A 134,603-nucleotide genomic window follows, 5' to 3' on the forward strand; every position below is an offset into this window, starting at 1 on the left:
ACAAGTTCCTATTCTTGGTGTTGATCAAAACCAGTTAGGGTTTGTTGTGGAACACAAAGAACTAAGATGTCCCTTCAACAAGTCTACATATTATATCACACCTTAAGAGTTCAGCAAAACAAGATTTCATATGTTAATGTTAAGTATTCCAACTGCATTAATGCCTGTCTTAACTTCTTAGTAACACTTAATCGATTTGAAGGCTGTCATCAGGGGAACCCTCAAGAACAGTGTAGGTTTTCATATATTTATTTCTCTATATCCCACAGAGCATTTCAACTTTAAAAGCTATAGATTTAAAAGATACTGAACAGAAAGGGCACCTGTCTTTGAATGTCCATAGGTACATAATTCAGATGACCATATATGAACATTGGAGGTTGTTACACAAAAAGAATACAGCTGCAAAAGCATAAGGTTAAAACCAACTCAATCAAGTGTCTATATTAAGTGTTTCATGAATCCTGGGTATACAAGTTTGTTACTTTCAGTAGCAAGATTCTGAGCACATTTCAGGCTGAGATTTTCAAAGGTACAGAATCTCTTGTGCTCCTGGTTGGCACATTCTGCTTTTTCAAATGTAAAATTAATAGACAATTGCAAAAGGTTGTGCAAAACTATTGTATTTACAAAAATGGCACAAGAGTGAATTCAACAGTCTATGCACATGCACACTTCATTCACATCTTCAACAAAAGTGTGTTCTACACTACAGAACTGAAAAGAATACCAGCTTCAACAGGCAGTTGTCAATAAGCACTAGGTTCACAAGAGTTACAAGAGAATGGGCAAATATTGCCCAAGTAAAAGTCTATTGTTAAAGCTGAAACAGGTTTAAGGCCATTCAAGTTCAAGAGCAGATACACAAATTCATTCAAAGCCCTGCTTTTGTTTTTATACATGCTTTATCTTCTAGCAACTTGTGGTCTAAACCTCTATTTTAGAGAGCAAAACAGAAATCAAACACAAAAAAAAAGCAACACAACAGGTGGTTATATTAAATACAAACATACTATGCTGCAATTAAGGTGAAATAAGGAAAGCAGAAACATTAAAAATTGTAAAACTTGCTCTGTCACTTGCTGAAACCAGTCCTACACTAGGAAATAGGCAATATGTACATTTTCAAGTAGATTACTTTACATTGCTGTAACCAAACCTGTCCTTTTAAAATCAGTGCATTGTTCTCAACTAGTCCAAGTACTACACATTTTACTTTCAACAGTACTCCCTTACAATAGCAGCACACGCTACCACTACCTGCAAAGCTGTCAGTCTCAATGACTTAGTGTAAGGAAAAAGAAAAAAGGGTGAGGAATAACTATTCAGGAGAAAATGGGAATGAGAAGATTCATGCAGTTCAGCTGTTCTAGTCAGCCAGCCAGCTTGCTAGCAACAAGAGACGGTTTCCGCTGCGGAAGGTCCTGTGGAGTGGGAATGTGGTCACCGGTCACTTCTGTCTTGTCAGGAGCTGCAGTAGGGAGTTGCTTGTTCTTCATCTTTGCTTTAGCCATGTTGTAATCTCCGGAATCAAAGTATTTTTGCTGAAAGACAAAAATATGCAAGACCTGAAAAGTTTATTCAATACATAAATGAAGTTACATTGGTTCAATAACTGAAGACCTTTTAAAACTTCAGAAATAGATAACTGAGGAGTGGGAAGCCTAAAGCAGTGTTCTTAGAGAGAAGAATGAAGAGATAAAACCATTTTCTACCCCATTTTGGGCACAGTAACATTACGAAGCACTCCAAAGTAAAAAAATACGTTGAGAACATTAAGATTACAGAGTTAAGCATGGCAAGCAAAGAATTGCTGATGTTAAGATTGCCCATGTAACTGTAGATCTGTCCCATTGCATACAAGTACTTTGCTACTGGCCATAGTTTTCAAAAGAGTAGGAAACTTCATTCACTCTCAAGGACTTCAGACCAGGGCCTGAAAAGCCTGGTACACTAAGTGAACTCCATAACTCAGAATTATGTACCTCAACAACCAAAGTATCTTTAGGCTATGTCTACACTGACGGCGGCAAATTCACCACCGTCAGATCGATTTATCTGGTTTGATTGAGCGGCAGTGAAGATACGATCAATCAATCAGTCGATCTATTAAAACCACCTCCAGAAAAAACGTAGCGCTGATCGATGGGTACGCATTTCCTGTCGGTGCAGCGTAGTCGGGCCGGTGCGTAGAACGGAAGTTAGGAAGTTGACATAAGTTACACAAGGTACTCTATGTAGTTTGCATAACTCCCGTTGAATGCCGTTGAATTTGCCGGTCAGTGCAGACCAGGCCTTAGAAAGTCAAAAGGACAGAACCCGGTTCAGGTATCCCAGAGCTGGGCTCCCTTAAAAAAAAAAAAAAAAAAAAAAAAAAAAAGCACCCAGCATATTTAATCAGACTTCACATTGTACAGTTAAATTAGTTATGGACACATTCACAGAAAATCCTTCCTTAGCTGCATGTATTATGGTCTTAGCAAAAACAAAACAAAAGACTACTAAGCACGCTCGCTGTGAGTTTTTAAAGAGCTAATTCTTGGTCAAACCAAAGCTACTTTCCACCAGAACAATGAAAGGACCTAAAAAGAAAAACACTTTTTCATGAGGACTATGCCAACACCAAGTTTCACCTTCCAGCCCCATGACATTTCAGCCATAGGGGCTGTTAAAAAAAATAATTCATCTTATGACCTTTTCCAAAGCTCACCCTTCCCCAAATAAAAAGCTGTTTTTCACAGCCTTCACGCACAAAGCTGGCTGATCTGCTTTGCTTTTAACTTTCCAAAGAGAATTCTTTCAGAGTTCTCTGCCCAGGAGGAAAAATTTCAAAGCGTCTGAGCAACTGAAAATGAATTAGAATGACAACTGTTATGCAGCTTAACTGTAAGAGTTCGATTCAGAAACTGACTTAGGCACTCAAGTCCCACATTTGGTCACCAGTCAGAATCACAAAACCCTCACTCAGCTGCTCTCCTACCTTGTAGGTGCCAAAATTTCAGCAGCTGAGCATGCACACAGCAGTCTGAGTCCTGATACCCAGCAGTTCAGCACATAAACCCCAGAAACTAGGCACTCTTGCTTTTGGGGGTTGATCTAGTAGGCATGCTCAGAGCATGCCTAAATCCACACAAAATGGCTTGGGGGGGGGGGGAGGGAGAGAGATAGGGGTGGCAGCAGCTCCCTTATAACTTTCAGATCAGTGGTTAAGACATGCACCTGGATGTAGAAAACCCAAGGTTCCATTCCTTCCCCTCTGCCTGATGTGGAGAAGGGATATGAACAGAGATTTCCCGCCTCTGAGACTAGTTCCCTAACTAGACTACAAAGTCATTCTCAGTCTCTCTTTGGTACAATGGATAGTTATTTATATACAGTGGAACAGCACCAATAGGAGATAGAGATACCCCCACACCACACTATCCCATAGCCCAGTGGTTAGGGCACTCACCTGAGACATGGGAAACCCACGTTCAAATCCCTTCTCCGCATCAGGGAAAATGAACCCACGTTTCCCACATGCCAAGTCGGTTCCCTAGCCAAAGATGATAAAGGGGATGCTGCCAGTTGCTGTGTTTCTTACAAAAAAACACACACCCCAGCTTGGGTGCCTAACTCCAGGAGAAAGTTCACAGCTGCAAATCCCAAGTGGAGCTAGGTGCCTCCCTCCAGCCCAGACTTCCACACCGAACTCTCTTTGAGGGGTGGAGCTTAGGCCATACCCATTTTGTACTGGCTGGCTTAAGCAGCTCCCCACTCAATGTGGTAGCTTTTGCCATTCCCATTCTTAGATACCCAAGTCTCCCCCCAGCCAATGTAGGGAGCCCGAGCATCTAACTCAGGGTTGTGAATTCCAGTAGGTGGCAGGGCTCCTAAATCTCTTTGTGACTCTAGCCCTAAGAGTCTTTGCGATTCCCCCTATAATACTAGTTTTCACTTCTACATTTCTGTAACAGAAAACGACAGTGTAGAGTTTACTAAGCTTATGGAAGGGGCAGTGCTCTTTGGTTTTTGGCCAGAGGAAAGTGGAGTCATGTGCCCTATCCTCCAAAATCTAATTAACTAAAATTTTGTTTTATTTCCAAAGACAATTCAATTTAAGTGTCTTCCCCGTTGCATATTAAAAGAATCAATGAACAAAGTGAAATGATTATACAGTGAAACTCACTACACACAGAACACTGCCCAATGCACAGAATATTAAAAAACAGTAAATACAGATCTAACAATAATTACAATTCAGAACTGTGATTTAAGTTGATAGTCTCTCTTTAAAAGCGAAACGTAGGTGGTTCAAGTCTACCTGAAATTTCAATGCATAACAAGACTGTTCTTCCCAAATATTAACTAGCTGTATAAGCTTGGGCTTTGTTTTACTTATAAAATAGATAGTTGGATTGAGAATGAAGATTCTCACTGCTCCCTTCTTCACAGCCAGGTTATATTTTGAAAACTCTCTGCAAAAAAAAAAAAAAAAAAAAAAAAAAAAAAAAAAAAACTAGCGATTTATAACTGATATTTAATCCATGACTTGAGATTGACTTTATTTTATAATGGCTGGAGCAGGCAAATCAAGCTTTACTGCTATGCACTAGGTCTCAGCTAGTGGTGTTTAGTAAACTAAACTTTTCCATTTTTTTCTGGCTTTATTTTTTGCTGCCAAGTATCAAACATAATTCAGGAACCCACTGTCTTTGCACTGCATATATTGTAAAGGAGAGTCTACTTCAGCCCCCAATTTACGCTACCAGTTTGGAGGCTTATATGACTATTTGTACGTTATACGAGGAGGCCAAAAATCAGATTTAAAATATAATTGTTGCATCTTAAAGTAATGGAGAAACTATTCCTCCATAATCCACATCACCTCCGGAATAGATTACTCTAATTTACTTTAAAGGTTTATACATTCAGTATTCAACTTCCGAATGATTTGTAGAACATGGCAACTCACTACTTAAGTGTTTCATACAGAGAGCACATTACACACGTTCAGATCAGTGTAACTACTAATTCATTTCTTGGAGAAGTTTAAGGTATTGGTTTCAACCTATGACGCCCTGAATGACTTGAGCCCTGACCGCTTCTCCATGAAGTATTATAGCAGCTGCAATCTACAGTGCCTGAGCTAACAGCGCCCAGGTTAATTGGCGAGAGGGGCAGGGGGAGAGGAGACATCTGGCAACAGGGGGCTTTGGACTTTGCATCCCAACCTTCATTTGCCACAGCATTAAAGTCACCAAAATTGTGCTTTCCCGAGTGTTTTAGGCCAGGTCTACACTTCAAAGTTTGTTCGTTTAGCTTTACTGGAAAGCCCTCCTAGTGCAGCCTTTTTGCCAGTATAACATATATCAGCTCCCTAAGTGAAATAAACTACACCAGCAAAAGCATGTAGGCCATAACCTTCTTTGTACTGAACATTATACGTAACTGTAGCGTATAGTTCCGACACATGAGCACATATCTAGATATTCTGTTTAAAGGCATGTTTTTTCTGAGCATAAGTGAATGAACATGTCAATTTTACTCTAAGGATCATACAAAAATCCGCAACAACTCAGATTCTGTGAGGATAATCTAGGAACACCACAGTGCACCTACCTTGAATCTCTGGATTACACAGATGAACTATGATAATGTGGTTAACCAGTCCCAATTCAGTCTCATTTACACTGGCTTCATCTATTGTGCAAAATCCTGACCCCACCCTGGCTAATCTATGCTGCTCCAACAGCAACAAAGCACCAAAAAGCCATCTTCACTGCTACTTGAGGATTCCCACACCAAAGGGGAATTCATAGGGAAAAGGACCCGTGTAGCAACTTCTCCAGCTCAGGGTACAGAAAAAAGGACATATCCAGGAAACTGCTACCTCCCCACCAATTCTTGGGGGCCAATACAATTTAGAGCAGCCTTAAACTGCACTGGCTGGTAGGTGGAGGATTAAAGATGGCTTGAAGTCTCCTTCATATGCCCCTCCCAGTTGAGCTGAACAATAAACAGTAAAAGCTAGGGTGTGATAGATCTGGAGGTGCATGCACTGGCATAGATAGCAGAAACTTACACAACCTAGCATACCATGACTGCTCATCAAATCACAGAGGCACAGCACATAGTATCTTTCAGGCAAACATAGTAAACAGTTTACAGATGGGTAAATGAAAGCATTAAGTAGATGAGACACTTGCCCAGTGTAAAAAAAAATCCTTGGCTGAGTTTGGAACAGATCAAAAGTGCTGATTCATTCCACACTACTCTAGCCATTAGATATGTGCTCCACAGGCTGGAGTATAAATTTATTACTGCAATACCACTCTCAATCTACTGATGTCCACAGTAAGTAGGCACAAATTTCAATGAAACATTATGGCCTTCATGTAGTTACTCAGAATTTGGGTGAATATTTAAGAGTGGCCACTAATTTTGGCAATCCTGAAAAAGATGATGCAAGAGCAGTGCAAAGCAGCTGTAGTCGGGACTAGGTTCTGGCCCTACGTGTTTACCACAATGGAAAGGAGGCTGATTTTATGGAAGTACTGTTAGGCAAAGAGACCACTTTTTGAATTTAGTGTTCTGAAAAGGATTGGGTGAATCATTGAAGCTGTATTCAGTTACAGTGCCAGATTATTAGTGTTCATTTTGCCGGCATAATGTTTGAACAAATATCATTTCCGATGGCTTTTACTGCTATAATGTAAAAAAGTTACTGACTTCAAAAAATAACATTAAAGAATTCTGAACACAGCATGGCTTTACTGAAGGATAAGAATACAAAGCATTATCCTCTGGCTCAACAAACAACCATTGCAGCAATGTATGCAGAAACTGCATCAGTGTAGTGGGAAAAAAGTCACAGCAGCAAGCATTCCAGATTCACTTTTCCATACCACATGACTTGTATCATTTAGTCAGTTTACAAAACAGAACTCACTCCTTTCTGAAGCCTCTTCCTCAAGAAATCTGAACCCCCAGGCTTTTGGCCTAGATGAGGATATCTTGCTTTCAACTTTGCTTCTTCAACTTTTTCTGGACTGATCACCTTATCTTCCATTTCCTGAAACATATGCAATTAAAAAAATTATTTCTATAAACACCTATGCCAGAACTTCCACACTGAGCAATTCAATAGCATGCTGATCCATGTTAGCCATCTGATGTCACAAACTATTAGTGAGGACCTGACTAGAGTACATACTGTTCGGCATTTTTCCAAGGGCTTTGAGTGCAGCAACTGTAGATAGTTCCCCCCACACCTTAAAATTAAATGAATATACAAAGCAAAAAAACAATTCCTGCTGTATCTCACAGGACTTCAATTTACAAATAGTCTCTTTTATACCACTCTATCAACCAATATATCCAATTTCATAGAGCAAGCTTAATTTCTCAATCTAAAATTGGTGGTACAAAAACTTTTAAAGTCTATACAAGTGCCACTGGAACCTTTTCCAAGTATCTCTGCTGCATCATACATAAAGATGCACAAAAAAAGATCTGTGTAGATGTTAGTTTGTGGGAAGGAGACTCCTCTTTCATGACTGTACTATAGCTATGGAGTATTAGTACCACCCCTCACTGCATAAAAATATCAGAATGGCACAGCTCTGAAACCTTGCCTGTCATCATATTCAGGAAATTATAGCTCATTTAGAGATACTGGCTTTTTATGGAACACTAACATTTACCTAAAGTAGTTTGTTATACATTCTAATAGATTTCCACAGGCTCATACAGTACAAATTTAGGATTGAGTAATGGCCATTGCACCAATGGAACAGACTGATGCTTACAACATATTAAGTGATTCAACATTTTAAAGATGTTTACTCTACAGAAGCAAGAATTTGTGGCCACTGTTTTTCAACATCACCCTCTACTTTTGTTATTTGCTCGTATTATATGTATACATGAAAGAGCACGTGCATATCTCCCATACACACTAAATTATTATCAGACCAATTATTTTCAAAAATAAGAATTTTCTTCCATTCAGCACTGTTGTTTTGATATTACTTTCCAATGCAGTGGCTAAGCTTAGACTGCTTCTGGTACTCAAGTGTGGCAAATTTTTGGGGAGGCTCTTTTCATTTATGATCGTTGCTGCAGCTTTTAATCTGCAATTACTGTGTAATGCTGGTTAAGTGCTCCTCTTGTGAAAATGAAGACACGGCAAGACTTTTGGGCAGGAAGTAAAGGGAAGAGAACTCCCATTGAGATGGGTCACCCAACTGCATCCAGCTCATCTCTGAATGTTACCATAACTAACACCTCTTACTAGTATCATCCTTCCCCTTATCTCCTCTTTGCAAAGCCTGAGGATTTACCATATGCAATATTTTTCTGTCCAGAGACAACCTGACAGTGAAGAACTGAGAGATACTGGCAACTTACATATAGTGGAGAACTAGATTGCACAATTATGTGAAATTCAGTTTGTGTAAGATTGTGCAAAAAGACAACTTCCTCACATACTGATGGGCTCTGAATTTGCAGGATTTTGTGAGGAAGGACTTTGGCATCCTCACAGAAAACTCAATGTCAGCATCAGCACACCATGTAGGATCACTTGAACCAGTATATTTCAATACATTAATGGACAAGAAAGCAGCTAATTGGTAAATAGATATGGAAGACCTATCAAGTCACCTAACCTACCTCTCTGCTAAGGCAATGTTGAACCCTCCAGTACATTTTATTTTGTTCTGTCTAGTTTTAAAAGTCCCATGCAGTTACACTGAACAGTAAATGGTCTCTCATTTAGAGACTGTACTGATCAAGATCTCTTTTCACATATAAAGATCACTTCCAACAATAGTGCTGTGATGCTGATTGATCAGCTCAGGCCAGAGTCATAGGCCAATTCACTTGTGTGTGAATATCAAAGAAGTTAAACGTATTAGTACATATTCAAGCCAATTCACTTTTGTGTTAATAGAGATCAAAGGAGATGTTAATTATATTGTATTCACCTACCTATATCCTGTTATTTACTATTACATTACATTTACATTGATCTAAGGCTATTTAATTACCTGGAATGCACAAAGTATGTGTTAGGCCTTGTCTAAATTTAAAAAAGTAAGTCGACCTAATATAGCAGTGTCTAATATAGGACAACATATAGCCATAATTACAGCGGTGGCTGATGTCCACACTGCCCTCCTTGGATCGGTTTAGTGTGTCCTCACCAGAAGCACTTCCACAGATCTACGGGGCAGTGTGGGGAGCTGAGAGCACACAGGCTCCCTGCGGGCTAACCACCTCACCCCACTTCCCAGTCCCAGATGGGAGCTGGGGAAAGCTACCAGGAACTTCTCTGTTCTCTGCTCTCCTCCAGAACCAGCAGCCATGTCAATTTCATGGCTCAGCGGATGGGGGGAGCACCTGGAGAAGCACCAGGGCTGATGGTCTTCACTCTTGGCTGGGAGCCAGGGCTAGAAGTCCTGATGCTTCTCCACCTGCTCCCCACCAGGGCAGCCTGGTCAATTACAGTGAAATTGACATGGCTGCCCACTCCCAGATGGGAGCAGGAACCAGCAGCCCAGGCTTCTCACCCCATTCCCAGCCAGAAGTGGGAACCAGCAGCCTGGGCTTGGGCTTTCTTGTCAATTTCATTGCTCCGCTGGACAAGAATGACAGCCCCACAGCTGATGCAAGGGAGCGCAATGTCTACATTGACATTGCGTAGCCCTTACTATGCCGACAAAGGCCCTACACTTCTTGTCAAGGTGATTTTATTTTGTTGAAAAAAACAGAGCAGTTTTGTTGGCGGGGAGCTGAGTACAGTGTGTACACAACCTGTGTTTTGTTGACCAAGTGTAAGAGTGTATTCAAGTGTTAGAACTTCATGAAAACGAATGGAACATTACTTGTATTGTTTTCATTTATCTATTCCTATTATAATGTAATAGCAGGTATTTACATTATGTATATCCCTGTAACTGGAAATGCTAATTCAAAGCAATTGGCCATTGTGAGAGTAAAAACACTTATCAGATTGTTGACCAGAGAATAAGTTATAAGTATTGATTCAAAGGAAGATCCTTTATCTCCGGACTGTTTGGATTCTAACAGGTAGAATAACTGAACACAAGGCGGATATCCCCAGAATAATACTGGGTAGTCTTCAAAGGACTTTTGGGAAACTGGCAGATTACCACCTCTGTGGTATCATTTTGGATTTACAAACTTTAACTGACATGTTAATGAATTTTACCTGCTTTAATCTCTCAATAACTCATTTCTTATCTAAAAAGCCTACAGTTAGTTTACTAGAGAATTCGCTGCCAGAATTGTCTTTGGTGTGAGATCCAGAGTACCAACTGATCTAGGGGTAAGTGACTGGTCCTTTGGGACTTGGAGAAACCTGATGTGGTGTGATTTTTGATTTGTGAGACCATTATCATCAAGATCAGTTTGTCTGGTTGGCAAGATGGGCTGGAGAGGCTAAGCGGACTGTCTGTGACTCCATGGTAATACTGTAGTGATCCAGGAGTTCACATTTGTTAGTGGCTTGGTGAAATCTAATTACAGAAGATACCTCCATTTGGGGTGCCTGCCCTGTTTTCAGACAGTCTGACCTAAAATTAGCACTCACAGTTGTGAGCCACTCCAGGCAGCATGACAAGTGCCTTGTATTACACTGGGTCACTGTATGTGTATAGACTGAGACAGAAGTGTGACACCCAAATTAACACAAAACCATCACTTTGTACAGAACAATGAGTTTTCCCAGGAAGTCTTCCATGCAAGTTCTGATGAGCTTTGTTGGCTAATAGCATGTGAGATTATAACCCTAGTTATCATAGCTATAGATTGTTAATGTTTGATAAATGTGACCCTCAGATTGCACCTTTACTCAACTTAGAGACAGAAAAGCAGAAAGTTTAAGACAAATAAGACTCCAATCCAATATGCACACAAATATCTCCATATAGAGGATGTTGCTAAATGAAAGGAAGCATCCAACAACTTACATAAATACACTTTCTTGCTGTGTCAAAGAAACTCAGCTTGCACATGTTGATAAATTAGCATATTACCATGAAGTCAAAAAACTTCTAGAATTTGCATTTATGCCAGTGGTTCTCAACCTGTGGCCTGGGGTCAAAAGTTGCCCGTGGCGTCTTTCAAAGCAGCCTGCCACTCCCCTCCTCCCGGCTGCAGAAGGGAGCTGCTGCCTAAGGACCCAGGCGGAGCATGTTGCCATGGGGCTACAAGACCAGTGCAAACTCCTTGCTGCAGCCAAGGGAATGGGAAATCAGCATTCCCCTCCCCTTGGCTGTAGCAGGGAGCACGGCAAAGCATTCCACCTGGGTCCATAGGCGCTGGAGTCCCTGCTGGTGACAGAGGGAGGGGAAAACTGATCTCCTGTCCCCCTGCCTGCAGAAGGGAATCACTGCTTAGGGACCCAGGTGGAGCGCATGGGGCTAAAGGACACATACGGTTTCCCTGCTGCAGCCAGAGGGATGAGACTGGGAGATCACCAAGGAGGCAGCCTCCTCACTGAATTCCTTCCATCTGGCTGCAGTGAGGGCACGGAGCTGCCGGCAGAGCAGCCAGGACCCACCATGTTTGAGGAGGGACAGGACTCTAAAAATCCGTGCCTTCCGGTTTGTCACCCACCATGACTTAGCTGCCAGGCCATGTGCTTCAGTGTGTAGCGAAGTCACTCATCTACACCAGTGCTTTGTCTTTGACATACTGTTAGTAATTTGTAGGTGTAAAATAATAAATGTAAAAATGAGCACAGTAGCATCAAAATGTTTATTTTAAATACGTAGTGATTTGTAAGTCCTTAACAGTGTATACGCAAATACATTGTTTATGAGTTGATAGACTGGTGGCCCTTCAGGGTTGTAAAAATGATATCTGTGGCCCTCAAGCCAAAAAAGTTGGGAACCACTGATTTATGCTGCTATGGCAAAACTAATTAAGTGCATTAATATCTGAACAGGATGCAGAATGTGGCTGTCTGCTACTGATTAGAAGAGTGGAGACTCATACATCAATTGCATTAGTGAATTCTGGAAAGGGATATATATTCCCTAGACATGTTAAAAAAGTGACACCCACACAGATCTTTGACAACTGACTTATTCAGGGGGCCCTACAACTGACAGGTTTCTATGTTAGGCTCCCCTCTTGGCATAAGGAAATTTGCAAGCTCTCTAAAGGAATTAATTCTGCAACTCTTCATTAAGAGAATAAACCAACATACAATGTACTTTGTCAGACAATAAAACTTTGGAGCAGAGGTGAGAATGAACAGCTTCCTTTTCCCTATCAGGACTAAAAAATACCTAAATATGTAGATGTACAGTGTTGGCTAATAAATTATAAGACTCAAAGAAGTGACAGTTCTTCTTAAACTATAATCTGTTCTTTGCTCAACAAGAATACAGAACAAAACATCAAGGAGAGTGCTCCAAATGGAGATTTTACAAAAATAAGAATCTGAAGACCAACAAATTAAATCCAAGACCAACTGCTGTGGTAAAAGCAGATATTCAGCACAGGAATAAAATGCAGCTTCTCAGGAGAGACTTCCTGACACAGAAAAGATGAATTGATAAAGCACACTATCATTCTGTGGTAAATGACAGATATTTTGTAAAAAGCACACTCCTCTCTCACCCTCCTCCTTGCAAATTTTAGCCAAAAACAAGACACTCTGGTCTGGCTGTAACTGACGTTTCAATTTATTTTTAGCCCTTATTTAACAAGCATACAGTAAAGGTTTCTAAAACTTAAGTTTTTCTAGTTGAAAGAGATCTGACAATTTAACACTTGCCCAGTTCAAATTCATTTTTGGGCTGTATCCAAATACAAGAGTTATTTGAAAGTCAGGTATCACAGAAGATAGTGTTGCAAAATAAAAAGTTTATAATCTAAAAAGAGTTGTCCAAGTTTCAGTTCTAAGTGTTTACCGAACCAGGGTTTAGTTCTTTGCTTCCAGAGCTTCACAGGAATTTTTTCTCTAGGTGCATAACTTTAGTAAGTGATATTGAGATACTACAGTTCTAATACAATAACATTTTGATAACCTAGTCTAGAACAGTGACACTTTCTTGGGCAAAATGTTGCTAAATCTTTCATGCAATATTTCTCATTTCCTGCTACAAAAAACTGCATTTCATTTGCCCTGTGACAATGCTGATGGTGACTGTGCAAAGTGCTTTCCTGTCTTGTCACAGGGTTCCTGTGTTTGTTCTTAGCATATAAAATCAATTAGAGACTGAACATCAAAGATGTGACAGTACGCACAGATTTTAAAGCAAGTAACCCTGGAAAGTTGTTATTCATTTACCTATTAGTTGACAACTGGGAAGTGGGCAGGGCAAGACGTTCCCAAGCTCCCAAATGAAACAACTTCACAAAAGGGTTCACAAATAAAACTACCAGTCAATAAAATTTGGCATGCAGTTTATTAAATGTTTTCCATTCCATTAATACAACTTTGTAACAATTATACATACAGCATCCTAACGTGATGCAAATCAAATTCAAGTTTAGATTTTATGATGCAAAGTTTGTTTGTTTTTTTGATTTGGACTATTAAACTAGATTGGGTCTATTTCTAATCAATTTCACATTGGAACTATTGCACCAGAACAGTGATACAGTGTTTGCTTCCAAAAAATCTCCATTAAGTGTTTAAACTTTGAAGACTTTATATTGAAATTTGGTTATTATCATAAGTAAAGTTTCAGTCTAAGTCAATTGCTTGAATTAGAACATTGCAAATGAAATCATACAAAATGAACTGTTGCATAATTTAGTATTCAGATTGCTCACATATACAGAGCTAATCTGATGATACACAATCCAAAGTATATGTTTTAGTACATTCTGCATAGAAAAACTATCCCTTCAATAGTTATTTTCCACAAATGTTTTCCAAATCTAAAAATAACATTAAGCTGTTGATCACAGAAAATAAAACGATGAACTATGCATTTGTTGTAGGAAGTTTAAACTGGTACGGTCTTCATTAAGACATTTCAATCAGTCTACATTAGCTCAAAACCCTTTCTAACTGTACAGCTAATTCAGGTAAGCAACAAGAAAATGGGTGGATGACTGCATATCTTTAGAGTCGCAACCGAATATATCACCTAAATTGTTGGGGAGGTGGGGGGGGGGGGAGGAGAGGATTCACAGCACTTCAGTGCAACAGAAGTGATTACATAACTTAAATCCAATTAGGAAAACTCTTAAAGTAACTATTTCCCTGTAATGTTTGTAACACAGGCCATATAGCAATAAAGCCTAAAAATAGAAGAGACTTCTTGTAGTCCATCCAAACCAAGAAAAAAAGCAGACTGCATAAAACTAGTGAAGTGAAAGCTAGATTCCAGTTTTCAAATGCCAACATACTATAAGTAACAGAACTAATGTTTTAAAGTTGGCCATTTTCAGTGATGACATGCCATAAGTATGGTACAACAATTTTGTCCTGGATGCTCTCCATTCTTTATGGCCTATAAGAAAAGCTGAGAGATTATCCAGCAGCCTGCTGCTCCTTGAGCCATTCAGAAATTAGGAGGCTGGTAAAATGGTGGTTAGTTTCACGCCACCAACGCTCCAGATGAAGAACCCAAAACCCTCCACACTCCTAGCACCCAGACCACCCAGGGATTAACTAGGAGTCAAAGCCCTGGGAGTGGTGTAATGAGGAAATGAAAAGTGACCATTCCTCGCAGCTATTTCAACTGTTTATTGGTTGGGAAAATAAAATTCCCCCTTGAGAAACAATGTGCAACAGTCAATACCTCAGTAGCCATGCTAAACTATGGAGCCCCGGGCCTGCAACCCCCCGCCCTGCACACAGTCACACATCGAGCCTGCGACACCCCTGCCCCCCGGGACACAGAGCTCAGCACGGCTACAAGAAGTTTCCTGATCTTGCAGACAGCGGGGCCGGGGCCGCGGCCGCAGCGCTTCACTGACTGCGGGAGCCGGGGCAGGCGGACGCGCTCCACTCCACCCTTTCCGCGGAGAAGCACCTCCGAGCTCGCACACCCGCTCCCGTCCCGAGGCGCCTCCTCAGCCCGGCTGCCCCCCGCCAGGCGCGGCGGCGGAGGCAACGGGAACGCGCCTATACTGACACAATCCTCCCTTTCCCCCCCTCCGGGAACCCGGCCTGCTGCGTGGCAGCGACCACCGCGCGGAGGGAATCCCCTCAGCCCCGGCCAGGGCCAAAGCGGGGCCTCCCCGCAGGCAGAGCCGAAGGGCAACTCAGGCGCGGAGCACCGAGCCTCGCCAGAACCGGCAGCCCCCGCAGGCCAGGCGCTGGAGGAGGGGAGCGTCAGCCGCCAGAGACTAAGCGTGCTGCCGGGCCACCCGGGACGCAGCTGACCCTGCCCCGGGGCCGGCCCGAACCGACACGGCTCCCGAGCGGCCGCCCTCCCCCACATGCCCCGAGCGGGCACGACCCAGCCGCCTACCTTCTGCTCCTCGGCCGAGGCGGGCTCCGGGCTCTCGGCGGACATGGCAGCCCCAGCAGCAGCTGCTAGAGAAGGAGAGTGGAGGGACTGGGGAAGCGCAGCCGCCTCCGTCCTTCGCTACCACCCCCACCGCCGCGCACCCACCGATCGCCTCCCTCGCCGCCCGCACAAGATGGCCGCCACGCTTACGACGGCGAGCCGGCGGGATCAGACTTCCTCCGCTCACGCGCCCCAGCCACTCAGCCAGGCCCAGCCCACTGCTAAACCCGGCGGGAAGAGACGAGAGCGAGCGAAGCGAATAAGCAAAAAAGAACCGAACTTTCCCATCCAACTTCCACATCCCCCTTCCGCGAGTTCCGCTTCCTCAACGTCATATCCGCCCCCGCCGGGCTGCTGGGCGTAGTGGAGTGGTTTGTTGTCGTCTCGTCTTTTCCCTTGGCCTAGTCTAGCCTTCAGGATGGCCGCGCCACCTCAACTCCTGGGCCAGTGGGCGACTCATTCCTATTATCCACTTCACTAGGAGGGAGCAAGGGAGACCTGCATTAGAACTGGGGGTGCCCACATAGGGTGGCCATCTTTCCCTAGGCAGAATACAGAACACCTGGTAACAGCACCCATGGGGGGGGGGGGGCAATGCGTGCAAGCAGAACTGGCTGGGGGTGATACACACGAGAGGTGACCAATGGACCAGCCCTCCCTGCCCGGTGTTCTTCATTTCCACCCTCTATGCCCTGCTGGGCCCTGGGGATGCCTGCACTCACCAACCACCGCAATGCACAGCTAGTACAGGCCAGAGACTGGGCGAGGCCCTGCTGGCGAGTCGGGATCAGCCCCCGAGCTGGCACGCGGCGGGTGGGTGGGTAGGAGCTGCACTGACTGATCGGCAAGGGGAAGCGGCCAATCCTGCGGCCTCACCCTGCCACCACCCTTGCACGCCTACCCCCATCGGGCACTAGTCACCCCCTCCCCCCAACTCATTACTGGTGGCTGGCTGGCGGGCAAGCAGGGATCCAGCTAGTGGGAGCTGCCACAGCTCTGTAGCCATTCCCTCATGGGCCTTTCTGAATGTGGGCCTGCACTTTGGCACTATTGTAAAACTGGTACTGATCAGGAGGCAGAAAATACAGCACAATTTTCCAATTTTTAAGAAAAAGTCAGGAAACCTGTGAGAGAGCTTAAATACAGGACTGTCCCTGTGCCCATATTAATGCCAGTTGAGAGACCCCTCCTATTAATGAACTGCATCCTAGCAGTTTGCCTGCAGTGACAACAGGTCCCTCCCAGTATGGGAAGAAGCCTTTACTGAGCTGTATTGTGCTGGACATTGTGCAACTAACAAGAGTAAGAACAGTCCCTGGTCTGAAATGCTTAGTCTAATGCAAGTGCAGTGATGAGTTTGTGATGGAGCTGGAACTAACTCACCAAACTCATCTCATAAAAGAGGTATCAAACATATTAGATAGGATCAGTTTTTAATCCTCCTGAGCTGGGTAGGATTCAAACTGCAACCTTACAAGTGAAAGGCTCTGTGACTCATTAGCAATAGCCTGAGGTAGCCAGTCAGTCCCCTGTAAGCATTAATATAATACCTTTGAGAGAGAAGCTGGCTTTCTGGAAAACTAATATTTTCAGAAATAAAAGTAAGTTTTGACCTTTTTGGAGCTTATGAGTCTTCCACCCTCTGGCCACCCAGGCAAGATGGAAGAATGGTCTAGACAGCGGTTCCAACTCCGTTGGAATTATCAGTGTGTAATTGGGTGACCAAATGGCAAGTGTGAAAAATCAGAAGGGGTGGGGAGGTATAGGCGCCTATATAAGACAAAGCCCCTAATATCAGGACTGTCCCTATAAAATTGGGACGTCTGGTCACACTAGTGTGTAAGGTATGCCATTTAAAGAAAGCCTCGAAGGTTTGTGATGTTTGGTTGCTAGCTTTTGTTCTGCTTGTTTTTTTTACCTTCATAAAACCAGAAACCAGCTTTGGTCATTCCTGTTTTTGCTAGGAGGCTTCTCGCTGAGTCTTGCACTTCAGCTGACTGGGCAGAAGAGAGTCTTCTTTTCTCCAGAACGTTATAACAATCTAAGTAAAATGCTTGTTCCCTCTCTATTTTCATTGTCTTGATTCTTGAATAATTTCCTACTTCCGTCAATCATCAGAATGTTCTAAGCTGGACAGTATCAGAATGTGATATAAAAAAATGTAAAATGATATCCAAGCATTCATCATAAGAGCACAAGCCTCTTTTGTTTCTCTTTACAGCTTACCTTTAAAATCCTCATGCAGTTTCAAATAAAAAGGGTCTCTCTCCCCTCCACCCTTGCTTATTGTTCTAAACTTTACTGTAGTGGATATGTAATCACTGCTGTGTTTTTACCAAGTAATGGTACCACTCATTTGCTGAGTAAAATTATTCTTTTTTAAAGAGCACTACAGTACCCTCTGGCTGAGATGCTACACAAGTATGCCCTGTTTATTGTAAATAATGTAAAACAGCTTGAAGCAGCAGCTCCATTTTTGAAGCAGGCCTACTACTTGTCAGCTTTTACTTCCAGAGGGAAAAAGACGTTTAATGACTGATGCCTTGATTACACTAGCAAACTTTATAGATATAAATTCATGATTTCTGAAAATGTAATGGTGGAAACTAATGTGAATTGGACTCTGGCATTTTTACTATTCTACTGCTACATAGTGGAGCAAGCATAGTTGGTGATTTTTAGTTACACACTCTGAAGTGTAACCAAAACATTACACAGAAGTATAAAAAATAAAATGTTTATATGCACAAGCAGAATTGTTGGACTCTAAACTTTTCAGGGCAGTGGCCGTCTTACTCTGTACATTGCCCAGCACCCTAGAGTCTGGATCTAATTAAGTCCTGTTTGCATAACTGTAATACAAATAAATAATAGTAAACAAGCATGCCAATCATTTCAGTATTAAATTATTAAGATAGTGATTTCAGTGTTAAATGAAAAATTGCTACATCTACATTTAGAATACTATGTGAAAGTTCACAATTTAACCAGCATGGAACAAAAGATACACATCTCTTTCTGTTCATCTCAAATAATATAGGTCTAATAAATTGGTTCTCTTTTCCAAAATATCAGGAAAATGTAAAAGATGGATTGAATGGAACCATTTAAACAAGTAACATACCAACACACTGAGGTGTGAATAATGTGTGATAATTGCTGCTGGACAATTAGATTTATTTACCATAACTAGCTTCTTTGGCCTCTAATAAAAAGATAGTTCCATCCACAGCGGCCCTTGGTTTTGTGTGGAAATTAGATACGAATTTCTCCATCATCTCATTAGGTATGCACAGAATTACTGTGGTAGAATTTATGCTTCATGACATGTACATTAACTCCTCTGAAACGTACTCTGCGTGAACAGCAAATACAGAGGAAATAGGACACATTCTCATTCTATCCTAAAAAGTAGTTATGTACGCAGTACAGCTCCAGCACCTAATGTTTTTGCTATTAACAGGGAACCTGTCCTCAACCTCTTTTAAGGTTTGCATGTCAGCAAGCTGTAGCTAAAATGTGATTTCGTACAGCTTTCTTCACATCTCTAGAAAGAAGTTGAGTTTTATTCTTCATGATACTATTGTAATAGAAAAAAATCCTGCCTAGGTTATATATTGGATTCTGCAAGCTGTACTTATCCCTACACATAGAACTACAATAGCTTTAAGATAGTTGGAAATGTTTGAAATATCAGTCAATTATAATCTCTCTTGGTTTCACTGGAGGACTTCTAGAGATTCTCAGGCAAGGTGTATTGAATTCTCACCCTAATTGAAGGGGCTGGAAGTTTAACAAAGACTTCCTTTTCCCCAAGTATTCATTGTATGCACTGAACAAACATCAAAATGTCCTTTTTATACTACTAAGAGATACAGTGATGTCAAAGAAGCTGTGTGATACAGTGGTGATCAGATTAATTGAGCAATGAACATCTGAAAGCTTTTGCCAAATAAAGAATTAATATTCAACATCAATAAAAACTAGAGCATTTAATTATACAATTTCAAGTTTATGGCAAGCAAGGGAAAATTATAAGCCCAACTACATATCAGTCTAACACTTAGTGTACTTCTGTTATGTAAATATTATTTTGAGATACAGTTTTCATGAAAATAAGCTTTCAAATAAAATTACTATTGTAACCTAGGGAAAGTGTTTTCTTTCAGGAATACGCATGTACTGGAGAGTATTTCTTATGATTGGTTGACTGTTTACCAATATTTGCTAATGTAGTACTGTATAATACACAACTTTATATAGCCACCTAGTGGCCTAAATGGAAAAATAAAATCTATCAAATATACTTTTAGGCTCACATGAAAATTCTCATCTAAAAATAAAACCAAACTACAAGTTTAATAGCTTCTGCATATATTTAAGATATAAGTACTAATTTGTGTTCACAGTACATTTTTTTAAACAATCTAAGAAAATCAGGTATAGGATAATAATCTTATGTGAAATGTAACTAGAACAGAACCAGAAACCTTCTTAGGATAGCATTCAATGGGGGGGGAGGGTGGGGGAAGAGAAGGAATTAAGGAAACAAAATATGAATTTGGTCAATGATTTGAACTAGTGAGTGGCTAAAGAAACACATTCTGCATTATGGTTGCTGTTATAGGACTTGTGTGAGGCAAGCAATGAGAATGGGGTGTCATCAAAATGAGAGAAAGAAAACAAGGAAAACCATATGCTTGCATAGTATGATAATGTTATGGAAGTTCAAAATTTCATCTTCATTTTCAATAATTTAAATGAATATCACTTAAAAACACATCACACAGAATTAAAGATTTCTGTATATATTTCAGATTTCAATATTATTAATGTCAAAAATACATAATATGATTTTACATAGGATTTGTGCTACATTAGAACACTAAAGACAAACATCACTTGAGTATTAAATGAAACATTAAATATTAAATAACTGAAAAATAAAATAAAAGGTGTAAACACTAAACTAACTTGGGAATTTGCTATTGCAACACATCCAATGAAGTGGTTTTCAACAGTACAAAAAGATTAGATTTAAGTATTTGTTTCCAGTCTACTCGGAATACACAAAGCTCATTCCAGAAACCTTTTACAAAAACTGGTCCAGGATCATAGAAGAGCATTGACTCTCACTTGAGCAATATTTTAATTTCTTTACATATTTAATTTTACACTGTATTTCATGCCAAATTTTTGCTTGTAAACAGTAATCTGGTAATTCAATGAACACTCTGATTTTCACTGCTTGCTAACATCTTGGTGAAAACTGAGGGTTTGTTGGAGATTCAGTGTAAGATTTGAGTTCATACGCAGCACCACTATCAACTTCCATTGATTTCCGAGAGAACAGGAGCCTTACATCTCTGTGGAGGTAGATCTTTCCAGATTTAGAACTTTGAAACCTAGGACGACAATATATATATTGTAAATATTTTTTTTTTAAATTTACTATCTGTAACTTCTAAACATCAAAACAGATTCACCTTTACATGCTACTTCTAAAGTGTGTATGGTTAAGGAATCCAGGCTATACTGTTTGAATACAAAAGCATGCAGCAGCTGAGTAATGTGGCAAAATAAGAGTCCAGGAAATGAAAGTTTAAGGCCACTCAATCTGAATTCATGCTCTTTTTACTTTTTGAGCAAAAAGCATAGGGAGCAGAGGGGATAATGGCCAGTAACACAGCATACCCAATATTGCTCAGCTATGCAGGGGAGAGGAATGAATGTGGGATACTGAAGCTCCACACAAAGAGCTCTCTGCAGCCCCATGTGCCAAGGAGCCAAGCCCTGTAGCAGCCCACTCCAGAGAAACATAAAGGAAGATAATGTGGAGCACATCAAGGAGCAACTAATCAGTCCAGGAAGAGCTCAGAACCAGCGGCCTATACACATTCATGGGATCACAGCAGCTCATTGCCAATACTTTGCCTATACCCAGCAATGGTGGATGCAAATTTCATCCCCAATATGTAGCCATGTTTTACTCCTCAGCTTTATGCACATATGAATGCCTACATAGCTGACTTACTCAGGCTGTGCACTCTGAGCCAAATCCAAGACCAAGTGCCCAGTTTGAGAAGTGAGGCCTGGGTATCTCTCCAGGGGAATGGGGAAAAATTTTACCGCAAATCCCACTGAGCTGCTCTGCAGAAATTAATTCACTAGCCCTATTGCTAAAGTGGCACAGCAGTAGATCCTCTGTCCCCATTCCACCCAGCAGCCAAAAGGCTAAAATCCAGACCTTAGACACAGCAGAAATGGCTAATTTCATTTTATGAGGAACTTCGACAGCTAGAGGAGGAAGAGGATGGATTTTCCTCTTAGAAAATTTCACTCTATTGTCTTCATTTGGCAAAACTCACTGATTTGCCTTCCTTTTCCAGAAATGCAGGAAATGCAGAGTGACAATTCTTACAGCAGCTGTATTTAACCATATTGCCCACACCATACAAAGAAAAAAGGTATTACCCAACACACAATTGCAGCTACTGTGGGCATCATAACTGAACTGCTCGTGTATGTAAAACCATTAACTATGTCACCACATTGAAATAAAAGTACTGTGCCCATTTAAATGAAGAATAAAGACAAAACTAGAGACATGCCTTGAAAATCCTAGAGGTAATCAAAAAGGTTGAAGGTTCTTAATGTAGCAGAACCATCAAAATTAGCTGCATGGGGGCAGTCAGGATGTAGAAACAGACTCTGTCTCACATTTGCACAAAGGGTAGCGGACATAGTATATATATACACACACATATATATGTGCATTCATTCATCCACGCAATTGCATTTAAGAGAATAAATCTGTAGAGCCCTACAAATCTGCGGATATTTGTTTTATATCCATGGATCATGTTTGCGGATTGGAAGTGGATGCAAATATTGTACCTGCACAGAGCTCTATAAATCTGCTCCCCATCTGAGGCTGCAGAGGGCCTTAACCAGTGGGACTGCAGAACGCATCTCCTGGCTGCTGCAGAGTTATGATCCATTATCAGAGGTGTTTGTTTAAAACACACAAACATATTGCCATGAATGCAAATGGCCCTTTTCATGGTGGGTAAAGAGGCTGTTTCCGACTGAAAGAATTACTAATCTAAATGAATCAGAAGACAAGATGTTGAGGGAGATAACAAACAAGAAGAGTGAAGGGAAGGAGGAACAAACTGAGTAAGTAATGAGATGATCTCAGTGGTTCACTGTGCAGTAATGTTAATGCCTAATTTGAATTACAATTTATTTTAAATAGAGAAATAAAGAATCTTTGCTTGAGACATTGTGACAATGGTGGGCTGACTACACAGATGTATCAGCTACAAATTATTTACATCTCGAAATGTCCCTGTGAAGTAAATATTCTTATTTTACAGATGGGGAAATGGAAGCACAGTGATTAAGTTCTACTTTTTCACTCAGACTCATAGAAGGGGCCATTATGACACTCCTCAAGCTTCTTAAGTCTCCAGTAGTAAGAATCTTTTTCTCTGGAGAATATGTATCATTAAAAATAATTTTGAATAGCCTCATCATGGGAACTTTGCTTCCCACACAAACAAAGAAACTGACTGGAACATTTGGATGGCAGCATTTATACCCCTGGCATGGGCAGTGTGTAATGTCAAGGATGGGGCCTAGCTCACACTATGTCCTTAGGTAAATTTCTTGAAGAGCTATGGAAGTTCTATTATAAAGAATGTGCCATGATAAGGAACCAAGTTAAAGCCAACAAAAATTCTGGCAGATGGTATCTTTACAGAGATATCAATATACCAATATAGAAAGCTTAATAGCAAAAATAGGTGAACTAGAATGTCTGGCTGCAAAAGAGAATTTTAAATGAAAATCATGACTGGACCATGGAGGAATGGCACACAGGACACTATGTTACTTGCAAAACTCAAAATACAGAAAGATTAGGTTGCAGAGGGAGGTGTAGCACTATATCGGCAAGATTAGAAAGAAATTTTACTACACTAGATTCTAAGTGGAAAGAATCTTGCAGAAGAATAAAAATTTCAAATGAGAAAAATACAAATAATCCTAGTAGGACTATACTACCAGCTGCCAAATCAGGAAAAATACTGAGAGTGCAATGCTGAAGAAGATTAAAGAGACAATTAAGTCTAATAAAGCAATAATAATGGGTGACTTCCACACCTGTTTATAAATGTGTCATATGTCACATCAGGACAACATTTAGAGAAGAAATTTCTCAACACCTTCAACAAATGCTTCTTTGAGCAACTAGTTCTTGGGCACACAAAATGAGAGGCTATTCAACTTAGTTTTAGTTAACATACAATTCCAAAAAATAACTATAGTTTAGTCACAAAGTAATATAGTGCTCATAACCTAATTAAGTTCCATTTGTAAGGGGGAGGGATGTACCAATAGACAGCACTGTGGCACACTTTAGAAAGGGCGAATTAAAAAATAATAAATGAAAAAATAAATCAATAAAAGATATGCTGTGGACAGGTTACTGTTTAATTGACTATTACTGAAGCCTCTGAAGCTTCTGATACTGGCCACTGCCAGAGATCTGATACTGGATTAGATGGACTTTGGGTCTGATCTGGACTGGCAATTCTTACATCCCTGTAAGTCTGAATATAAAGTACAAAATTATTTCTGGCTTGAGACTTGACTTGGCAGGCACTTATTTTCGAAGGTCCTCTAAAATTGCAGATACAACTGATTTTGCATAGGAAAAAAGCCTTACTTTCTCTGCAAACTGCATTTTGGGCCTAGATATTATATCTGAAAGTACAGATGCAATCTATAAGTGTACCCAAAAGTTTCTGAGCAAAAAATCATGGGTGTGAAAAATTGTACAAGCAAAACTAAATCTAAAGTTTTAAAGGATGCTTTTGAAAATTTGACCGCGTGTCAAGTTTCAGCCTTGCACAAATGTTTTTGCTGAGTTACAATCTCTTGAAAAGAACCTTTTATAATAGAAGTGCTGACACAACCTTCATTAGTGCCTCACAAACAGATGCTGCCACAATGCAGTTCACAGTTCTGTGACTTCATCTGTTTTTGAGCAAAACACATATATAGTTTCAGCAAGTACAATTAAATTACTTGTTTTCAACCTATTACTATAAAGAATGAGATGCCAAACATTTCCAAGCCAACTTCAACTATGAAAACAAAATTCATGTGCTTTATTTTTTATCCAGATGTTTTTGGTAGAAACAGTTTAAAGGCAGGCACATTGTTTTAAACAAATACTTTTAAAACAACTTATTGCTTTTATATAAATAATACATTAGTAAGAATATTTACTCTAGTATCTCTAACAAATCTTTAAATGTAAGAAATGGACCAGTCAGCATGAAATATGATCTATTGTAAAATGTATGGTATCCTGTTTTATGACCTTCTAATAGTTCAACATGGTTGGAAATTAAAGTTAATATTTTGAGAAACTGTAGATTTCTCTTATTAGAATTACCTATTGCTTGGGTCTGAATCTCAAGCAGAAAAGACTGTCGATATAGCCAGCAGATGGTCCAAGATGAACATCTAAGCATTACAGATGAGAATGGACTACACACCTTGAATATATCTTGATTTCCCAACTGGCTACTCATTTTAGTGTTTCTTTCCAGTACATCAACTGCAAATCTTCCCTACCATAGATCCAAATGCTGACCCCAATTACATGTGTATTCTAGGGCCAAATGCAGTATAAATGCTGCCATTCTGACAGGCTAAGTAGTGGGGAAGCCCATGAAGGAAGACTCTTTAAATCTCCATGTATGACACAGGTATGATCTACACAGCAGTTACCTGCACAGGATCATGGAGAAGGAAAAGGAGACATTTTACTTACAGAACAAGCACAGCACAAATCTATGAGCTAAACTGGAATAGGAACCAAGAAATGGCCTGTACCTCTAATTTCTCTACATCCATACCCCAAAATCAGTTGGCCACCACCAATTATAGTGCAGCTTAGAATGTTATGTCCCAGTTCCTTTACATTAGTTCAGCAATTCATGTAAATGGAGCCCTTTTATCTGGGCTCAGCTCATTTTTTCTGGACTGGTCCCACAGGAAAGTTTATTTTTGGAGAAAGGCTAAGTGACGTGCTGTGAGTTTGTGTGCTCTGGCAGACTAAATTCCAATCCAGACTAAAATTCACACCTGTACGAATTTGGTAATCTCATTATGGTCTCTATTTGTGCATTTAAGGAAACCAACATACAATTTGTCATGACTGTCAACTTCTATTTATGGGAATCCCAGGGGTAGACTAGCTTTCATAGACTTACGATGCACAAACAAAGCTGTGTAAGAAAATGGACTTGGCAAAAAGCCAGTGCTACTAAGCAGGGACATTCATGAGCAATACATTAATTCATTAAAAATAATGGGAGGTTAGCTAAAACAAAAGTTTTCTATATGAATAAAGTTAACCTTTGTTAAAGATGCAAAGCAATGAAAAAATATTTCTTAATTAGGTCCTAACATTCCTTATTTTTAACTCCTTTGGTGCTTAAATCTGAAATTATAATGGACGCTATACCTCTTTTTGACATCCTTCATTTTGTTCTACTAACTAATCTTAAAGTGTCAACTACCATCAAATTTAAAGAGCTGCAATCGGATCATCATATCTGCATTTCTAGATGGTCTTTTTGCCACAGTGCTTCAGGTACAAGTCTCCAAACGGCATAAGGATAAGGTGCATCAGAGCCCGCATCCATCTCATTGACGTGATGATAGACAAGTATTCCTCACTTTGGCTTTATATAGCAGTCTTCATTAAATCCAGAGTAACAAGATAATGCTTGGTTTCAAGCAACGTTTAAAAGTATTCACACAATCGTCCCAAAGTTCTTAAAAAAATTAAGAATGTATAAGTGCGTAAACTAATGAAACCGCTATTTTGTTTTTACCAATAGCTCATAGTGCCTTTCATGTAAGAACCTGTTTTACTGAGCAGGAAACATGGGTCAGGATACTGGAGTTCTATCCCATACTCTATTCAGAAAGAGCCACATCGGATTCTTAGCTTCCACTTGGACCACCACCAACAGGATCTTACTGTTAGTCTTTGCTGGATAAATGTATTTCTGGATCAGTATGAAAAGGAATTAGTAATGTGCAAGACTGCACCAATGGCTGAAATGCCAAAAAACCACTCTTAAATTTAACCGAGTTTCTCCTCCAACAAAGTCCCAATTTTTTACTATCTTTTTCCCCACAGTCTTTACTGTAAACTACAAATTCTGGTTGAAGACAAAGTTAAAAGCATTCTATTTTTAATAAGGTTGTACTGTTTGCATAGCAATTATGAGTTTAAGACGGAAGTAAGTGAATTATTTTGTTTTACTCTGAGGATCTTACCTCAGATGTATGAGGTAGCGTAGTAGCCTTTCTTCAGTCTGCCGAATGTTTTCTTTATTGATGCTTCTCTTTACTTCTCGTCTCACAGGAACAGAAAAAGTCCTTTGCCGTAGGAATGTTTGATGATTGGCTGGCATCTCTCGTAAGTCATAGATCACAACAAACATTTTCACCACAGTCTTGTTTGGGTTAAATAAGGTCTGAAAAAGACAGAGTTATTTTAGAAAATAAAGCTGATTCACAGAATAGCTGAGGAATAAAGGGTGACAAGATATGAGAATTCAGTATGCCTACGAATAATCATGGTTACTGATTGAGTGGCCTCTATGTGCTCTGTTCTTTTGTTTTATATAGGAAGATCATTAAAAATTACGGTTTAACCTGTATTTCTACACTTTAGCTACTGGCAACTGAACTATCCATTTTTTTCCTTCACATTAAAATAATTAAAAGGAGATCATTAGTACAAACTAGTTCATGCAAGAGGAAGGCTCTTACTACTTTGGTAATCAACACAAAATTTTGTTTACTCCTTATGTAGCGTCCTGTTTAGATTATTTTCTGATCTTAATGCTGTGTTTCCAGTAATCACAATGGTCTGTCACAGATCTAAAGAATCCTGAATTCACAGGTTGTGATCATGCACTGGATTCATCAATGAGCTGCACAGTGCTGCTTTTAGATTATGCTGTTTGGTTTGCTTACCAATTTCTGGAGTATAGTTTCAATAATTTCCAGTTTTTAACATTTATAGAAAACTAGGATTTGTTCAAATATTGAGGTGTGATATTATGCTTATGCACAATGACAGATTTTATACAAATAATGAAAATCAGAAGTCAATTTGAAATATGTTACAAAATTCAGATAATGGACTACACTTTTTGTGCTTTTTTTTCTTTTAAGGCCACTAAGAAAGCTGGTTATGGGCCTCAATCTTGGATTACTTACCTCAGACTCTCTCATGGGGTATGTTTAAAATTTATGGTGATTTTGCCACGAGTTACTAGCACGCACACACTTATGCATTCAAAAAATTACAATATTATAGTACCTACACAGCTTCAAATTCAGCAACCCAAGTCCCAATCTGGTGGACATCTCTTTAACCAATAACCTATATTTTTTCCCACCAGGGAGCTCCTTGGTACCAGTGGGTTTGATGTGTCCACAGGTGACATCTGATATTGCTCCAGGAAAATTTAAGTCACAGTGAGAAATGATTAAAATATATAAAGATTAATCCGACCATCCAAGGCCCTCCACCCCACTCAAAAAAAACACCAAAAAACCAACCCAGCAAAAATCCACTGATCCCTCATGAGATCCTCCTAACATACATGAGATGTAAAAACACAAAGTTTTAGCCACGTGACTATATACAGTAGCATCATGCACTGTATTCTCCCTTCTTGTTTCTATATATGAGTACATACAAATTAGTATGCATCTTATTATACTGTATATACACCTAACATATGTAACACAGCCAATCAAGTCATACATTTCAGACTTGTGCTCCCCATCAAATGATGTCTCCAAAAATCTCCTTGTATAATCTGTATTGAGTACTAAGGAGGTTCAAAACTTTTTTTTTTTTTTTTAATTAAGAATAAGTATTGCTGTAGTAACCATGTTTATTTGTAAGAGGCAATTTTCCTCACAGTAATTAACACGTAACCACCAGTTTAATAAATTCACCTTACTTAGTTCATTAACACTTTTCCTGTCTGACAGTTTACAGTGGAAAATTAGGGAAGCTTCTACCGGAGATGCAGTCTGTTACTTACCAATGCTGCAGCAGCAGCAAATGCTTAGTTGTGTATGTTTGGGAGAGAACTGTTATGTAATTGTATAATATAAAATACATACCACTTGTATGGTTCCTGAAGGAGGTACCCGATAACCCCTTTTACCAAGAGATTCTAAAGTAATCACACCCTTGGGGAAAAAAATAGATGACAAATTTAGCATGTAAATACTTGTACAATATTAGCATATGAGAATGCTTTCTCTATGTAACCACAGAATTAAAAATTAATTGTAAATATATTTAAACTAAACTAAAGAGCAGGGAAGCCTCTCCATCCACAAGATGCTATTACAGCCAGCAGCATGGATCTTACAACTGTAAACTAGATTATAATCATTATGACAGGCCCAAATTTTCAGTTTATGCCAAACTTTGATTTTCGAAATCATAGACTTACAGACTTTAAGGCCAAAAGGGACCATCATGATCATTTAGTCTGACCTCTTGCACATCACAGGCCACAGAACCTCACCCATCCTCTGCTATCATAGACTCATAACCTCTGGCTGAGTTAGTGAAGTCTACAAATGTTGATTTAAAAAGACTTCAAATTATAGAGAATCCACCATTTACTCTAGTTCAAACAAGCAAGTGACCCGTGCCCCACACTGCAAAGGAAGGCAAAACCCCTCAGGTTGTGTGTCAATCCGACCTTGGGGGAAAATTCCTTCCCAACCCTAAATATGTCAATCAGTAAGACCTGAGCATGCAGGCAAAACCCACCAGCCAGAAAAAATTCTCTGTAATAACTCAGAGCCCTTTCCATCTAGCATCCCATCTCTGGTTGCTATGTGCTAAAAGAAGCCGTGGATGGGCCATCTTCTACTAGCAAACAAAAACTATGTTTAGTGGCAGTTAAGGTCATGGCAGGATACAAATTATTGACCCAAAACCTTGAAAGAGTGGAAATAAGTTAAGGGGAAAGAATTGGGCATTTATTTCCAGCTTCTTATTGCTTACAATCCTATCAATAACAAACTCTAACACCTTGTATGACTTTCACTTCCATCTTCAACAGATATCAAAAAGCAAAATATTCCCCAATTTCATCAAGCTTGCATTCTAATCAGATCAGCACAACTGACCATCTCACATTCCATGCTTTTGGGAAGTTGTTCCGCTGAGGTCACTTGAAGTTTTGCATTAGAGTGCAAGTTTGATAATGTTGCAGTATGCAATGGTTTGTGTGCACAAAAATGGGCGTGCAAAATAGAAGACCAGGGCAGAAAAACTGGCCATAAAAACAGAAACAATCTTTTTTATAGTGGAGGCATTAGATAAATGTTGTACTAGTTCTGTGATGCACAACTATATTATTACATGATTATTTACAGCATGTGGAGAAGGATCAGAGCAATGAAGTCCAGCTAATAATATAAGCAAGGGTGCTTTAGCCATCCATGGGACATCAGAATCCACTGCATGACCTGAAAAATACTATATGAAATAATTCTAGGGAGATGAAAGCAAAGGAGAGGTTTTTGTTTTCAATAAGGTGAGGGGAGAAGAAAAACAATAAAAAAATATAACTACTTCCCTGAACCGTAAAACAGAAAAACCACAAGATTCCTCTCTCATTTTCTAAAGCCTTTTCACATTTTTCAACATCTTGTTCTTGAAAAATACAAGTTATTTCTCTAGGAAAAATATACACCCACAAACAAACATTAAAGCTGTGCTCTTTATTATGCAAGTGTGTTAATATAGGCATGTGGTCCTCATGCTCCTAGCCAGTTGCAAGTACACCCTTTGGAGACAAAAAGCTGGTTTAAAAGAATACTGTATTATCAAAGTTGGGGAACTAAAATAATCCCTATCAGCTGTGTTTTAATTTGCAGATACAAACAACTAAGGTTTGTTGTGCCTTTGCCCTGCATTTCTACCAGGACAGCAGCATTTTTGTAGACTTCAAACCGCTATGTGATAAAAAGCAAAAGGGCCTAAAACATGCCAGTGAATATAGTAGCCTACCCACCAGGGAACCCATTAACAAACTAAGGCAAAATTGAAATTATGGGGGTAACAAACCTAATTATGAGATACAGATTTTAGTGTGCATATGGTAAATAAGTTCTGTAAGTGCCTATGTAAATTATTTAGCATTTTAGGAGCCCTTCTGAAAATCCCATTCTTACACATCTAGGATTTAGTTTATTTTTTTAGAACAAATCCTAGATAATGTGTATTTTCAAGAATAATTCCTAGATAACTTCAGGTTATGCAAGTTCACCAAGAACAAAAGCCTACAGTTGATCAGCTTTGTCCTCCTCCTAGTGTTACAGGAATAAAGTACCTACAAAGTGTTATATTTGGCCCTCAGGCCAAACTTTGAGCTGTTTTAGATAGAACAGATTCTAAGAAAGAGCTATTCAGATTTCTAGAGTGTGCAGACATTTCCATTAGATTTTTGTAGAAGTAGAAAAAACCAAAATTCATACATACCATATAGGGAGAGGGTGCATTATCATCTGAAACACTGTAGAATGACACTTCGACTGGAAGAGTCATGTGCGTGGGGCAGAAGACTCCACTTGCTCCCACCTCAGCTGTGAAGCCATCAACAATGCCTAGAGGATCTAAACGATAGTTCAGGACAGACTCCTGAAAGATCAAAATGCAAACATGCACTTGGTTAGGTATACAGCACAGAAAACAGAGCAAAAAATTATTGCCAGACTTTTCTGTAAACATTAATTTGCAATTAAATCATTGCTAGCTATCATACACAGCTCTCACAGTCATCTTCCTCATTCTTTTTTAGTCAGGGGTAGCAAGAGCGACTTTCCCCTGCATAGGTGTGTAAAGAAAAATGGACACTGCAGAGACCTCCTTTGTCCCTTGTTCTTGTGCCGTTTGCAGAGCTTGGGTGCAATAGCAGTCATTGCACTTACAGGACTTTAGGACTACACAAGACTAGTACTGCTGCCAGCACTGCCCTCTCCCACGTGAGCTCCGTCCCCTACTGTCTGCACAGGCATAGAAGAGCTAGTTTGGTGTAGCAGGGAGTCTGGCATGGGTGGAGCAGTGACTATGCTCTCTCTGCAATCCTCAGGGCACTGTGAGGCACTGTATCCACTTCAGGCACAATGACACCCAATACAGGGTTGTACTTTAAAGGCATAATATAGCCCATAATGGGCCAAATCCTGTAGTCCTTGCTCAGGCAAAATTTCCAGTAACTTCAATGGGAAATTTGTGAGGATAAGAATTTCATTATTTGTGCTACTGTGAGGGGATTTGGCAAAAATCATAAACAGACCATAAATATACCTCCAGCTTTTAAACATGGAGTAGAGTGCCATTAGTTCAAGAGTAAACAACACACAAACCCCAGTCCTGCTCCCATTGTATGTAGTATGTAGCAAAACCCCTGGAAGTTTTCAATGGGAGCAGGATTGGGTCTATGCCATAATTTTCTTTGGCATACAAAATTTCCAAGACATAATAAAATCAATTTTCTTTTTAAGTGAAATAATCACATCCCAAATTTCACAGCTAGAACTAGCATTCAATAAATAGGACATTATCTGGCTACTTGAGTTCAATTCTGAACACAAGTTTCCTGCAATGAAAGGCTAGTGCCTTAACACCTCCCATACACCATTTTCACTCATTCCATTTACATTAGCTTGTATGATACTTTAAGTGTCAAATTGCAAGAAACTAATTTTTCAAGTTACTTCCACAGCATCTTAGTATAAACAATATTAATAATTAAAGGGTCTGATCCCTTAAAACTGGTATAAAGGATAACAGGTAGCATTCCTATCACTGTCCCAATGTTCACGCTTGTGACAGAAAATGGGCTCAGGAGGAGGATTGGAGCTTTTGTAAGTAGATATCAGAACAAAAAGTTTTTCCTCAGTTTATTAATGAACATGGTACACAGTAAAACACTAGACATTTAGGAGTTATTTGCATACATATAATTAATCCTTTATAAAATTGTATACAAGAATTATAAGTATGGGACTTTTGGAGCACATATAATACCTCAAAGTTTCCTAGAAGGCAAAGACTTGGTATGGGTGGAGCACTGGAACTCAGAAATGGTTTCTCATGGCCTTCTGGGTCACACTCTGTGTTTATACATTGTTGTGGACTATTTAAAAGAAAGTCATAAATATTTAATGGCATTAATACAATTTGTTCCTTATTTTCTGTTAAGCATATAGACAGCTGTGGAGAGAATTACTGATTTTTTTTTTGATGCATCGCAAAATATGGTCCCAAACAAATAATGACTAAAGCATTATACTGACAAAATCTTAATACAGCCATTTTCTAATAAGCTGCACTGTGCAATGCTTTCATAATTTGTATGCTAACAACAGATGAAAACACAAGAATGTATGTTGTCCATTCATTCCACCAGTAGTAATTGAACAAAGTATCAGATTCTTTTCTTTTGTATGCAAGTGTTTTATTTCTACATCTTGAAATCTCCATAAACAAGCTTGCACAGTAGCAGATTTTCAAGTTATGCACACTAGTGTATTAGAAATCATAACTAGCCCCATAACTTCTACAGAGGAGTTAAAAGGGTAAAATCTTGGCCCTGCTGAAGTCAAGAGGGCAAAGATTTCACCAAAAGAACCCAAATCTGATCCTGCATATCATTGCAGAGATTTGAAAATATGTATTTGACAGAATGTACAGAAAAAACTGTTTCAGAGATACAAGGAGTCAAGCAACTAACTTGTATGTGATATTCTTGGATCACCTATCTGAACTACTATGGCCTAGATTCACCAGTTCTTTCTGGCAGCTTTGCATGTCTCCAGCTACATTCTGAGCCATGGGATAATTATTTATTGTAAAAGTAAGAATTATGGTATAAAATCTCTAACTGATTGATGTACATTTCAAATGTCCTCAAATCTAGTGTTACTGAACAGGAATTCATCCCAATTGTTACAACTATTTAGAAGAGAGTACGCCTAAAGAAGGGTTCCCATGAAACCCATATTTTGGCTCAGTTTAGTTTGCCTTGCTCATTATGTGTTATTGCTTACAATTTATATATTTAATTATGCCTCTGAATACACTCCCACACTTTCTGGTAAGTAGAAAAAGACGAATACCTTCTTGTAGATAAACATTTCAATCGCAGCAAAGATGAGTCCAGATCAAAGCACCCAGACTGTGTTTTTCTCTGAGGAACCTCAGGAAAAATAATATTTTATTACTTTGCAGATTGCAATCACAAATCCTGTGTTCTGTGACAACATAAATTACAAAAACAAGTAGAAATATGTAAGATCTAACTTTTTACATTCTATATTTCAGGGGGAAATTTTGAACTAAACACCAATAAATCCTTGGGAAATAAAAAAATAAAAACTGTAAATGAAGGGCCTATCTATGCTATAAAGTTAACCTTTTGTGACTGACATGGTCTATCAGCTCTCAGGCACCTTTCCCCCCGCACTTCCCCCCAAAAAAAAATTTCGTTCTATTTCAAATTTTACCTCAAATTTGCCACTAGCTAGAGTGCCACGCTAACTTGAATTGAAAAATATCTATGAGCTTTTATCAAACTTTCTAGAACACATGGACATACAAATATAAAATTATTTTGTCTTTCTTCTGAAAAATAGATAAAAATCCCAATAGTAACTTACAGGACTTGAAAGTAGAGGCAATCCAGTTCGAGGATGGAAAGCCTTGGTTGAAGTCCTATCAAAAGAGTGCAAATTGTGTTTCCGCCATATGCCTGAATGCTTGAGTGGTGTTCTCTGCAAGTAAAAGACATGTAACTCAAGCTATAATTAAGATATTTCAGGTGGCTTGTCAAGTTAAAACTTAGTTCTGAATTCATTTCTCGCTTGCCTTCAAAAATTGAAACATTTTTCCAGCTTTCCAACAGCATATTTTAAGATTATATGTTGGTTTAGAGAAATTGGATCTATGGTATTACTGTTGTAGGAAACATCCTCTAAAGAAGAGTTTCCTTTTGGCACCAACTTACAGCCACAATGTACTAGCTTGCTTGTTATTCATCATGTTGCATAGTTAAGATATGGTTTTATTTGTAAAACTAAGAAGTCTGACAAGTGAAGTAGGACTCTGGGAATATTCATTAGCAGTTCTGCTATGGTGTGTGGGCCTGGCAGTTTTCCTCTAAATATTAAATATAACAGGAGAGGAAAAAAAGCACAAGACCAATCTTCAGACTTGAAAGAAGAAGTTTTAGCTACACTGTTTCATATATAAATGCATGATTAAATCTATACATCTAAAGATCCTTTCTGAGTTGATCCGGAACATATATTCTAAGTTATTTAAATACCAACTCCCTTCCTGTCAGGTAGGTACTTACCAGCACATCTGCATTCTTCAGTCGTTCACATCTAGCCAAATAGTCTTCTATAGATTTCTTCTGAGAATTGCTTTGAAATTCGTAATCCATTGGGTCTTCGTTCTCATCATGTGCAGTTTTCTGTTTATCTTGCTTATTTTTGCATTTGAAACTATCATGGTCTTTATTTAAATAATTTTCAATACTAACAAGTTGGGTATTTTGCTCACATATATTTGGGTGTTTTGCGTCTTTATCTAAACACTTAAGCTCATTTTTGTGCAAAATATCAGATGCTTGCATTATAGCTGCTTTTTTTGTACCTTCAAGTATTTTGGATTTATCTAACTGTGGATTGGTTAAACAGTCTCCGTTACTATTCTCACTCATGATTGTTCTTTCTTCAAGTTTATTTTTGCAAATCTGTTCGTCAACAGTGTTGAAATTTGAACACTGTTTAGCAATGCCTTTGTTGGTCATTTGGTCTTTATGTGGACAACCAGAAAGTATCACTTCCAATTTATCTGGCAGTTCAGATTTATTTTCTTTGCTACATGATATATTTATGCTAGTAAATGAATTGGTAGTTTTATTTGGAGTCTGCTGAAATGTATTTTGGACAACTTCACTGGGTTTTGCTAGAAGCAGTTTTCTTCTTGCTTGGGGTTTCAGAGAAGCCTTCAATTCACCATCTAGTCTACAAGATGTAAGAGGAGTATCAGGTGTTCTGGTCTTTACTTTATTGCTGTCTTTTAATTCGGTAACATCAGACTTAGAGAAAGAAATCGAAGATATTTCCTTGCCTTTCTTCAACAAGTTTTTATCTTCATACGAACTTCGAAAAACTTTTGAAGTGATTGAACTGCTTTCATGCACATTGAATGGACGCCCAGTAATGTGTGAAGTAGCAGGATCACAGTGAATCAAGTGCTGAGCAATTCTTGCTATAACTTCCTGTCGCTCCTGAAGTAAAGAGCCTATTAAAGGATTAGTCTCGCCTATAGACTGATGGGAACAGTGGTTCATGGGAACATGGGAATCAACCAATGGGTTCTCTGGTATTGCTCTTGTCTTGCCTTCATTGCAGTCTTCTGATAACGTATCTGGGTTAGCAGTAGAAACAGAGGATGTTTCCTTGCCTTTTTTAAGCAAGCTTTCATCTTCATAAGTATTCCAAAAAACTTTTGAAGTAACTGAACTGCTTTCATGCACATTGAATGGACGCCCAGTAATGTGTGAAGTAGCAGGATCACAGTGAATCAAGTGCTGAGCAATTCTTGCTATAACTTCCTGTCGCTCCTGAAGTAAAGAACCTATCAAAGGATTTGTCTCTCCTATGGGCTGATGGAAACAGTGACTATTTAGAACTTGGGAATCAACCAATGAAAAGGATTTAAAAGTTCTGACTGATGTTTCATGTGGCGGTGTCTTTTCATGCCCCATAGCATTATAGCACTGAACTTTAGACTGTGATGCCCCAAAGTCAGACCCAAGACCAGTTGCTGGATAAAATTTTACATTTCTCATCGATGTAGTAAATTCAGGGGATTTTTTTGCATTAAGCAAGCTTTCAGGTATCAATGTCCATGTTTGTTTGCCACATGAATGCTGCAAACTGGACACACTGTGGTGCTCTCCCTCAGTGGAATCACAGTGCTGATGTACATTATGTTCTTGTATTTCCTTTTCATAAAAGCCCAGGCTGGTGTGAATACTACAGGTCAAAACTGGGTAGTAAGATTGTCTAGGCAAGGACTGGACACTGACTTTCAAGGCCACATTGTGAGAAACATTAGGAACAGGAAACACATGTTCAGTTGGAGTCTGGGAGAAAGTCCATTGCAGGTCTACATCTGCAGCACTTACTCTGAAATAATACAGAAAAGCCTCTATATAAATTTACACTATATGCAGATTTTTCTAGAGAAATCATTATATTTTAAAAAAACAGATAAGACCAATACAATTCATTAAGGAAACTGGCAATTGTCATACTTTACAAAATCCCCAAACCAAATGGTAGAACAAACAACAAGCAAAGCCTATCCACATATCCCTCCTGAAAGTATATAGCAAAGGGAAAGGGAAATCAATTGTTCTAAGGCTACTTTCTGTTCTGCAATTACCCACTAAGAACAAACAAATAGCTCTTTTCTGCTTCAGACCTACCTGTATAGAATATTACGAGGAACAGCACCATGTGAAACACTCAACCAAGCACTCAGCTGAGAAAAGAAAACAAAAGAGCGGACAGCCAATAAGAGGGTCTTCTCTTCAATAAAGCGATCTCCACTTCTAAAATGTATTAAAAGAAATAAGCAGGTGTTGGTAAGAGCATTACAGAAAACTGCAAATTAAACCACTGGAACAGTTTTGCTTTAATCTTGTTAAAGATCTTAGAAACCAAGAATACTTTTTCAAAACAAGATCTGTTGCTGCAAAATTTCCTCCCAACACTCCTGCACTTTTAAGTCACACATTTTCTAAACATCCTGCAGGAAATTATGCACAATTATAAAAAGATACACAAAGACACTATGCATTATCAAAACAACCTGCATTAAAAATGAAGAAAATACGTTTGCTTTCAAAGTGCCAGAAACAAAACAGTATTATTGTGGTGAATGTTGTGATGAAAGGAGACCTATACCCTTAATGAAATGCATCTAGCATGTTAAAAAAGTCACAGGGCCTAATTATTCACTATGTTGCACCTTATGTAATTCTCTACATCTGCTCAAAGGGAGTGCAAAATGCTACCATTCTAAGTTGGTAAAACTTTACACCCACATTACACAGGTGATGACACAAAGTGCAAGGCTGTAGAAAATCAAGCCCAAATTTTGTACTAGAACACAATTATTTCCTAAAAACAGCAATAATAATCTGGGATTCACATCCAAGATATTAAATCAGCCACTGCCCTGCAAGAATCCAGTCAGTTTAAATTATTAAGTAACCTCCACACCCAAACTTACTGTCGGGGAACTGGCTCCAAAATCCACCTTTCTAACAGCAATGCATCTTGTTTGATTGCAGGATCATTTAAATCACTCCCTTCTGTGGTGGGTCCTTCATCACTATAGCAACAGTCTGGAAGTAGCATCACTTCTACCATGATAGGAATATTATTCTTCCACAGTAGCATAACCTCAGACCTGGTTCGTCTGGCTTGACGACACTTAAAAAAAAAACCAAAAAAAAAAAACCCACCACAATAGTAGTCAGATTTAAAATCAGCTTTAAGAGCACATTCAAAGAATGTAAAAGCACTAAGGGCCCAATCCAGGAGAACATATCTGAGTTTTTAAAATCACAAAGAAGGCTGCAGATCCATTACCAATGCAAGTTATAATAAAGCTCTAAGGTGACAATTTAAAGAATTTGCGAGGAAAAGAGCGCTCATATTGAGGAGCCTCTCACCACCTGTATGTACTCCGCTACTTGCACTTTTCTCACTTTCTATGAAGTCCCCCCTTCTGGGGCCCAATATCCTGTTGGAATTGTTAGAATCTTAGGTCCAGAGCAATTCTCCTGCATGGCCAGGGTGCAGGTTTACAGAGTTCTCAAACAACATCTCTTACTTGTGGGCTGAAGAGCTCCAACCTTTCTGCACCAACTCTCCCTACCCATACACTAATGATCAAAACAGAAAAATACACTTCCAAGATTATCTTGAAATGCAACGGAAATTAGGCAAAAAGTCTACATTTTCTCAAAAATCCCATTAATGCAAATTATGATTCTATACACCTAGAAAATAAATAACTTTATACCATTCTACTACATAGAAGAGGAGGAGTGTGGTATATGAACACAAGAACATGTTATATTCATTAGCAAACTACCTTATATAGACTATATATTATATATTAAGGGCAGAATTACACTTTCAGGAAAAAACAATTTATATTGAGAGTGACTGTCACTAATGCTTAACTACAAAGCTACGGGGCAGCTTCTCACCTGATTTAATTTGTCATAGCTCATTTGACAGCGGAGCCATGACAATTTGCACAAGCTGAAGACTCCATGGATTCCCCATAAATACCCATGGTATTTATCGTGTATGGATATTGTCATACCTGGGCCAATTTGTCGGTGCATTCATGCTTAGATGTTAGTGGCTGACTTGACTGTGCTGGAGGGCAATGGAAACCCTCTGTTCTACCCTTTACAGAAAATTCTGGTGTTCGACCTTCAGTAATCAACAAGGCCAAGGAGACCAGGAATTCCTCAGCTTCATATTCAAAGTATTCATCTAAGGTATCTGTCATTCCACAAAGAGACAAAAAACATCCTCATTAGTACAAGTGAAAGACAGATTTGTAAAAAACAATCACAGGGAAATAATGTTATGCCTCTAACTTGTTTAAATGAAAGCACTATCCAGTTTCAGATACAATATTCACTATGAAGTTATATGGTAAATATTTTGTTGCCTCTAATCTGATGGATTCCTACATGCTGCTCATTTAATCCATTCCCCCCCTTCCAATCCATCCCTCGTATAAAGCCACGGAGAAATGTTTACAATTTGTCTAATAGTATATGGGCAGTCTTAAACCTTAAAATTCCCCTATGATCAGTGCCAAGGGATTTTATGGTACTAAAGTATCTTTGGCAAGGATGAGAGAAATCCTGAGTATCTAAACATCTTACTCTTTGGGTACATATGTACATTACAAAGATCAAAACTTTCTCTTTCTGGGAAAAATACTGGTTCTGAAAGTGTTTTTACTGTTCTACTAAACCATTTACAGTTCTAGCATTTTGTGAGATATTAGACCTTACAACTGATATTGGTTCCTTGATCCAGAAGAGGATGAAACAGCTGCAAATGTGTATGTAGAACAACATGCAAAAGTTAGTATTTTACAACACAAAGTAAAAATCGTACTGTATCAAACCAGAGCAGGCAATGCCTGGTCTGCCTACTCTAAGCAACCTTCATTGCGTCAGTCTAGCAGTAGTCCAAGACTGACCATACCAAGGCCTAGACCGAGGGTCGTTTTTGGTCTTTGATTACATAAAGTATACAAGAACATTTCTGGGTGGCGTGCCCCAAACTAACAAGGCACCTAATGTATGAAAATTTTTATTTCAGAATCAAGAGCTCTGCCAGAGTATGAATAGTACTGTTCTTGGCTTACAAAGACTCCATGGAGAACATGATTAAAAAAAACCTTATATTGGAAAGCCAAGGCTATGCCCTGTCAGGTGAGAAGAAGACTACAGAAAATATTGGGATTGTCAAACACACAAGACTGGAACAACCTTTATTGCCTCGCCTCTAAATCACGGGTGCTGACCCAACCGTGGCAGACTATAAGACCCTGCTGTGGGTGTAGAAGAACTACTCAATCCAGGTAGCAATTTTAGAGAATTATCAAGAGCTCTCAGTAACTGGCAATAAAAAGCTATGCTACTTATGATGAAAATGGAAGCACAAACACAACTACATACAAAGATTTGTGCAGGGTAAATAATGAAGCCTGTTGTCACTGATTTTCCAGAAAATAATTGTCTAAAATAACATTTTCAAATGTTTATACATTTGAGATCCCTTCCCCATAGCTTTTTATTTTGTTTCAACTTCTACTTTCATTATAGCTATATAAAAAGGTAATGTAAATTAGATTGATTACCCTCTCTATCATTACCCAAATCATTGTACCAGAATATTTTTATATATTACATTTTTCCTCTTCCACTAACTTTGTTACTACAAATGTATGAAGTATCATAGTTCAAATGCATGAAGTGTTAGGAACAATAAGTAACTGCAGTTATCGCTCAATTGGTTGGATTGCCATGGGTGCTCTGTAATTATTGTCTCCAAGAGAAGAGGAAAGATTTCTGAGAGGTGAACCACTGTTGGATCATACCATCACTAGAATAATAAATTGACTGGGTTCTGATGCAGAACGATCCAGGGCACTATGGCTTAGTGTCATTTATGGCATGGGATAAAGGCCAAAAAGAGGGTAGAATAAATAATAAAATAACCTTCAAAACACTTTGAATAGGAAAAGAGTTAAATATCACTTCTTAGAAAATGGAAAACATTCCTTTAGAAATTTTTACTGTGAATTCCTGCTGTCCAGAAGAGGAGTTAGTTAAGAGTTTAAATAGTTAACATCACAGCTTTTACACACTCATACAAAGAAAAGTTCCTGAGGAACATACAGAACATTCATTGTTACTGTACAAGGTCCAGTCTAAACTAGTACAAAGAATTAAAATTCAACAATTCTCAGTGGATAAAGCAGCAGCTGGTAGAACTCTTCATAAATCACACTAAGATACTTGATTCCACAAATGCATAATGTAACACATTCCCTTGTTTTGTGTGTCTATCACGTAACTCCTATTGTGAAACATTTTATGCATTATTTATATATAGAGCTTCAGTCTAACTGGGTCCGAATATTCCTACTGTTTAAGAAAAATTCAATACATGTTTAGGTATCAAAATGGATTAGTTACAGAAGAGGATGAAATCCTTTCCCCGCTAGAAAGTACAAGTAAGCTCACTTCAGAAGTCTACTTCAGATGCAGCAGAGAAACAGGAATCATAACAAAGTGGTTTTATTTTTTTCTTGTATGGGAAAAAACAGGCACACTACAGTGTACTTTACAATTCTAATTTAAATGTTCTACATTTTATGAAGCCCACAGAAACAGTTACTCATAAAGATTAAATGAATATTCTATTCATACTTGCTATGTTCAGAGTGCCACTATACTATTGTTTGTACTGGTCAAATTCTGTTCTGAGAAAAAGGAGTAGTCATCATGTAGTAATTACTCTCATCATTCCTTAACACTATAGCATTTGGCAAATGGAACGGGTGTGAAAGTCCAATAATCAAGGAAAAATCTTCAAACAGAGGCCTGAGAGTTCCAGACAAAAAAAATGGACATGTGACAGGGCACCCATGCTTACATATGTAGTTACTAAAACAGCACGTGCAGACTGGGTAAATACATATAACTAGCTCTTGTAAGTGCGCTTTTGTCCAGACTATATATGCCGCTACACTTTTTGGACATCATTTTTTGCCTATTAATAAGTAAATAAGAATGGCCATACTGGGTCAGACCAATGGTCCAATCTAGCCCAGTATCCTGTCTTCTGACAGTGGCCAATGGCCAGGTACTTCAGCGGGAATGAATAGAACAGGTAATCAAGTGATCCAGTGAATGAAAAGAACAGAGCATGGTATTCGTACAATATCAGCAAGTGGTCTTTTTATCTGTCAGAAGATATAAAAAAATTACTGATAAAATCTGCAGACAACGAAGATTAGTGGAATAGTAAATAGTGAGGACAGGTTACTTACATTGAGTGACCTGGATTGTTTAGTAAACTGACACATTCAACAACATGGATTTGATTCAGTCAAATACAAAGTCACACATACATAAACAAAGAATATAAGCCATATTTACAGGATGGAGGATTATGAATTTGAAAACAGACTGAAATGGTCACAGATGTCATGATGGGTAAATAAAAAGTGATTCCCCAGTACGATGTTGTGGCTAAAAAGGCTATCATAAATCTTGCATGCAGAAAGAGGGGTGAGGCAATATCACCAATGTATATAGCACTGGTGAAGACACTACTGGAATACTGCAAAAACAACGAGAGTTGTTTGCTGTATACAGACTAACACGGCTACCCCTCTGGAACTTTTCATACTGGAATACTGTTTCCAAATTTGGCATCTACACCTCCAAAAAAAAAAAAAAAAGAGAGGTCGACAACTTGGAGAGGGTTCAGAAAAACACTATAAGAATGATTCAAAGTCTAAAAAACCTACCTTAAATAGAGACCTAAGGGTCTACATAGACTCTTGAAGAGAAGGTTAAGAAGTGCCTTGATAATAGTCTACAAGTACCTACACAGGAAGAACATATCTGATACGACTGGCTCTTTATTATAGTAGAAAAAACAACAAGATCCAATGGCTGAAAGTAGAGGCTAGAAAAATTCAGACTGGAAATAAGGCACAGTTTTAACAGTGAGGGTAATTAACTACTATAACAGCTTACTGGAGGAGATGGTAGACTCCCCCACTTGAACTTTTAAGACTGTATGTCTTTCTAAATATCCATGCTTTAGTCTAGTTCAACCATAAGCTATCAGGTTTGATGTAGTAATTACTGAGTGAAGTCTAGGGCGTGTGTTATGCAGAACGTCAGACTATAAGATCATAATGGTACCCCTAATGGCATTAAAAGCTACAAAAACTTGGAGTGCTTAGAAAGTATTTTACAAACTTTCATATTAGTGTGGTTTCATGCTATACTATAAATTAATACAATGAACCACATATAGACCAAAGTGGTGAGTCAACAAAGAAACAGGCAAATAAATTGAACTTTAATACTTAGTGGCCAGGTGGAAGGGGAAAGTAACATCTCATATGCACACACAGACAGCCACGCTACCTTTCTGAAAATGTAACTGGAAGTTCCATATAATTACTATATGCAAAGTTTTATAAAGATCTGGTTTAGTAACCCTTTATTCCCAATTCCTATTTAACACTATTTGAGTTCTTATAATAAATCTAGAACTCTCAAAACTTTGTCAATACAGACTATCAAAACAAAAAGAGTTGCCAGATTTTGCCTTGTTTTCTACTCTACCAATTTAAGATTTCAACCCCCATCACAGTTAAGGAGGAGGTGGAGGAGAAGTAGGGAAAGGTAAAATGGCCAGATACATAGTATTTGCATTACTTGTAATTACAAGAACATTGTGCCACTTCAGTATTAAAACTGCATGAAGTCAAAAGACATCATATTCTTTTAATACAAGTACAAACACTGAAGTAGCTGCATTAAATACTACCCTTTCTAAGAAACAAGCATAAAAAGACAGGGCAAATATTCTTACTGTGTGCCATTAATGTAATGCAATAGACTGCAGAAACATTTGAACTTATATTTTACAGACATGCTTTTTAAAAAAAAGAACAGTTTGTGATAAATATCTTACTTTTATATTATAATGGGTTTGGTCCATTAATTTCTTTAGTTCCATTTGATTTCCTTAATACATAAGAACTTTTAATGGCTTTATTTAACAAAAAAAAAAACAAAACAAAACAAAAAAAAAAGCTAAGAATATAGACACTGAAGAATATAGTAATTGTTCCTACGCACAGACCAACCAGCTGATGCAACTGAGAATAAGTGTGGGAAGACACACTTATAAACACAACACATTAGTGTTTAGCTAGAAAAACTGACTGTTAGAAAGTCTTCTGTATAAATCAGCCCTGTTTATAGCACAAAAATATATTCTGTGGTTAACACAAATGTAAGCCTGTACTGCACACACACAGAAGCATCTTATTCAATGTTATCTCTAATAATTGAAAAAAATAAGCTGAATAAGCATCAAATATGTGGCCCAATAACGTATGGTTTTAATGCCCCCCTTGAAATAGCAATCAAGCCAATTAGCTGAGACAAGGTCATAGGATCTAAAGTAATTTGCCACTGTTGCCCTCCAATTGACATTAAAATCTATTGACTGGCTAGATACAGAAAGAGACAGAATCTGCATAAATCTCTAAGAGAAAAGGCATAACAAAATTATGCTGCTCCTGAATTCGATTGATTTGCATCTGGAGAAAAATCCTATTGCCCTCCTTCCTTCCTTCCCCACAAGTCCCCAAATGTAGATGAAACTATGAATTTTACTGCATGCACTGTGTATCGGAGAGACACACAATCAGATTCCATGTAAAACAGGCCCCAAGCCCTTTCTGCTACACAGAACACCATAGTAACTCTCTGTAGCAGAAAAGGGAGAGAGGAAAAAAGAATAGGCATGTTGGACCCTTGTAACCAAATGGCTAATGAATCTGTGCAATGTGTAGGCATTGGGCCAAATGGGTTCGGAAGCAGTGGTCAGCTGTAGTGGTTGAGGGAGTGAAGTATGGATGCCTCAACCAACACATCAAAATTGGGGCTTGGAAGTGGATGGCTGGGAAGTGGAAGTCTGTGGACCAGATGTTTTATGCCTAGGGAACTTAAGTTTTCTTCTTCTATGGCTCATAGTAGCTCTGAGTTGGGTACTAGGAGGTGCGTGGTTTGTGCTGGGACAGTGGATTAAATTTCTTCTTTTGTCCTGGCGTGTAGATGCCCAGGGAGCAGAGTGGCCCTAAAATCTTTTAAGGTTTGAAGAGAGCAGTCTGTCTTCTCTGCGAAGAACTTGGTACCTTCATGGGAAGGTTTTCAACGATCAACCGCACCTCTTTAGGGAAGCCCGAAAGGTTAGCCACGAAGTGCATCGTATAACTACTGCCGTGGAGAAGGACCACTAGCTGTCCCTCCTGGATGATGGCTTTGAATGGGTCATGGTGCAACTCAGGCAGCTGATCAACAAAGTTACTAAGTTTCAAATAGCTAACAGTCATATTTTGCCATTAGGGCTTGGTAATTGGTGATTCAAAAATTGGCCAAGGAGTAGGCTTTCCTCCCAAAGAGGTTCAAACACTTACAGTCCCCAATGTATGGAGTGGACTTCGTTTGGTGTTGACTGCCATGAGAGTTCGCAGCATCCACTCCAATGGAGTTGGGTGGAGGGTGGCAGAAGAGGAATTCCATCTCCCTAGCTGAGACGTAATTTTTTTTTCAGCCTGTTTAAAAGGGGGCACCACTAATGCTGGAGTCTGTCATGTGGTTTTTGCAGGATCCAGGAGAATCTCATTAATAGGGAGGGCTATTTTAGAGGAGGAGTATAGCATCTCAAGGATCTTGTGATGGGTGTCCTTGACTTCTAATGGTATCCGGAGAGTATCTGCAACTCTGTTTACCAGGTCCTGAAAAAGCCAGAAGTCAGCGGCCAAAGATGGTAGTGGAGACATGACAGCCTCATCCGGGGAAGAAGAGGATATGCTGATCCTCAGTCACCTCTTCCTTTATGCCACTCTCCCATTCCTCTACGATCTGTTCTGGAGGTTCAGAGTCTATGGATGCCCTGGCTGAGGGGGAGTGTCTCAGAGGTTCATGGGTGAGGCTAGGAGCCCAAGAGGCATAGGGGGCGATACGCAGCCCAAGGATCCCAGTGTGGCCATTGGGGTGGTGGTATAGACCATGGTGGAGGTACCCATGTTTGGCTGTACCAAGGTGATGGTGGTGAAGTCATCTGAAGGTACAATTGGGGGACCTCTTGGTAGCGGGCACCACAGAGAGCATAAGCAGAGTAATGTGACACAGTTTCCTCTAGTTTACTGTCTATAGTGAGGAGGTGTGGCCTCCCTCCAAGACTGATGGGGAGCAACAGGCCAGGCCTGTGGGGGCAGAGCCAGAGACTGTCTGCCAGCCTGGAAGCGAGGAGGCGGGACAGGAAGTATAAAAGAGAGGCCCAGGAGCTCAGTTGGCTGCCAGCTCCCAGAGGGGAAGGATGTCCCCCTCCAGCTCTGCCTGCGGCCTGGTACCCAGGTGAGCCAACCAAGACTGGGTACCCAGAGAAGCAGACCAGGGCCAGCATCTGGGCGCCGGCGAAGGAGCAGTGTGAGACCTGGGTCCCAGCGGTACCCCCGGATCCACCCACCCCATCGGGCCTGGTGATCCCGAGGGGCAAAGACCTCAAGGAGGTGCCCGACACAGACGTGGAGGACGTAGCCCTACCGGGGCCAGACCTGGAGGAGCTGCCCCTGGAATTGCAAGAGGACGATGGCAAGGCACGGGCCCTGACCAGGCTAGACCTGGAGGAACTGCCCCCCCCCCCCCCGGGAGACCGCCCCGAAGAGCTGCCCGACCTGCCACCCCCTGATGAGATCGAGGGGTTCTACAACCTGCCCCCTGGGCACCTACCCCGACGAGGGCGACTGGACAGCAGGCCACCAGGTACCCGAGGGACAGGGGGAAGGAAGTAGCCCGGGGGAGGGGCCACACACTCTGGAGACTGGGGAGCTGGACGGGGACTCAGCGTGTTGCAGTTGGGACCCCGCTGACTCCATGGCATACCGCATGGACCCCGTGGCCTACCCCTTGGCCACAGCTAGGGACCTGGGCTGGGACCCAGTGGAGTTGGGTGGGCCTGCGTCCCTCTCCCCCTTCCCTGACCACCCTGGTGGCCTTTGAACTGTTTGCTGCCCCGCCAGGGGCTTTGAACTGTTTATAGCTCGGGAACTGTTCCCCTCCCAGCCCCAAGCTGGGACTACCTTTGCCGAAGCAGGGTAGTGAGGAGGTGTGGCCTCCCTCCAAGACTGACGGTGAGGGAAGGCCAACCATGCTACACTGTCCAACTCCACACCAGAGAGCGGGAAGGATTTGGGGTGGTGGTGGCAGCGCAGCAGAAGAGACTCCCATGATAGAAGACTCGGTGCCAAGGTCCCAGTACCGAGGAGACTCCAATATGTTGACTATGTGGCGGTCTCTCAAGTGCTGGAATTCCAGCTGTATCAACTGACTCGGTGCCACTGATGGTACTGAGGGGGTTGGAAATCTTGCCCACACTAACCTACAGTGGAGCACCCACACACACACACACACTACTCAAAGAAGAATCAAGATAAATAAAGTCAGTTTTTTCAGTTTAAATATTCATGACCAGAGGAAAAAGCATTCACCTCCTTTCACCACAAAACCCCGATTATATATAATTTAATAATTTTAGTATTTCAAACAGATACATTATCCATCATTAGTGAAAGATTTCAAAGAAGTGAAAGTTAAGATTCCAAAAAAGTCTGTTTTGGGGTTGCTGGATTTTTTTTTATTTTAAAAGGAGATAAGGCAGGAATTTAAGGAACTACTGTAGAGGAAATGAAACACAATGTAAATATTAGACAGCTTCTCCTTTGAATTTAGAGACATGTAGATGCAGCAGTTGAATAAAAATTTCATGTTGTGCTTATGCTTCAGAAAAAAGATGTTATTTACCTTGCAACTGTTGTTCTTCAAGATGTGTTGCTCATGTCCATTCCATTCTAGGTGTATGCACGCCTTCGTGCAGGGTTACCGGAACTTTTTTTTCCCTTTAGCAGTACCCATAGGGCCGGCTTTGGCTGGAGCCCCACGCACATGCCACGGTATACGAGGCACTGCCAGCCCTACGCCCCCTCAGTTCCTTCTTGCCGCCAACTCCTGCAGTGGGGATGGGGGGGATGAGTCGTGGAATGGACATGAGCAACACATCTCAAAGAATAACAATTACAAGGTAAATAAGTCTTTTCTTCTTCTTCGAGTCCTTGCTCATGTCCATTCCATTGTAGGTGACTCACAAGCAATACCTTGGAGGTGGGCCGGAGTTACGGATGAGCTGCCTGCAGCACCGCTCTGCCGAAGCTTGCATTATCCCATGCCTGCTGGACAATGACATAGTGGGACATGAAGGTGTGAACAGACGACCAGGTGGCAGCCCTGCAGATATCTTGCACAGGCATTCTCCCTAGGAAGGCTGCAGATGAAGCTTGAACTCTTGTTGAGTGGCCTGTAATTATCCCCAGAAGTGGCACCTTCACCTGCTCATAGCAGAACTTGATGCAGGAAGTTAACCACGATGAGTTGCACTGGACGGAAACAGGTAAGCCTTTCATCCGACCAGCCACCACAACGAAGAATTGTGTAGATCTCCAGAATGCTCTCATGCACTTGATGTAGAATGCTAATGCCTGTCTAACATCTAGCACGTGCCACCTTCTCTCCTCCTCTCAACCATGCAGTTTGGGGAAAAAACATGGGGAGAAAAATGTCTTGGGTATAATGAAATTGGGAAATCACCTTAGGCAGGAAGGCCAGGTGCTGCTGCAACTGAACTTTGTCTTTATAGAATACGGTATAAGGAAGCTCTGAGGTCAGTGCCCTAATCTCGGAGACCCTCCTTGCCAAGGTAATGGCCACCAGGAAAGCCACCTTCCATGACAGCAGCAGGAAAGGGCATGTAGCCATGGGCTTGGAAAGGGGGGGGAAGGGGCATGAGCCGCAAGAGGACCAGGTTGAGATCCCAGGGAGGCACTGGGTCACGGACCTGTGGATAGAGCCTCTCCACCCCTTTCAGGAACCTACCTGATCTCTCCTCCAAAGGCTGGTCGAACGCCGACATAGCTGCTAGGTGGACCTTCAGGGAGGCCACAGCTAGCCCCCGGAGTTTTAGTTGCAACAAGTACTCCAGGATCGCCTGTATCAGCGACAACCCAGGCGAAATTCCCTGGGACTCTGCCCAACAGGTAAATTGCTTCCATTTAGCCCGATACACAACCTGCATGGAAGGTTTCCTGCTACCCAGCAGCACTTGCTTGATTTGCGCCAAACAGGCTCGCTCATGTGCGCTCAGCCACGGAGCCTCCATACCATGAGTAGTAGGAAGTCCAGGTCCAGGTGTAGAAAGCGACCGTGATCCTGGGACAGGAGATGCCATCTCGGAAGCTCCAGTGGGGAGGGTGATCGATAGGTCCAGCAGCATGCTGAACCAGTGCTGCCACTGCCAGGCCGGTGCAAATAAGATTTCGTCCATCTTGTCCCTCTTGATTTTCAGCAGAGCCTTATGAAGGAGAGGAATGGGCAGAAACATGTACATGAAGCTCCCTGAAGGAAGGAAGGCGAGCCGGCCTCCAGACGGTGGAGGGAGCAAGAATTGAGGGCATTTCTTGTTCCATGCTGATGTGAACAGGTCCACCTGGGGATAGCCCCACTGTTAGAAAATCAGAGCCCATACCATTGGTGGCAGCAGCCAGGGGAGTGCTAGTATAGGTGATGCATAGGACTTACCACATTTTGTTGTCTTATTGTATTTTCTAGAACTACAGGATTTAGACCAGTACTTGGTCTATAATAGCATTCCCTGCTGCAATCATGGTATTGTAATAGGATAATTTTAGAAAAAAGGCTATTACAGAATAGGCTAAATAAGTTTATTTTCTTCTGAAAATGCCAAGTGTAGTCAACTTTACTTGACTCTACTAAAGGTGAGAGGCCTGCAAGCCTGATAATCCTCACATTGGAGAGAATCAGAGGAGACACTCCACTGACTTCACTGGTGTTACTCTAGTATGAAAGCAGAGTCAGAACCACGGAATCTTCTTTGTGCTAGTGTTGGGTAAAAATGTGGTGGAGAAGTGTTAAAAATCAAGTTTCATGGGAACTGTATGGAAAAGCTGTGGGAGTTACTCTGGATTTACATCAAGATAAGTGAGATCAGAATCTGGCCCCTTCTTATCTGATTCAGACTACAATACTGCAGTAGCTTCCGCTGTACACATCTCACAAAATTCCAAACTAGTCTTCAATTATATTTACAGCAATTAAATAAATTTTCAATATGAATTAATTTTTTTTCCCTGAAGCCCAATTTAATACTTTTCTTTCTGCAGTGGTGACACTGATAAGGAAAAAGGAATCAAGTCCAATATGATAACTTCATAAATGTCATCTGTGCTTAACCCTATTTAAGAGCAAACAGCTTAGTGCTTTTAAATATGAAGTTGTCTTTTTAAGCATCATGTAAGGGTTGCATTTCATCAACACTCCCTCCCTGCAATTTTTAGCAATTATGGACTGGTCTACTTCTGGAGACAGATCTGTTACATTACATACAGATACTGTGGTATTGGAATTTAGGATGATCCTATTGTGTGTGTAATCCATGGCATACTGGGATCAATTTCACTCCTAAATTCTGTGGCAAGTGTAATTTATTTGGTCACAAGATCTCTCATTTCAATCCCTCTCACCTCATCATAAATATGCACACCTCTTGTTCCTAGCTGAAGAGAGAGTGGATTAGAGGATCTCAAACACGTACAGAAATGACCCTTCTATGAAAACTAGGGGAACAAGCTAAATCCTGTTCCTGAAATCAGTCAGGAAAACTAAGGCTGACAAAATGGAAAAAAATAAAATAAAATGAGAGAAAACTTGGGGCGGGTAGGAAGGAAGGGAGGAGTGTGGGCACTAATTTAGTTTGTTTACAAACTTTTCTGCAATAGTGGTGGGAACTATTGCTCTTTTGGAAAAAATGACATGCAGGGAGTAAAACTTACCTGGGTGTTGCCATGCTGCTTCCTGTATTTAGGCTGACATCCTATTTTGCCACTGTCGTCCTATTCGATGAGTTAGTACTATTTTCCACATGAAGTTTTCTACTTTTTTCCTAGCAACACCAGCTTGAGATAGATTTATTTTGTTTGGAGGATGGAGGTGTTTGGTTTTTTTTAAACTGAATGCCAGGCTGGATACTTGCTTTTTTCTTCAGGGCAGAATTTCTAAGAATTAGCAAACTGACTGAAATTCTACTAAGCATCAGATTTTTAAAAATTAAGCTTTGGGCTAAAAAAAAGCTTTTTTGATTTACCCTCACACCATTATGATCAGTGTGGGTTCCATCTGAAAATCAAAACACTAGTAAGTGCAAAATGTCTACCACTACTACCTGCATTGCAATGAACATATTATAATCCCTTTCTATTAAAATTGACACCATTGTACAGAAAAATATCTGTAGACACATTGTCAACCAGACAAAAAGGTATGATAATGAAAAGCAATGAGTCCTGAAAACATGGATAAGTTTTTCTCAAACCCTACACCAAGACAGAATTTTAGCACAGGTCACAGATTTTTTTTTTTTTTTTTAATTTCCTTATTTTCAGCCAAGCTCTAGCTACTGAGACCTGGAAAATATCATATTTTCAGCTCCTAATAACTATATTGCAATCTACAATTAACTTAAAATCATTCGACAACCTGTACTTTTTAGAACACACACACTTTTTCTATTAGAGCACCAATACGTAATAAAATTCTAATAATGGTAAATTTGTATTAAAATTCCAGTGTATCATCTCGTTACATAGCCACCACATGCTAGAGTGCCAACTCTCTTTTTAAATATACGGGTTTGGAACTTCAAAATAGCAGCAGATCTCTCCACAGGTTCAGAGCAGCAGCATACATACCCTTTTCCAAATCTCTCTGCATACTGCACTGTGGGAAGGGTTATTAGATATGGTCTTCTGCCTACAGTGAATATTTACCCCATGCACTATAAATGGGTCTGCCTTTTTTCTTTGCAAAACAACTCCTTTTGGCTTCTAACATAGAATTTAGTAATTTCCTCATGGATCATAAACTTGTATATGGTTTGCTTGCTCTGATACTTAACATAGAGATGATCCTTCCTAGATAATGATGGAAGGCCGATATGGCTGCTAACTGCGGCAAGCATTTCCCGGATCGCCTATACTGGCGAAAGGCCAGGCAGAGTGTCTTGGGAGTGCTCCCGGCAGGCCACAGCCACTTCCATTTAGCTCAGTACATGACCTGCATGGAGGGCTTCCTGCTACCCAATCGATACTCACTGGGCTTGTTATAAGCGGTTCTCTTATTGCCTCTTGGCCACTGATCTATGACCCCTTGAGGTGCTGAGGGTCCAGGTCTGGGCACCACAGGTGACCATGATCCCTAGAACTGGGATCACCTTGGCTCAGAGGCTCCCGAGGCGGCAACTGAGAAAACCAGCAGCATGCTGAACCCGTGCTGGCATGGCCAGGCCAGAACAATCAAGATGGCATCTGTTTAGTCCCCCTCCTTGCTTTCAGCAGGGATGTATGTAGGAGGGGGAAGGTGGGAAAGTGAATATGAAGGCCTCTGACCGCTGTAGATGAATGGCGTTGGCGAGCGCCCCTGCCCCTTGACCAGGGAGAGGGCAGCACTACGGACCTCGTGCTGCAGTTTGATACTGACAGATTCCCTTTGGGGAAAATCCCCCTCCAGACGGTAAATGCCCTTAGTTGGTGCAGCTACCTCTCGTGGTGAAAAAGAGCGACCCCTTGACGCAGTCCACGTTGCCATTCCTCACCCCCGGGAGGTGATCACTGCCGGGTCCTAAGGACTGATAGGTTCCCTTTATAAGGCTGACAAGTGGCTCCCGTGAGGGACTCTGTCCCACAGCACGGCTGGGGCAAGAAGGTCTGGTTCAGGAAGCAACCAGTCAGTCCGATGCATTCCGAAGGTTGCACCGGCGTTAACGTGAACTTGTGTGTTTACCAGCAGGATCCGCCGGCCGCAAGAGATGCCTGACCGGCTCACGCTGCTCTGGGCTTGGGACCGGGCCTGCGTGGGCAGATCATGCACCGGCAGCACGCAGCTACTACTGTCAGGCCTTCAGTAGACACCATTGGCCAAGAAACAGACCACAGGGTAAGCCGTAAAGCATTAGAGGGAGTCCACCCCTACGAAGTGAGGGAACCTTTGAGGATGTGCGTCCCTGACATCCAGGTCGGCATGCTTCCACTACTGGAGCTGGGGGAATCATGCAAGAGTTGAGCCCCTTGTTCAGTGTTTGTGGGACGACACAGGTTTGCCACCGTCCTCAAATCCCCCTCTTTTTATGGGGGGGATAACGAGGGAGTACCTCGAGTAGGGCCTCTTGCACCATCACCTGCGGGATCTCTCCCGCTGCTCGTGGCTGAGGCACCCTCAACCTCTTGGATGTGGAAATGCCACTGAGAGGGAGGAAGGGGGTGGCATTGAGGACCCAGGGGGAGGAAATGACCAAGGCCTCTAGCTCACTGAACTATCTCAAGGACCCAGTGGTCGGAAGGCCTTCTGGCTCACCCAAGCCTGCAGAAGGGCATAGGCTAGAGCGCTGCCCTTGCGTTCACCAGCAGAAGAGCCTTTTCCAATCGCCTTATTGCCAAGAGGACCCTTACTGAGGGCCTAAGGAGCCAGTCAGGGCGGATGGTGTCTCCCAGACCCCCTGACTCTGTCTCATTGCCCATAGGTCGGGAGACGGCCGTGGCTGGCACTCCTGCTGTTGCTGCTGTCCCTGGAGACCTGCCTGACACCTGAAGGTCTGTGGTGCATAGCAGCCCAGGGAACAGACCATGGTCTAGGAGGCCCTGAGACAATGCAGCTTCGTCTCTATCCGAGCCAAGGAGAAGGCTGACTGGTCCAAGGAAGGGCCCCGGATAGGCTGTTGGACCTTTTAGGCTAGACTGGGATTGCAGCCACTAACCTCTGGCAATGCCAGTGGTGGGAGGCATGGCTCAGCCCACCGAATCAGCAGCGCCTGAGGGTGCCTGGAGTGCTGCTCTAGCTCCCATGGTACCCTCTTCTGCAATGGCATACAGGTTCTGCACCTGCTGTCAGCCAGAGCCTCAACAAAGGGGCTCACCGAGTCCTCCAAGGGCTCCCTCTCCACCTGCTGGTAGCACTATTGAATACAATTTTCTCCAACAAATCTGGCTTGCAGTCACCCTTGTTCTCTGGAGTAGAGCCCAACCGCCCTGCCCGTCCCTGTGATCGTCGGCCACCACCACCAAGGACCTGGGGCAGGGTGGTGAACAGTATTCAAACCCCTTGGGTGGGTGTAATACTCTTCCCTCTAGGCATTGGGCTATGGAGGAGGGGGTTGCCACAAGACCGTCTCTATGCCTGGCACCCCTCTGTAGACCAGGAGGGCTACCACCTTGTGGAGCCCACCGGTATCACATTAAAGGTAGTCCGCCACCCCTTTTTCCTCCTCGGTCTCCAGCCCCAAGGTGGAGGCCGCCTCTTGAGCAGTTCCCATTGTGCTCTAGAATCAACCAGGGCTTGGGTGCGTGCTTCATCTGGTGGGGAGGAGAGAAGGGGGGGGGGCTCTGCAAGCCACAGCCCTCTTCCACCAATAGCCGGTCCCTCCAGGAACCTCTGCCTGTGGGGCCGAGCCATCGTCCGAGGATGCATGGTGGCCTTTTCTTGTACTAGAGGCACTGACTGCATCGAGGCCAGACTCGAGGCACTGACTGCAACCCGCAAGGTCATACAGCCATTGGGGTGACCATTGCCTCTGAGGCCATCCGGCTGGGACTATGGGACCTTCCACTGATGACTGCTCCCTGAGGTACTGCATCCCCGAAGGGATACTGAGGCACCGTTGACAGACCACTGCTGGGGCTGCCCAAAAGCCTCTTACTGTGTGATACCGTCGCTCCAGAGAGCAACCCCTCGGCGACGACAACCTCGACTACCAGGTTGATCGTGGGTGCCGCGGCTGGAGCAGGCATACGGACAATGCTCCAGCAGGCTGAGATGACCCGAGCATCACCCCTGCATCGAGGACTTTGTGCTCTACATGCATCTTGTTGCCGAGTCAAGCTCCAGCAAGCAACCATGCCTGGCCTCTGTATGGGGGTGAACCCTCTTGGTGCCGAGCCTGTCTCCGGCTACCAGATTCTGTACCACCCGGCGAACTCCTCAGTGCTGAGTCTATCTCCGGCATCTGGGTTCTGCACCGCCTGGTGAAGTCCTTGGTACCGAAACTGTCTGTGGTGACCGGGATCAGCTCCGCATCCTTGCAGGTGAACTCCTTGATGCTGTGACAATGGGATGGATGGACCCTGCCTGGTGCCGGGGGTGGGGGTGGGGGTCGAGACTGGTGTCGGACAGGCGACTTTGCTCTCCGCCTCGATGCAGGTCAGTCCGGCGACACGACCTGGGATGACTTCTAGAGGAGCGTTCCTGCTCTACCCTAGGAAACCGGTGTGCAGGAGATTTTCCTCCCCATACCGGGGATCTCCTGAGTCATTCAGGGGGTCCCAACGTAGACTACCCCAAAAGCCAGCCCCTTCTCTCTTGTGGAGACCTGGGTGGTGGTGGCGTATGCAAGGTCAACAAGGCTCTTGCCGCTCTTCAGCCACTGGAGTCGACGGTGCCGGTAGGTGCTCCACCCCGCCTGCTCTGACGGTGTGGGGGAGTGTCCGCGCTCCGTCTTTGCGGTGCCGAGTTGGGTCGGTGCCGATGGCACCCCCTGCACCGGCAGCATGCTGGATACCACGGCAAAGCGGAATGGTTCGGAGCCGGCTCGGGGCTCCATAAGCCAGGCTTTCAGATAGGTTTTCCATGTCTGAAAGCCTCTCTCCTGACACGAAAGGCTTCCCCCTCACGCCTCAGGCAGTGGGGGCCAGCCAGCAGGAAAGCCTTCCCGCCGAAAGCACGTGGCATGAAGCCATGACACCGGAGCATACCTGTGCCCAGTAAAGTCTGAGCTGGACTTTCTTTAAGTCTCTAACTACCACTACAGCAGCTATTATATATAACTAACTAACACAAAAAAACCTTGTCTAAAGTTTAAACACAGGGAATGAAGCGCTTGCAGTGCAAGCACAGGCAGTTCAAGTAACCGCCATGGGCGGAAAGAAGGAACTGAGGGGGCACTAGGGCGGGCAGTGCCTCATATATCGCGGCATGTGCACGGGACTCCAGGGGGCATCAGAGCCGGCCCTATGGGATCTGCTAAGGGGAAAAAAGTTCCAGTAGCCATGCACACACCTATAATGGAATGGGCGTGAGCAATCATGTGAAGAAGAACAAATATTTATATTATTAAACAGCCATCTTCAAGAAAGCTCACTCATTTAAAAATATGTACCTGATTAACATTTTTTCTTTTGGCACAAGTCAACTTTGAGGATGAGATGGGACTCTGCCTCCGTACACATAAACAGCTTACAGGCAACAAAATGTGGTTTTCTACAAGATTTCTAGGGCCACAGGGAAGTTCTGAACATCAATATTTGCAAAACAATATTCTCTAACAGTTTCACATGGAGAAGAGAAAGTGAACTTTGCCATCAACCTATCATTACTCCTGTGAAATCAAACACATGGTTATGACTCTGAGCAACCGAATGACCAGTGATCTACCTAACCCAGTGGTTCTCAACCTGTGGCCCAATCAGCATGCAGCTGTGGCCCATGTGACAGCCTCATCTGTTAAAGCAAACTGTTGTGGAAATTGCATTTTTAGTGAACTACTGCTGCAAGGTCAGCAAAAAAAAAAAAAAAAAAGATCATATGATATAGTAGGTGTGCAACAGTCATACAAAAAAGTGGAGTCAGACACTTACCAAAAATAGTGGCTTTTAAGTTTCCCAGGATGGCATTGAAAGTGAATTTCTTCAAGATACTCAGGATCCAAAAGGCTTTTCTCCATCAACATATGAGGGAGTTTTAAGGTTGGGGAAAAGTGTGTGGACTAAAAACTTTGATAGTATCCTTATAATTATGACTTCTTTTGTAAGTCTTTTTATATACTGTGAATATATTGATAAAATACTGCTTTTTCTCCAAAGAGAAAGTGTTTCTTTTCTACCCTTCAATATTCCTATAGTGAAACCTAGTTTAAGCAACTGATTTTTGCCATTGGTTAGGAAGAGGAGTTAACAAGAAGTTGAACAAAAGTGTACTGGAAACAACTAAAATTCTTGACAGGGGCTTGCCTACAGAACTTAGGCCAGAGTACATGTTCCAGTTTTTCTCTCTATAAACGCCAAGAACACAAACTGTTTTTTGTTTTGCTCTGTTGGTGTCATTTAGAAGAAAGGAAAGGTTAGATCATATGACACTTCAAAGTTATAACCTATTTGAAAAATGCACATGGAGATTCAGTTGTATGTTATAAATGGTTGATTGTATGTGTGCGTGAGCACACATATTTGCAGTTGATAGGAGTCCCATAACATGATAAAGAGAATAAAAATTACAAATGCATCCCCTTCAAATAAAGACAGGCATTCTGCTTATGGAAGCAGCTGTCAGAGGCTGACCACAACACTTATGCAATCAACCTTCAAAGTAATACTGCAAGTTTATATGCCAGGGCTCAAGAAACTCTGAAGCAAATATCATGGCCTCCAAAATGATGGGCATGACTGATGGCAGTCTACACATCATCTATATGGTCCATCTAGATAAAAAAACCCTCCTCTGACTCAAACCTGGGTTTTTGAAGGGCAACCCTTAGGTATCTTTGAAAATCTCCACCTAAATTACAACATTAAAAGATTCTGATATAATTACTCAAATTATCCACAGGATGAGGCAGACAAAGTGTAAAAGAAGACGACACTACATTGAACCACAGTGTGTATTCATGCATCAGATCAGGTGTATGTGAGAGAAAAACACCTGTGACCTCATCAAACTTTTGGAGTGAAACTTGTCTGGAGTAGAAGAGGCTATTCTATGAAATGTCTGGTGAGAACTGACTGAAGCCCTGGCCTGAATATGTATTATTATTATTGCACTCTCTGGGGACAAACAAACATTCTAAAAACCCTTTTCTATGAAGTGAAACTAAACATGCCAGCATGAAACTCCTGATGCAACAGCAAGTAAAGGGCTGCTGTGGTCAACCCAGGCAATATATTTTATTGCTTTGTAGACAGTACATGAGACACTTTCTGAGGTTCACAGTATATTATGGAATTCTTGAAACTGCTAATGAAACCAAAGAGATTCTATTTCAAATACTATCAGTGAACACACAATTGTTCAGAATAATATCACTTTGCCAAACTCAGCTGATACCTATTTTGGTGATCCTTAAATATAAACTATTAATGTGGGTGCATTTTTTTTTAAAATTACAGCTAGCACTGATTGGCTATACATACAGTTTTCCAAACTCAACTTTAAAGAAAAGAAAAATCCCTGGCAATGTTTCAATATTTGGCTGTCTAACAAACATCAGCCATACTTGATTCAAACAAAAACTAGTAACGCTAGCTTATCAGAACAGCTATCTAAGAAGTCTACCCTCCAGTTTCATCTCTATACATATTGAATAGCATTGCTAGGTTCAAGTTTTACTCCTCTTTACTCCCATACAATTTGAAAAGTCAACAAGAGTCCCAAATTGCGTATCACTGCTAATTACTTTGTTTCTTAGTCTGTTTTTATGGTTCAAAGAACAGATTTATTACATAAAAGATTTTTTAAGTGCCATGTAAAACTTTACATACAGCATTCAGATCTTGTGAGAGGGCTTTGTAATTTAACAGATCCCTTTCTAGATTGGAAGTATACTACATCCAGTGATTATTACCATTACTATAAGATGAAGTATGCTTGTTCTCTTATACATACGCAATCAGATTTCACTTCTTTAGTGGTTTATCACATAGCAACTACAGCAGAACAGGAAGTTTGTTGAACATGTATACTCGTATCTGTAGTTTTATAATTTTAATATAAAAACATACTGCAAGTTTATTTTAACCACTATGATCATAGTCATGTAGTGGAATCAAGCATCATGAAATTGAGGGGTTGTTGGCAGTCTGGAGCCAAAAATAGAGCAGACTGATCTGCAAGTGTATCCCCCCACAGCTCTGATCTTGATTCCCCAGCTATAACAACCCTTTTATCCTAAACCTGGGCCTCTCCGGAGGAAAGTTTATTGTTGGATGTGTATTTTCTTAGAATACATTTTCCAAAAGAACTAAATATACACTATATATACTATATACTATATATACTATACTATACTATATATACTAAATATACAATTTCAATCCAATTTTGTCTGTTATCCTATTATCCTTGAGAGGAAGATAGGTTAGCAGTTTGGGATGAAGGACCCAATCTCTACACACTTGCCCAAAAAACAGATGAAGTTCTAGTCAAAATACAGGCACTAACTAATGGGGAAAAAACAAACAAATAATCAATAGATGGAAAGAAACAAGCCCATAGTAAAGTTTGTATTCCTAGTGTTCAAATGTTCCCCTTTGCTTCTGTGAGCAGTAAAGAGCCAAAATATATGAAAATATCACAGTAGCCTATGACATACGCAAACATGGATGAGTAAATTAAAAAGCTTTTAATCTTTTTGCTGCCTATAAGATATGTGTCAATAGAGAAAAAAAGCCTACAAATGGTCACAAGAGTCTTAAAAATATATATAATCCACAAAACTGGACTATGCAGTGTAACTTCCACACAACAAAATACTGAAAGAGGTTAAATTTAGCCTCTCAGGGAAAGTGTCATGAGTTGTCCCCTACTCAGACACCCAGAGCTCAAATCAATGAAATAATTAATAGAACAGATTAGATATTAGAGAAGGGCCTTTGGCTCCCTTCAGGCAGTAATTATTTTTGTCAAATTCAACAGATTACAGAATATGTAGATGCTTGAGTTTACCGCATTACAAATGGTCCACAAACATACATGCTTTCAGATCTGGAAGTACCCACACCTTTCAAGTGACTTTTACAACTATGTTGTTATTTTTGTCGGTCATTCAGAGGATTTGCTTACCTAAATAAGTTCCCTCTGACAGAAATGGGTCTATTGTGATAAATCATTAGAGAGAGGCATATAGCCATTTTTATTTTATTTGTTACTACAATACGGCAGTACGTAAAAATTGGCTGGGAAAAAATAGGTCTTCTGTAAATTCAAAAAACGGTTTTATTTATATACTGCAGTGTGACTAAGCTACACTTCCTGTAGCAGTCTTTAAGAACAAAGGTCTTTCATAAATGTGAGATTTTTATTAAAATCAGAACCTCTTTTCTTTTGCTGTGTTAACCTACATAGGTTTCAACACTAAAAATGTCATAAGATGGAAGTAAGTGATTTTTCTATTCAGTTAGGGTCTGTTCCTGGGATAAACAAAGCCTGGTTGCAAGGATCAAGAAGGAAGGAAATTTTTCCCCTGTACTCAGGTAATCTGAGGCTGGTTCACTTCCCAGCATAGTTCAGCATAGCCATAAGCCTGCCCTAACTTGCACCCAGATGCTCCTTGACCCAGAGGCCTTGCAAATTCAGGAAATAGCTCAGGCACAGCACCATTTTAGCCACACATTCCTATCCTTTGGACATCCTCTGCCCAGCCCAAGAAACCCCTTGCACTGTTAGCTTTTGCAGGAAAGACCCAAAGCCATCTCAGAACTAGTAAGGGTGGCCCACTGTGCCTGGGATATTCCTGCAGGGCCTTGCAGTGACTTTGTTGCCCTTCTGAGCTGGTGTAAACAGCACAAAGGAGCTGCACATTATCAAAGAATTCCCCTGCATTTATCAGCACCTCTAAGGATCAGACTCTTAAGACCTGTCCATCTACATCATTTGCAACTGATTACTAGCATAAATGGCTTTAAATTTTGTTTGAATCTGCACACCCCACGGTTAAAATGTTGACAGTAACTAGGTCCGCTAATTTCTGCCCCTGCCAGATCTACATAGTTATCTTCCTGTTCTCAGTTCAGCACAATTTAAAAAAAAAAAAAGTGTAGACAGAACACACTATGTTTATACCTGTTTATGTAACCACTGCCAGTCCTCCTTTCTCCTAATGCTGTGTGTGGTAGGAAATTCTCAGAGACCACTTCCCCATATGCTGCAGTAATGATTCACATCCTTTAGATATTCCATCTCCTGCAGACACACTATGGAATAGCCATCCACATTTTCCTCAAACAGCACTGGTATCAGTATAGTTAAGCAACATAGTAGGTGCAGGCATACACACAGTTGTGATGGCAGAAAGCTGTTGTGTAGGCACAAAATGAACAGTATTTTTTGTAACCAGTTGATTTGACTGTCTCTAACCGGTTACAAAATCATGATTGGTTTGAATTGGATCTCAATTAGAACAGTATTCCAAGATTTCCTGGTGCAAAATGTTTTTGGTGAAGAGTGTACTTTGTTAAAGTGTGGAAACCTGGATTAATGTAAAAAGATTACTTACTTGTTATTCTATTTCTCTCGAAGTATATTCACAGCAGACCCATACTCCAGGTCCATACTCCATTAACATGACCAATGAAAGTCAAGTCTTTGGCTAACAGACAATAGGACATTATATGTCTGCTCAGGGCCCCCACATGGGGGGGAAGGGTACACTTCAGCGGGGCCTGGCCCAGGCTGCAACCCCCATTATGGGAGGGGACCCATGTTAAAAGTTTGTACTGGGCCCAAAAAAATTATGCATGGGCCCTGTGCCTGCTCTGTAAGAAGCACTAGTGACCACTGGTGTTTCCAATGGTTAATTCCACTGTCAGAGTGTGAAACAGAAGTAGAATAAAAGATTATATATATCCCCAACTTTGTGGGGAAGACAGACAAGGATGTGTTGTAACTGCACATCATCTGATAAGAATTCCAGAAATTCTTTTCCATTTCCCGCCCCATAAGGGTTGAAGTCACAGCAGAATCTTACTCTTGGAGGCTGCTGAGCTCTCTATGGACCATAATACATTTGATATATTCTGCAACTGCAGCCTGGGGACACCTTTAGTTTCAAGCTCCTCAGAAGGAGAAACCATTTCCACAATATGTGAATGATGTAATAAGATAACCAAAATGAGAGCAAAGAGTGTAAAAGAGCATAAAAACATCCCTAAAATAATATAAAATATGAAAGGAGTTCTCTTTCAATCTAGAAACATTGAAAAGACAAGCTAGAATCACAACAGGATACTGAACTCAATCACTTTTAATAAAATTTAGTCAGTCCATATAGCTACCATTCAAATCTCTTCCTGGAAGCTGATATGAACTCAGCTACAAAAGCAGACATTCCTCCAAATAATTGTTTCTCAACATAATCTTGAAGTTATAGGCCTCATAAGGAAAACCAAACAGTGCAATCAGACATCTATTTAGCATGGTTCTCTTGGATACAATAACCTACCCAAGGGGGAGGGGGAAGCAAGACAGACATGAAGGGCTTTGTTGCCTTTCAAATAACAGCTCTGGGACCTTTTCATTTTAAACTTACAGAGAACGGACTTTCTGGAGAGGCATATGGGAAGAACACTTTCAGGGTGGCTGCTGAAATTAGATGATCCTAAATTCCTTCTGAAGGTGGTTAAGTGTTCAGTGCTACCTTATCCTTACAAAAAAGCATAAGATAAATTAGTAACTAAGGGCTTGTCTACACTTACCTCCGAGATTCGGCGGCAGTCGACCGGAGCTACGCAAGCCACGCAAAAAACTTGCATAACTCCCGTCGACTTCTCTGTTTCTCTTCTGCGCGCCGTCTTCACTGCACCGCGCCGACGGGAACAGTGTTCCCATCAACACCGCGCTACGCCACTTGAGAAGGTGGTCTTTAAGGAAAGAAAATTTATAAGAGTTCTAGAAACCCATATAAAAACCCTCTTTAAGTTTCTTTAGCATTTTTCTCTTCCAGCTGTTTCCTTTGCCTTTAAACACACATATACTCAATTCAATAGACCTCACTGAAACCATGCAACCTTTCAGTTGCCATAGTGACAGGCAAAGGGGATTCTAAGTCTGCATGCAAAGAGGTGATCAGACATAAGATTCAGCCTGATGGGACTAGAAACTACCAATCCTAGCATGAGTGGGACCCACGTTTGCCTCTGCAATGAAGAGCTATTAATTTTGTAGAACCTCTCTCTCCAACTTGGTTAGAACCTTTGCTGTTAGAGGGAAAGACGAGTGTGGAAATGCATTTCTGTGAGGGGATAGTCATTCTACTAAAAAAGATGGACTATGACTCAGTGTCCAATAGCATTTTCCTTTCCTGACAAGCAAACAGAACTCACAAGTTCCAGTGCATGTAAAAATAATCTGCAGTAATCTTTTCAAAGTAGAAGAGTTGTTCCAAAGACATCATTTTGAACATTATGGCAGTTGAGCTGGCTAAGTCCAAGGTGGACCTCAGCCCTTCTTCTGTGTTTCTAGATATCAGGAAGTACCTAAAACAAAAATATCTGAATTTTATGATTATTTGATTTTTTGCAGTCTCTTCTGGATAATGCAGATATGGAGAGTACCTTCATATGGGCAATTTGGAGATACTTCTCTGAAGGGAATTTTGTAGCCTTGCTTGACAACACAAAGCCCCCAGACCTATATATGATATAATCAGGGACATAAGACTCCTTTACCATCCTCCTACAAGATCCAAGGTATCTACTGGCCTATAGGCTGTATACGCATGTGAACTTTGAGGTTTTCAAAGATTAGAACTTTGGAGCTAAAACCCTTCTGTCTCAATTGATACTCAATGCAGAGTGTCCTGAATCTTTAAGAACCAAGCCTCCTTAAGTCTGGTCCTGGAAGGGTAGTCCAGTTTTGTTTTTCCTTCTCTCTTCACCATGATAGGATGGAGCCAGGGAATATACAATGGTACAAAGATAACAGACAATGGCCCTTATTCTTTTGAGTCTTCATAAGATTATCCTTCACTTACTCCACAAAAGAAGTTTCTTCTGTCATAACAAGCTTTTACAGTAACTCATATTTAGATACTTGCAGCAATGCCTTATTTTGGAGGCAGCTACATCACATCAATGGCATACACTTGCTATGCTGTCACAAAAGGATTTTGAATTCATCACACTATAGTTTTGGGGAATAAGATAAATCCAAGCATGAACAAGCCATCCTCTAAAGATTGGTCTGGCACTTATTCACTTGAACTGGTAACTCCTTACATCAGCAGCAAGTATGGAAGGTTGATACATTTTTCATTCTAAAATATGGAATCACAGTGCAGAGATGCTCCGCTGTGAGTCTTGACTGTCCATAGCTATCTGATGCACCAGACTCTAGTGGAGAAACCTAAAACCCCTCATCTCCTGCAGCAGAGATGCAACTCAAGATAAACTAGGATTTCAAATGCAGGCGCATTTGGGGGCCTGCAAAGTAAACAAGTACTCAGTCATCACAGTGATAAAATTAAGCTTGCATCCCATAGAATGTGGAATAGGAGCAAAAGAAAATTTAGTTTATTGTTCTCCACACTTCCCAGGGAGATCTAGTGTTATAACTTCCAACTCCCAAGTGACTAGAAGTTATGTCATCATCCGTTTCCTTTCAGGTGGGAAACTGAGTGACAAGTATGCTAACTCCAACTAAACTGAGATGACGAACGTGGATGACATCATTAGTGTTCCAAGAACTGGAGTAAAGTACATTGAGGCACCAGTAACTAGGACGCTGGGATTGATGCTGTACACTTGGCACACATGGTATCTGTGACCTTAAGCAGCTCCTGCTGAGATAATGCCTTAGTTGGTAAGATGCGACATGTACGTATGCACATCTGGGATGTAACTGAGGTAATGTGATGGTCCTGAGAGGAAAGCATCAGATCACCACAATAAGAGACTAGATAGCTTGATGCTTTCCATTAGTTCCAACAAGAAAGATACAACTAAATGCTTTAAAGACATCCAAGCACAGCATCAGGATTTTTCTCGACACATATGCAGCAAGGCATCCACTACAGGAATTGTATCTTGGTACATCTGAAGACTTGCTTTTTAATGTCCTCCAAGTCAACTGTGTATTGACCCCCCACCCCACTCAACAGATAACGTCAAAGTTCCTTGACGCTCACTTTTTTAAAGTGATCTTGGCACTGATGCAGAACCAAGCCATTAGTTCTTCCACATCATTGTTATATTGGTCTGTTAGGGGCATTGTATTACTTCACCTGAGGCTTTTTCTAAAGCTGCTGAGCTGCTTTCTCTCAAAATATCTGCAAGACAAAAATAGGAGGGAAACAAGATGACAGTGCAGTGGCACTGTTTATAAAAACCTTTTCAAAACTTTAAAAAGGAAATTCTTGAAAGAAGAAAAGAGGACATTGGTGACAGACACTCTGAAGCACAAAAAAAGACAAGCTTTTTTCCAATAAACAATTCATTAGAAAGGGGTTACCATGCAAACAGACAGTATTCAGGTTAAATATGATATAAGAGACTCAAATCCCTTGAACAATACTGAGGTAGCCTTTATGGCACAGTTAGAAGCAACAGTTGCACTCAGCACTACTTCACTGACAGCTGTTAGAAAAGAACTAGCCACAAGGGGTACTGCAGTCACCAGGAAGGATGAGTATACAGAGAATTAACTAGGTCACAGGGAATTAGCTAGGAATACCATGGACCCCACTGTCTGCTGCAATACCCATTTTTAGAGAAAAGACCTACTTTCATCTTTCTGCATTCAACTTCCCTTCATCCTGGCTCCCCATCATCTCCCCTGCTCCTACCTCCTGGAAAAAACCTTCCTTAGTGTTACAACCTATTCTTAACTTGTTTCAGTCTGTAACTGATCTTGTGGCATTCTTCTAGACAGGAGTCTTCTCAGAATAGACTTCACCAAAAAAATTCTCTCACTAGCCACTAAGGGTATATGTCTACATTGCAATTAAACTCCAGCAGTTGGCCATGTCACCTAACTTTGGCTCACAGAGCTCAGGCTGTTTAACTGCAGTGTACACGTTCAAGCTTGGGCTGAAGCCTGGGCTCTGGGCACCTGCAAGGGGCAAGGATCCCAGAGCCAAGGCCCCAGCCCGAGCCCAACCCTTTACACCCCAATTAAACTGCCCCTTAGCCCAAGTCCCAGTCAGCTGACACAAGCCAGCAGCAGTAGTTTAACTGCAGTATAGACATATTAAAGCTGAGTGTAATCTGAGGATAAGTTTTATTTAAATATTTGTAGATAACTCCATCTTGGGAAAACCACAGGCCAAAGGACGTTGTAGGACACATTATTAGCCAATCAGAACTGAAGGACCTATGAAAGAAGAGATAGTGCAGTAGCATGAAGTTTCTCAGGTAATGGATTTTTCCACTTCTCAAAGTTCCTTTCAAGTAGGCATCTAGAAGGCCTGCTTTCACAGTTTTGGTGAAGTAGAATTATGAATGATTTAGGACTAAATGTGCTAAATCTTTCTACTTTTGACAAATCAGCTAGGCCATGATTTTTTACTTGCTTTGGAAGTTTTAGTTATGAGGATGAAGGTAAAAGCTAGGGAAAAAACTGTACATTTTAAAATAAACACCAGCACCTATCACAGAAGTACACAACAGAATATGTCTTTTAACGGCTATAGAATAATAGAACTGTGTGTCACATAGGGCACAATAACACTATTTTACAAGTTTCTATGACATAGTGCTTAAATTTTAATTGGCATTTGATGTCTTGTAGTACTCAGGAGGACTGACTTTATATAGGATCAGAAGTTTCTACTACTTAAACCAAATATGGGTTTTTAAGATTCTAGTTTACCATTTTTTCCTTATACTAAGTTGTTACATATGTGCAGAACAGTAGATATTAGGTTAGTAAGTGTCATTTTTAAATACGGTGCATTTATAGACTGATTGAGTGGCTTTATATAATATAAAATTAACTCTTACATGACAATATGTGATTTGTGTATTATTGGAAAAAAAATTAAATTAAATTGGCTCTGCTTACCTTAGGGGTAGCCATTGTCTCCTGCCTTCATCAAATTCATCTTTATTACATCTCAATAGCACGCTTAAACCAAGTACTAACATTATACTTGTACCTAATTCCCCGGTACTTTATCTTTCTCTCTCTTTTTCACTGTCAGCCGCCCTCTATGGATAATGAGTTTTTGACCTCAGTAAAACCTCATTTGAGTTTCTCTTTCTATGTATCCATGTCCCCCCTCCTGTAAATCCCCACACAATTTAATCTATAAATTGATTTTATTTTTATATATATATATATATATATATATATATATGATTGAATTTAAAAATGGTCAGGAGACAGAATTTTAAGGATATTAACTGCAAGCAGTTTCTTTTTATAAAGGGTTCGGTTATGCTATGCACAGATTAAATTCATGCAGTATTCACAAAATACCATAATAGTGTCTTGGTTAAATAAAAAGGATGGCTAGGTTCACTGAGGCTTCTCTAATTTTCTCTACTACTCTTTCCTAGAACAATATTCCTCAGTGAATCACAACAGATATCCTTACACAAGAGTACACCAGTGGGGCTATTCCTCCTCATTCCCCAGCAGTGGATGAACATTTAAGTTAAAAAGCTTGCTTAAAATCAGGAATTCTGGCCCTTTCTACAACATCAACAAGTCTGACATACAGAACAAGAATATATGTAATTAGGTAATCTTAATATCATTGGCATCTTTTGGAGACTATTTTACTACATACAGTGAAAGGCATCCTCTATTCAGCACTTGAGCTAGATCATTTATATTTTTATTAAACAGTAGTTTAAACACACAGCATAGCTATAGCTGAACAGCCAATGACGACAAGCTATCACTTTGCTAATACCTCTTTAATTGCCCATATGCCTGACTTATTGCATAAATTTTATTTGCCCTATGGTAAGCAAATAATGACAAAAGACTGAAATACTGTGATGCACTCTACTAGTAGCACAAATGAAAGTACTGTAACAATGTGCTGTAAAGGAACTTGACCTACATAACAAAAACAGGACACAAAAGAAACACACATTCAGCTAAGTGTTGTATTTTCACTCCAAATAAAAAAACTTTGCAGTTAAATATGGCTATAGTAACTATTCCAGGGCTACTAGTAGACATGACATCATATCAGGTGTCCACTTTAAAATGCCACAAAAAGTAATCTCCTCTCCTGCTCCTCACAATGTAGTGGTCATTTTGTAGAATGTCATTCTGATCTTCAGAGAATTTTTTTTTAAATGAACAGGTAAATTAGGCTTTTTCCCCCAGATCAAATTTCAAAGATATATAAATTAAATGTCATTAAAAAAGCCCTCTCATCTTCATTTCTCTTATTGGATATATCATTGGATTCATTTTTAAAGTGAAAATGAAAACATATCTTCAGTAAAGTACATATTTAATATATTTTTTAAAAACCAATATTTTGAAACTATTTTAAATTCCAAATTTAATTCTTGAGCTCATAACCTGGAAAGCAAAAATTTCAAAAAGCTCTTTTATCACCTTGTCAAATTTAGTACCAATGGAGGCTCTGAAAAATGTCTACAAGCATTTAGAAACAAGTTTTTGCTATAATAGGAAGAATTTGTGTCAGTCCCTCTCCTCGGCCCCACCTCGTTATATTTAAAACCTTATTGCATTAAAGGAGCACCATTGTGCTTGACAGGCCTTTCTTTCCTTTCTTGCATCCTGCCTGTCCCCATTCCCTTTTTTGTTGAGATCAACAATATATTCAAAACTGTATTTCTAGTATCATTTGAAGAAAAAAAAAAAACTACAAAAATGTTTAATGTAAATCATGTAAGTTTAATATTTTCAAGCTGACACTGTTAAATCGCAAGAGTGTAAAAATTCTAGGTCCATTTGAAAGGAGAACCCACCTTCATAAACATCTAGTCAAAACTGGAAAAAAATTAAGCATTTAAAATTACTTCCTTCAATTACACACCTTCTCTGTGCAGCCCTTTGTTTCCACTGTAAACCATACTGGAATCCTTGTGTAAAGGAAGTTGCCTCCTAGCTGCAAATGGGCTACACTGTCAGTATCTGAGGGATCCAGATGTCTGCAGTGGTTAAAACAAAATGTTCAGCTTTAGGTGCATATTCAGCCTCTCTGTGCAAGACATTTTTCCACAAAGAAGGCAGAGTAAGAGTGCACATAGCAACAGCACTCACAGCTGATTGGATGGAAGGCGTGCTCCTTTACTGCTTGCAAGATCTACTACAGTTTCCTGTCTGTTTGGCAGCAGTATCATGTTTTCTTTTCTCCTCTTGTGAACTCAGCTGTGTTTGGGCAATTTGAGAGGAAAGATCAGCAGAAAGACCAATACAAAAAGTATTAGGAGCTACTAAAAATGGTGCTAAAGTGCTATTCAAAATAAAAATATACATACTGACCTATTTTAATTACTTACACACACAAACACATACAATACTCTGTGAGCCTGTGTGTGAAGGGTGAAGTGTCAGGGAATTTGTTACACGGTATAAAGATTGCACAGTACGATAATTACATTTACACAAAAGAACACTTAGTGCAAGGAAACCATGGACAATTAAAATAACCCTACCAAATAACAACAACAATTGACAATACAGGCCACATGCAGTATCACAGTAAACTGAATATTAAACAGTCAAATTTACAAAACCCTTTGCAATGGGAGAAAATATATATATATTCTACATAGAAAACCCCTGTGGTATAGCTGAGCATGTATATGGACATTTTACCATATGCATCAATTAATTTTGTATTCAGAGGGTGTGTAGGAACAGTTATCCCATTTTCACATACCCACAGATCTCTGAGAACTTGTGCAGGACAGGAGCACTGGAAAATGGCAAATATAGTACCTATCTATAAAAATAGGAATAAGGACAATCCAAGGGATTATAGACCAGTCAGCTTACATTTCAGTAGCCAGAACAAAAGTGGAGCAAATAATCAAACACTTTGTAAACACCGAGAAGATCAGGTGATAAGCAACAGTCAACATGGATTTTTCAGGAACAAATCATGTCAAACCAACCTAATATCCTTCTTTGATAGAGTAAACAAGCCTTGTAGATGGGGGGAAGGAGATGTGATTTCTCAATTTTAGTAAGGTTTTTTATATGGTCTCCCATGATTTTCTCAAATAGACAAACAAGGAAATATAGCTTTGATGAACCTCCTATAAGGTGTGAGCATAGCTGGTTGGAAAACCACACTCAGAGAGTTATCAATGGTTCACAGTCAAGCTAGAAGGGCATATCAAGTGGTTTCCCACAAGGATCTGTCCTGAGTTCGATTCTATTCAATGATTTTGTAAATGATTTGGATAATGACACAGAGTATATTTTATAAAGTTTGCAGATGATACCAAACTGGAAGGGGTTGTAAACAATTTGGAGGACAAGATTAGAATTCAACATGAGCTTGACAAACTGGAGAAATGGTCTTAAATCAAAAGATAAAATTCAATAAGGACAAATACAATGTTCTACACTTAGGAAGGAATAATCAACTGCATAAATACAAAATGGGAATGACTGCATGGGAAGGAATACTGCAGAAAAGGATCTGGCATTTATAGTGGATCACAAACTAAATATGAGTCAACAATGGAATATTGTTGCTAAAAGAGCGAACATCATTCTGAGATATATTAGCAAGGGTGTAGCAAGCAAGACATGAGAGTAATTCCTCCACTCTACTCAGCACTGATAATGCCTCAACTAGAGTATTGTGTCCAGTTCTGGGCACCACACTTCAGGAAAGATTCGACTTGCTCTCCTTGAGGACAAATTGGAGAAACAAAAATGATTAAAGGTCTAGAAAACATGACCTATGAGGAAAGATGGGAAAAAATGGGTTTGTTTAGTCTAGAGAAGAGAAGACTAAGGGAGGGACATGATAAGTCTTCAAATAGTTAGGTAGCTGCTATAAAGAGGGTGATAAATTGTTCTCCTTATCTACTGAGGACAGGACAAAAAGCAATGGGCTTGAATTGCTGCAAGGGAGATTTAAGTCAGACATTAGGAAAAACTTCCTAAAGTACCTAGGGAAGTTGTAGACTCTCAGTCCCTGTCTACGCTACACAATTAAGTCGACCTATGTTAAGTTGACTTACAGCCATTGCAATAATTACTGCAGTTTTTTTTCATATCCACACTGCCCTCCTTCTGTTAGTGGTGTGTCCTCACCAGGAGCACTTGCATCGACTTAAGAGGAGCGGGGGATGGGAGGGGGGGGTTAAGGGTCCAAGCTCCCAGTTGGAGCCCAGTGGCCACCCAGGCTCTCAGCTCCCCACTCAGGGAGTTCACTGTGGAGCTGAGAGCCAGGTGGCAGCCGGGTTCCAGTGGGAGATCTGCGGGGAGCCCTCCGCCCAGGCTCTCAGTGCTGGGCAGCGAGGCTTCAGCTGTCAGCACTGCTGGGGCTCACAGCTGGAACAGCCCCCTACATACACACTCCATTTCAAAACAGGGACCCTACCAGAAGTGAAACTGACATTCTTGTCAATTTCATGGCTCCAGCTGTCAGACATCCTGACAGCCAACAGGCTAGGCATGTAATGTAGTGTCTATATAGTAATCCTATACAGACACTACGGCGCCCAAATTACGTTGGTAAGTGGGTTTATTAGGTAGTGGGTGAGTTACAATGGCAGGAGGAACGTCACAATTACAATGATTAGTGAGCGAGTTACAATGGCAGTAGGAACTAGGCTCTAGTGCAGTGGTTCTTAACCTTTCCAAACTACTGTACCCCTGAAGCCTGAGTCCCACCCCCACGGGGCTGAGGCATGTAATTTAGTTTCATGGCGCCCCTGTGGCTCCAGGCAATTGCCTTTCTTGCCACCCCCAATACCAGCTCTGCACTTGCGACCCCTCTAAAACCCCAGGTTAAGAAACACTGCTCTAGTGTGTACGCTTACATAGTTAGGTTGATGTAAACAGCCTTACATCAACCTAACTTTGTAGTGTAGACATGCGCTCAATCATCGGAGGCTTTTAAGACTAGGTTAGACAAACATACATCAGGGATGGTCTAGTCCTATCTCAATGCAGGGGCTAGACTAGATGACCTAACAAGGTCCCTTCTAGTCCTACATGTCTAAGATCTATATATATGATTACACATGCAAACAAGAGGGTTTACATACCTAACATATCTATGCACATGGTGCAAGTTTTTTGTTTTTTAAAAAAATCTAACTTAAAGCATGTGTGTAAAAATGTATAGTCTTATTGAAATTTAAAATAGGAAAGACTTGTAAAGTCTTCTAGGGTACATACATGATGCAAAGAAAAACCAGTGGCACCAAGTGTCAGGGCCAAGATTAACTGACTCAGGCTCACTGAGCTTGGGTTATAGGGCTAAAAATAGCAATGTAGACATTTGGGCTTGGACTGGCACCCAGGTTCTGAGACTCTCCCTGCTTGCCTGATTTCAGAGCCTGGGCTCCAGCCTGACCCCAAACATCTACACTGCTAATTTTAGCCCAGCAGCCAGGCTCAGCCAAGTTAATTAATCCAGATTCTGAGATTTGGAACCACAGGTTTTTTTCTTTGCAATGTAGACATACGCAGAGTCTACATCCCAGCCAACGCAAACTTACTTCCTAAAACATATTTTCTAGTGCTTTATCCTGTCCAGTTTTTAAATGACTCATTCCCATTATTCATTCTCATACCTCTTTGCACTACTCTAATTCTTAGACCTACTTAGTATTTACATTCTTCAAAGAATTGCTGTCTTAGTAGCTATCTGCCCATGCTACACATATTTTGATTTTAATTTTCTCTCACAAGTCATTCTATTCAGCCTTTTAATCATTTGTTGCTCTTCTATGAATCCAATTTGTCAAGATATTTTCAAATACTGCAGAGCCCAATAATGTATGTGGTATTCTAGGTACAGTCTCAATTGTAAATTCTGTGTTACTAAATTTTACCTGTTGCAACACAATTGTGAAGAAGCAAAATTAACTGACAGGATACTGGCCATGACTTAGTGGTCATTGTAGACCAGGCTTCATTGTGTGCATCACATCTGCAACTGCACATCAGGCAACATAACTTAACTGTGCCTTCTAATGCATCCAAAACATTTCATGTTACAACAACACAGCTACTGACATGTTTCAATGCCTGAACAGCATAAAAACAAAGAAAATATGTTAGTCAACAATGCTGAGTTTAGTGAATTTAACCACTGAGCACAAGCATTTTCCAAAAAAAATTAAAAAGACATTAAAAACAACATTATAGAACAATAATTGATTAATACAGTACACAACTATTATTAGACTAATATTAGATTGCACTCAGTTTCCTCTTCCCTATTCTTTCTTTCATCAAGCTCCTTGCCTTCTTACTTTAAGTACATGACTGTCTCCCTTACCCTATAACAAACCTCCTGCTCTTCACTTCCAAATTCCTTGAGCATTGTCCTCCACTCCTGTTGTTTCAACTTCATAACCAGTTAGGCCTGGTCTGCACTAGAAAATTAGATCTGTTTAACATCTGTCAGAGATGTGAAAAATCCTACACTGCTCAGGGGTGCGTTAAGCTGATCTAAATCCCAGTATAGACAACACTAGGTTGATGGAAGAATTTTTCCATCTACATAGTTACCACCTCTCAGGGAGGTGAATTACCTACACCAACAGGAGAATCCTTCCCATCAGCATAGGTAGTGAAGCACTACAGCGGGGCAGCTGTGTTACTATAGTGTTTTAAGTGTAAACATGCCCTTACTCTTTCCTTGAATTTTTGCAGTCTGTTTTTTACCTTCTGCACTTCAGCAAAGCCTCTCTACAAAGGTCATTAATGACCACTTCTTAGTCAGACATGGGCTACTTCTCTGCCCTTGAACTACTATACTGTATTTTGTTGATAGAAAATAAAATTTTATTAAATGATTTCCAGGTGAAATAAGTATGCTTCAATGCTGTACAAGAGATACATATTACATAATAGGGTCACATGAGTACAGTGTGTGTGACCTTCTAAACAATCCTCAATTCATGGCACAGCATGAGCCTTCAACAATTACACATTTCTTCCAGAACTAGAACATAACAGTAGTTTTCAGATTACATAAAAAAAATCCAGATACCCTTAAAGGAACTAGAATTAAATTTTCCTCTGAAACTAAAGTCTTCCGTATACTTCCTACATCTGTGGCCCATCTGCAGTAGTTATATCTGACCATTCCAAGTACTGCACGATAATAGTTATTACTGTAGTTATTACAGTAGCAATTGTTGTTATTCACACACACCCCTTTTTTTTTTTTTTCATACTCTTAACTTTCCTTTTGGCCTTCATTTTTCTATGTTTGGTCTCTGTCCAATGATGAAATTTGAAAAGAATCCTTTTAACCCTTTTTGAGTTATAAATATGGCAATGGAGAGGCAAGGGAAAAACATTTCTCTCTCAATGTAAAAAAAATAAATGAGCTGTGCTTTTATTGAAAAGTAACATTTGAAGTTTGAAACCTGGGATGAACAACATCCTTAATAAGGTTTGTGTACTTTACTACATTGGGAGAGAGGAAAAATGCAAATTAAAAAAGTTAAAATCATTGGGAGGAGAAGGGGTAAGAGGAAGATTCACTCTTGAGCAGGCTTAGTAGGTATCTGCTATTTTTTTAGCTAAACTATAATTAATCTGATCATCCTTTGCGATCTCACTACACATTCTCTGTTCAGGTTGATCCTAACAGTCTAGTCCCTACTCAGCTACTATTGGTGTGAGATTCCCTTAAATGATACTAAGTACAAGGAGATTAATTTTTAAAATACTAATGTAACATTAAAGCAGAACGGTTAATACAATATTTCATGGAAGAACTTAAATATTTAAAAATCAATCTAAGATCTAACACATACATGCCCTTTGCCACTCAAGTGTTTACAGGGAAGGACTTCCAGACTTCTATTACCATGCTTTCAGTTCTGTTGGTGCCTCTAATCCACCATTACATTTATCATTTGTATTAACCCCAAGAAGCCCCATGTGAGAGTGGGACCCATTGAATGAGGTCTTGTACAAACACATAGGCAGATACAGTCCTTGTTATGAAAGCTTTATAGTGGATATATCAAGCAGATAAAGGGTAAGAAGGAAAAATAGAGGCAGATGGGGTAAAGGAACTTGCTCAAGGCTACACAGCAGGTCAGTGGCAAAGTGAGGAACTGAAACCCAGGTCTCTTGATTCACAGCACCATTCCCTATCCCCTAGACCATGGTTTCCATACCTTTTTGATTTTCTAATATGAGTGACTAAATCACCTATGTCTTCTTCATCAACCAGCACATTCCAACTTTTCCTTATTCTTACTAGAAATTGGCAATATTTGACTTTGGTTTACGCAGACTATAAATCTGAATCTTTTTGCTATACTAACAGTATTAAATTGTGAGTCAAATTATATTTCTAAAATTAGAAATATATCTAAATATCTTACCTCTTCCTTCTGTCCAAGTGTAACCCTAAGGTTTTCCCACCCCTCCTCTTGGACATTCTCACTGAAACTTAAAAAAAAAAATTGCACTATTAAATAGACAGTTACCAACAAATTAGTTAACATTGCTGTGAGATCCCTAGCTTTTGTATTTCCTGATTTTAACAATGCAGCATTAACTCTGAATTAATGCAGTTTTTAGTACCTAGCATCACAAGCGTATTAGGTTTAGGATGTTCGAACTCTGGAGTAATAACAAATCAGAAAACAGAGCACTGATTAGCAGTGCAAACTTTTTCTTCTTCACCCATGAGAGATTTGTTATGTGGCACAGAAAATCCGGAAGGCTGTCATGCTATTAGCTATTAAAATATTCCACAGCATGTAACCAAAAATATTATGCACCCCAGGTACAGTTAAATAATTCAGATGAAAACAGTGTTATGGAAACAAACTCTATTATTTTGAATTTGTTCTTTTCAGAATCATTGCAGATAAAAATATACACACCAATGATTTTGGTTTATTTGCAACGAAAGACTGTGATCATGTTCAGAACACAAATGACATTTTCTTCCAGTTTTGCTACCTGAAGTGCTTTATTCCCAGAAGCCTTTATTTACTTCCCCAATTGCATATGTAATTATCTTCTCTGCACTCACCAAGTCCTTCTTAAAAACAGCCTATCTATTCACCATTATTACAGTTTCACCTTTTAGGTCTACATAATTTTAGAAGGCCCTTTGCACCAGTGTCAGTCAGTTTTTGTTCTAAAATTGTTTGAAGCTGCTGACACTAAAAGCTAGGCCAATATTCATTGCTACGATATCTACCAAAACACATTAAAATAAAAGCTATACATATAAACTACATGATGTGCCAAATTACAAGTGTCAGAACTCTGATTTGGTCAAATTAACTAGTATAATTAAGTGAAAGTGGTTGGAGAATATTTGTGACAGTCATATCATTTAATTAAATTACTGTTTGTTTACAGACAGACTTTAAAAAATCTCTTTTACAGTTTTAGTGTTTCTCTGGTACTTTTGATAAACAACTACCTCAGTACATCTGTTAGAAAAGTTCTGAAAATGGCCTTATTCTCTAATTGCATCATCAACACATGTTTATTGCACATCTAGTAGTGCAATAATTATTAGTCAATAGAATTAAGTATTTTCATTGCAATTAACTTTTTAGTAACTATTTCCTCCATCCCAATGTAGTAACTACTAGCTAAAGTCTTTCAAATTTTGAAAAACAATTACATGAAGTAGCTTTTAAGGTATGATAGGGAAAGTGTTCTTCCTTAGCTTAACATTGTTCAGATAACTCACTGCTTATATTTAAAGGGGGGGGGGAGGGAGGATTGGTCTGCCAGCAGTGAAGCGCTGAAGGGGCAAATTCTTTTAACATATGTATGCAGTAAAAAGTGACAACACAAAGTGACAATCCTGTGACACTATTCCTTTTCCAAAGAAGACTGCTCATTTTAGAAAGTGGAATTTTATTATACAGTGTATTTTAAACTGAAGTCAATGAGCAAAAATTGTAAGGCAAGTACTTTGGACCTGGCAGGCACTCAGGTCGCCTAATGGATTAAATTAGACCTCTAAGGACTGATCTACACTACAGAGTTTTGCCAACAAAACAGTGGAGGTTTACACACCAAAATGCTCCTTCCACCAATGTAACTCCCCTGCTATGCAGACATAATAAAATCACCTCAAGGAGAGGTGTAGGGCTTATGTCGGTGTCGTTAGGGTGACACAGGAATTCAGTATCTACACTGGCTCTGACATGGGCTGTTGGCTTTCCCCAGCTCCCAGTAGGGAATGGGGAGGAGAGAAGCCCTGGGGCGGCTTCCCCCAGCTCCCAGCAGGGAACTGGGAGGAGGTGGCAGCCTTCCAGGAGCCTGGGAACCTGTGGGGCAGCTGGGCTCCTGGCAGGGAGCTGCCAGCAGACCTGGGAGACCCAGCTCTCAGCTCCCTACATTGCCCCCTCTGAGTCTGGTGGAAGTTCTCCTGGTGAGGAGACACACCACCAATCCAAGGAGGGTAGTATGGACATCTGCCAACCTAACATAGGTCAACTTATCCTGGTAGTGTAGACAAGGCCTGAAATCAAGGGCAAGATATTAATGCTTAAGATTCCATACATGTTGAATCTTAAGGATCTGACCTGGTCAAAACTCCTACTTGACTTTAGTGAATGCTGCATCAAGTCATAAGGGCCAAATCCATAGATCAGTGTACAGTCCAGTCCATACAATAGGGTTTCTGTAAGATCATGTCTACACTAGAAATTTTTGTCAGAATAGCAACATCATTTAGTGGTGACATTTTTATATTGGCAAAAATCGTAGCATAGACACAATTATACCAGCAAAAAGATATATTTGCCAGTATAGTTTATTTTTTTCATGAAGTGACACAGGCAAGACTAGCAAAAGCACGCTTATACTGTATCTTTATTAGGTAGGTAGGGGAAAAAATGTTGATGTGGAGAGGTATTGCCTTTGCACCAGTCACTGCATCTCCTCCAACATGGGGGAGGGATATCCAGAACCCATGTAGTTGCTGTTCCATCAGGCCCACCACCCCATGCACTCTTCCAAGGTAGCATGAGTTCAACTCTACCCCATAACATATAAAGTGAAACCACACCAGGTTTCAGTTGTCTCTAAAGCTCTGGTGAAGAGGGAAATTCTAAATTCTTAAGATTTTCTACCTCATAGATGAAATTATCAATTGTCTTTAGCAGTCTGTCTTTCAGGATGGATGGGTGGAGATTAAAGAGAAAATGCAAAAGACCCAGAGCCCAACTCCAACTCCAACTCCTCAACAACAAGGAAAAAGATCTTGGATTCCTACACCATGTAAGCATCTGTACATACATACTACAAGGACAAATCAGTTTTCTTCATAGATTAAGGCTAAATGGCTTCATGCCTTATAAATGGAATTTCATTGTAATATTTTGACCATCCGTCAGAATGTTTTTCATCCAAACCATCTTTTTTTTTTTTTTAAGATTATAAAAGTAATCTTAAGATTAGGAAAAGCATACACACACACACTCCTCCTCCTCTCAGCAGCCATCTTATCCTCACCCTCCGTACATTTAACCAAGACACCAGAGGCACAACTAAGCATTTTCAAAACAGTTTCCCTACTAAATAGGAAGCAGAACCACCCTCAGTTCATTCTCCCCTTCCCTGCATTTACCTGTGGCACCTATAGCCAGAAGCATAATTGAAACATATTCAGAACGATAGTTTCCCTACTAAACAGGAAATAGCATCACCTCTACTTTTTATTTATGTTGTCTACATAACTTGTATTATTCATTTTAAACTGTAAAATTTTAATCAGTCAGCTTCCAAAACATAACAATATCATAAATGAGTATTTAAAATAGCATTTTATTGTGGGAGTAGATATTATTAAGTGGCCTGTCCCACAATTATGGGACACTAAAATGCAATTAATTACACATCTCTTTTTAAAAGGGTCTGTTCATTAATTGATCTATTTGCTGTACCACTGATTAAAATAATTGCCAAGAAATGTTCTGTGGCATTAAAAAAAAGCACAAATTAATTCTGAAACAGAAGTTTCCCCCATAATAATGCCCCTTTAAAAAAAACAAAAGAAAAACAAACCATGCACCAGCATCAGTTGGCCAGGGGAAGAAGCACTCATGCAAACAGGCTCCCAGCTAGAATCGATTGGGAATTTTTCAACAAAAAACTTTTCTCTTCAGAAAATGTCAATTACTCAGAACCAAAATATATCTGTTTCAACACAACTTTCATCTGGAAAGGTTTCCCAGGTCCACGATTGGCTACTTATTATTCTGTTTTGATTCTCTCCTTCTCCACCCCCCCAAAAAAATTTCAAAGGGTCTCAGTTTCATTCTAATGTAAAATGAAAGATTCCAAAACCTCAAAATTTTTCACAAAACTAAATTTTTCTATTAAACTGTTGAAGTTTTCTGGCCACACTACTCCCAACTTCCTGTGAATCCGTCTTCATCCCCTCTCCCCAACAACCCACTGGAAAAATCTTCCATGTACACTCCCAATGTGAGAAGGATGACCAAATAGGCTGGCCAAATTTCTATTAAAGCTGAAGAAGTGGCTTTCACGTCACTGATCACTGGAAAGAGGTATAAGGGGGTCTCCCAACCCAATAGCTAGGAAGAGACCACTAAGCACCTCCAGTCTTGATTTCTCTGGAAGGGAGGAAGAAAAGAACAGCGTAGTCTTCAGCCTAATGGCCTCCTCTTTTTGCTTGGATGACAGGACAGAAGTGAGTCATCCAGGAAATCTTCCCCTTTCCCTAAAGTAGGATGATGTGGAAGGGAATTAACACGTAAAATGCAGATAAGGCTTTACAGAATAAAAAAAAGTCATGACATGGTCCCTACCTAGAGAACTTTACAGTCTAATTTTAGATGGGTCACAAGAGAGTAATAAACAGTAGAGAAGAATGGAGTAATGAAAGAGAAGGGTTAATACATTAATAAGATCAAACAGCTACTTGGTTGAGAGTATATGCACATTTTGTTGGTTCTATTAAATTATATATAAATTAACTAGTTTATGGAATGCATTAGGCAAGGTATCTATTGAGAGCGAGAGAGGCCAAGGACCATCAGTGCAAAGGGAATAGTATATCTGTGCAAGCAAACTTCTATACATGTGGGCAGGACATTACACAGACATGGTCTTATCAACACAAGAATTTGTTTTCCCTTAAAACTGCACACTGTAACTTCTTCAACTGGTAATGAAATCTGAGATTCTTACTTAATTACATGACTCCAGGAAAAACACCAAATATTGCAAGACGTGATAGAATTATGAGACTTGGCAACAATGTAGTGCAGACAGGGTACAGAAAAGTGGCCATCACATGTTTTAACTACCATGTCAGCTAGACCAGTGGTTCTCAAACTTTCCAGACTATCGTACCCCATTCAGGAGTCTGATTTCTCGTGCATATGCCAAGTTTCACCTCACTTAAAAACTACTGGCTTACAAAATCATGCACAAAAATACAAAAGTGCCACAGTATTACTGAAAAATACCTTACTTTCTCATTTTTACCATATAAAATAAATCTATTGAAATACAAATATTGTACTTACATTTCAGTGTATAGTATATAAAGCAGTATAAACAAGTCACTGTCTGCATGAAATATTAGATTGCACTGCCTTCACTAGTGCTTTTTATGTAGCCTGTTGTAAAACTAGGCAAATATCTAGATGAGTTTATGTACCCCCGGAAGACCTCTGTTTACCCCCAAGGGTACATGTACCCCAATTACGACCCACTGAGAACCTGCTGTGAGCAGGGTTAGGTGACAGCAGTCATGGTACCAGCTACCTATCTACATTAATGCTCCCACTGGGGGAGCTCCACTGAAGTTTAAGTGGAAAAGGCTACTGAAGACACAGCCAATGAGGGCTCACATTGTAACTGTGATGCGGTTACATCCTTCCTTGCACTTCCAGAGCTACAACCTGATTCCCTAGCTCCAAAGATTACTCCATGAGCTTGCATTTTGTAGCCTTATATTCATGTTTTCCTACCCACTTCCCTTGAAATATTTCTTGTCTTTATCCTTTGCAATTTTCAAACCTCTCATTATAAGGCATACTGTTTATTTTAGACCCATATAAACCTCTATCCCAAGTGTCTCTATCCCACATAAACCTTCCTCCACAGTGCCACTGTCCTATGAAAACCCCATTGTTAGTAAGAGTATGACAGAATTTGCTCCCCTCTTCTTTCCTTCCCTGTCTGCCATCCCTCTCTAACTGGTGATTCTGGCCTTGTCTACATTACAAATGCTTTGCCAGTATAGCTACACCACTTCTGCTATACTGGCGGAGCCCCTGCATAGACACAACATAAACCAACAGGAGTTTTTCAGCCAGTATACTATCACCACCTCCCTAAATTTCATTAACTATGCTGATGCAAGCAATATTCAGTCGGCATAGTTGCATCTACTCTGGGGCTTTTGACAGTATAGCTATGTTGGCGATGGGGTGTGATTTTTTTCACACCCCTGACCGACATAGCTATGCTGACAAAACTTTGTAGTATAGACCTTTTCTCTGTAAAAAGCTCATAATTAGGTACTGTGATAAAAGTATGACAGACAATCATCCTCCTTCTTTCCCCTTCAAACATTCACTACTTTCAATCCTTTTGGATAAAATCTTATAAGCATTACCTTAATTAAAAATCAAATCTTTTCTCCACTTGGTTTTTGATGGCATATACATCTACAGAAAAAAAAAATTCTAGTTCAAATGACCCCCTCATTTGTCCAATTCAGAAATGCAGAAGTGCAGTATTTTGCTGTATATTGATACAAAGGCTCAAACATACAGACTACTAACCACCTTGAAAATACAGATTTCAAAATTTCTCAACAGTTAAACTGTAGTTATCAAAAACTACACTAAAGAAGTTTATTCCATATCTTATCAATTTTCTTCTTTACGATTTGCTATTGTGTGGTCATTATGGGTCTTTGTCCAACATGTTGACGGTCTGTACCATAATTGAGGCCTTGACAAACTGACAGCAAAGCTTGTTTTGTGTCCTTCGCTATTAATTTGCAACAAATGGAAGCAGGTGACTGCACACTGGACTGCTTGCTATTCTGTGGTTCAGCTGCTATGCAGAAAGCAGAACACGCAAACATTTGCATGATTGTGCCTCCGTAAAAGCATCTGTGGGCTCCATGTGTCATTTAGGCAGCACTTTCATAACCCCCTTTGTATATGGTATTACTCAAGTACATTAACAAACAGCACACAGTTAAGCTAGAGACATTTGTTTACCAAATGGCTGTTCACATTCTCTAATTGTTGTGAAAACGGCTATAATTGTTTTAAAAACCCAACCTTACCTTCATTTGCTGATCTCAAAGTTTAAACACATTACTGAACATTCTAGACTCTTGTTAAACTGTCTGAAACTTCTTACAGATCAATTAAATGTAATCCTAAATATACTAAATGCTAGTTTCCATGAAAAAAATCTTACCATTCTCTGGTTTCTCTATAAATCCACTCATCTCCACATCATATTGATTAAAAGACATTGACCACTATGCAATCATCTTAAAATATGAATTAGATAACTGCATTTTCCTATCTGTTATGAGTTACAAGAACCATAGACAAAGGTCAATTAGAGTTTTCTGGATTGCTAGCACAGAATAGTTTAAAACTGCAAATATTGACTCTCTGGTTTTATCTGATTATTTATTTTGTAATTTTTCAGTTCACCTTGATGGCAGACAGCTTTCAAACTTCAAAGATGTGCTCTGAAGTCTAAAGAGAACCTACCAACAGCCTGCTTTGCAACAGTCAGCTTTCAAAAAAATTAATGCTCTTTGCTTCTTAATAGTACCTACCTGTTTTAAAGTGCAAGCAATCGTTCTTAAACTGTGAATGTACACATAACTAATCAACCTGTGCTGTGCATTTTTAATATACAATCACAGAATATGATATCTCCAGAGGATATGTTACAATGTGTTGAAAATAATAACAGGCATTTATACAAGGTCCATATTAGCAAGTGTCATAAAATGCTTAATGAAAAGTAGTTACTGCACATGCATATTCATGTTTAACATCTCAATATCGAGACTATTGTAAAGCACTTCTCAAATACCAAAAAAGTTATTCATATTACAGGCAAATGGGGATATACATTGTTTTAAAACTAAAAAGCAACTAGGTTAAACAAAAAATAGCAGCAGGGAAAATCAGAAAAAAAAACTTTAAGAATTTACACAAGCAGCTATGCAAGATTTTTTTGAAAATTCTGTAGTATGACATAAATAAAATTTACTCCTAGACTGCTTGTGGGCTAAATAAAGTGAGGCAAATTTTTACAGCATACATGTTACTCCTGATAATATGGTTTAGAAGAGAAGCCATGACATATTTTTAACTCTAGGGGCATCAGCAGCTGCTGTTATACTGAACATGAGAGCTGAAGTGGTAAAAACAGACATACTCAGTGCACCTTATTTTGCTTACGGATTAGTCATAAAAATATAATCAATACGAACAATACCATTAAACAGCAAGACTATTTCAGCCTGCTGCTTACTGTTTGCCTGATTTTTTTACTAAAAGGAAACCCTTGTGTCAAACCTAAATAAATATTCTTTAACAGTTATAGTTGTTTTAGATGTATTTCTGGGCTGCACTTAACTGAATGTACATATCCCTGATTTATTCCAGGATTGCATAATAATGCCTGACTGCATCTGTGACTGACTTTTAAAAAAAAAAAAAAATGCTGCCATTGTTCAATAGTCTGAAATAGTCTCTATTTGAGGTTTAATTGATACTGTCTCCCAGGGCAAAACGCATTTACCACAATGAGTTTGTACTTCCTTTCCCTGAGTTCTACTGGTGAAAAAACTAATCCATTTAAATATCAGAATTTTTTTTAAAAACCCACTAACAATATCCAATTCTGTCTAATCAATTTCAGACTACACCTTACCTTATTAGTATTATCCCTTCTCAGTATTTCCTGGACTGAACCCAATCAGATGTATTCTCTCCCTCCCCCTCAACCAGAATCAGTGATAATATAGGAAGAGCTTAAAAAAAACATGCTGTTTCTAAAATTAGGGGGGAAAAAATCTTTATAAGTCATTTACCTCGTTCTGACTTCATTTTGTCTCCCAGTCTGTTTCTTCCCAGATTTCTGAAACAAGGTTATAAGGTTTTTCCTCCTCCTCCTCCTCCTTCAGAAGACTCACTGATGCTCTCTCTGGCTAGTTTTATTTATTTTTGTGTAAAACAATAAAATAAGATAAAACCCAGCCCTCTACTCCTTAGGGCTTATAAGATCCTGTTGCTAGCAGCTAGGCCACCTCCTTGCATTCATTGTGGTGGCAGCAGCAGTCTGCTGGGGAAAGCTAAACACAGCCAGTCTCTCTCTCTCTGGAACTTGCCAATGTGTCCTTCCTTGACACAGCGTCTGAGCAGGTCTATTTATAACCTGCCGGGGTAAAATCCTACACCACCGCAACCTAAACTCACCCCCCAGCAGAAAAAGCCTCTGAGTCACAGCCGCCACAGGTAATGTCAGCATAGGCTGGAGTGCACCGAGTCCTTTTTACCTGCTCCAGAAGAGGGGAAAAACCAGACCCCCCCTAACTGCCCTCCCCCTCTTCTACCCAGATGCTCCAGTCCTGCCTAGCAGCAGCAGCTGCCCCTTCTCAAACCGTCAATCGCAAAAGGGGCTGAAAGAGAGGGCAGGCCGCCAACCGCATCCCCCCGGCCCTAGCGCAGTCAGTGCCCGGGCTGCTCTCGCTGCCTGCCCCCTCACACAGCCAGGGCTGAGCCGGATTTCAGACTCGGCTCTCGCAGCCTCCACTCACGCGTGACCCAGCTGGGCCTGCCGACCTAGCCCTCTCCTCGCATACCGGGGCCGGGCCGGGCCGCCGGGGAACGGCCGGACAGCGCACAGCGGCGTTTCGCCCTAACACCTCCCCCGCTCAGTGCCACCTGCCCCAGCCTGACGGGGCTTGCGCGGCCCGCTCCGCCTGTCACACAGGCACCCCCTCCGACCAGCGCCCCCCGCGCGGCGCGCCCGCCCGACCCCGGCAGCTGGCTAGCGCTGGGGGGGAGAGGGGTCCCGCATGCCCGGCAACCGCTCCCAATCGCCGGCCGTGCCCCCTTCCCCTCTCGCTGCGGGGTCCGAGCGGGATGTCACAGGCTCATCGCCCTGGGCGAGCCTGGGGAAGCGTGGGGCGGCGCTGAGGGGAGCAGATACTTGCCCCCCGACGCGCTACCGCCTCTGCCCTCCGCTCCGCCGCCTCACTTCTGCCTCCCCCACCGCACGGCCCCCTCCTCCCGCTCTCGCTGCTGTCGCAGAGGACTGTTTCCCATGGCTCTGCCTCCTGCCTGCCTTCCTCGCCGCGCTGCTGACTAACTCTCCTCCTCGCCGCCGCCTGGCACTTCTCTGCCTCCGGCCAAACGGGCCGCACGCATCACATCCACCCCGCGGCGTTGCCAAGCGCCGGAGCAGGGCTGGGGGGAGGGGGGAAAGTCTGCTCAGCTCAGCGGCTTCACCAAAGGCCGAGAGGGGGAAGGGAGGAAGGCCCCGGCGGGGACCAGTGTATCTGGGCGGTGGGCAGCGCTAGGACCCGTCCTTGTGTCCCCTCTGCCTACTCATCCGCCCCCCTTCCTCTCGGCTCCAGGCCTTATCGACTCTGTCTGCCCTGCCCTGTCAAAACACAGCCAGGGTCACATGTCCCAGCAACAGCCAATCCCCGCTCGTCGCTGCCCCCTTGGCCCCGAGCCCGGGAAGGAGCTCAGTTGTTATAGCAACAAAGGCCACGACCAACTTGGGCCGGATTGCTGCCTATGGGGGACTCCTCTCCCCTCCCCCTCCCGTCCCTAAATCCCACCGCCACAGGTGGGGAAAGGAGCTGCAGCTGGCTTGATTGACAGGCTGCCCGGCTTTAGCTTATATAGTTATTACAGGCCAGGACAACAACAGAAACCTTGTGATCAGGGTTTCTGCAGACACCCCTTGGCACTAGGAACAGCTGTTACGCAGACACCCACGCCCACCACTGTAGTCAGGACTCATGCAGATGCCCTGCCTCATTATCACCAGGGTTCAGGCAGATACTAGGTACCCACTGTAGTTAGTGGGTTAGTTTATACAGGGTCCTTCCCCTTTCCTAGGTCAGGATTTAAACAGGCACGCACAATGGCCAGGATTTGGTCTATGTTCAGTGTTTCATGAGCGAGAGCATGATACAGTCAAGACATATGCCTAATTCTCTCCCCACTTGGGCAGGGTATATGCAACCATTACCCCCACCCTCTGACACAAATACACTGATTTTAGTCAGGATTTATACAAAGATGCCCTCCCAACTGTAGCCAACAAGGACAGATTAAGGCATAGGCACAATGGGGCACTTGGCTAGGTCTTCAGCTTGTGGAGAAACATGATGATGCCAGACTCTAAGGCCAGGCCTACACTAAACCTGCTGGTATACCTCTGTCAGTCAAGGAGATGAAGAGGTGTGATCCCAACATAGCTGTGTCTGCAGATGCCCCTAGTGTGGAGGCAGCTATGCTGGCAAAACTGCACGTTTACTAGTCAGTATAGTTTGTTACATTCACCAGGAGTGGCTTTATTGTATGCAAAGCTGATAGAGCTGCATGCACACTAGGAGTGTTTTGCTAATATAATATACCAGTATTCCTACACCAGTGAAGTGTTTCTAGTGTAGACATAGGCTAAGTTTTCATTAAAATATATATTGTTTGAAGTTTCTAGCCCTCATGATGGGTGATGCTTGCCTTAGTTTGCAACCAGCCTGAAACAATATCTCTAAGAGATGTGAATTACTCCCATTCCTTTAATTTCCCCTCCCCTGCTGACATCACCCCAGGAGATGACTTTGGGAGAGGGTAAAGGGGGAGGTGCCCTACTGCTCCCATCCTTGCTGTCATGACTATGGTGGAGTGGTATCACCTATGACATTCAGGATATGTCTACACTGAAATAAAAGATCTGTGGCTGGACCAGGTCAGCTGACTCAGGCTCATGGGGCTATAAAATGACAGTGTAGACATTTGGGTTCCAGCTGGAGCCTGAGCCCCAATGTCTGCATTGCAGTTTTATAGCCCTGCAGCCCAAGCCCTTGAGCCTGAGACAGCTGATTCAGGCCAGCCACAGCTATGTGGCAGGTTTTTATTGCAGATTGGCCTTCCCCAGCACACACACACAGATCCTGATTTTCCATTGTCCTTCACCTAGTGAAGCTATGTACATCAGAATAATAGCATTTGGTGCTCACTTTTCATTTACTTTGCACTAGTGTAAATAACTACAAGACAAGAAGGAAACACTGAATTGCAATCAGAATCCTCTGCTAAAATAGGAGAAGCTAATCATCCCTCCTCTGGAAGAGACTCTGATTTTTTAATACAGGGAGCAGTGGTCAGGTGAAGAGAAAAGTTCCAACTTGTCCCAATGAGGAGACTGCATGCATCGGTTCAGCAGACAGCTCTTGTGTAGGTGGCCTCTGCTACTACTACCATTAGCAGGACTTGGCCTTGTCATGGAGTCAGGGCCACTGGGGAGGACCTCATGTGAGCATGTGCCATGGTCTCAAAATTGCCTTAATCTGGCCCTGCAAGTGCAGCTAGGATTTATAGACACCTCCCTCCTTCATGATGGGCAGTACTTATGGAGACAACCTCCTGCCACAGCAATTTCTCCCTCTTCAGCCACCTCTCCTCCCCACCCCATCACCAATACTTTATGGCCAGGATTTATGCAGATAATTCCTCCAACTGTGGCCAGGATCTGTGTATACACCCACAGAGTTAGGACCTATGTAGATGTCCCACTCCAAGTTATAGCCAGAGTATAGGCACTCACCCTCCCTCTGCTATGGCCAGGACCTTTGGATTTGTCACAGAAGGTAATCCTACCTCTTCTATATAAAGTACCTATACTGCAGATTCAGTACCAGATTTTCAAGAACTTGCACGAAGTACATTAGTAAATGTGATGGATTCCAAGTCCCCTATGTCTGCCTAGAGAGGGTCCCTAGTTTTGCCACATACAGCCCCTCTCCCAACCTCCTCCTAACAGTGTAGCAGTCCAACTACTGCAAGGTATTCAAAATCTCAGACCAACTCAGTCTTGGGCTATTTGGTTTACATAAACTGCACCTATTTTCCTCTCTCAAATATTGATGGAGGCATTTCTGTATCTGGCAACAACACTACAGAGAGCAAACTGTCTGACAAACATCCTTGCCTCATTTCACTTAGAGCCCAGGATACATAGGTAAATGAGAGAGTGTTACAAGCAGATATTTAGACTTATAAATAGACTTTGATATTTAGACTCATAAATAATTAGGGAAGCGTCACACACACATTGTGTGTGACTACCCTATACTTGCTTGGTAATTACAGATCTCAAAACTCTTCAACGGATGCAGAATTGCAAAGGTGTCAATTCTGCAATATATAAGGATTGCAGATGTACAGATATGTGGAGTTCGTCATGACTGCATAAAGCATGACTCAGCCACATTTCTGATCCTTCTACTTGTGGTAGCCAGCTTAATGAAAATGTACATCCTTTGTGTCACTAATATAATAGTTGGAGCTGTACATAAGATACTGCAGACCTTTTTGCTCTAATACTGGCTTTCCAACCAAAGTAAAATCTTTACTATCGTTTAAATTAAACCATAACTTTTAAAATACTGAACTTATTTTAATGATTGTTAAATCAATACTAAAGTGGGATTAAAACTTTTAAAGTCCTTTTATAACAATTTGGGCCCAAATCTTAAAGTTCAGACCCAAATTCACTTTCCCAAGTGTGGGAGTGCTCAGATCTTGGAGTTTGATTTGGTATCTTTTTTACAATGGAGGCTACTTTTCAGAAAGACTGTTTGCTACCAGCAGGTGGTTCCCAGGAATTTAAAACGTTATCTTCAAACAAGTTTTATTTATGGTAATAAATTCTTCTTGATTAATGGGCCAAATGCTGAGCGTGCACAGCTCCCATTGTTTTTAGTTATCATGGCACTTCTCAGAATTTGAAGCCAATGGTAGCTGTGAGTATTTTGCACATAGCATTTGAGGCTTGATCCTGAGAGGTCCCTATGAATTTAAGGTTAATGCTCTGAGTAAGTGGAAGGTTCTTTTAAGCACTAGAGAAAAGGAGGACATTCAGAGTCTCCACCCTCTATTCCTTAGTACTTAAGTATTCAGTAATCTTGGAACATTGCTTAATGATTCATACCATAAATGTCATTGTATCTAGGCACAATGTAAAAAGCTATTCTCATACATGTCCACAGATGGGCCAGATTTTTCATAGGAAGACTATTGTACCTACTATTAACACAATATGTAGTATGACCACCAAATCTCTTACCCTCACAGCTGAAAGAGACCTTTCTCCATTTTCAGTTAGCAAGGGCTAATTGTTATCACTGAAGACCAGCACATGGTCTGCCATCTCCTGGTAGTCCCAGAACTGAGCCTGCCACTCTGCAAGGTGTCTTGCTGGTAGATGCACTCAGTTTAAGAATTCTTAGGGGCAGTAAGAAGGCACATAGACCTTGCAGGAAAAGCACTTAATCCCTGCAGCCTGAAGATGAGGGAGAGGAACTAACTGAGGCTGTAGAGAAGACCATGAATGAGAAAACAGGGTAAGAAGAATTGGAAAAATTGGAAAAAAAGAGACAGAGATATGGAGAATGGGAGAGGCATGAGGCAGAAGGGAGAGGAGGAGTTAAGGACACAGAGGGAAAGGAAGAGAAGAGAGTATGAAAATGAGAAGAAAATCTTGGAGGAAGGGAGAGGAGAAAACTGAGGAGAAGAAAGCAAGAAATACCAAAGGATTAAAAAATGGGAAAGACAGGCATTCAAACATCGAGAAAATCCACTCAACCAGCAACAGCTCCCACCTTCTGCCACAGACAGAAAGTGCTAGGAAGTGCCTCAAGATAGAAAAACTGAACAAATGTTATAAAAAAGACAAGGGGGAGGAGAATGGCCAAAAGAAGAAGAAGAGAAGAGCAGGCTAGGCCCGCTTTGTGCAAAGCTTTACAGTATGTGAAGGAAATCGAGGCAGGTCAGCTTCTTGTCCTCCTAGTCTCATTCCTTGGCTCAGCAGGAGCGGGGTGCATTTGAGAGGCAGACCACTCAGTCCAGGTTGAGAAAAGAGAAGAAAAACTGAGTGTTGCACCTTTAATGGCATGGATGGGAGACACCGACCAGGAATAACTAACTTATAATGATTTGAGACACTTTTTAAAATAAAAATAATTCAATAACTTCCATTTCAGGATTTAGCATTTTTAGCAATGAAGATTGTAGAATGGAACAGCCCAACAATCCCTAATTGAGACCCACATTTTTCATTCAAAACAAGAGAGAAAGGGATAAATGAAGAAAAGTTTGCTTAGGAGTAAGAGACCTCAGACCAGTAGGATATTCTCATTTGGCATAACATAAAGATGGCTAAAGAACGGCAATGATCCTGTTGCCCGTTCCTTGGACAACCAGATACCAAGTGATGAGCACTGTATGAACGCCTGGATAGAAAGACAGAGCATGTTGAAAGCCTCTTGGCACAAACTTCTTTAAGTGGGAGAAGGCAAATGCATATTAAGATATCTGGAACTTTTGTTAGTATAATACCATTAATAAAAGTTGTTTCTGACTTGAGAAAACATAAACCAGGTTAAAACAACCTAATTCAAATTTTTATGGCTAAGTTATAAATCTCACAGCACCAGATTTTACTTGGAAATGCTAGCAGAATTTTAGCTATTCTAGCACTATCAGGAACAAATATAATAAAAATAAACATCACATGTCCTTGGTGTGAATATATAGCTGTATTTACTTTGAGAACTCCTGCAGTTTATGCCATCAGGACAATCTCTGGAGTGAATAACATCTTAAAATTCACCCCAAGGATGTCCAGTATCCTCTAGTTATCAGGGCATGTGCAAGGAAGTGATGTCTGATGCTGCAGATCAAGATTCCAATAATTCCTAAAGACAATTACTGCCTGTTAAGTGAGGTGGCACTACTGCTTTGTGACAGCTGGTAACGTGCTATAAGACTATCATAAATAACTTAAAAATCACAGCAATGGGCATGGTACAACAACCTAAATATAAGAGAATAAGAAAAACAAATTATTGAGAAAATATGTTTTCTAGCACACTGTACAAATCTGCTATAATTTAATCATCAGCTGTAGTGACCAATTTTAGGAGGAGAGTTAAACAAGAGTGAACAATGTATTTATAGAAACCTTTGAGTCAGTCAAAATCCAGGAGCTAGCTGTTAGTTTATCAGAGCAATAAATTATGACCCAATAAACTTAGAGCAACAACATATTCCGATTATGTGCAGGTTTGGGGGGGGGGGGTGTTATAGCTAGAGGGGGTTTTGAAATCCTGGATACCTGTAAATAAGAAATGTGTCTAATTTAATAGAAGTACACTTTGTCTGCTATGACTCTCTCATGAAAGGGTATGGACACCTGTCACTATAATAAAATAATTTTAAAAAGAAAAGAAGCCTGGTCTCTCCTCTGCTCTGTGCCAGTCCTTATGATACTGTTGTTGGCCTTGTTCCTAGCAATTTACAATTCCCATTTTAGCCCTATTATCTCCATTCTACATTTTTTTCTACTCCAGATATTTCTGAGTAGCATCAGAGTAATACACATTTAAAATACAAGTATTATTCTGGGCACTGCTTATTAACCATCCCTTGTAAGCTCAAGGTTTTGCAAGGCATATGTGTTGAGCCAGATGGCTAACAATCTTCTCCCATGCTACACTCTGCTGTGATGACTTGAGCTTGTTTGTTTTTGAAAATTATGATACAAAAGGGGCCAGATCGTGTTATCCTAGTTGCACAACTCCAGTGGCACAATGGGGATGGAGAGTTGCCCTAACTGGATTCCCCTGACACAGAGAAATCTTTGAGTGGTGTAAAACCAATGTAGCCAGCATTCCATCATTTGCTTCACCCACCTCCTGTCAAGGCACAGGGAGAATTCTACAGTCAGGGGCCTGACTGTGAGCTAGGCCAGGGCACACTGTTCTTTGGTGAACCCCAGCCAATGTAGCAGTCCCTAAGGTACAGTGTAGAAGTTCTTAGGCTTCTTTTCTCTCAGTTATGCTGAGGGCCAATCTCAGGCAAGTGGAAAACTAGCTTAGTTTCCCCTTTCCCCTGGATCCTAACACATGCACAGCTAATCACCCCCTGGAATCTAGACCCACATGAGAAAGAGTGACAAAGTCACGCTGTATTCACAGATATAAAATATTGTTTATGAGATCTCTCTGCATACTGGATAGACATTGTTCTGGTGTATGTGTGTATGGAAATGGTGAAACCAAAACTTTCAAACTTGGGTACCTAAAGTTAGTATTTTAAATCATATTTAGGCACCTGATAGTGATCTGATTTTCAAAGGTGCAGAGTATCTCTACTTCCCACTGACTTACTTCAGTGGGATTTGTGGTTCCTCAACATTTCTGAAAATCAGGCCACTCTATTGAGATGCCTAACTCTGGATTTAAGACCCTAATTGTAGGTACCCATGTCTGAAAATGTTGGCCTAAAGGCTTGCTCCTCCATTCTTTACATCAGATTTCCCTGTTGTAACTCCACTGAAATCAATTGAGTTAAACCCGCATGGAACCTGTGTAAAAGACTGGAAGATCAGGCTCTATGGCACCACCATGCCCTGTCTGGGGTTTTGTTTTCTTTCTTTAAAAAATATAAATAACATTTGTGTGGAATGTTTTTCATGGGAGTAAACTGAGCTGCCCAGGCTGAACCAAAAGATGGCCTCGCATGTAACCTTTGTATTTACTGATCCACAAGCTGTTTATGAACAGAAGGTTCATTTATTTTTGCGCACTTAAGTGCTAAGTGCTCCTGCAATTCCCATTAGCCACAGGACTGGGAACCTGATGGTATATGATGCTAAATGCCTTCAATGCTTTTTGAAGTCAATGAGAGCTGAGGCTGCTCAGCACCTCACAAGATCAGACCCCATATGCTTCAAGCATTGATTTTCACAGTTACAAAAGATGATATATAGCAATCACAATCTTTTTTAGCCATTTGAAATTAAGCACTTTTGCTCGATTTCTGTAAGTTCACAGTTTGGAAATAACTTGACAGAAGCTGCAGTCTGCACTATAACTATTCTTAGTTCTCACTTGGCTTAACTATCATCTCACTTCTAAAATCAAGCATGAATGTGGATATACTGTTGGACTTTCAAGATATCTGATGTGGCTGCTTGATGTCAGAAGTCATGGGGCATTAGCATTCTCATTATTTCCTTTTTCAAGAATTCACATGGATACACATGTGATTACCTTAGATAAATTTATTGAACATCATCTTCGTAGCTTGTCCCGCCTCTGCTGGCTGTGGACCAACTCATATGGAGGCACTGTGTGCTCTCTTCTATGGATCATTTTGGCAGATGAGCTGGCGTGCATAATTGGATACTGATTCAAAACAGAAAATTGAAGTCTAAGGCGGATGAATGACGACAAGTGGGTGAGGCTCACGGAAACAGAGAACTGCATGGGGAGATCAATTACAGGTATGTAAAGATTTGGCTTGGCCTAAAAAAAAGATGAGTCATATGTATACACCTGAAGGCTGTGTGGATCTTTGTTCAGTAAACTAGCAGCAATAATCTTACATTGCACTAACACAGTGGCACAATGGAGAGGTGACACATCAGACGGTACTCATTTATCTGGAGGTGAAAAAACAGGGAAAGTCCTCCCTCTGACGTACAGCATCCTTTCCCTAATGCTAATATTCAATTATATTCCAAACTGGAAATAATTTCCCCCTCCTATGTTTTTAAAGTAGTTGGCAGATTGGAAACAGTAGTGAAGGGTCAGATTGTCTCCTCCTATGTGAAAAGCCACAGGAGGGAATCCTTTGCATGAAAAGCTATGTGACATTGTCCTCTTGAGCTTAGGTGTTGGCTCACCTCTGTGGAAAGCCACCTCAAAACCTGGTAGATCTCACTCCACCTCCAATGGCCCAGGTAGATCTTGGAGAATTTCCATAAGACAATGTAGCCTAGTGGTTCTCAATCTATTTGTCATTGTGGGCCGCATATGCAGCTCTCTATGTGTTATGTAGGCTGCATCCACACAGTATATATATTCTACCTGTATGGCTCTGAGGATGTCACATGGGCCATAGCTGTGTGCTGATTGGGCTGGAAGTGGCCCACGGGCTGAGAATGACTGATGTACTCCCCATATTGGTTTTGCAGCCTCAGAGGGACTATCTCTGGCTCTGGTTGCCCCAGGGTACAAAGTAAGGATAATATGCATTTTCCTGACCCTGTCTCTCCTCTCCTAGACCATCCCAACTCTGCTTACTCCCTCCCTCTATATAGTCCAGAGTCCACATGGACAGGGCTCCATAGGATAAGGGAAGGGAATGATTTCATGCAAAGTCGCAGAGTTAAGTGCATAGATCAGCTTTAAACTTTCTGGATCTTCATTTTTATGACATTTATTCCCCCCACCCGCCTACCCACACACTTTTTCTGTATTTTTTCCTCTTAAATTTTATTTAAAGCTAAGCCAGAAAATCTATTTTTGAAGTGCTTGGTCCATATGTAATTTTAAATCAGTTTTGTGGTGACATCTTCAATATTCTACCTATAAACAAATTTTTCAATCTAAATTATTTTCTTTCTTGTGTGTGTTTTAAGTTATATTTTTAATATAACAAACCTAGGGTTTGTCTACATGGTGCAGAAATGTGCAGGTCTGAATTTTAACATGCACCAATGTGTTGTGCACGAACTGGCCTGTGTAGATCCTATTGGCGTATGCTAAAAGTTCCCTACTGCACATTAACATAGTGCACAAGCCTTAAGGAACTTTTAGTGCACACCAGCAGGGTCTACACAGGCCAGTTAGTGCGCAACACACTGGAGTGAGTTGCCACACCATGTAGACAAACCCATAGCTGTTGTGTTTGACTTTTCTTTTTGAGGCAGTGGGCCTTTTACATTGGGATGCTCTATTGAAACAGGATTTTCTGTTCTAAAGTCAATATAATCTCAGTAGTAACATGGAAGAAATCCTACAATAACCATGAACCATCAAGCAGCAATTCTATTCTGACTCAGCTTTAAGTCTAGTGAGCACCATTCCCTTGGTAGCCACCATGCCCAGTTCATCCACTGACATTTCTCATAGTGGGCCTGATCCTATCAAACTCAATGGCAACATTCTTTCTCATTGACTTCAGTAGCACAAGATACAGCCCAATGAAAGCAAGGTAGTTCAAAGGGAAGAAGTCTTTCAAGTTTTTGGATGGGAGAGTAGTTGACATGGTGGATGCACATGCGTTCCACTACTTAATGGGATGTTTTACATGTTGTCGGAACAGAAGCTGGAGGAGTATATTTCCCCAGCAGGCCAGTTCACCCTGTGACACCCAATTCAAATTAAATTTACTCAGTGCACTGTGCTCAGTATGCTTCTCCATTAGTGTAACTACCCTGCTAAGCCTAGTGGGAATTATAGCCATAACTTTCTACATAAACTCTAGACAAAAAGGATAATTCCCTTCTGGAGAAAAATGATAGTCTTGCTAGAACTACAAAGTCATCCAAGGGTCCTGCCCAATCTAAGTTCACTTTATTACTCTTATAAGAGCAGATTTCCAAGAGAATAAGGCAGGAAAGTACGTACTTAAACACGAGGCAATATTTAAAGTAGCCACATGCTTCGTTTACAAGATAACTTGCATACCATTTACCAAAGGAGTCAATAGGTCTGAATTTATTAGGTGAATACCAAAGATACAGCAAAACTGTCAAAGCCTAGTTTTAGTTGTGCCTTTAGTTAGCTGAAGCCTTTGAAACCTATCTAGTGCCAGTTTAATGTAGAATCTATAAAACAAAAAACATGTCTCAGAGACAACACTGAAATCATTGCCTGAAATTCTGCTTGGCTGACAATGTTATTTGCTGTGCTTTCAATATCTCATAAATATTAATTGTTGCTTGGAAAATGTGGTGGTGCTAGATACGAGCATCTTTTATTGTGTTGCTACCCTGTCTTCTTTTTGTTTGAAATTATATTTATCACCATTTGAGACATCAAAACCTCCTTGTAAGACATGAAGACTTTATGTGTTGTTTTTCCACGTTGATGGCACTAAGGAAAATATGCGGTTTGCCATAAAATTCATGCATTTATCATACAAATACTTTGCCTGGAGTTAAAATGGAGCACATTAATAGCTATACTGACCGTGAGTATTGCTGATGATAGGAAAATTAGGGGGTGGAGTAATGTTTTGCCCCAATAATTTTATCAAAATAGAGATGTGGCTGATTATTGCATATTATCTGTTTAAATGATCAACGAGGAAAATTTTGGTGTGTAGTATGCACTAGACAGACCAGACTTCTGGGTTTTATAAACAATTTAATGCATAATTCAAAGCTAAAATATAAGATTTTTTGAGCATTTTAAACATGTTTTCAGCCATGTATCAGCTGCATGAGGCTTTCACCAATCATTTCAAAATATTTTTGAATATGTTTCACTCATTTTAAACAATCCTTGATCCTGATTAAGCAAATATTGTGGAAATCAGAGCCCAAATTTCTTTAACAGGTAAGGTGTCAAAATTGGTTGACAGCCAGGTGACTTTGAAAACTGCAGGGCTTCTTTTAACACTAGACCGCTCAGGTTATTGCCTACATAAAATAGCATAGAATATATATTGGCACTCTTGCTGGAATAGAAAGACACAACAATGGGCATCACCATATGGCCTACTTGTACAAATGTTTGTTTGTTAACACATGTGGTGTTAGAGAACCACATTCAAACGGCAATGCAAATGTATGTGACCTCAGCTCATAGTCATCCTATGTCTAGTTCCAGAGTCAACAGTTCTGGAGGAGGGTGGGGAAGGGGCATTTCTCTGTGAGGGACTGCACTCCCTCTTCCCCCCAGACTTTTGGACTGATGTTTCAATAGTAAAATCTGGAGATTACCCAGATATGAGTTTCATTGGACCCAGAGATGTTTTTATAGATACCAGGCCCTAAAATTCCACTAATAAACTACTTTCAGGGCCCATATGACTACACCATCTGTGCTGGGAAATATACAATGGCTTACTTAACCCATTCAGAGTCTAGTATATCATAGTTGCAGACAAATTTGGGGCCCAGTTCCCCATTCCTCATTCATGCAAAATTCACTGGTGACTATGTACCTCCAGTTATATCACCATGCTGGTATGCCCTATGCCATCTGACTCAACCAAACCTGTTAATGTGGCAAACTTTTCAGAAGTGTAATGTCCCCTAAAGGATAAAAAGATAACAGCAACTAAAGCAAAAATGGGTATTAAGTACTCTAATTTGTTATTAAAAAAGTACATCCAGGTTAAAAACACACCATTGAGTTGCAGATGTCTGCATCAATAAAAGATTGAAAAGGAAAAAAAATCCCTATACATGTTCACCAAGTCACTTTATAAACAAATGAAGTCTTTATTTAATGATCATATATGTTTTTTAAAAAGGCAAAGCAATTAAAATAGTGTATTGGAATCTTTGCTTCTCTCACATTTGGCTCCTTTTGAAATTTCTTTTTGATTGAATTTTTTCTCCTGTAAGTTGTTTAGCTGATTTTTTTCCCCTGAAATAAAACAAAAGCTATTTACCTTCCTCAGATACTTATGCTTATTTTAAAAATATGTACCATAATTAAATAAAGACTTCTTTTGTTTATAAAGTGACTTATGGCCTGATTCTCCTCTTACATTGGTGCAAATCAAGAGGAAGATCAGTCCCTTTCTTTTATAGGTTTTTTGTTTTTTTTTTTAAAAGAACTGCTCTGAAAGTATTTGTGTCCCATCTCAATTGGAACATAAAATAAATGCTCACATCCTGGAATCTGATCTGTGTGGCATTTGCCCACATGGGTCAGGTATCAGGAACAGGGCCATGGCCCCAAACAGTCATGATAAGACAGCCTAATTCTCTTGTTTCCTTGATCTCATTTTAAGAAAGAGGAAGTGTTTTCATGCTGTATGTTTGCTGTCACTGAAATAGCTTTTTCCAGGATCTAGAGCCAATAGAGAACTGTCATCAACTGTCGGCAATAAAATGGTGGCAATAAATGACACACTGTGAGTTTAAAGTAACCTCTCTGCTTTGTTTAAACCAATCATGTACAGACCATTTTCTCCTGACTCTTGAAAGAAACTTTAAAAGGATTTTATATTAAAAAACAAAACAAAACCCCAACCCAAATGAATACAGTGCTCAGGAACTGTGCAGGATTGGGACCCCTCAAGACTGAACTTGCTAGCCACTGCTGTGTCACATGGGTAGCAGCAATGTAAGTTTCCCCACACTAACCTGCCAGTGAGCTGGAGGGACCACCTCTGCGTCCATCCAACCCCTCATCTCTGCTCAGCCTACCAGCAAAGCTACATTTGTGGTGTAGACTGTTTGTGGTCCACTAGAGATTGGGCTGAGCACACATGGCTAACCAAAATGTGAGACATTTTTGACACTGCTGATTTGGGCTGAATTTAGATTGGCAGTCTATACGCAAAATCTTCCATAAAACAGATGATGTTCCCGGCCCATGCCTCTGTATGCTGCTTCAATGGCGCATAGGTGCCCAAATTGTGCTGTTTGGGGTCTGGAGAGAATTCTCCTGCCAAAGACACAGCATAGGGTCTCCCATAAACAGTTCTATGCTGGCCTGCTCACAAGCCCTAGCACCAAGAGTATGCCAGGGGAAGAAGGAAAAATTCCGGTAGTGCACACTACTAGAAATTTTGGACTACTCCAGTCTGTCTCAGGAAGTTGCCATCAATTACAGCCCCCTGGGACTGCACAAGCATTTTAGAACATAAGAATACCATACTGAGTCAGACCAATGGTCCAATTAGCCCAGCATCCTGTGTTCCGTCAGTGGCCAATGCCAGGTGCTTCAGAGGGAATGAACAAAACAGGTAATCATTAAGTGATCCATCCTGTCGGCCATTCCCAGCCTCTGGCAAACAGCAGTCCCGGCCTATCCTGGCTAATAGCCATTGATGGACCTATCCTCCATGATGAACTTATCTACTTTTTTTTAACTCTGTTACAGTCTTGGCCTTTACAACATCTTCAAGCAAGGAATTCCACAGGTTGACTGTGCGTTGTCTGAAGAAATACTTCCTGTTTGTTTTAAACCTGCTACCTGTTAATTTCATTTGGTGATCCCTAGGTTTTGTGTTATGAGAAGGAGTCAATAACACTTCCTTATTTACTTTCTCCACACCAGTCATGACTTTATAAACTTCTATCCTATTCCCCCCTTAGTTGTCTCTTTTCCAAGATGAAAAGTCCCAGTCTTATTAATCTCGCCCCATATGGAAGCTTTTTCATACCCCTAAACACTTCCGTTGCCCTTTTCTGTACCTTTTCCAGTTCCAATATATCTTTTTTGAGATGTGGCGACCAGATATACATTCAGTATTCAAGATGTGGGTGTACCATGGATTTATAAAGAGGCAATACAATATTTTGTCTTCTTATCTATTCCTTTCCTAATGATTCCTAACATTCTATTAGCTTTTTTGACTGCCGCTGCACATTGAGTGGATGTTTTTGTTGTGCAAAATTAAGCACTCGGGACTTTTTCAAGGGGAAAAGGCAGTATGCCGCATTTATTGACAGAAACTAAAGTAATAACTAACTTAAACCTACACATACACACACACACACACATACACGCGCCCAAACGTACCAGAAAGCATTCTATAGTTATATATAGCTACCAGTCCTGATTGTGGCTTGAGATCGTAGCTAGGGTTCGTTGCTGGAGTTCGTGGCTCGTGGCAGCTACCTGGCCAGGGAAGCTGGGCACGAGGAGAGCAGGGTCCTTGTCGGGCGCGCACCGACGCTCTTCTTTAGATGATGTGTAGAACGCTGTTTTTCCCCCAAACCCTTGAAATCTCACCCAGTCTTTTATAGGTTTTTCAGTTCTGCTGTGTCACGTCGCTTCTCTGTGACCCTTGATTGCTGGTACAATAGCAGACGTGACTTTCAGCTTGTTCTTTGATGTCTTGATTAAGTTTGATTAAGTTTTTCTGGGGTGGATCCTTCTTTGCTTTTTGGGGCTATGTTCACACTCTTCAGCCTAGGATGGACTTCACACTTCATCAGGACAACTTCATCAGGACAAGCTGGCAGTTTGGGTCTGACTCACACACACATACACCCTCCATTCATACCTTGTTCAGATAACTATCTTATTCATCTAAAGGTTTAGAAAGGGTTTGACACAAGATGGAGTACATAGGGTCAAAATGGGGTTTTTACACAAGATGGAGTACATAGGTCAAAATGGGGTTTTACATTCACAATATGGAGTATGACTGAGAGAAGTTCAAATGTTACATGATTTCAATAATAACCATATAGAGGTTGACACAAATAAGGGTATGGATTAAAAGCTATGAATTAATCTACAGGGTTACAATTACAATTAAAAGCTCTGACTTAAATTACAGGGTTACAATTACAATTTTATTCCTACAGTTTTCAGAGAACTATCCACAATGACTCCAAGATCTCTTTCTTGAGTGGTAAAAGCTAATTTAGATCCCATCATTTTATAGGTCTAGTTGGGATTCTGTTTTCCAATGTGCATTACTTTGCATTTATCAACATTGAATTTCATCTTCCATTTTGTTGCCCTGTCACCCAGTTTTGTGAGATCCCTTTGTAACTCTTCACAGTCTGCTTTGGATTTAACTATCTTGAGTAGTTTAGTATCATCTGCAAATTTTGCCATCTCACTGTTCACCCCTTTTTCCAGATCATTTATGAATACGTTGAACAATACCGGTCCCAGTACAGATGCCATGGGGGACACCACTATTTACTTCTCTCCATTCTGAAAACTGACCATTTATTCCTATCCTTTGTTTCCTATCTTTTAACCAGTTATTGATCCGTGAGAGGACCTTCCCTCTTATTTTATGACCGCTTACTTTGCTTAAGAGCCTTTGGTGAGGGACCTTGTCAAAGGGTTTCTGAAAATCTAAGTACATTATATACACTGGATCACCCTTGTCCACATGCTTGTTGACCCCCTGAAAGAATTCTAGTAGATTGGTGTGGCATGATTTCCCTTTACAAAACCCATGTTGACTCTTCCAACAAATTGTATTCATCTATATGTCTGATAAGTCTGTTCTTTACTATAGTTTCAACCAATTTACTTGGATATGAAGTTAGCCTTACCAGCCTGTAATTACCGGGATTGCCTCTGGAGCCTGTTTTAAAAATTGGCATCACAGTCATCTGGTACAGAAGCTGATTTAAACCTCCAGAGCAGCACAGAATCCTGAACATGCAGAGGTGGCTTAAAGTCACCTTCCTATTACTTCTTCCTTGACTGTGCCTTCTGTGGTGCACCTGTAAGAGGTGTAACCCAGAATTTCAATCCATATAGCATTACCAGCTTCTTGAACAGCCTTCTCCTTCCCAACACTGCATTTATAAAGCAGACAACGGGGCCTTATCTATACTGTGGATTCCCTAACTACAGCCATAAGTGGCCAGTCACCAACATAGCTGCACCAGGGTAAACACCTAGTATAGACAAGAAAAGCTTTTGTGGAGCAGCTTATCCCAGATTCAAGCCAAGGTAAGCTCCACCAGAGCACATGATATGTGTCTCACATCACTTCAAACATTTTGCTTGTTTGTCTGTCTTGTCTTTTTAGATGGCAAAGTCTTTGGGGCAGGACCTGTCTCTTACCAGGTATTTGTACAGTGGAGCCCTGGTTCTGATTGCAGCCTCCCATGTCTATGAATATGATTAAGATCGACAGACTATATGTGGCAGCAATACCAAGTGGTTATATAATACTAGCTCAATAAGGCTGACATGGGATTAGCTTGGATAAAGCCTGTGCCAGTTGCACAAACTTGATCTGCCTGGTCAACTGGCCCCACTCCATTATTCAGACAACTTTTATCCAAAATTTGAAATTAAATTAAGAAATAAAGTTTTAAATGACATTAGAGCCCTCCACCCCAGCCCTAACCAGATACCAAGGTCACCACAAATGAGTTTCCTGGGAAAGGAGCAATCTAAAATTTGTATAGTAAAACATCTGAGCTTGCACAGAATGCAAGGAAAAAGCTACAGTATGTGCCTAAGACAAAATTCTAGTCCAAGATTTCCCTCTGAAACAAGTTATATCTAACAAACAATATGTTCTGGCCAGACCCAGGGAGGACTTTTTTCTATTGCTTATTTAACAGAGGAAGGCCAGAAACTGAACAGAAATCATGAAGGACAAGGAAAAAACACACATGGGATATATAGAGGGAACTTGCCAACAATGGGCAGAAAAGTAAAAGGGATAGTCATTTATAGATGGTGATACCACCTCTGGCCCCTCAGACTCTGCTCTTTTCCATGGTCGTTAGGAGTACATCATTAGGAATACAGCCCCAACAGAGAAGACCCCTCTTAGGTCTGTACTTTTTTCACTGAAAATCCCAAGTTAGGTGGGCTCCAGACACTCTTCCTTCACTGCCTCTTCTTAGTGGTTTCACCTCTCCAGGATGGTCTGTGTGAAATTCCCAAACAAGATTATAAAACTACTCAGGCTGAGGTAAAACAAGTTTTATTTAGACAGAGAGAAAGTCAAACTAAAAACAAACAACAAAAATGGCCTGCATAACATACATAGGAACCATTTGCCAACCAAGCATTGAAGGAGCACAATGCAGTCTGGCTACAACCCCAGCTACAACAGCAGCTATAGGGTAGCATAGAATCCAATTAGACTGGTTCTGTGCTCTCTGGACTGCGGATATTCCCAGCTGGGGAGATGCAGCCAGTGTCCACCCCTTTTACGTTGCCAGAGTGAGTGCTAAGGTGTGGTCTGGAATGGAAACCAAAGAGAAGATATTTGCCAGATAAGGGACATTGACATTTTCCTTTGTACATATGAAGAAATGTATTTACCTACTGAACTGTTTCATTATTATTATTTGTATTTCAAGCCTCCAAGAAGCTCTAAGTAGTATTGGGATCCCATTATGTTAGGCACTATACATACATACAATAGAAGATGATCTCTGCCCCCAAAAGCCTACAGTCTAAAGTGACACAACAGACAAAACTGATGTAGACAAACAAGAAAGGAATTGCCCAAATGTCCATGATTAACAGTGAATTTTCATTTTTCAAACCCTCAACAATTTTGTTAAAACAATTAACAAAACTGTGTTAACTGCCTTCATGATAAACCCCCTGCAGCAAATCTCATTATATGCATCGGACATTGGATTTAACAATGTCAAATAAACTAGATATGACTTTTACTGTTTATGCTGAAGTAGTTTAAGTATGACTTGCCCTGTAAGAAAGACAAGGAAATAAAGTGTCAAATAAATAAATCTAGGAACATTGTGTATAGAAATACAGGCAAGAGGGAAGAGACAGGAATGATGAGTCATAACATATTCCAGGAAAAGGTTTATTATCTTCACAGTAATTTGTTTTTCCCTCTGTCATAATGTAATGACTTCCTATTTGTTTTGGTAATTTGAAGTAAAGCCTTTTCAATCATTTTTTGATCATCAGATAAGCCAATAGGTAGTCTGGAGTCATTGTCCTTAGATACATATCAGGAAAGTGTGTGCAAAGATCAAAAAATTTCATTCTGTTGTAGGAGGGTTACTTGTACTGATGCCAGTAGGCATTGTAACTAAGAAGAGAGCAGAATGGATATTGCTCAATGCACTATTCTGAAAAACAACTTGCAATCCTCATTCTAGCAACTTTCCTGTTGACTTCTCTGAACTCTTTCTGACTGGCTCTGAGACTGGTTCCAGCTTCTTTCAAAGGAGGCACGTTTAGTCTGAAATAAGAGTACTAAGTAATTTCTTTTTTAAAAAGCACCATTTTATTGCTTGTGAAATGCCAGAAAAATTGAAAAAGTAATAGCAAGGTCTATAAAATAGAATTGGAAATAAAGGAAGCTTATTTCTTCAGATACAGCCCTTTTCCTGTTACCTTCCAATAGCTGCACGTGTGTGTTTTGGCACAAATACTTTTTAAAAAAGAGAATACTAAGGATTTTTCCATCCTTTCAAACTTAGATTGTCTGAATGTAATATGCTGAATATGTGGAGCAAGAACATTCTAAACAGTCTTTTTTGTTTGTGTGTTTGCAGTGTTGTTGTATTGGACCAACTTCTATTGGTGAAAGAGACAAACTTTTACATCACACAGATCTTTTTCAGGTCTGGGAAAGCTACTCCTAGCATTACAGTTAAACGCAAGGTGGAACAGATTGTTAACTTTTGCAAAAAACTTATTCTAAGGGATCATTCAAGGAGAAGTGGCCCATTAATACCTCTGCAATCACTGGACAAAAAAAGAGGGCTTAGTGGGTTACAGATTGTTGTAATAAGCCATAAATCCAGTATCTATATTAAGACGGTGATTTTATGAAAATTATGAATTAAACTGCTTGTGCTAAACAATTTGTTTCACCTTGTATTTAGCAGTGAAAGTCTTAGTACCTTTCCCAGATCTGAAGAAAGCTTATCTCTATCACCAACAGAAGTTGGTCCAATAAAGATATTACCTCATCCACCTTGTTTCTGTTTTATTTTGTATAAATTAATTGCTCTTGCTGTCATATTGAGATGCATCACCAACAATATGCAAAGCCAAATGTTGTCTTTCCAAACAGAATAATAATAAAAGTATTCATACTTTCCACTTCCCTGTAGCATCGAGCCTCAAAGTATTTTACAAATACTAATGAATTAAGCCTCTCGGCACCCTCTAGGAGTTAGGGGTTATGAATGTTTCCTATCTTGTAGATGAGAAACTGAGGCACACAAAACTTAAGACCCCGATCCAGCAAAGCACTTAAGCATGTGCTTAACTATAAACCCATGGGACTACTCACATGATTAAATTAAGCATTCATTTAAATTCTTTGCTGGTTCAGGACCTAAATGATTTGCCTGTAGTTACACAGAAAATCTGTGGCAGAACTGGAATTACATTATAGGTTTTCAGACTCCCCATTCAGCGCTTTAATGACAAGGCCATTCTTCCCACTAGTCTTCATGTAAATGAGACCAACTCTCTTAAATCCTGTCTCCACCCATTTTGTCAGGCAATATTTAGTACACTGAACAGAAGTAGGGACACCATACCGCAGTGAATGATGGGAATTAAAAATAAACGTGCCGGTTTTCATTTATAGGCGCAGACTAGGTTAATTCTTATTGTTACTCCCTTTCAAATGGCAAGTCCTTGAAACCCTTTTCCATGCATGTCTCCCAGACCCACTTTTTTTCCATGCATGTCTCCCACTTTTTCTGTCAAAGCCTCCCATTCTGGAAACCTTTTGCCATTATCTCAGAATCCTTTGCACTGCTTCAGTAAAAGAAAATCAAAGCACTTCAGATCCAGCTTGCTCCTTCCAGCATGCTGGGAATTCTTTAGGTTCCTTTTACTTCAATTCTTATGGTCTCACCCTTTTTATTTATTGCTGGCATCCATCTGTTTTCTCCATTGTCACTGTACAGTTCGTTATGTCTTCAGTGCACAGCTCTTGAACTGATTTGGGATCACCACCTTTAGAACTAGAGTTGGTTGGTAATTTTCCATTGGAACCATTTTCCAACAAAAAATCAGTTTCCTTAAAAATCAAAATTTTCCATGGGAAAAAAATCCTCAATTTTGTCAAAAAAAGTCTTCAATTTTCCAAAGGGAAATATCAACCCCCAAATCAGAATATTTCATTTTGGTGAACTGAACCAAAAATTCAGTTTTGAATCAGTTTAGTAAAACAAACTGGATTGCCATATCAGTGCACTGCCTTAAGGGAGTTGTAGTTCAGGCCCTCATTGTCTTCTATGGGCTGAGCTCCTTGGAGGACTACATTTCCCATAATGCAATGCAGATCTCCCACTGGCCAAGCTATTCACGTTGCATCATGGGAGCTATAATTTGGTCAGAGTTTGTCCCATAAGGGAGAATGGGACCATCAGGCTCCCAAAACTACAACTCCCATGAGGCAATAGTTTTGGCAATGTTGAAATGTTTCATTTTGATTGTAAATGGTCACATAAAACCTACCAACTTTTCCTAACTGAAAATTTTCAGAATTTCCATTATGCAAAAAGACACAAATTTCAACTCCTCTTTCCCCTCCCCCCCCCTTGATTTGGGGCAAAAACAAATGTTGAAATGTCAGAATTTCCCACTGGGTGGAAATTCCCAATTTTCCTCTGCTGTGGTTAGAACTAATCACTGTTCTAATACTGGCTTCTTACCACAGCTCACACTCAACTTTTATGTCCAGTAGCCTACTTTTTTCTGCCTCTCTTTCAGCCTGCTATTTCCAGCTCTCTGCTTGACTCACCTCACTTCTCTGGTCACTCATGTTTCCTTCTCCTCCAAATTTGGCTGCCTAAGATTCCACAAAAATGGCACTGAAGATAAAAAGGTGTATTCAGTATAGGACCATCCCCCTTTTCAGAGGATTCAACGCTTAGCAGCAAGATCCACTGGCAACTCCACAACCACCTGTGTCCAAATGGACTGATGTGTCTGCTGCAAAACTGCTAAAAGTCTTAGAGTAGAACTAAATGCAGTACCAGTTATGCTCCATTTGCTCAAGAGAATAAGCTTTCTCTGTTTCAAAAAACAATGCCTAAAAATGTGTGTGTGGTGGGGAGGAAAATTGTGTTTTAACTAATTAAATTATGATAGATTAATTTTAGATTTAACTTTCTGATTAAAAGAAAAATCAGGAGAGTTAATAAAGGTGCACTGGAAATCTAAGAAATTTCAATAAACTTATGAAACTGGAGTGCTCAGAATGGGTTGTTTTGAGATCTATTTTTTGCCCATTAGAACAGGAGATTTCCTATGCACTCTGGATCTTTCTGATGAAAATATTAACTATTATTTTTGCCTCTTTGGCATAAATAGGAAGCCAGTATTCAGGGCGTTGCAAGGTTTTTCCCAGTTGGTTGAGAAATCAATTATACGAGTCAGGTATATTTAATGTGTAATTTTGTTATTTAAAAAAAAAACAACAAAAAACACCAGTCCAGTTTTCATGAATGCAGTAGAAAAACAACAACCAATAATTTCCTTGGTCAGAAATTCCCCAGTGTGCTTTTCCAGTGTCTTCTGTGCTCAAGAATCTCTGTCTCTATTTCCTCCCAGGGTTACACTCAACTCCTTCTCCTAGCTTTCTGCCTCCAATTCACATAGCCCACAGCCAGTATCCAAGCTCCTGCAGTTTGTAACCAGGGAAACCTTTTGTTAATTTACGTTGGTCAGTCTGGCATGCCATGTAGCCTGTTGCCTTTGGTAGTCGCTACCATTGTCCACAGCTGTTTTTACTACATAAAAAGGGAATTACTACATTATTTTCTCCGTCTCTTGGGCCAGAAGAGAGTGACCGATACTTCCATTGGGCTTTGCAAAGTCTGTGATTGTCTTTAGATCTAAGACCCGCCTGCTGGTGACCATTACCACCTTTCAGGATAACATTATTATTATTATAGTCATAATACAGTAGTGCTTAGAGACCTCTACCATATCAGGGCTGTGTTGTGCTGGGCACATACAGGACAGCCCCTGTCCCAATGAGCTAACAGTCTAGCGGAGATACAACACCACTCCATGCAACACATTGGAGGTCTCCCACCCAAAACAAAGACATTGGTTACCTTGCAATGTGTGATGAGAACACAGCAAAAGGTGATGTGGCTGTAGGCTTCCACAACTTTTGAACATCCCTAGATTCCTAAATGAATAGTGATGGTAAAAAAGAGGAGACAAATGTTAAAGCGAGTGTATGAAGAACACTGGTAGGGCAAAATTGAAAGCACATTTCCTTGTGCTGCTGAAGTTGATTACTGGATGGAAATTACGGATTTCTCCCCAAGCATTACACATGTTGTCATCCTCGTCTTCCTAGCTTCCATGTTGATGACACTATTAACATGTGTATGTTTCTTCCCTTGATTATTCATATCTTCCTGTGATTTACAGGTTGCACAAAGAGGCACAAGAGAGAGAAAGACATGATGGATAAATAAAATGAGCAATCCCCAGGCACAGACACACCTCTCAGCTCAAATGCTTTTAAGAGCTGAGTTGCATAACCCTTCGGGGAGGGGGCGGGGATGCTTGGGTGGGTTGATCTGTCACGTTTCCCAGTTCACAGCCCTGCCATAAACATCTGACAGATTTAGGTTTAAACAGACTCTTCAGATTAGGGGAATATTTTGAGTGTAAACACCTAATTTTTAAGAGATAATGACAGGGTTATTTATGTCGGTGCTGTGGGTGTTAACTAGTGAGGAACAACTGAATCTTGCATCAATGTTTTACAGGATCCATTCCTACTGTCAGATGAAGATGGAATTGAAGAAGCTAAGGACTTTCCAAAGCTAAGGACTTTCTCCCTTGGGAACCAATTGCCTGCATCAAACCTGGCTACAAAAGCTTGGTCCAGAGTAAAACCTGAGCCCTATGTCTGTCTTTAAACTGCCTGTATGCCTGGTGTTGTCTCCCTTTCCTTGTGCGCCAAGGATCTGACCCACTATCCATTGATGTCAATGGAAGTCTTTTCATTGATTTCAATGGGCATTGGATCAAGTGAACTCCTTCTCCTTTAATATCCTTGAACCTGCTTTTTCCTAGCTGTCATCACTTAGCCCAGCTCCAGTGTTATCTGCACCTTCTATTCTGCATGTTCCTATTCAAAACAAGATCATCCTGTGCCTATGTAAGGAGTACAGGGTGAGGTCCAGTACTTGCATTCAGGGAGGAAAGTGGTTGCTTGTCCTGATTGTATAATGGAATATTCTGAGCTGCCTTTCCCCCACCCCCCCCTTCCTGTGTGCTTTGACCAGAGTAGTTCCTGAGCAGACTTCTTATCTTGTTTATTCACTTTGGGACTCCTGTGATCTGGAACAGTTGGGTAACTGGAGAAATCAGTCCTGCCTGTAATTCAAAACCACCTTTCCAAAGTGCATAATCCTCCTTGGAGAAGAGTTTAAATCTCACAAAGCCAGCAGAGACTTTTCTTACTTGAGGCCCAGGCCCTCTCCCTGGGGGAGGATTCTTAGGCGATTGAGGGTGTTGTGAGACATTTGAGGCCTCTAATGAGCCACAGAAATTTGAAGTGGGGATTCCAGGTCAAAATTTTCAGTGGGAAACTGCAACCTCCCTTCACTGCACGTGTTCATTAATTAAGGGAACTAATTCAGTGCTCTGCTGAGAGCATCAAACTGTACAATGAAGCTGCTTGCACAATACAATCTAAGGACTAGCACAGCTGCTTGTGCAAAGAAGATTACGGTTAAACTGGTGACGCTTAGAATTGACAATGATTCATTTATTATATTAAGATGTTAATTTTCTCCGGTTTTTGAATTGGTCAGCATGAAGACTTGAGGGAGCAGAAACTGTCTCATCTCTAACAACTCTCAAGATATTTTCCATTTTAAACATCCATTTCCTAACTTACGCTGAATGAAAAATGCTGGGTTCCCAAAATGCATATTTATAGCGAATGATTATTTGTTACTGTTGAATTTACAATCCTTTCAAGAATTTTCATAATTTCTTTCAAGCCCAAACAAACACATACATAAATAATCGGATAAATGACATCTCTCATTGGCTGATCTAAATTAAGGGCTGCTCGTCTTCACTATAATGAGTGGAATTTTGCGCTTTGTCTACTTATTATGTTCATCAATGAAACTTGGTCTGGCAGAGTGGTCTTATTTTGCTTGAAGATATGTTGTGCCTGCCCTCTGCTGGCAAAACTACATATTGCAATGGCCCGGGAGCTTCTAGGTATGGTTTTCATGAAGCTCTAATTAAATGTTTTCAAGCTTCACAAACAGGAAATGTTCATTATTTTCCCTTGTGAATCACAGAGCTCATTTTCTATTTTCAGTAACTGCTAAAAATATGAGCAATTTTTTCTAATCTTCATTAATCCACTAGACTACACAATCCATGTATGCTATAAATAGTAAAGAAGTGTATGGTACAGGGATTAAATTAGTTACAGGAGGTCTCTGCTATTACTTCCTGAATGAAACAAACACTTTTAGAAGGGAATACAATTTTTAATATGCTACAGAGTTCCAAAAAAGCATCTTCCTTATTACTATTATTATTATGTGTTTATTTGGATTTCTGTAGTGCTGGAAACCTTAGCTATGGATCAGGACCCGGTTGGTTTAGGTGCTATACAAACAAACACAGACTAAAAAGATGGTCCCTTTAGTGATGAAAAAGACAAAAATGTAAACTCAGCTTACTGTGCTTTGTTTAAAAAAGAAAGCTGTTGACTTTTCCTACATTTTGATGATGCATTTCTCCATAGGTGGAGCAGATCTTTAAAAAGTTTTTATATGTGAAGTTAGAGGCCAGGTCTTGGGCCAAATGAAACCTATGGCAAAACCCTTTTCTGCTTCAATGGGACCTGGATTTGGCCCAGAGGACAAGGGTTAAGATAAGGGGAGCTAAGGGTGAGGGCAGGGGAGTTCCCCTTTCTATTCTGAGCTTGGGGGAGCAGCACATCCCCCCAGGCCCTCCCCGCCCCCCCGACTGATGTGGTGAGCACACCCACTCCTGTTCTAATCTACTTTAACCACTGCCAGAGGGATTAAGGGGCTGTAAAAGAATAAAGTTGGCAGACAGGTTGGCTCAGGTGATGAGATTGGGAAGCTTTTGCCTGTAGCTCAGGCCTTGTCTACACTAGACAGGGCTTGTTGCTATAGCTATACTAGCAATTAATCCACTTCTTCCCCCCCTCCCCCCCCACTCGAGAGGCAGTTTACATCAGTTTACATCAGTTCCCCAACCAGAGTAAGATCTATTGGTCAAAAGACTTTTTTGCTGATATAGTTGTGTCTACATTAGGGCTTTTGCTGGCATAGCTATGTTGGGATGGGTTGGGGAAGAGGGAAAAAAAAAAAAAATCACATCCCCAACCAACATAGCTATGCTGATAAAACTTTTACGTGTCGACCAGGTGTCATGTGAAATGAGCCAGCGATGCTGCTTGCTAGGAAAGGTAACCTCCCGCCCCCATCACAGTCGACACTAATTAGCACCCTACTTGCAGTCTCAGAAGAAAGATCAAGGTATGAATGAGCAAGGAACTCTCACACCTAGATGTGACCCCTTACGGATGTGGCTGAGGTTATGTCTTCATTGCAGAGTTAGCCTGGGTGATCTGGCTCCCAGGTTAGTCCAGCCTGGGTGTGAACTTCCTCACTGCAAGGCCGTACCAGCATTACGGTGCCCTCACTAGGTACGTCTGGACGGCAGCTGAGAGGCATGATTTCCAGCCTGGGTAGACAGACTCACGCTAACTGTACTCAAGCTAGTGCTCTAAACGTAGCAGTGTGGCTGCAATGGGATGTAGCCTCATCTACAAAGTGGGTGGAGTCCAGTCTGAGTTAAAACAGAGCCCAGGCTTGGGCTCCAACCCCCAGCCAGGTAAGCTAATTTGGGTGTAAAGCACCTCCAAATGTGTGTGTAGGGATGGCAGCAGGGGGTTGAGCTAAAACCAGGATCAGAGCCCACAGGGAAGACATACCCTGAGCCACAATGGCAAGATAGTGTCAGGAAACTGCATTGTCACTGCCCATGCTGTTCTTCTTCTGTGGAGATAGGGCCTTTATTGCCTGTCCTTTCAGTCTGGCACTATATTCATCTTCATAGTAAATAAATCAAGTTTGGCTTCTTGGTCTTGTCGAGCAATATCCCAGATTCTGCGGGATGTTCATTTCTGGAGTGAGAAGATTAGGAATGCTCCTCTCCTAATCTGCTTTGTGTCACTACGTGCCGTATGTTAGGAATGCCATAGGTGGTGAGGGGAGTTATGTCTGGGCAGGCCATGGGCGGGATCAGAAGGGAGAGGCAAAAACTTTAGATGCTACCTTCTCCAGTCCCTTCTGCCTCTCCCCAGGTTTCCGGCACTCTCACCCTATATGTCATTCTTAGTTCTTTGTAGCCACTTCCTCTGTGCTCCCCTTATTCTATGTCCCCTCTATGCTCCAGAGGGGTCCTTCACCACTCCAGACCCCACCAGTGTGTGTGCCCTTTCCTCCTCTCTATTTCTCTTCCTTGTGACTACTCCAAGCTCCACATTCTGAGACCCTCTTTCTCCAGCCCCTGCCCGCTTTCTGCCTCTCCACATTTCCCCCTTGTCTCCTAGCCCCCACTCCATGCATCCAACCTCTGGCTGCAGCTGGAGTCAGAGGGTCAGTTTCTATTTCTAACAAATTGCCCATATTATTAAGAGCGGAGGCTGGGGTTCTGGGAACACACTCTGCAATGTGTTACCGACTTTTCTTACACACTCCGATGGTACATTTCAAAGAAAGCAGGCAGCTTATTCTCCTGACTGCCTCAAAGCAGAGAACTGGATTGTGGCATAGCACCCTGGTCACACATTGGGGATGTGCAGAGGCACATCACTTCAGGGGAAGGTCTGCAGAGGGGGGGAGCACAATGCCTCCCAAAGATTCAGGGACCTCAAGAAAGGGTGCAGCCTCCCCATCCCCTATGGCTGGCCAGCTCTGCTGAATGATGTGGAGGAAAGTAGGGCCATAGACTTTCCCCTACCAATCCCTGCTTCTCCCACCTTCTACTGCTACTAGCATTTACAGTTGTGTTCATTAACTCGTTAATCAATTAACTCAGGTTACTACACAGCCAAAAGCTCTAGTCTAAACAGAACCCAAGTGTTTATCATTTGGACATAACGGGTGCCTTATGCCAACTGCTCTCCTTCACAAGCAGATCAAGCTACAAGCAACAAATCTGGCCATCTTCTTCAGAAGACAAAGAGTTTAGATTGATGTGTCTTGATTCAATTGTGAAAGCTTGGGTCCAGGAGAAAGTGGAAGATTTTCATCAACTGCCGCAGCAGCGTGCACTTATTCAGATACGGCATTTCTATAACTCTTCAATCAATCAATCACACAGGAAAAACTGCCATTTTAAATCAAAACCCTAAGGGTGGAAAAAATCATAGCATGGGGAAACATGAACTTTATTGCAATGGATATTGACTATAACTCATTAAGATGTTAAGGTATTGACATTCCACTTGAGGAGGAGAGAAATGTCTGATAGTGACTGTGCATAACTGTGCTAAACTGAATGCTGGTATCAACACATCATAATGAGTTACAAATAATGTCTGTGGTCGAATGATGTGATTAAAGCAGTATCCTTTGATGTATGTCACTGACTTGATTAAACACCCTGCCAAGATTGAACCTTTGTGTATTGCTGTGGAGCATCAGGTAATCTGAGTAAATCACTAACCTCATCCCTGCAGCACGGGGGATATTTGCAATAAATACCTTCACACCTAGAACAGGATCATTCTGGGTTAGGTGGTTTGGAGGTTCTGACCACAGAGAATGGAGTTCATTATTTCTGCTTAAATCACTCTGCTTGTTGAATGCTTGGAAAAATTCTTACCTTCGTGTTCCCTGTATTCCTGATTACAATAACAAGAATCAAACATAGGAAAGGATATTAGAGATGTAAAAGCTCCTATTAAACTGTAGTTTTTCCAGGTGGACAGAAAAACATCATCTCTACAAAATTCCCTTTCAAAGTCCTTGACACCTTGACCTTGTGAGCTAAGTGAGGTCAGAACTGGGCAGTATTTGAATGGGAGACTTGCAAGAAAAGTTATTGAAGTCTGCATCCTTCATGGAGTCAGTAGCAAGCTAATGCCCTGCTGTGGTCATCACAGGTGCCTGAGGCATGTAGGTGCCATTTTTGAATGAGACCAAACATGGAAGCCTCGACTGGCTTTTGATCATTGCAGTTCACTATGGCATTTTTCTCAATGTGTTGTGTGTGTTAGGGCTGGTGCCCTGGGCAAGTTACAATTTGGTCAGTTACATATCTCTCCATCTTAAATCCTGCCTATGGTTTCAGATTAGCAAAGTATTTTTCTCTCTCCTAAAAAGGGGATCAACCTTGCAAGCCCTTTCTCACCGGAGTCACCCTCACCCATGCAAACAGTCCTCCAGAAGTCAATGGGACTATTTGCGTAAGCACTACTCATGTGGTGAAGGGTTTGCAGGGTCAGGACTCAATCAAACTGCACTGCCGTGTGCTAACAGTCACCATGTGTCACTCGTATCATGATTTGTTTATATCGTGACGCGTCTTTGTTTATATTTAAGCATTGCAGTGATTCTTCTTGAATAAAATTACTCTGTAAATATAAATCAGAATCACTTTTCTAAGATCATCTCAACTTAGCATTAGCAACAAAAACAACACGGACAAGTAAGTCCTGCAGATTTCCCTATACGGTGCGTAGCTCAGTGAAATTGTCTTTTTCTGCCTGGAGTGCCATCTTGTATAAAAGTTTTTTCCTGTATACAAATAACTGCTGCCTATATTACAGATGTGTGGGTGTGATTTTGCAATCCTGACCCAGCCAGTGACTGTCTCCAAATGATGACAATGGGAGTTTTGACTGAGTAAGGATGTCTCTCTATCTTAGCTATTCATATAGTCCTCATTGCTGTACTATCTGAGTGCATCACAATCTTTAATGCATTTATCTTCACAACACCCCTGGAAGGTCGGGCAGTGCTGTTATCCCCATCTGAAATGAGCTGGAGAGGGAGCTAATAATTTGCCCAAGGTCACAAAGAAAGTCTGTGGCAAAGCAGAAACTAAAACCTAGTTCTCTCAAGTCCCAGCCTAGCACCCTAACCACTGGACTATCCTTCCTTTTCCACTAGACTAGCCTTCCTCCTCCAGACATGGGTTCTTATTTGTTACCAATTATTGATTAACAAGGCCCTGTAGCTTAGTATGATACCACTGATGCAGGGACTGATGTAGTACAATCATATCCTCTCTAAGAAAACGAGAACATGAACAAGCGAACTCTAGGAGAATATCCCGAAGTGGGATGTGGTAGGACCTGAATCTGTGCAGCTGGAGGGAAACAGCACAAAAGGACAAGTTTAAGCAGAAAACTTTCTCTAAGGTTTCAAATCAATTTGATCAAGGTTCATGTGACAGAAAAAAAAAATACCCCCATTTCCCACTTACTGGCTAGATTCCTTTCACATGGCTTAATTTCTTCAGCAGCAGAAGGAACCCAGGAACATCTACACATGCAAAATACTGTAAGCAGCTTAGCTCTTCTGTCTCTGGAGCATCCTGCCCTGGGTTCCAGGTATTACTGTTTTGCATTGCAGTAATCCCTAGGATTCTCAGTCATAGGTTGGGTGATAGGCCCTCACAAACACATAGTCCTAAAGAAATGACAATCTAGATAGCGACAAGCTTCTCTCTCCCAGGAATGGGAATCACCCTCCTTACTGGCCTTAGCTTCACCTGATTCCTTCCCAGCTGGGAGAGCCTCTCTGAGCTGACTCAGATCCCCTGGTGGTGCCAACTCAGTCAAAGCACAACACATGCTAGGAGCTTCCCTTAAGGGTACCTCTTGGCTTCACTGCATCATGGCTGGGGGTGGAACCAGAAGATCCATAGACCCATTGTAGCTGGTAAGAAACAGAGGAACTGAGAGTGTACCAATAAGCCACTCTCGTCTTTATTTCTGGTAGTGGGGTGAAGGAAGGAGGAGCAGAGAAGTAAAGTTCCTCTCCCTGGCCAGGTTAAGCAGCTCCCCCAGCCCCCCATTTTCAATCTACCTTAACCACTGCTCACTGGGAAGGTTTTATGAAGCTTTGTTTAGAGGATTTGCTTTTATTCATGGTGATAAAAGCAGTTGTTCCCCCTCCCCCAAAGAGCTATAATAATTTAACAAAGCCAATGCCTTCCAGCTCCCTTTGCTGAAATCTAATTTGCATATGCTGTATGTTCAAACTGCCAGCTCAGAATCTGGGATTCTGTGACATGCTGAATCTCCCTCCTCCCCCAGAAGGATTCATTTGTTCTAGAAATTTGAAATGCAGCAGCATCTCCTCCTCTCTGCCAAATTTATCAGAGTCAAAGGGGCAGTTTTAGGACCCACTTCTGTGCTCCTTAAAATCTAATCAAGGTACAAACCCCTCTCTAGAGGGCTGGACCTTATTTGGGAAATGAATTTGTAGAGGAGGGAATTAAAGCACACAGCCGAAGGTTATCCACAGCATTCAGCATCTCACCTGGGTCCGCAATTCCCAAAGTTCAAAAGATTCCGCTCTCATGCTGTGGCTTGGGTCCAAATCCAGAAAATAGCTGTTGCATAAGTTGCTGGCAGCATCAGAGCCTTCTGTCAGCTGGTGGATACTGGTTTCAGCAGTAACTTGAAGAGTCTCTCTAGTCTAGTAGAGAGTGGACTTGTGCAGTAGAGTGACCTCAGCCAACTAGGGAAAGGTTATTGGACATATCACTCTCTTGGCTCCTCCTTTTGGCAGATTGACAGACAATATTGAGGGTATCTCTGAAGGGCTCATGCCTGCTACCTTCCCACCTGGGGGAGTTTGCTGTTGGATCCATGAGCATTAACCACACTGTTGTCAGGGGTTCCCTATCTGTGCTTGAAGGTATTTAGGTGCCTAACTCCCATTGACAAACACGTAAATACCTTTGAGGATTTGGGCCCTGGTCACTACTCAAGAAATCCCCTTCAAGGAGTGTCCGCATTCGGAGAAGCAATTAACGTAGACACCCTCTCTCTGTGGAGTTGTTGGGGGGATAATACTGGAGAAAGTAACCATCTCCCCCAGCCTCATTGCATGTTATTATGCCTATAAGAAGGACCAAAAAGAGAATAATTATCACACTGTAAAAAATAAAATCACTGCAACAAGAACAAATCAAAGATGCCACCTAATTTGGAAAAATAATGTTTCATATAGGAAGCACTGTAAGAGTTAGAATGGCAGCACTGGCCAGTGGCTTGGTACCAAAATGAAACAGTAAGAAATAGCATCATTTCTAAACATGTTTTACAGTTTACAAATTATGGGCCCAATCCCAGAGTCCAGAGAAATAAAAATCCTATTGATTTTAGGGGAAGTTTTGCCTTCATGGCATGGAAGAGGGGTCCCCTGTGTGAGAGCCACTGGTGTGAATCAAAGCTGTCGGCTGTGTCTATAGAACGTTAGAGAAGTCTTTCCTTTCGTAGTGCATTCACGTATACACACTCTAGAGGTTGAATTGGGCACATAAATTCTCATAGACAATATTCAGTGAGTGTTAAAACAAAAACTAACAGCATTAATCCAGTAAAGGTACGTGGCAGAAAAATTAGGAGCAGATACAAGCCTGATTAAGACATTATAAAGGCTCAAAGCTGTTTCATTCATATTAGCTTTCCTTCAGTCAGTAACATGGAAGGCATTCCGAGGCTATTTTGACCTCAGGCTGGCAGTCAAACATTCATGCTGTTGAACAGTACGGGATGTCCCTGATCTGTTGCCATCAAGCTGACAGGATTGGAGTTGACTGTCAGCGCTTCACCCCTACATGTCTTGCAGAAAGGATTAGCTGCTTGATGAGCTGTTTCACATGCTGAAATAAATTTGAATCTAATAAGTGTCTTGAAATAAAGATGATTAGATTTAAAGGGATAACTAAGTGCAATTGCTAACTCTAATCTTAGGAGCAGCACAAGATGTTGAGATGTACTACATGAGTGTGACAGACACTCTCCAGGGGTGAAAGGAGTTCACCTCAAAACATATCAGCAAATTGAGGATATTTATGAGTATGGGCTGAAGTTTTCACCCCTACTATGGCCCCTGTATACATCTATGTCATTATGCAGGGGCTTTAAAAGCCCCTTAGTGGGCCAGGGGAGAATTCCCCTAGGGAAGGCACTGTAGAAACATCTATAGGCTGCTTTACAGAGCCCCTCTCACCCTCAAGGCCTGGAGTAGGGATGAGCTGGGGTGTGTGGCTGGAGGCAGGCCTGTCACATAGTATGTAATGACTTAAGTTGTACCAGGGGCCATTTTGGCTCCCAGAATTGCCCAGAATTAGGTGGGTGCAAAGGTGATTTTAGGCCACTTTGTCTCTCTCTCCCTCAGGGCTTCATTTCAAAGTGACAGAGGAAGAGAAAGACCTGGGTGTATTGGTCAATCACAGGATGATTATGAGTCACCAGTGTGATGTGGCTGTGAAAAAGGCTAATGCATCAGTTGAGGTATTTCCAGTAGAGATAGGGAAGTGTTATTACCATTATTCATGGCACTGGTGAGACCCCATTTGGAATAGTGTGTGCAGTTCTGGTCTCCCATGTTTAAGGAAGATGAATTCAAATTGGAACATGTCCAGAAAAGGGCTGCTAGGGTGATCAGAGGAATGGAGAACCAAGAAAATGAAAGAAGAATTAAGTAGCTTGGCTTGTTTAGCTTAACCAAATGAAGGCTGAGGGGAGATATGATTGCTCTCTAGAAATACATCAGAAGGATAAACACCAGGGCAGAAGAGTAGTTATGTAAGTGAAGGACCAATACTGGCACAAGAACAAATGGAAATAAACTGGCCACCAATATCTTTAGGCTTGAAATTAGACAAAGATTTCTATCCCTCAGAGGAGTGAATTTCTGGAACAGCCCTTCCAGCTCCCCTTGAAAGCCAGGGGAGCAGTGAGGGCAAAAAACCGAACTTGTTTTAAGATTGAGCCTGAGAAGTTTATGGAGAAAATGGTATGATGAGATTGCATGCAGTGGCATGTGGCCCATCTGCAACTGCTAGTAGCAAATATCTCCAATGGCTGGTGATGGGACATTAGATGAGGAGGGCTCTGAGTTACTACAGAGAATTCTTTCCAGGTGTCTGGCTGGTGGGTCTTGCCCACATGCTCAGGGTCCAACTAACCACCATATTTGGGGTTGGGGAGGAGTTTTCCTCCAGATCGGATTGGCAGAGAACCTGGGTTTTTTTTGCCTTCCTCGGTAGTGTGGGGCACAGGTCACTTGCTGGTTTGAACTAGAGTAATGGTGGATTCTCTGTAACTTGAAGTCTTTAAATCATTATTTGAGGACTTCAGTAACTCATCCAGATGTTATGAGACTATTGCAGGAGAGGGTGGGTGAGGTTCTGTGGCCTGCGATGTAAAGGAGGTCAGACTAGATGATCATGATGGTCCCTTCTGGCCTTAAAGTCCATGAGTCTATATGAGATAGCTCAGCCTAGGATGTAGTCCTCAAGGGGTGGAATGCAGAATCTCATCCAGGAATTCTCTATATAGATATGTATCAGAGCTGATTGGGAAATGGTTTTTTTTGCCCCAGTGGAAAATTCCAACTTTTTGTCGTACATCTGAAAACCAAAAATCTTTTGGTTTTTGGCCAATTTCTTTTGGTTTGTTTTCTTCGCATTTTTTAGCCAAATTTTTCAGTTTTCAGCCAAAAAGCAGCTCCAAACTGAAAACTTTTGGCTGAAAATTGCCAAAACCCAAAAGATTTGAAAAATGTCCAATTTTCTGGTTTTCAGTTTTTCAACAAAGAGCTGAAAATATTAGAGGCAAGCAGGCATTTTCTGCAAATATTTTTGTTTAGTAAAAAACCCAATTTTCGGTCAAAAAAAGTTTCGATGGAAAATTTTCAACTATCCCTTGTGTGTGCGTGCATATATATATATATTTTTTTGCCCTTTATTTACAACTTCTCTCTATTGTTGGATACAGAACAATACTTCTCTAAGCTGATTATGGCTGAAGCACATGTACTTTATGGAGACAAATATAGTGGTGCTCAGATTCCCCCACATCATAACATAGAAAGGTCCTCATGCAATAAAAGGGCAAAACAGCATCACCTTATTAACAGAGTGGACATGCTTCAGAATGGTAAGAGAGCTCTGCTGACTCACTGAGATGTGTGGCTTCTTTCTCCAGCTACGTATAAAGGTGGTGGGATTAGCTCTCTAAAAAGAGTCTAGGTTTTTGGTGGGGCAGTCCTGAGTGAGGCACCTTGAAAGCAGCCGAGCCTGGGGAGTGGCTTGAGCTGAACTAAATGTTATCTTATTGTTGCCCCGTAGGTCCGAGCAGTTAGCCAATATTTAGGGCCTTTTGCTAGGTGGTTTCCATTAGGAGAAGAAATTAACGATGGAGTCAGATATTTCTTTGGTGCAGTCCTGTTGATTAACAAAGAATGTACACATAACCCTCTTTCCTTGAACACAATAGAAACAAAGAACGGCAGGCAGTTTCCATCGTCAGTTTCTACGCCTGTCTTTCCAGCAAGCACTCTGCTCCCAAAAAGCTCTCTCTCTTGGTCTTCTCCCACAGCCACACTATTGTTGCTTCTATGGTTTTCCAGGCTTTGTGACTCTTTTTCTTGGCTTTCTGCTTGCTTGCTTTCTGGTCCAAGAGATGCCCCAGCCTGTGTGTTTGCCATCAATTCTCAGGGAAACCTCTCTTATTTTCCCTGACTTAGTTCTTGCACAGGCCTTCCATGTGGGCAGTATTTTGGACAGTGGCATCTATCATTTTACCTATCTTACTCCATAAAGGAGTTTAATTGCTTCTCCCATTCAGCCACAGTGAAGCATGGCTAGCATGCCCATCTGCTTCAGTGACGTCTGTGATTTCCCATAAATCAAGACACCAACACCATCCAGCATAACATTATTATTAATTTCTATGTTAATAAAATCAACCCCTACCAAAGGGGTGAATGTGGACTCTAGGTAGTGTGTGGATTATGCATGATAGCAGGTCAGGAAAATCACTGTTTCAAAGGTGGGTTTAATGCTATACACAGGTTTGAGATTTGCTTTTAGTGCCCAGTGATATGTAAAGCAGTTTCCAGATTCAAAGTGGGGCAGTATGATTCCTTGGGCCTTCACAGCAGGTGAGAATTTATATAAAAACAGGAAGTGATAGAAACTTTAATTTCTGATTCTATATTTTGCTATTTAAAATTCTCCTTATAACCACCAGAAAGTAAAAATAGTATCTAAATAGACTGAATTGTTGAAGTTCCTTTTGTAAAAGTACAGTGAGTCCAAAGCTTTTTACAGATCCACAATGAATTAGGCCAAGGAAGAATTATGAAGTATTTCTGTAGTCATATAATTCAATAGTGTTAAAATCCAAAAGTCCAGTGTCGGGATAGATTTTTTGAGGTTAATAAGGAAGTGTAACTACATGTACTATAAAAAAGAAAAGAAAAAAATGTAGTTTTAGAAATCTGCTGCAAAGGATACTCCAACTAGTTTTGTTACCCTTAATTCTTTAATATATGAAGTAATGTGGTGGCTCAGTAAAGCTGAATATTGGATACCCCAGCTCAGTTTTACCCAGAAAATACCTGAACTTCGTATGATGATGTATGAGGATACTACCAAATTAATATAGTGAAAAATAAAATTAGTCTCTTATAAACCTGTAAGCCTTCTGCATTCCTATTGGTAAATGCTAGAATAGTTACAAGGCTATGTTCATTGGTACATTTAATAATTGTACATAGTCATTGCCAGCACATCTGTTTGTGTGTATGTATCTCCTACACACCTGCTGATTCATGTCACTCATAAAATTTCAATAATCAAGTGAAGTGAAGTGAAGCAATTAACTCCTGATGTCATAATCCCATCAAGCCCCTTCGCACTCTAGGAAAGAAAAGGAGAAACAGAAGAGGAGGAGAAGCGGAGAGTGAAGATGGACTAAGAGAAGGAGAGGAAACAGGAAATGAAGGAGGAGCTGTCTCTGATATCTCACTCTCACCCCTCAACAATAAGATTCTCATAGACCATCAGCAGAGGGAGAAGAAAAGAGAGATATAATAAGGAAGGTACAGAAAGGGGTGTTATGTCTGGTGTTATGATTCCATCCATCCATGAATTCTTCATGTGTACAAGATATCCATAATTTCACTCATGCTTCTTGCTTCTGGGAAGGTGTAATTTGATGAGATACCTACAGCTGTCAAGTGAGCTTAAGGGTCCAGATGGACTCAGGAGGAATCATTAGACTTTTCTTTAAAGAAATAGCATTTTGTTGGTATCCTGGAGAAGGGATGGTGGAGTTTGTATCTTCCTCATTAAGTGGGAGGTAATCCTGCTTTAGGCACAGAAGGAAGTTTTTGTGGGGGGAGCAATGTGTTCTGGTATGGGATAGCTCTAAGAGGTACCTCCAGCTCATTCTTGTATATGAGAAATACCCCACTAGATTACTCCAATTTTATGTTGGTGCAATTCTGCTGAAATCAAGTATCCTAGGTTCCCTTTATAATTATAAAAGAGGCATCTGCTTTTGTCCATAGAATAGACATTAGTGTTTCCTATCTCCATTTGGAATTAACATTTTCCCTAGGCATGGATTACTAATGGTGCCTTAGTTTCTGATATGATCTTCAGTGCAAAGGATTTCATAGCCTCATATTGGATACAGTTAGAGTCTTTCACTTGGCTTAGCTATAAGAAGAAATTGCTCACCAGGGTACTGTGCTCAGACAGTTCCATAGCTAAAATATTGTCAGTGGAGTCTTGGCTATCCATCAGAATAAATGTATCTGATTCCATGATTTATGGGGCAATGAGAAGAAGGTTTAATCCTCCTCTCAGCAGCGCAACCCAGTTTGCCACAAAAGGCTGTTAAATTGTGTGGCACACACTTCATCACTTCATTAGGAGATAGAGAGGAATGGGTTCTATCCATTACTGAATCAGTTACTGAAGTAAAGTCTCCTCCCACTGCTGTTGAATGATGGGGTAATCTCTGTGATCAGACCCACAAAGAAAGACCCTGTGGGATTACAGGGAGCACAGACATTAACAAAAGTGACAGGAAAGGAATGCAATATCCCTTTAAACAATTAAATATTGATCCTACAGGCCTGAGGTAGACTACATAACACAAAGGAAACACCTCTGTGAATTAATATGGTGAAATGTCTACCTTTCGAAGATATAAAGGAAACCAAGATTATTTGCCTCACCTACTTCCTTAATAATTTTTCTTGCTCTCAATTAGTGGAATGTTTCTTGTAAGACTGCCACCTGCATTTTAAACAATTACAAGTCACATTCCTTTTAAGACTCATCCTTTTAAATCTCACACCATTAAGGGGTATTACATTAAATGTACTAATTTCTGCACCATTAGGAAAACTCTTTTTATTCACTATGCTGCCTACCCCTGAAACCTACTTCACTGTGCTCATATGCATGAAAGGACCCCAATGTTGGATGATCAGTCATGGGTCAGATCCCTTCAGCAATCATATCTGCAAAAACAACGCCTGCTAGTCCCCTTCACTATTATAAATTGGTTGTGTCATGTAATGAAGCACCCCACTGGCTTGTGTGCTCTAGAATATAGGTCTAGCAGGAATACTATGTGCATTTGCATTGCACAGAACATCCACGTTCCAAAGCCATCCACCTATTGTGGATGTCCATCTGGAGGAATCGGGCTACCAGCTGAATATCAAAGACTCTTAATTCTTCACCAGATCAGTGGGACGTCTTATAGCCAGGCCACTCAAGTGCTATTTCCCCAAGACAAAATAAATTATTAATAAAGAAAACCCTATGCTGTTTTATCTGAAGGACCCTAAACAAGAACCAAAGGCAGGAGAAACCGGAGTACAGACACAACCTTTTCAGTGCACCATTTACTGATGTTAAGAATCAGAACAGTAAACACCAGTGTGAAGAGTGGGCTTTTCTGGGTACATAAACATAAATTCCACATATAATGTTTTTAACTGAGTTTATTTAAAAGAGATGAACAATAATAAACGGACACAGAAACAAGCAGAAAGCCTAAGAATAGTCAAAGCTTTTGCAAAACCTTCCAGAAGGTTTTCTGAAGTCCTGGCTAGTGGAAAACAATTGTGGCAAACAGAATGCAAAGTTCTAGTGTCAGAGTGATACTGCAGATGCTGGGGAGTGTTAAAGAGAATGAAAGAGAGAAAAGGATAATTGTCCACACTAGATGATTGCACTTGTGAATAGGAATTGGGGCAAAAAGTTGCACTGAACAAATAAGTTTGATCTTTTTTGCTGAAAATGCTGGAGTCTGAAATGAAATTCTTCATAGATTCCAAAAGAGCTCACTCATCTGTGTTTCACGTCCCACCTCGTCTTCCTCTTACTTCATCAGGGCCAAATCCTGACTCAGGGATGATCTGTGGGGACTGGTGGGAAAGTCCAAGGAGGAGTATGTCCCTCTTTTCCCCGTGCAGAAGAGTTTGCCCAGTGAATCATCTTAATTGTGGATCCACTTGGTACATCTTCAAACTCTCCAGCAGTGCCAGGGTTAATGAGGCCTTGTGGAGTCAGACCCCATTCACAGGCTCTCTTCATCCTTCCCTCTGACCCCTGCTTACAGCTTACCGACAGAGCCTTCCACTGGCTTTACTTGGGCAGGAGGATTTGATCCATAGAGCACTGGGTTTTAGCTCTCTGACCTTCCCCATGACATAACCAATTGCAGTTATTTATAAGGCCCCTCTCATCTTAATATCAAAGCATGAATGCTTTACAGTTACTTTTTCAATATATTCACCAGTATAAAAACCCCTGGATCTATCCTCCTCAATAGTGCGCTATGCAGCAGGTAGAAAAGGCCCACTGAAGTCCATAGCCTCCTCAGTAGGGAGCATTTTACACACACACAGTGCTGGTGTGGTCCCCAAAGTGGCAGTGCAGGGAGACTTTGGGAAATTGTTGCTATACACAGAACCTATGGAAGTACAGGAGAGGGGATGGGGAGTATGCAAATGAGGATACGATCCTAGGTTTCCTGCCTGTAACTACATATTCCAGTTAAGAGCACACATGAAAATTAAAGCAGCTGCAACCTGCTCTGAAAGGCACTGCAAAGATGGAAGATGATAGGCACATAGTTAAGTGGAGTTTGCACACAGATTGGCAAGGAGGTGTCAGCAAAAGGGGTGAAAAAGGCTCTGGAATCACAACATGAGCAACACACAAAGGAATTCACAGGCTCTAACGTCACCTGAAGAAATGGGCATTGACCAACAGCTACTGGCTTCCAGCAGCAACCCAATGGACTGCACTTGTGTACAGTGCTTCTGTGCATGCACAACAGACAGTCATGAGCTCGCACTGTGTGTATTAGATTTAGGTGTGCAAAGCTGCCGTTCTGCTGCCATTCACCATGCTCTGTGTGCGAGTTCATTGGACCGCTGATGTGGGTCCCTGGCCTGGTGCAGCTAGCATTGTAATGGTGGTAGTTTGTATGGTTAAGTCCACACTTCCCTGGCGGAGCATATCACTCTACCAGACACAACTGCTGTGCTCTCTCTCAGACACAGGTGGGGCGCTGCTATCATCACCACACTTCAGGACAACATTTTGCTTTGGTCATTTCCAGGCTGTTTGCTAACGGGAGATGCTGGTGAATATGTGACTAATAGTGCAGCATTCTGAAGTGACTGCCCAAATGCGGTAGTACCACTAGAGTGTTTTAGACCATTACTGTGGAATAGTGTGGGTTTTTTTACATAAGGGTGGGAACCCAGGTATGCGCCTCTGCTCACCACTTTCTGCTTCTTGTGCATCTGCTCATTACCCTTTTATGAGCATTTAACTTGCCATGTTTCCCCAGACTGCACCTTTTCCTCAGGACAGAGCCCTCTAAATTTCCATCAGAGCTCTGAGGTAATGATCCTGTCACCCCATCTCCCTTTTGCTTTATTCTTCCAGCTTCATCCACATTGTTCGAGTTTGAAATCTACCCATTCCTGTTTGGCACGTCCATGGCACTGTCCATTTTCAAAGTGCACTACAGACAATGGCTAAGCCTCACAAACCCTCTCTGAGGCAAGGTTTTGTTGTCCCGTTTTCAAAGAAGGGGAAACTGAAACAGAAAGTGACTTGCCCAAGGTTACAGAGAGCTCAGATTAGAAGTCTCCAAAATTTCTGGATCCAAGTCCTACGTGCAGAGCCCAGCTCCCTGGGGCTACTCCGAAACCCCCCTGCAGAAGCAGAACACCAACCGAATACCCATAATAGAATTGCCCCCCCTTTTTGTTCTATGACTGGAGAGGTGTTAAGTAGCTGCTTCGCCTGGAGTGGTCTCTTATAATATATAACTTATGCTAAACGAGCTGCTCCACCTTGTTTTTAGCTGTGACGCCAGAGTACCTTTCCCAGGCTTGAAGAAGAGCTCTGTGTAAACTTGAAAGCTTGTCTCTTTCACCAATAGAAGCTGGTCCAATAAAAGATATTGCTTCTCCTACCTTGTCTCTCTAATATCCTGGGACCGACATGGCTACAGAGACACTGCACATGTAATAGAACTATTATTTTGATTTCCTCCTCAACCCTCCCAACCCAATTTTTGAATAGTTAATTACAATAAATAAACAAACTCTGATCCAAAGTCCCCACGACTTTGGGAAAATGTGGCTCCAGCACCTTCAGTCTTTGCGTCTTGGACCCCAGGGAGATGAGACAGGTCATGCTGCAGAAAGAGAAAAGAATAGAAAGGAAAGCAAAGGAGGACTCCTTGCTGGCCAGCAGGGCAAAGGAAGGAAGTTTCTCACATTCACACAGGTCAGGTTAGCTTACCAGCTACACTTGTCTCTAACGAGTAACTAAAGGGAAGAGCCTTGCTGTGGTGTTACTCATTTTCTGATTAACATCTGACCATAGCCTCAGATCGTGTGTTGGCAGTCCCAATGTAAAACCTGGATGGATACGCAGAACTCCTTTCCTTGAGGAACATAAATCATAAAGCCATGAAAAACATCACCTTGCCGCTTTGATTCTGCATGACTTGCCTTATCTGATGCTTGCATAGAGGTGCATATACTGCATGGTGCTGGTGTAATTCAGACACACCCCAAATCTTAGCTAGTTTTCTTGCTCAAGACCAGGTACAATATATAAGGAATGAAATGCTTGTTGAATTTAACTAGATCATAATCCTTATATGATGAAAACATCTCCAAAAAACCAAACCCAAAACAATAATATCCTTAAGGAGTATTGTTCCTGCCTCCCAAAATAACATGGTCAGGTGTATCATGGTACTCATGGTTAGAAGAATAAATGACCTCGATTCCTGTGTTCTCACTGTTGCGTCCATTCCCAAAGTGAAACAGAAGATATTCAGCTAGAATGAAGGATGCTGTACGTAGTTTAGCTCTTGGCCCGTCAGTATCCTCCTGCAGTGACAGATCCAGAGGTTCAGCTTCCACTGTACTAGCTGAGATAACGTACCACATTGCCATAATACCCAGGACTTGACTTAAAGTCTTTGGCGTGCCATGCAAAATTGGATGTGAGGGGCTTGGTCTAGAGATGGAGGAGCATCAAACTTTAGGTTTACACTTCATTTCCAAGAAAAGGTGCCAACCGAAGCATGTTGTCTCCTTGTTGAAGTGGCAAAGTCTAGCTGTTGTTACAAGCAGGGCCAGCCAGAGGCTTCAACTTCTTTATGATAGTAGCTGCAGTGCACTATATTGAGTAGAGATATTAGGAGAGAAACAAGTCCACAATGTATATTGACTGGCACCTGCATGTGTCTCCCCACTACCACCTTCCAAGTTGGTGCCCCGTGTGGTGACTAATTTTGAACTGCCCCTTTGTTTGCTTCTTGTTCTTCTTCCCTATATTTCTTGCTGTCCTCAGACCTGAGTGGGGACTGACCGTTTGGAGAAAGAAAGAATCTGTTTCAATTCACTGAAGATCTCCATCTTCCCTGCAGCTTTCCTGTCCCTGGACAGGTACAGATTGCTTTGCAGTTATTATGCATGAGTTGCTCATCTCGCTAACTCTACCTACCCAAACTCTGTGCTCAGAAAGATTAGAGATCAAGGTTAGGAACCCTTAATGCCATCTGCTACAAAACTGCACAGGGATTAGCCTGCCACCTGCCCTAATAACACTGAGATTATTCCCACAACAACTATTTTTAAGAGTGAAATTCTGCTCCAAGAGCTGCACAGTGGATCTTGACTCAGAGATTCATAGCATCATAGAGTGGAGTGAAAACAGCTATATAGTCATCCAGTTCATCTCTGAGTTAATGCAGTATAGCTCCTTACAATATATATATATATATATATATATATATATATATTTGCTATTTCCTTGCACTCACCCATGCATAAAACTCCAGCTAGCACAGACTTTTTCCCAAAAGGTCTCAGCTAGTGATTATTGAACCTCTCACAGAAAGAAAAAGATTGTCACTATTTTTTCCACATTTGCTCAGGTTTTATGTTCTTGCTGGAGATGTACCATTCTCTGTAGCATGTAATCAGTGATTAATTATTCCACATGTTCCGTGGCCCTTCAATAAACAGTTTGGTAATAGTAATAACATGTGTACTTCAAGGTGGTTTTTTTCCACTTTGACATTTTTCTAATATTCTGTTTCTTGCTACGGTTTAGATTGTGCCCAGGACTGTGCGCCATTGCAGGGGCATAAAGGGGGAGCATGGCCCCTCCTTTCTCCTCTGTGAGGGCTACCCAGACCCTGGGTTGAGCAGCATGGGGTATTCCCCAAACTGGATCAGGTGGGGGGGAAGTGGGCAGGAAACTGGCGGTGCTGTGTCTCCAGCCTCTCTGATTGCAGGCAGCAAGGTGAACTGGTGCAGGGGGACAGGAGATAATAATTTGCGGCTAGCGTAGGCCAATAACTTCTCCCACATTGATTCAAGAGGGAAGAAGGTAGGGAACTGTGTCTCCTTGAGCCAGTTTCTTTCCTGGGATGCTCCTGAGGGGACACAACAATATGTTACCCCTTTCTCTGAGCTGTGTTTTTGTGGCACATTCTATCCTGTGAAAGACCTAACAGCTATTGCCCATGATAGACCCCATTCCCCTCCCAAAGCAAATTTAAGGATTAGATTAGTATGTTGTGATTGTAGATGGAAAAACAGAAGAAGGCAAGAAATGTCTAAATTTAAAGTGCTGGAAAATCCAACCTTTTATTTACTACACTTTTGTGACTACATAAACGCTGAAACATTTTAACACTGAAAAGCATGATGACATCATCACTTGCTTTTTTTTTTCTTTTTTTTTCCTTTTCTTGCTTAGCAAACACAGCAGATGATATTGCACGGCATAAAGTGAGAACAGTAGCAAAGCTCAAAAAAGGTAACTTAAAGAAATCTTAACGCAGTACAGGAGATACCCATAAACAAACCAGAATAATGCCTAATGCATTACATTTGTCGCTATACACAAAATACAGAAGAAGAAGCGCTTGACTAAGAGAGAGAGAGATTGAGGAAATATTAGTAATTAGCTGTAATTAGGTACAATAATCACTTAGTATGAAAATGCAGATGCAATGCATAAACTACTACCGCTTTCTAATTGGCAAACCAAAAATGACAGCAAAGTTGTCTTTTTATCAAAATCTTCTCTTAGTTTTCTTTTTTTTTTTCTTTCTTTCTTTCTTTTTTTTTTTTCATTGCTATGGAAGAACTCCCTCTCACTCTTGGAAGATTTTCTACCTCTACTGATCTTATACCTGATGATTGTCTTTGGCGCCCTCTTTACATTATAAACAATCAAGCTAACTTGAACATGGAAACTGACTTACACTGAAAAAAATAGTAAAGGTCAAAGCTGTATTGAGGATGGAAAATCAGAAAAAGGAGAGGAGGAGTGGGAAGAGGGTAATAAAAACAAACTCGATCATTTGGGAGCATCTAGCTGAATGAAGGTCGTTTGTTTAGGTTGGTCTGGACAGCAGACATAAGGGTTATGAAGACAACTACTGAAGCAAGTAAAAGACAATGCTTAAACTTTATTTTCTTTTAATACTGTTGTCTGGGTCATACTGCAAAACTAAAATGATTCCACAATGATTATGCAACAAATGCAGAACATACCAAGAAAAATCAAAATACGAAAGCAGAAACGAAAAACATTTTCTAAATACAGTTCCGTCCAGTGTTGAAAAACTAATGTTGGATTAATAGACTACTATTTTGTCTCCTCCCCCTTGTGGAACATGACTCATTGCACGGCATTAGTTTATGTATCAAAAGCAGACAATTAGCCAATGCTTACTAATAGACCATTTAATGATCCTGCATTTCAGAGCATCTTTATTGCCCCATTTCAATACTTGAAGTATAAAAATTTATCTAAGAAAGTGTAACTTTTAACCAAAAGCCCAAACCCTCCCTTGTTCTTCCCTCCCTGAACCCTTCAACTATCCCCCAAAATGAAAACAGTGTACACGTTGAGCTTAACTATTGTGCATGAAAAGAAAATATTTACACCCATCACAAATCATGTTGGTACATGGCATTTAGTTGAAACAGAATCTATCAGGCAAAATAAAATACAGGTAAATGGCATCATATTTTCTGTGCCCTGATGCCATCATCAGCTTTGCAGAATTATCATTGTCATTACTACTTTTTCTCTCAATCAGAACTGATTTTTGTCTCTAAAGATGTACAAAGTGATGCCAGGTGTAGGAAAAGAACATAATACAGTACAGTACATGTTTCCAGTTCTAAGGGCATGGGGGAAATACATTTCTATTCCTTTGCAGCCGGGTGACCAAATAGATAGCCATAGACAGAATTCACCTTGGGTAAAGCCTCTCCACCCATTAAGTCTTACTGAGTGATTGGATAAGCCTTATGCTGGGCCTCTGCAGGGGCATGACTTTCTCCTCAAATGTTTAAGGCCCTGATCTGGTAAAGCACTTGAGTCCAGATCCACAAACTTGTTTAGGAGCCTAAATACCTTTGAGGATCTGGGCCATAAATCCCAAGTTTGGAAAGCATTTAAGTACCCTCTTAAGTTCCTCTCTCTTAGGAAAGCTCTTTTAAACCTGTGTTTAAGTGCTTTCCTGAAGCAGGCCCTTGAGCCTTTAAGTGTGGGAGTAGTCCCATTGACTTTAATGGGGCTAATTTTGTGCCCAAAGTTAAGCACAAGGGCTTGGCTGGATTGCAGCCTAAATATTTATTCTACCAATTTTCTTGGGGACCAACGGGGGAAGAAAAATGTATGCTCCATTAAAATATTTCTATGCCTACCAATTGCTTGATGGAACTGAGAAACTGTCCTGTTCTGCACCAAAATATCAACCCAGGAGCAGTACCTGGCAGACCAGCTGCTCTAAATAGTGGCTTCTCAAGGCTCTATCTTGCCCAGCTGTTTTCAGTGAAATTTTTACCATTGACTTCAATGGGAGCAGGAGCCAGCCCTCGATATATCACCACATGGGAGTATTTATCATGTTTGCAGCATCCTTCCCCATACTAGCTGAAGCAGTTTAAGGAGCGGGGTGGGGGTGGGAAATCTTGGTGAAGTCTGTATCATGTGTTGAAGAGCATTTCCAAATTCAAGTTAGCTTTTCTCCAAAGTTTTACGCCCTCTACTTCCTATACCCGTGTGAATGGCAAATCAAACGAAAAACAAATCAAAGTCTCTCACAAATGCCAGTGCTTTTAAACATTAAACAACTTTTAAGTTCTTTGGATATGCAGGTCTTACCCACAAAATAACCTTCCTAAAAAAAGACAAATAAATTAAAACACCAACATTGCCTTTCTGCTTTCTAAGTGACAAAAGTACTACTTTGAAACACTCATTTTGGCATGTACAAGTTTTGGTTTGTTTGTTTGTTTGTTTTTTGGGGAGTGGGGGACCTGGCAGTGTTTGTAACACATTGAAGTGCATGCTAAGACAAGTCTGAAGATACACCCTGCAGTCAAGAGAAGCACTCTCCTTCAGTTTATCTTAGCATCAGGAACAAAAAGATTGTAACATAAAGCTTTGGCCATTTTTGAATCTACTATATACAATTTTTTTCACTACACAGTCATAAATTAAAGCAGTGATTAAATAAGCATATACAAAATGTAATTAAATTAAAAATCACAGCACATTATAGAGAAAAAATAGGAACCCATTTATCACAGCAGAGAATATTTTTTACCCTGTAAAAAGAACATTGACTAGCAAACACAAAAAGCTTCCTAATTTAAACAAAAGGAATCAAAGCCATATATATATATATATATTCTCCCTTTCTTGCATTCTTTGCAAACAACAATCTTTACCCAACCTTTGAAATATTTCCAGGAATAAGATCTTCCTTGAGTATAACAGAGCAGTTCTGCCAAAAGAAATGACGGGAAAGAAAGAAACCCAAACAATAATAATAATTATTAATAATAATAATAATACAAACAAAACAACTCCTACAAAATAAATAAGAATTATAAAACTTTTTTTAAGTAACCTTAACAGTTATCAAACTAGTAAGTTCTGCCTTATCACATAAACTCTCTATACAACATAACCCTAACGATTTATTACTATGAGGTATTTGGAGAAATTGGTAAAAGCAATGCACGGCCTGTCTGGGTGGAGGGACTCAAGCTGCTTTCAAGGGGAAAGAAGAAGGAACCTTTGGTTTGTCAGCAAGAAAGTGGAAAAAAACATTTTCCTTTGGTATCAAAGAAAGTTTCATTGCATGGTTGCACGGCAAAAAGCACCACGGTGAAGAATTATTCCTTTTTTTTTTTCATTAGTGGCCTTTCTAACAGGCTGAGGTATTCAAAGAGTATAAGGTGAGAGATAAAGAGGTCAACAGCGGTTTAACACTTTGGTTCAAGCAAGGCACTCGTCCTATGAGTTTACAAAGTTTGCAACATGTTTGCCTAGAGCTTTATTATTATCATCATCATCATCATCAGTAGTAGCAGTTGTAGTAAGAGTAGTATTAATAAGATTATTATTATTATTATTAAGAATGAAGACAAGTTTACACACTGAGTGAAGATTGAGGAAGGGGGATGGTGGAGGGTGTTTTAAGAAGGAGAATGAGTTCCCTTGACAGACCAAGGCCGTGCATGAAAAATCTTTGGTATTCTTTGGTATCATCAATGTGATTAAAATCACCAATGGAAATCGAGTGAGGTAGCGTCTTTGGTTCACACTATAAATAGTAGATCTTTACACACTTTTTTTTCTTTTCTTTTTTTTTTTAAACACATGGACGTAGCTATTCCTTACCTTTTGCTTCTTTGTCTTTAGGAAATAGTTACCAAATGTATTGTAAAGCTAACCACACCACAATAATAAACCAGAGGGCCAAGCAAAGTCTCAAAATTAGCCTCTGGGCCTTTGAATGCACCCTAAACACAGCTAGATAGAAAAAGGGTAAGTGCTTTCTCTTTGTTTGCTAAATGCATAGTTTTCATCCTTATGTACAAAGAGGGAGAAAGAGGAGGAGGATAGGAGAAAGAGGAGGAGGAGGAAGAACCACCTTTCCTGGGGGAAAAAGTACCTTCTTTACAACTTGGGTGAGGAGAAGTGTCCTAGGACTCTTTGGTATAACGAGATCAGCAGTATTTTCTTGCCCTCCAAGGACAGGTAGTCAGTCCCCTTTGGGTAGAATGCCCACTGATGTTGGAGCCTGATTCTGAAGTCCTTCTCAGGGCCTGACTATGCTCACAATAAGCCAGACTCTTAACACACTGAGTTGCGCCTAACTCCATGAGCCATCTCAATGAATTCAACAGACCACTCATGGAATAAGATTCCACTCAACATGGGTAAGCACAATGAGATCTGGCATACTGAAGTCAACTGGAATTTTGCCATTGACTTCAAAATGAGCAGGACCAAGCCCCTAAGCAACCACCTCCATTGTAGGTGTTTTCATTTTGCTTTTGCCCTGAGTCAGGACAGTGAGATGAGACCCTTGGATAGCAGTGTGGGAGCCAAAAAGGTAGCAGTGTTTTTTTCTGGAAATCTGATAATGCAGTTTACGATATAGATGGATTAAAACTTTCAACTTCTTTGCCACCCCATCTTGGGTCATTATGGCAAGTTTTAGATGCACTTCAGGAATAGCAGTTTAACTGAATTTGACGAAAGCTCAATCTCTTGGTGTTTCCAAACCTTTTCCACTTTGCTTCTTTTCAGAACTGTTTCATGTCACTCTTAGGTCCTGAGCCAGTGGCTTAACGGTAATTTGGGAGTTTAATACTAACTTCCATTTTTCCAGGAAATCTTTGGGTGAAATCCTGGCCCCATTGAAGTCAGTAGCAAGACTCCCCTTGACTTCAGTGGGGCCAGGCTTTTATCCTTTATGTAGAAGTTGAAGTGCAACTGTGGAAAAAAAATCACCTTCATGGATGACCGTTACTAAAGACAAGAAATAATAAGAATCTGGGTGCACCAAATGGTCTATTGGCTATGCTTCAGTCAGTGCAGTGGAGCAGTATCTTGAGGGATGAAATAACTTTATAATCAAGACGAAGGTTTCCATATTTATTTTGCTTCATATTTAAAAACTAACTAAAGAGAAGTGTGTGTTCTCTGTATATTCAAAGTGTGATTAGCATATTGCTTATGGGTTGGGTGACTTTGTTCTTAATGGCTTATAAAAAAGAAAAGGTTTAAGTTTGCTTAAACAGAGATAAGAAAATCGCTTTTAGGCTTTAATTTGTGCATTAATTTGTGTGTGTGTAGCAAGAGATCCTGAAATTGCATATTGGGTGCAAATTCAATGCTGGTATGAAAGTTCTCTTTGGT

General features: G+C 40.8%; 2 protein-coding genes across 4 annotated transcripts; both read right to left on the minus strand.

Annotated features, from left to right (window-relative positions):
• Window positions 1-607: 607 nt before the first annotated feature.
• Window positions 608-15,798, minus strand: ARPP19 (cAMP regulated phosphoprotein 19). Its single transcript, XM_067555857.1, has 3 exons — window positions 15,450-15,798; window positions 6,932-7,054; window positions 608-1,544 (listed from the first exon to the last, which is right to left on the minus strand). Exons 1-3 carry the CDS (start codon window positions 15,492-15,494, stop codon window positions 1,374-1,376), a joined length of 339 nt encoding a protein of 112 aa, XP_067411958.1. The 5' UTR covers window positions 15,495-15,798; the 3' UTR covers window positions 608-1,373.
• A 4,047-nt stretch (window positions 15,799-19,845) lies between these two features.
• Window positions 19,846-85,718, minus strand: ATOSA (atos homolog A). Of its 3 annotated transcripts, XM_067555860.1 has the most exons (13): window positions 84,144-85,718; window positions 75,433-75,499; window positions 39,055-39,239; window positions 37,948-38,150; window positions 37,139-37,264; window positions 34,991-36,836; window positions 34,293-34,406; window positions 33,753-33,832; window positions 32,662-32,770; window positions 31,111-31,269; window positions 28,728-28,796; window positions 26,856-27,055; window positions 19,846-20,893 (listed from the first exon to the last, which is right to left on the minus strand). In XM_067555860.1, the coding sequence occupies exons 4-13, from the start codon at window positions 38,115-38,117 to the stop codon at window positions 20,740-20,742; spliced, it is 3,027 nt and encodes a 1,008-aa protein (XP_067411961.1). In that variant the 5' UTR covers window positions 38,118-38,150; window positions 39,055-39,239; window positions 75,433-75,499; window positions 84,144-85,718; the 3' UTR covers window positions 19,846-20,739. The 3 variants fall into 3 exon arrangements, with proteins under 3 accessions (XP_067411961.1, XP_067411959.1, XP_067411960.1); XM_067555858.1 differs by lacking the exon at window positions 75,433-75,499; XM_067555859.1 differs by lacking the exons at window positions 75,433-75,499; window positions 84,144-85,718 and having other exon boundaries at window positions 38,936-39,057.
• Between the last annotated feature and the right edge of the window lie 48,885 nt (window positions 85,719-134,603).

The sequence above is a fragment of the Emydura macquarii genome, unplaced genomic scaffold (genome assembly GCF_026122565.2).
Source record: "Emydura macquarii macquarii isolate MOO-44397 ecotype Brisbane River unplaced genomic scaffold, CSIRO-AGI_Emac_v2 contig_1644, whole genome shotgun sequence".
Classification (NCBI taxonomy): Eukaryota; Metazoa; Chordata; order Testudines; family Chelidae; genus Emydura; species Emydura macquarii.

What these genes read in the sequence shown, in the direction of transcription:
- ARPP19 (XM_067555857.1), bottom strand. Translation starts at nt 15,494, where the DNA reads ATGTCCGCCGAGAGCCCGGAGCCCGCCTCGGCCGAGGAGCAGAAG. An exon ending in CCTCGGCCGAGGAGCAGAAG is followed by an intron (nt 7,055 to 15,449) that starts GTAGGCGGCTGG and finishes CATATGTTTCAG; the next exon opens with GAAATGGAAGATAAGGTGAT. An exon ending in GGAAGAGGCTTCAGAAAGGA is followed by an intron (nt 1,545 to 6,931) that starts GTGAGTTCTGTT and finishes TTTGTCTTTCAG; the next exon opens with CAAAAATACTTTGATTCCGG.
- ATOSA (XM_067555858.1), bottom strand. An exon ending in AAATGTTTATCTACAAGAAG is followed by an intron (nt 32,771 to 33,752) that starts GTATTCGTCTTT and finishes TCTTTTAAATAG; the next exon opens with TCCACAACAATGTATAAACA. An exon ending in GCCTTCTAGGAAACTTTGAG is followed by an intron (nt 31,270 to 32,661) that starts GTATTATATGTG and finishes TTGATCTTTCAG; the next exon opens with GAGTCTGTCCTGAACTATCG.